The 144179-nt window shown below is 42.0% G+C and overlaps 5 protein-coding genes across 6 annotated transcripts in view; 1 reads left to right on the top strand and 4 right to left on the bottom strand.

Moving 5' to 3' along the window:
- Positions 1 to 88391: 88391 nt before the first annotated feature.
- LOC307085523 (potassium-transporting ATPase alpha chain 1) lies at positions 88392 to 96810 on the top strand (the record flags this gene model as incomplete). The annotated part of the gene is made up of 23 exons (XM_079750342.1): positions 88392 to 88514; positions 88665 to 88724; positions 88859 to 89062; positions 89152 to 89265; positions 89579 to 89713; positions 89806 to 89923; positions 90047 to 90315; positions 90636 to 90714; positions 90894 to 91013; positions 91258 to 91367; positions 91529 to 91663; positions 91866 to 92058; positions 92173 to 92348; positions 92854 to 92990; positions 93281 to 93431; positions 94050 to 94218; positions 94509 to 94663; positions 95078 to 95201; positions 95468 to 95613; positions 95823 to 95956; positions 96289 to 96390; positions 96586 to 96677; positions 96782 to 96810. 23 exons carry the CDS (start codon positions 88392 to 88394, stop codon positions 96808 to 96810), a joined length of 3075 nt encoding a protein of 1024 aa, XP_079606468.1.
- A 707-nt stretch (positions 96811 to 97517) lies between these two features.
- LOC307071381 (DENN domain-containing protein 3-like) lies at positions 97518 to 118380 on the bottom strand (the record flags this gene model as incomplete). Its single annotated transcript, XM_079730363.1, has 27 exons — positions 97518 to 97736; positions 97994 to 98131; positions 98290 to 98408; positions 98632 to 98768; positions 101020 to 101162; positions 101622 to 101761; positions 101916 to 102023; positions 102867 to 102996; positions 103312 to 103482; positions 103629 to 103882; positions 107334 to 107505; positions 107878 to 108073; positions 108207 to 108366; positions 108777 to 108964; positions 109436 to 109539; positions 110014 to 110110; positions 113099 to 113254; positions 113367 to 113482; positions 114138 to 114257; positions 114713 to 114811; positions 115089 to 115208; positions 116648 to 116759; positions 116986 to 117110; positions 117203 to 117318; positions 117434 to 117532; positions 117855 to 118065; positions 118282 to 118380. The coding sequence occupies 27 exons, from the start codon at positions 118378 to 118380 to the stop codon at positions 97518 to 97520; spliced, it is 3849 nt and encodes a 1282-aa protein (XP_079586489.1).
- Positions 118381 to 120423: 2043 nt separating this feature from the next.
- LOC307076757 (solute carrier family 45 member 4-like) lies at positions 120424 to 131150 on the bottom strand. Of its 2 annotated transcripts, XM_079737863.1 has the most exons (14): positions 131025 to 131150; positions 129586 to 130033; positions 129091 to 129351; positions 125751 to 125939; positions 125466 to 125645; positions 124625 to 125262; positions 124220 to 124372; positions 123853 to 124101; positions 123356 to 123475; positions 123163 to 123262; positions 122968 to 123048; positions 122736 to 122866; positions 122562 to 122630; positions 120424 to 122282 (listed from the first exon to the last, which is right to left on the bottom strand). In XM_079737863.1, exons 3-14 carry the CDS (start codon positions 129344 to 129346, stop codon positions 121986 to 121988), a joined length of 2463 nt encoding a protein of 820 aa, XP_079593989.1. In that variant the 5' UTR covers positions 129347 to 129351; positions 129586 to 130033; positions 131025 to 131150; the 3' UTR covers positions 120424 to 121985. The 2 variants fall into 2 exon arrangements, with proteins under 2 accessions (XP_079593989.1, XP_079593988.1); XM_079737862.1 differs by having other exon boundaries at positions 129091 to 130033.
- A 2089-nt stretch (positions 131151 to 133239) lies between these two features.
- Positions 133240 to 136287, bottom strand: LOC307086885 (G-protein coupled receptor 20-like; the record flags this gene model as incomplete). The annotated part of the gene is made up of 6 exons (XM_079752233.1): positions 133240 to 133425; positions 133894 to 134019; positions 134397 to 134481; positions 134703 to 134947; positions 135148 to 135414; positions 136102 to 136287. The coding sequence occupies 6 exons, from the start codon at positions 136285 to 136287 to the stop codon at positions 133240 to 133242; spliced, it is 1095 nt and encodes a 364-aa protein (XP_079608359.1).
- A 6469-nt stretch (positions 136288 to 142756) lies between these two features.
- Positions 142757 to 144179, bottom strand: part of LOC307087405 (diacylglycerol O-acyltransferase 1-like) — a 16307-nt gene continuing 14884 nt past the window's right edge. The window contains exon 17 of the mRNA XM_079752978.1: positions 142757 to 143206. Within this exon, the coding sequence (XP_079609104.1) occupies positions 143057 to 143206 (150 nt within the window). The 3' untranslated portion in view covers positions 142757 to 143056. The remainder of the gene's footprint in view (positions 143207 to 144179) is intronic.

Here is a 144179-nt window from a genome sequence, read left to right as displayed (position 1 = left end):
GATACAGTTTTGACTTCTTGTGGCGAGTAGCAATAAGTGTACTGTGAAAAGTGCACATTGACGAGCATATGTTGGATAGAAAAGATAAAAGTATTTTATCTCATTTCATTGCTTTCAGGGAATTGGTTCATTCAGGCCACAAGTGTTGGGCGGACTTTTTCCGACGTAAAATAGCCTTCAGTGTGCAGTCAAAAAACCCGGCGGACCCCTTCTGAGCCAGACATTTTCTTTACTTAAACATGGAAAGAAAGCCCCACCTTGCGGCAGAGCATCAAAAAATTGGTTGAAACTCATATTGCTCCTCTCCACGGAAATCTTTAGTAAAAGGCGAAAGATTTATACGATCTGAAGAGAAACCTGAGTGTTACTGTTCACATGCTTTTGAATGTCGGCCCATTTTCACGTCTAACACCTTAAGTGATGTTTTTTAAACAAACAGTAGCCTATAGTTGGACTTTTGCAGTAACAATCAGAGGCACTAGTGTTAAGACTACAGATTGCCGCAAAGGATTCTGTATAACACGTTCCAATTGAAATGTAACCTAGAGAGTACATTTAGCATTTTGCAAAGCACTGTGGGTAGTTTCCTGTTTCGTGCACAGGTTTTATTAGAGCAAATGTTAGCCGTATTACCTAAATATGTATTTTGACATCAATTGGGCCTTCATACCGAGTTGTAACACACGTAATTGAACATACAGACAAATTACTAAACCGCGTTGTACGGATAGGCCTAGGATACAGTTTTGACTTCTTGTGGCGAGTAGCAATAAGTGTACTGTGAAAAGTGCACATTGACGAGCATATGTTGGATAAAAAAGGTAAAAGTATTTCATCTCATTTCATTGCTTTCAGGGAATTGGTTCATTCAGGCCACAAGTGTTGGGCGGACTTTTTCCGACGTAAAATAGCCTTCAGTGTGCAGTCAAAAAACCCGGCTGACCAGTTCGGAGCCAGACATTTTCTTTACTTAAACATGGAAAGACAGCCCCACCTTGCGGCAGAGCATCAAAAAATTGGTTGAAACTCATATTGCTCCTCTCCACGGAAATCTTTAGTAAAAGGCGAAAGATTTATACGATCTGAAGAGAAACCTGAGTGTTACTGTTCACATGCTTTTGAATGTCGGCCCATTTTCACGTCTAACACCTTAAGTGATGTTTTTTAAACAAACAGTAGCCTATAGTTGGACTTTTGCAGTAACAATCAGAGGCACTAGTGTTAAGACTACAGATTGCCGCAAAGGATTCTGTATAACACGTTCCAATTGAAATGTAACCTAGAGAGTACATTTAGCATTTTGCAAAGCACTGTGGGTAGTTTCCTGTTTCGTGCACAGGTTTTATTAGAGCAAATGTTAGCCGTATTACCTAAATATGTATTTTGACATCAATTGGGCCTTCATACCGAGTTGTAACACACGTAATTGAACATACAGACAAATTACTAAACCGCGTTGTACGGATAGGCCTAGGATACAGTTTTGACTTCTTGTGGCGAGTAGCAATAAGTGTACTGTGAAAAGTGCACATTGACGAGCATATGTTGGATAAAAAAGGTAAAAGTATTTCATCTCATTTCATTGCTTTCAGGGAATTGGTTCATTCAGGCCACAAGTGTTGGGCGGACTTTTTCCGACGTAAAATAGCCTTCAGTGTGCAGTCAAAAAACCCGGCTGACCAGTTCGGAGCCAGACATTTTCTTTACTTAAACATGGAAAGAAAGCCCCACCTTGCGGCAGAGCATCAAAAAATTGGTTGAAACTCATATTGCTCCTCTCCACGGAAATCTTTAGTAAAAGGCGAAAGATTTATACGATCTGAAGAGAAACCTGAGTGTTACTGTTCACATGCTTTTGAATGTCCGCCCATTTTCACGTCTAACACCTTAAGTGATGTTTTTTAAACAAACAGTAGCCTATAGTTGGACTTTTGCAGTAACAATCAGAGGCACTAGTGTTAAGACTACAGATTGCCGCAAAGGATTCTGTATAACACGTTCCAATTGAAATGTAACCTAGAGAGTACATTTAGCATTTTGCAAAGCACTGTGGGTAGTTTCCTGTTTCGTGCACAGGTTTTATTAGAGCAAATGTTAGCCGTATTACCTAAATATGTATTTTGACATCAATTGGGCCTTCATACCGAGTTGTAACACACGTAATTGAACATACAGACAAATTACTAAACCGCGTTGTACGGATAGGCCTAGGATACAGTTTTGACTTCTTGTGGCGAGTAGCAATAAGTGTACTGTGAAAAGTGCACATTGACGAGCATATGTTGGATAAAAAAGGTAAAAGTATTTCATCTCATTTCATTGCTTTCAGGGAATTGGTTCATTCAGGCCACAAGTGTTGGGCGGACTTTTTCCGACGTAAAATAGCCTTCAGTGTGCAGTCAAAAAACCCGGCTGACCAGTTCGGAGCCAGACATTTTCTTTACTTAAACATGGAAAGAAAGCCCCACCTTGCGGCAGAGCATCAAAAAATTGGTTGAAACTCATATTGCTCCTCTCCACGGAAATCTTTAGTAAAAGGCGAAAGATTTATACGATCTGAAGAGAAACCTGAGTGTTACTGTTCACATGCTTTTGAATGTCGGCCCATTTTCACGTCTAACACCTTAAGTGATGTTTTTTAAACAAACAGTAGCCTATAGTTGGACTTTTGCAGTAACAATCAGAGGCACTAGTGTTAAGACTACAGATTGCCGCAAAGGATTCTGTATAACACGTTCCAATTGAAATGTAACCTAGAGAGTACATTTAGCATTTTGCAAAGCACTGTGGGTAGTTTCCTGTTTCGTGCACAGGTTTTATTAGAGCAAATGTTAGCCGTATTACCTAAATATGTATTTTGACATCAATTGGGCCTTCATACCGAGTTGTAACACACGTAATTGAACATACAGACAAATTACTAAACCGCGTTGTACGGATAGGCCTAGGATACAGTTTTGACTTCTTGTGGCGAGTAGCAATAAGTGTACTGTGAAAAGTGCACATTGACGAGCATATGTTGGATAAAAAAGGTAAAAGTATTTCATCTCATTTCATTGCTTTCAGGGAATTGGTTCATTCAGGCCACAAGTGTTGGGCGGACTTTTTCCGACGTAAAATAGCCTTCAGTGTGCAGTCAAAAAATCCGGCTGACCAGTTCGGAGCCAGACATTTTCTTTACTTAAACATGGAAAGACAGCCCCACCTTGCGGCAGAGCATCAAAAAATTGGTTGAAACTCATATTGCTCCTCTCCACGGAAATCTTTAGTAAAAGGCGAAAGATTTATACGATCTGAAGAGAAACCTGAGTGTTACTGTTCACATGCTTTTGAATGTCGGCCCATTTTCACGTCTAACACCTTAAGTGATGTTTTTTAAACAAACAGTAGCCTATAGTTGGACTTTTGCAGTAACAATCAGAGGCACTAGTGTTAAGACTACAGATTGCCGCAAAGGATTCTGTATAACACGTTCCAATTGAAATGTAACCTAGAGAGTACATTTACCATTTTGCAAAGCACTGTGGGTAGTTTCCTGTTTCGTGCACAGGTTTTATTAGAGCAAATGTTAGCCGTATTACCTAAATATGTATTTTGACATCAATTGGGCCTTCATACCGAGTTGTAACACACGTAATTGAACATACAGACAAATTACTAAACCGCGTTGTACGGATAGGCCTAGGATACAGTTTTGACTTCTTGTGGCGAGTAGCAATAAGTGTACTGTGAAAAGTGCACATTGACGAGCATATGTTGGATAAAAAAGGTAAAAGTATTTCATCTCATTTCATTGCTTTCAGGGAATTGGTTCATTCAGGCCACAAGTGTTGAGCGGACTTTTTCCGACGTAAAATAGCCTTCAGTGTGCAGTCAAAAAACCCGGCTGACCAGTTCGGAGCCAGACATTTTCTTTACTTAAACATGGAAAGAAAGCCCCACCTTGCGGCAGAGCATCAAAAAATTGGTTGAAACTCATATTGCTCCTCTCCACGGAAATCTTTAGTAAAAGGCGAAAGATTTATACGATCTGAAGAGAAACCTGAGTGTTACTGTTCACATGCTTTTGAATGTCGGCCCATTTTCACGTCTAACACCTTAAGTGATGTTTTTTAAACAAACAGTAGCCTATAGTTGGACTTTTGCAGTAACAATCAGAGGCACTAGTGTTAAGACTACAGATTGCCGCAAAGGATTCTGTATAACACGTTCCAATTGAAATGTAACCTAGAGAGTACATTTACCATTTTGCAAAGCACTGTGGGTAGTTTCCTGTTTCGTGCACAGGTTTTATTAGAGCAAATGTTAGCCGTATTACCTAAATATGTATTTTGACATCAATTGGGCCTTCATACCGAGTTGTAACACACGTAATTGAACATACAGACAAATTACTAAACCGCGTTGTACGGATAGGCCTAGGATACAGTTTTGACTTCTTGTGGCGAGTAGCAATAAGTGTACTGTGAAAAGTGCACATTGACGAGCATATGTTGGATCAAAAAGGTAAAAGTATTTCATCTCATTTCATTGCTTTCAGGGAATTGGTTCATTCAGGCCACAAGTGTTGGGCGGACTTTTTCCGACGGAAAAAAGCCTTCAGTGTGCAGTCAAAAAACACGGCTGACACCTTCGGAGGCAGATATTTTCTTTACTTAAACATGGAAAGAAAGCCCCACCTTGCGGCAGAGCATCAAAACATTGGTTGAAACTCATAATGCTCCTCTCCACGGAAATCTTTAGTAAAAGGCGAAAGATTTATACGATCTGAAGAGAAACCTGAGTGTTACTGTTCACATGCTTTTGAATGTCGGCCCATTTTCACGTCTAACACCTTAAGTGATGTTTTTTAAACAAACAGTAGCCTATAGTTGGACTTTTGCAGTAACAATCAGAGGCACTAGTGTTAAGACTACAGATTGCCGCAAAGGATTCTGTATAACACGTTCCAATTGAAATGTAACCTAGAGAGTACATTTAGCATTTTGCAAAGCACTGTGGGTAGTTTCCTGTTTCGTGCACAGGTTTTATTAGAGCAAATGTTAGCCGTATTACCTAAATATGTATTTTGACATCAATTGGGCCTTCATACCGAGTTGTAACACACGTAATTGAACATACAGACAAATTACTAAACCGCGTTGTACGGATAGGCCTAGGATACAGTTTTGACTTCTTGTGGCGAGTAGCAATAAGTGTACTGTGAAAAGTGCACATTGACGAGCATATGTTGGATAAAAAAGGTAAAAGTATTTCATCTCATTTCATTGCTTTCAGGGAATTGGTTCATTCAGGCCACAAGTGTTGGGCGGACTTTTTCCGACGTAAAATAGCCTTCAGTGTGCAGTCAAAAAATCCGGCTGACCAGTTCGGAGCCAGACATTTTCTTTACTTAAACATGGAAAGACAGCCCCACCTTGCGGCAGAGCATCAAAAAATTGGTTGAAACTCATATTGCTCCTCTCCACGGAAATCTTTAGTAAAAGGCGAAAGATTTATACGATCTGAAGAGAAACCTGAGTGTTACTGTTCACATGCTTTTGAATGTCGGCCCATTTTCACGTCTAACACCTTAAGTGATGTTTTTTAAACAAACAGTAGCCTATAGTTGGACTTTTGCAGTAACAATCAGAGGCACTAGTGTTAAGACTACAGATTGCCGCAAAGGATTCTGTATAACACGTTCCAATTGAAATGTAACCTAGAGAGTACATTTACCATTTTGCAAAGCACTGTGGGTAGTTTCCTGTTTCGTGCACAGGTTTTATTAGAGCAAATGTTAGCCGTATTACCTAAATATGTATTTTGACATCAATTGGGCCTTCATACCGAGTTGTAACACACGTAATTGAACATACAGACAAATTACTAAACCGCGTTGTACGGATAGGCCTAGGATACAGTTTTGACTTCTTGTGGCGAGTAGCAATAAGTGTACTGTGAAAAGTGCACATTGACGAGCATATGTTGGATAAAAAAGGTAAAAGTATTTCATCTCATTTCATTGCTTTCAGGGAATTGGTTCATTCAGGCCACAAGTGTTGGGCGGACTTTTTCCGACGTAAAATAGCCTTCAGTGTGCAGTCAAAAAACCCGGCTGACCAGTTCGGAGCCAGACATTTTCTTTACTTAAACATGGAAAGAAAGCCCCACCTTGCGGCAGAGCATCAAAAAATTGGTTGAAACTCATATTGCTCCTCTCCACGGAAATCTTTAGTAAAAGGCGAAAGATTTATACGATCTGAAGAGAAACCTGAGTGTTACTGTTCACATGCTTTTGAATGTCGGCCCATTTTCACGTCTAACACCTTAAGTGATGTTTTTTAAACAAACAGTAGCCTATAGTTGGACTTTTGCAGTAACAATCAGAGGCACTAGTGTTAAGACTACAGATTGCCGCAAAGGATTCTGTATAACACGTTCCAATTGAAATGTAACCTAGAGAGTACATTTACCATTTTGCAAAGCACTGTGGGTAGTTTCCTGTTTCGTGCACAGGTTTTATTAGAGCAAATGTTAGCCGTATTACCTAAATATGTATTTTGACATCAATTGGGCCTTCATACCGAGTTGTAACACACGTAATTGAACATACAGACAAATTACTAAACCGCGTTGTACGGATAGGCCTAGGATACAGTTTTGACTTCTTGTGGCGAGTAGCAATAAGTGTACTGTGAAAAGTGCACATTGACGAGCATATGTTGGATCAAAAAGGTAAAAGTATTTCATCTCATTTCATTGCTTTCAGGGAATTGGTTCATTCAGGCCACAAGTGTTGGGCGGACTTTTTCCGACGGAAAAAAGCCTTCAGTGTGCAGTCAAAAAACACGGCTGACACCTTCGGAGCCAGATATTTTCTTTACTTAAACATGGAAAGAAAGCCCCACCTTGCGGCAGAGCATCAAAACATTGGTTGAAACTCATAATGCTCCTCTCCACGGAAATCTTTAGTAAAAGGCGAAAGATTTATACGCTCTGAAGAGAAACCTGAGTGTTACTGTTCACATGCTTTCGAATGTCGCCCCATTGTCACGTCTAACACCTTAAGTGATGTTTTTTAAACAAACAGTAGCCTATAGTTGGACTTTTGCAGTAACAATCAGAGGCACTAGTGTTAAGACTACAGATTGCCGCAAAGGATTCTGTATAACACGTTCCAATTGAAATGTAACCTAGAGAGTACATTTAGCATTTTGCAAAGCACTGTGGGTAGTTTCCTGTTTCGTGCACAGGTTTTATTAGAGCAAATGTTAGCCGTATTACCTAAATATGTATTTTGACATCAATTGGGCCTTCATACCGAGTTGTAACACACGTAATGGAACATACAGACAAATTACTAAACCGCGTTGTACGGATAGGCCTAGGATACAGTTTTGACTTCTTGTGGCGAGTAGCAATAAGTGTACTGTGAAAAGTGCACATTGACGAGCATATGTTGGATAGAAAAGATAAAAGTATTTTATCTCATTTCATTGCTTTCAGGGAATTGGTTCATTCAGGCCACAAGTGTTGGGCAGACTTTTTCCGACGTAAAATAGCCTTCAGTGTGCAGTCAAAAAACCCGGCGGACCCCTTCCGAGCCAGACATTTTCTTTACTTAAACATGGAAAGAAAGCCCCACCTTGCGGCAGAGCATCAAAAAATTGGTTGAAACTCATATTGCTCCTCTCCACGGAAATCTTTAGTAAAAGGCGAAAGATTTATACGATCTGAAGAGAAACCTGAGTGTTACTGTTCACATGCTTTCGAATGTCGGCCCATTGTCACGTCTAACACCTTAAGTGATGTTTTTTAAACAAACAGTAGCCTATAGTTGGACTTTTGCAGTAACAATCAGAGGCACTAGTGTTAAGACTACAGATTGCCGCAAAGGATTCCGTATAACACGTTCCAATTGAAATGTAACCTAGAGAGTACATTTACCATTTTGCAAAGCACTGTGGGTAGTTTCCTGTTTCGTGCACAGGTTTTATTAGAGCAAATGTTAGCCGTATTACCAAAATATGTATTTTGACATCAATTGGGCCGTCATACCGAGTTGTAACACACGTAATGGAACATACAGACAAATTACTAAACCGCGTTGTACGGATAGGTCTAGGATACAGTTTTGACTTCTTGTGGCGAGTAGCAATAAGTGTACTGTGAAAAGTGCACATTGACGAGCATCTGGTGGATAGAAAAGATAAAAGTATTTCATCTCATTTCATTGCTTTCAGGGAATTGATTCATTCAGGCCACAAGTCTTGGGCGGACTTTTTCCGACGTAAAATAGCCTTCAGTGTGCAGTCAAGAAACCCGGCTGACCCCTTCCGAGCAAGACATTTTCTTTACTTAAACATGGAAAGAAAGCCCCACCTTGGGGCAGAGCATCAAAAAATTGGTTGAAACTCATATTGCTCCTCTCCACGGAAATCTTTAGTAAAAGGCGAAAGATTTATACGATCTGAAGAGAAACCTGAGTGTTACTGTTCACATGCTTTCGAATGTCGGCCCATTGTCACGTCTAACACCTTAAGTGATGTTTTTTAAACAAACAGTAGCCTATAGTTGGACTTTTGCAGTAACAATCAGAGGCACTAGTGTTAAGACTACAGATTGCCGCAAAGGATTCTGTATAACACGTTCCAATTGAAATGTAACCTAGAGAGTACATTTACCATTTTGCAAAGCACTGTGGGTAGTTTCCTGTTTCGTGCACAGGTTTTATTAGAGCAAATGTTAGCCGTATTACCTAAATATGTATTTTGACATCAATTGGGCCTTCATACCGAGTTGTAACACACGTAATTGAACATACAGACAAATTACTAAACCGCGTTGTACGGATAGGCCTAGGATACAGTTTTGACTTCTTGTGGCGAGTAGCAATAAGTGTACTGTGAAAAGTGCACATTGACGAGCATATGTTGGATAGAAAAGATAAAAGTATTTCATCTCATTTCATTGCTTTCAGGGAATTGGTTCATTCAGGCCACAAGTGTTGGGCGGACTTTTTCCGACGGAAAATAAACTTCAGTGTGCAATCAAAAAACCCGGCTGACCCATTCGGAGCCAGACATTTTCTTAAACATGGAAAGAAAGCCCCACCTTGCGGCAGAGCATCAAAAAATTGGTTGAAACTCATATTGCTCCTCTCCACGGAAATCTTTAGTAAAAGGCGAAAGATTTATACGATCTGAAGAGAAACCTGAGTGTTACTGTTCACATGCTTTCGAATGTCGGCCCATTGTCACGTCTAACACCTTAAGTGATGTTTTTTAAACAAACAGTAGCCTATAGTTGGACTTTTGCAGTAACAATCAGAGGCACTAGTGTTAAGACTACAGATTGCCGCAAAGGATTCTGTATAACACGTTCCAATTGAAATGTAACCTAGAGAGTACATTTACCATTTTGCAAAGCACTGTGGGTAGTTTCCTGTTTCGTGCACAGGTTTTATTAGAGCAAATGTTAGCCGTATTACCTAAATATGTATTTTGACATCAATTGGGCCTTCATACCGAGTTGTAACACACGTAATTGAACATACAGACAAATTACTAAACCGCGTTGTACGGATAGGCCTAGGATACAGTTTTGACTTCTTGTGGCGAGTAGCAATAAGTGTACTGTGAAAAGTGCACATTGACGAGCATATGTTGGATCAAAAAGGTAAAAGTATTTCATCTCATTTCATTGCTTTCAGGGAATTGGTTCATTCAGGCCACAAGTGTTGGGCGGACTTTTTCCGGCGGAAAAAAGCCTTCAGTGTGCAGTCCAAAAACACGGCTGACACCTTCGGAGCCAGATATTTTCTTTACTTAAACATGGAAAGAAAGCCCCACCTTGCGGCAGAGCATCAAAACATTGGTTGAAACTCATAATGCTCCTCTCCACGGAAATCTTTAGTAAAAGGCGAAAGATTTATACGCTCTGAAGAGAAACCTGAGTGTTACTGTTCACATGCTTTCGAATGTCGGCCCATTGTCACGTCTAACACCTTAAGTGATGTTTTTTAAACAAACAGTAGCCTATAGTTGGACTTTTGCAGTAACAATCAGAGGCACTAGTGTTAAGACTACAGATTGCCGCAAAGGATTCTGTATAACACGTTCCAATTGAAATGTAACCTAGAGAGTACATTTACCATTTTGCAAAGCACTGTGGGTAGTTTCCTGTTTCGTGCACAGGTTTTATTAGAGCAAATGTTAGCCGTATTACCTACATATGTATTTTGACATCAATTGGGCCTTCATACCGAGTTGTAACACACGTAATGGTACATACAGACAAATTACTAAACCGCGTTGTACGGATAGGCCTAGGATACAGTTTTGACTTCTTGTGGCGAGTAGCAATAAGTGTACTGTAAAAAGTGCACATTGACGAGCATATGTTGGATAGAAAAGATAAAAGTATTTCATCTCATTTCATTGCTTTCAGGGAATTGGTTCATTCAGGCCACAAGTTTTGGGCGGACTTTTTCCAACGTAAAATAAACTTCAGTGTGCAATCTAAAAACCCGGCTGACGCCTTCGGAGCCAGACATTTTCTTTACTTAAACATGGAAAGAAAGCCCCACCTTGCAGCAGAGCATCAAAAAATTGGTTGAAACTCATATTGCTCCTCTCCACGGAAATCTTTAGTAAAAGGCGAAAGATTTATACGATCTGAAGAGAAACCTGAGTGTTACTGTTCACATGCTTTCGAATGTCGCCCCATTGTCACGTCTAACACCTTAAGTGATGTTTTTTAAACAAACAGTAGCCTATAGTTGGACTTTTGCAGTAACAATCAGAGGCACTAGTGTTAAGACTACAGATTGCCGCAAAGGATTCTGTATAACACGTTCCAATTGAAATGTAACCTAGAGAGTACATTTACCATTTTGCAAAGCACTGTGGGTAGTTTCCTGTTTCGTGCACAGGTTTTATTAGAGCAAATGTTAGCCGTATTACCTAAATATGTATTTTGACATCAATTGGGCCTTCATACCGAGTTGTAACACACGTAATTGAACATACAGACAAATTACTAAACCGCGTTGTACGGATAGGCCTAGGATACAGTTTTGACTTCTTGTGGCGAGTAGCAATAAGTGTACTGTGAAAAGTGCACATTGACGAGCATATGTTGGATAGAAAAGATAAAAGTATTTCATCTCATTTCATTGCTTTCAGGGAATTGGTTCATTCAGGCCACAAGTGTTGGGCGGACTTTTTCCGACGGAAAATAAACTTCAGTGTGCAATCAAAAAACCCGGCTGACCCATTCGGAGCCAGACATTTTCTTTACTTAAACATGGAAAGAAAGCCCCACCTTGCGGCAGAGCATCAAAAAATTGGTTGAAACTCATATTGCTCCTCTCCACGGAAATCTTTAGTAAAAGGCGAAAGATTTATACGATCTGAAGAGAAACCTGAGTGTTACTGTTCACATGCTTTCGAATGTCGGCCCATTGTCACGTCTAACACCTTAAGTGATGTTTTTTAAACAAACAGTAGCCTATAGTTGGACTTTTGCAGTAACAATCAGAGGCACTAGTGTTAAGACTACAGATTGCCGCAAAGGATTCTGTATAACACGTTCCAATTGAAATGTAACCTAGAGAGTACATTTACCATTTTGCAAAGCACTGTGGGTAGTTTCCTGTTTCGTGCACAGGTTTTATTAGAGCAAATGTTAGCCGTATTACCTAAATATGTATTTTGACATCAATTGGGCCTTCATACCGAGTTGTAACACACGTAATGGAACATACAGACAAATTACTAAACCGCGTTGTACGGATAGGCCTAGGATACAGTTTTGACTTCTTGTGGCGAGTAGCAATAAGTGTACTGTGAAAAGTGCACATTGACGAGCATATGTTGGATAGAAAAGATAAAAGTATTTTATCTCATTTCATTGCTTTCAGGGAATTGGTTCATTCAGGCCACAAGTGTTGGGCAGACTTTTTCCGACGTAAAATAGCCTTCAGTGTGCAGTCAAAAAACCCGGCGGACCCCTTCCGAGCCAGACATTTTCTTTACTTAAACATGGAAAGAAAGCCCCACCTTGCGGCAGAGCATCAAAAAATTGGTTGAAACTCATATTGCTCCTCTCCACGGAAATCTTTAGTAAAAGGCGAAAGATTTATACGATCTGAAGAGAAACCTGAGTGTTACTGTTCACATGCTTTCGAATGTCGGCCCATTGTCACGTCTAACACCTTAAGTGATGTTTTTTAAACAAACAGTAGCCTATAGTTGGACTTTTACAGTAACAATCAGAGGCACTAGTGTTAAGACTACAGATTGCCGCAAAGGATTCTGTATAACACGTTCCAATTGAAATGTAACCTAGAGAGTACATTTACCATTTTGCAAAGCACTGTGGGTAGTTTCCTGTTTCGTGCACAGGTTTTATTAGAGCAAATGTTAGCCGTATTACCTAAATATGTATTTTGACATCAATTGGGCCTTCATACCGAGTTGTAACACACGTAATTGAACATACAGACAAATTACTAAACCGCGTTGTACGGATAGGCCTAGGATACAGTTTTGACTTCTTGTGGCGAGTAGCAATAAGTGTACTGTGAAAAGTGCACATTGACGAGCATATGTTGGATAAAAAAGGTAAAAGTATTTCATCTCATTTCATTGCTTTCAGGGAATTGGTTCATTCAGGCCACAAGTTTTGGGCGGACTATTTCCGACATTAAATAGCATTCAGTGTGCAGTCAAAAACCCGGCTGACCATTTCGGAGCCAGACATTTTCTTTACTTAAACATGGAAAGAAAGCCCCACCTTGCGGCAGAGCATCAAAAAATCGGTTGAAACTCATATTGCTCCTCTCCACGGAAATCTTTAGTAAAATGCGAAAGATTTATACGATCTGAAGAGAAACCTGAGTGTTACTGTTCACATGCTTTCGAATGTCCTCCCATTGTCACGTCTAACACCTTAAGTGATGTTTTTTAAACAAACAGTAGCCTATAGTTGGACTTTTGCAGTAACAATCAGAGGCACTAGTGTTAAGACTACAGATTGCCGCAAAGGATTCCGTATAACACGTTCCAATTGAAATGTAACCTAGAGAGTACATTTACCATTTTGCAAAGCACTGTGGGTAGTTTCCTGTTTCGTGCACAGGTTTTATTAGAGCAAATGTTAGCCGTATTACCAAAATATGTATTTTGACATCAATTGGGCCGTCATACCGAGTTGTAACACACGTAATGGAACATACAGACAAATTACTAAACCGCGTTGTACGGATAGGTCTAGGATACAGTTTTGACTTCTTGTGGCGAGTAGCAATAAGTGTACTGTGAAAAGTGCACATTGACGAGCATGTGGTGGATAGAAAAGATAAAAGTATTTCATCTCATTTCATTGCTTTCAGGGAATTGATTCATTCAGGCCACAAGTCTTGGGCGGACTTTTTCCGACGTAAAATAGCCTTCAGTGTGCAGTCAAGAAACCCGGCTGACCCCTTCCGAGCCAGACATTTTCTTTACTTAAACATGGAAAGAAAGCCCCACCTTGCGGCAGAGCATCAAAAAATTGGTTGAAACTCATATTGCTCCTCTCCACGGAAATCTTTAGTAAAAGGCGAAAGATTTATACGATCTGATGAGAAACCTGAGTGTTACTGTTCACATGCTTTCGAATGTCGCACCATTGTCACGTCTAACACCTTAAGTGATGTTTTTTAAACAAACAGTAGCCTATAGTTGGACTTTTGCAGTAACAATCAGAGGCACTAGTGTTAAGACTACAGATTGCCGCAAAGGATTCTGTATAACACGTTCCAATTGAAATGTAACCTAGAGAGTACATTTACCATTTTGCAAAGCACTGTGGGTAGTTTCCTGTTTCGTGCACAGGTTTTATTAGAGCAAATGTTAGCCGTATTACCTAAATATGTATTTTGACATCAATTGGGCCTTCATACCGAGTTGTAACACACGTAATGGAACATACAGACAAATTACTAAACCGCGTTGTACGGATAGGCCTAGGATACAGTTTTGACTTCTTGTGGCGAGTAGCAATAAGTGTACTGTGAAAAGTGCACATTGACGAGCATATGTTGGATAGAAAAGATAAAAGTATTTTATCTCATTTCATTGCTTTCAGGGAATTGGTTCATTCAGGCCACAAGTGTTGGGCAGACTTTTTCCGACGTAAAATAGCCTTCAGTGTGCAGTCAAAAAACCCGGCGGACCCCTTCCGAGCCAGACATTTTCTTTACTTAAACATGGAAAGAAAGCCCCACCTTGCGGCAGAGCATCAAAAAATTGGTTGAAACTCATATTGCTCCTCTCCACGGAAATCTTTAGTAAAAGGCGAAAGATTTATACGATCTGAAGAGAAACCTGAGTGTTACTGTTCACATGCTTTCGAATGTCGCCCCATTGTCACGTCTAACACCTTAAGTGATGTTTTTTAAACAAACAGTAGCCTATAGTTGGACTTTTGCAGTAACAATCAGAGGCACTAGTGTTAAGACTACAGATTGCCGCAAAGGATTCTGTATAACACGTTCCAATTGAAATGTAACCTAGAGAGTACATTTACCATTTTGCAAAGCACTGTGGGTAGTTTCCTGTTTCGTGCACAGGTTTTATTAGAGCAAATGTTAGCCGTATTACCTAAATATGTATTTTGACATCAATTGGGCCTTCATACCGAGTTGTAACACACGTAATTGAACATACAGACAAATTACTAAACCGCGTTGTACGGATAGGCCTAGGATACAGTTTTGACTTCTTGTGGCGAGTAGCAATAAGTGTACTGTGAAAAGTGCACATTGACGAGCATATGTTGGATAGAAAAGATAAAAGTATTTCATCTCATTTCATTGCTTTCAGGGAATTGGTTCATTCAGGCCACAAGTGTTGGGCGGACTTTTTCCGACGGAAAATAAACTTCAGTGTGCAATCAAAAAACCCGGCTGACCCATTCGGAGCCAGACATTTTCTTTACTTAAACATGGAAAGAAAGCCCCACCTTGCGGCAGAGCATCAAAAAATTGGTTGAAACTCATATTGCTCCTCTCCACGGAAATCTTTAGTAAAAGGCGAAAGATTTATACGATCTGAAGAGAAACCTGAGTGTTACTGTTCACATGCTTTCGAATGTCGGCCCATTGTCACGTCTAACACCTTAAGTGATGTTTTTTAAACAAACAGTAGCCTATAGTTGGACTTTTGCAGTAACAATCAGAGGCACTAGTGTTAAGACTACAGATTGCCGCAAAGGATTCTGTATAACACGTTCCAATTGAAATGTAACCTAGAGAGTACATTTACCATTTTGCAAAGCACTGTGGGTAGTTTCCTGTTTCGTGCACAGGTTTTATTAGAGCAAATGTTAGCCGTATTACCTAAATATGTATTTTGACATCAATTGGGCCTTCATACCGAGTTGTAACACACGTAATTGAACATACAGACAAATTACTAAACCGCGTTGTACGGATAGGCCTAGGATACAGTTTTGACTTCTTGTGGCGAGTAGCAATAAGTGTACTGTGAAAAGTGCACATTGACGAGCATATGTTGGATCAAAAAGGTAAAAGTATTTCATCTCATTTCATTGCTTTCAGGGAATTGGTTCATTCAGGCCACAAGTGTTGGGCAGACTTTTTCCGACGGAAAAAAGCCTTCAGTGTGCAGTCAAAAAACACGGCTGACACCTTCGGAGCCAGATATTTTCTTTACTTAAACATGGAAAGAAAGCCCCACCTTGCGGCAGAGCATCAAAACATTGGTTGAAACTCATAATGCTCCTCTCCACGGAAATCTTTAGTAAAAGGCGAAAGATTTATACGCTCTGAAGAGAAACCTGAGTGTTACTGTTCACATGCTTTCGAATGTCGGCCCATTGTCACGTCTAACACCTTAAGTGATGTTTTTTAAACAAACAGTAGCCTATAGTTGGACTTTTGCAGTAACAATCAGAGGCACTAGTGTTAAGACTACAGATTGCCGCAAAGGATTCTGTATAACACGTTCCAATTGAAATGTAACCTAGAGAGTACATTTAGCATTTTGCAAAGCACTGTGGGTAGTTTCCTGTTTCGTGCACAGGTTTTATTAGAGCAAATGTTAGCCGTATTACCTAAATATGTATTTTGACATCAATTGGGCCTTCATACCGAGTTGTAACACACGTAATGGAACATACAGACAAATTACTAAACCGCGTTGTACGGATAGGCCTAGGATACAGTTTTGACTTCTTGTGGCGAGTAGCAATAAGTGTACTGTGAAAAGTGCACATTGACGAGCATATGTTGGATAGAAAAGATAAAAGTATTTTATCTCATTTCATTGCTTTCAGGGAATTGGTTCATTCAGGCCACAAGTGTTGGGCAGACTTTTTCCGACGTAAAATAGCCTTTAGTGTGCAGTCAAAAAACCCGGCGGACCCCTTCCGAGCCAGACATTTTCTTTACTTAAACATGGAAAGAAAGCCCCACCTTGCGGCAGAGCATCAAAAAATTGGTTGAAACTCATATTGCTCCTCTCCACGGAAATCTTTAGTAAAAGGCGAAAGATTTATACGATCTGAAGAGAAACCTGAGTGTTACTGTTCACATGCTTTCGAATGTCGCCCCATTGTCACGTCTAACACCTTAAGTGATGTTTTTTAAACAAACAGTAGCCTATAGTTGGACTTTTGCAGTAACAATCAGAGGCACTAGTGTTAAGACTACAGATTGCCGCAAAGGATTCTGTATAACACGTTCCAATTGAAATGTAACCTAGAGAGTACATTTACCATTTTGCAAAGCACTGTGGGTAGTTTCCTGTTTCGTGCACAGGTTTTATTAGAGCAAATGTTAGCCGTATTACCTAAATATGTATTTTGACATCAATTGGGCCTTCATACCGAGTTGTAACACACGTAATTGAACATACAGACAAATTACTAAACCGCGTTGTACGGATAGGCCTAGGATACAGTTTTGACTTCTTGTGGCGAGTAGCAATAAGTGTACTGTGAAAAGTGCACATTGACGAGCATATGTTGGATAGAAAAGATAAAAGTATTTCATCTCATTTCATTGCTTTCAGGGAATTGGTTCATTCAGGCCACAAGTGTTGGGCGGACTTTTTCCGACGGAAAATAAACTTCAGTGTGCAATCAAAAAACCCGGCTGACCCATTCGGAGCCAGACATTTTCTTTACTTAAACATGGAAAGAAAGCCCCACCTTGCGGCAGAGCATCAAAAAATTGGTTGAAACTCATATTGCTCCTCTCCACGGAAATCTTTAGTAAAAGGCGAAAGATTTATACGATCTGAAGAGAAACCTGAGTGTTACTGTTCACATGCTTTCGAATGTCGGCCCATTGTCACGTCTAACACCTTAAGTGATGTTTTTTAAACAAACAGTAGCCTATAGTTGGACTTTTGCAGTAACAATCAGAGGCACTAGTGTTAAGACTACAGATTGCCGCAAAGGATTCTGTATAACACGTTCCAATTGAAATGTAACCTAGAGAGTACATTTAGCATTTTGCAAAGCACTGTGGGTAGTTTCCTGTTTCGTGCACAGGTTTTATTAGAGCAAATGTTAGCCGTATTACCTAAATATGTATTTTGACATCAATTGGGCCTTCATACCGAGTTGTAACACACGTAATGGAACATACAGACAAATTACTAAACCGCGTTGTACGGATAGGCCTAGGATACAGTTTTGACTTCTTGTGGCGAGTAGCAATAAGTGTACTGTGAAAAGTGCACATTGACGAGCATATGTTGGATAGAAAAGATAAAAGTATTTCATCTCATTTCATTGCTTTCAGGGAATTGGTTCATTCAGGCCACAAGTGTTGGGCGGACTTTTTCCGACGGAAAATAAACTTCAGTGTGCAATCAAAAAACCCGGCTGACCCATTCGGAGCCAGACATTTTCTTTACTTAAACATGGAAAGAAAGCCCCACCTTGCGGCAGAGCATCAAAAAATTGGTTGAAACTCATATTGCTCCTCTCCACGGAAATCTTTAGTAAAAGGCGAAAGATTTATACGATCTGAAGAGAAACCTGAGTGTTAGTGTTCACATGCTTTCGAATGTCGGCCCATTGTCACGTCTAACACCTTAAGTGATGTTTTTTAAACAAACAGTAGCCTATAGTTGGACTTTTGCAGTAACAATCAGAGGCACTAGTGTTAAGACTACAGATTGCCGCAAAGGATTCTGTATAACACGTTCCAATTGAAATGTAACCTAGAGAGTACATTTACCATTTTGCAAAGCACTGTGGGTAGTTTCCTGTTTCGTGCACAGGTTTTATTAGAGCAAATGTTAGCCGTATTACCTAAATATGTATTTTGACATCAATTGGGCCTTCATACCGAGTTGTAACACACGTAATTGAACATACAGACAAATTACTAAACCGCGTTGTACGGATAGGCCTAGGATACAGTTTTGACTTCTTGTGGCGAGTAGCAATAAGTGTACTGTGAAAAGTGCACATTGACGAGCATATGTTGGATCAAAAACGTAAAAGTATTTCATCTCATTTCATTGCTTTCAGGGAATTGGTTCATTCAGGCCACAAGTGTTGGGCGGACTTTTTCCGACGGAAAAAAGCCTTCAGTGTGCAGTCAAAAAACACGGCTGACACCTTCGGAGCCAGATATTTTCTTTACTTAAACATGGAAAGAAAGCCCCACCTTGCGGCAGAGCATCAAAACATTGGTTGAAACTCATAATGCTCCTCTCCACGGAAATCTTTAGTAAAAGGCGAAAGATTTATACGCTCTGAAGAGAAACCTGAGTGTTACTGTTCACATGCTTTCGAATGTCGGCCCATTGTCACGTCTAACACCTTAAGTGATGTTTTTTAAACAAACAGTAGCCTATAGTTGGACTTTTGCAGTAACAATCAGAGGCACTAGTGTTAAGACTACAGATTGCCGCAAAGGATTCTGTATAACACGTTCCAATTGAAATGTAACCTAGAGAGTACATTTAGCATTTTGCAAAGCACTGTGGGTAGTTTCCTGTTTCGTGCACAGGTTTTATTAGAGCAAATGTTAGCCGTATTACCTAAATATGTATTTTGACATCAATTGGGCCTTCATACCGAGTTGTAACACACGTAATGGAACATACAGACAAATTACTAAACCGCGTTGTACGGATAGGCCTAGGATACAGTTTTGACTTCTTGTGGCGAGTAGCAATAAGTGTACTGTGAAAAGTGCACATTGACGAGCATATGTTGGATAGAAAAGATAAAAGTATTTTATCTCATTTCATTGCTTTCAGGGAATTGGTTCATTCAGGCCACAAGTGTTGGGCAGACTTTTTCCGACGTAAAATAGCCTTCAGTGTGCAGTCAAAAAACCCGGCGGACCCCTTCCGAGCCAGACATTTTCTTTACTTAAACATGGAAAGAAAGCCCCACCTTGCGGCAGAGCATCTAAAAATTGGTTGAAACTCATATTGCTCCTCTCCACGGAAATCTTTAGTAAAAGGCGAAAGATTTATACGATCTGAAGAGAAACCTGAGTGTTACTGTTCACATGCTTTCGAATGTCGGCCCATTGTCACGTCTAACACCTTAAGTGATGTTTTTTAAACAAACAGTAGCCTATAGTTGGACTTTTGCAGTAACAATTAGAGGCACTAGTGTTAAGACTACAGATTGCCGCAAAGGATTCTGTATAACACGTTCCAATTGAAATGTAACCTAGAGAGTACAATTTACCATTTTGCAAAGCACTGTGGGTAGTTTCCTGTTTCGTGCACAGGTTTTATTAGAGCAAATGTTAGCCGTATTACCTAAATATGTATTTTGACATCAATTGGGCCTTCATACCGAGTTGTAACACACGTAATTGAACATACAGACAAATTACTAAACCGCGTTGTACGGATAGGCCTAGGATACAGTTTTGACTTCTTGTGGCGAGTAGCAATAAGTGTACTGTGAAAAGTGCACATTGACGAGCATATGTTGGATAAAAAAGGTAAAAGTATTTCATCTCATTTCATTGCTTTCAGGGAATTGGTTCATTCAGGCCACAAGTTTTGGGCGGACTATTTCCGACATTAAATAGCATTCAGTGTGCAGTCAAAAACCCGGCTGACCAGTTCGGAGCCAGACATTTTCTTTACTTAAACATGGAAAGAAAGCCCCACCTTGCGGCAGAGCATCAAAAAATCGGTTGAAACTCATATTGCTCCTCTCCACGGAAATCTTTAGTAAAAGGCGAAAGATTTATACGATCTGAAGAGAAACCTGAGTGTTACTGTTCACATGCTTTCGAATGTCCTCCCATTGTCACGTCTAACACCTTAAGTGATGTTTTTTAAACAAACAGTAGCCTATAGTTGGACTTTTGCAGTAACAATCAGAGGCACTAGTGTTAAGACTACAGATTGCCGCAAAGGATTCCGTATAACACGTTCCAATTGAAATGTAACCTAGAGAGTACATTTACCATTTTGCAAAGCACTGTGGGTAGTTTCCTGTTTCGTGCACAGGTTTTATTAGAGCAAATGTTAGCCGTATTACCAAAATATGTATTTTGACATCAATTGGGCCGTCATACCGAGTTGTAACACACGTAATGGAACATACAGACAAATTACTAAACCGCGTTGTACGGATAGGTCTAGGATACAGTTTTGACTTCTTGTGGCGAGTAGCAATAAGTGTACTGTGAAAAGTGCACATTGACGAGCATCTGGTGGATAGAAAAGATAAAAGTATTTCATCTCATTTCATTGCTTTCAGGGAATTGATTCATTCAGGCCACAAGTCTTGGGCGGACTTTTTCCGACGTAAAATAGCCTTCAGTGTGCAGTCAAGAAACCCGGCTGACCCCTTCCGAGCCAGACATTTTCTTTACTTAAACATGGAAAGAAAGCCCCACCTTGCGGCAGAGCATCAAAAAATTGGTTGAAACTCATATTGCTCCTCTCCACGGAATTCTTTAGTAAAAGGCGAAAGATTTATACGATCTGAAGAGAAACCTGAGTGTTACTGTTCACATGCTTTCGAATGTCGGCCCATTGTCACGTCTAACACCTTAAGTGATGTTTTTTAAACAAACAGTAGCCTATAGTTGGACTTTTGCAGTAACAATCAGAGGCACTAGTGTTAAGACTACAGATTGCCGCAAAGGATTCTGTATAACACGTTCCAATTGAAATGTAACCTAGAGAGTACATTTACCATTTTGCAAAGCACTGTGGGTAGTTTCCTGTTTCGTGCACAGGTTTTATTAGAGCAAATGTTAGCCGTATTACCTAAATATGTATTTTGACATCAATTGGGCCTTCATACCGAGTTGTAACACACGTAATTGAACATACAGACAAATTACTAAACCGCGTTGTACGGATAGGCCTAGGATACAGTTTTGACTTCTTGTGGCGAGTAGCAATAAGTGTACTGTGAAAAGTGCACATTGACGAGCATATGTTGGATAAAAAAGGTAAAAGTATTTCATCTCATTTCATTGCTTTCAGGGAATTGGTTCATTCAGGCCACAAGTTTTGGGCGGACTATTTCCGACGTTAAATAGCATTCAGTGTGCAGTCAAAAACCCGGCTGACCCCTTCGGAGCCAGACATTTTCTTTACTTAAACATGGAAAGAAAGCCCCACCTTGCGGCAGAGCATCAAAAAATTGGTTGAAACTCATATTGCTCCTCTCCACGGAAATCTTTAGTAAAAGGCGAAAGATTTATACGATCTGAAGAGAAACCTGAGTGTTACTGTTCACATGCTTTCGAATGTCGGCACATTGTCACGTCCAACACCTTAAGTGATGTTTTTTAAACAAACAGTAGCCTATAGTTGGACTTTTGCAGTAACAATCAGAGGCACTAGTGTTAAGACTACAGATTGCCGCAAAGGATTCTGTATAACACGTTCCAATTGAAATGTAACCTAGAGAGTACATTTACCATTTTGCAAAGCACTGTGGGTAGTTTCCTGTTTCGTGCACAGGTTTTATTAGAGCAAATGTTAGCCGTATTACCTAAATATGTATTTTGACATCAATTGGGCCTTCATACCGAGTTGTAACACACGTAATGGAACATACAGACAAATTACTAAACCGCGTTGTACGGATAGGCCTAGGATACAGTTTTGACTTCTTGTGGCGAGTAGCAATAAGTGTACTGTGAAAAGTGCACATTGACGAGCATATGTTGGATAGAAAAGATAAAAGTATTTCATCTCATTTCATTGCTTTCAGGGAATTGGTTCATTCAGGCCACAAGTGTTGGGCAGACTTTTTCCGACGTAAAATAAACTTCAGTGTGCAGTCAAAATACCCGGCTGACCCCTTCCGAGCCAGACATTTTCTTTACTTAAACATGGAAAGAAAGCCCCACCTTGCGGCAGAGCATCAACAAATTGGTTGAAACTCATATTGCTCCTCTCCACGGAAATCTTTAGTAAAAGGCGAAAGATTTATACGATCTGAAGAGAAACCTGAGTGTTACTGCTCACATGCTTTCGAATGTCGCCACATTGTCACGTCCAACACCTTAAGTGATGTTTTTTAAACAAACAGTAGCCTATAGTTGGACTTTTGCAGTAACAATCAGAGGCACTAGTGTTAAGACTACAGATTGCCGCAAAGGATTCCGTATAACACGTTCCAATTGAAATGTAACCTAGAGAGTACATTTACCATTTTGCAAAGCACTGTGGGTAGTTTCCTGTTTCGTGCACAGGTTTTATTAGAGCAAATGTTAGCCGTATTACCAAAATATGTATTTTGACATCAATTGGGCCGTCATACCGAGTTGTAACACACGTAATGGAACATACAGACAAATTACTAAACCGCGTTGTACGGATAGGTCTAGGATACAGTTTTGACTTCTTGTGGCGAGTAGCAATAAGTGTACTGTGAAAAGTGCACATTGACGAGCATCTGGTGGATAGAAAAGATAAAAGTATTTCATCTCATTTCATTGCTTTCAGGGAATTGATTCATTCAGGCCACAAGTCTTGGGCGGACTTTTTCCGACGTAAAATAGCCTTCAGTGTGCAGTCAAGAAACCCGGCTGACCCCTTCCGAGCCAGACATTTTCTTTACTTAAACATGGAAAGAAAGCCCCACCTTGCGGCAGAGCATCAAAAAATTGGTTGAAACTCATATTGCTCCTCTCCACGGAAATCTTTAGTAAAAGGCGAAAGATTTATACGATCTGAAGAGAAACCTGAGTGTTAGTGTTCACATGCTTTCGAATGTCGGCCCATTGTCACGTCTAACACCTTAAGTGATGTTTTTTAAACAAACAGTAGCCTATAGTTGGACTTTTGCAGTAACAATCAGAGGCACTAGTGTTAAGACTACAGATTGCCGCAAAGGATTCTGTATAACACGTTCCAATTGAAATGTAACCTAGAGAGTACATTTACCATTTTGCAAAGCACTGTGGGTAGTTTCCTGTTTCGTGCACAGGTTTTATTAGAGCAAATGTTAGCCGTATTACCTAAATATGTATTTTGACATCAATTGGGCCTTCATACCGAGTTGTAACACACGTAATTGAACATACAGACAAATTACTAAACCGCGTTGTACGGATAGGCCTAGGATACAGTTTTGACTTCTTGTGGCGAGTAGCAATAAGTGTACTGTGAAAAGTGCACATTGACGAGCATATGTTGGATCAAAAAGGTAAAAGTATTTCATCTCATTTCATTGCTTTCAGGGAATTGGTTCATTCAGGCCACAAGTGTTGGGCGGACTTTTTCCGACGGAAAAAAGCCTTCAGTGTGCAGTCAAAAAACACGGCTGACACCTTCGGAGCCAGATATTTTCTTTACTTAAACATGGAAAGAAAGCCCCACCTTGCGGCAGAGCATCAAAACATTGGTTGAAACTCATAATGCTCCTCTCCACGGAAATCTTTAGTAAAAGGCGAAAGATTTATACGCTCTGAAGAGAAACCTGAGTGTTACTGTTCACATGCTTTCGAATGTCGGCCCATTGTCACGTCTAACACCTTAAGTGATGTTTTTTAAACAAACAGTAGCCTATAGTTGGACTTTTGCAGTAACAATCAGAGGCACTAGTGTTAAGACTACAGATTGCCGCAAAGGATTCTGTATAACACGTTCCAATTGAAATGTAACCTAGAGAGTACATTTAGCATTTTGCAAAGCACTGTGGGTAGTTTCCTGTTTCGTGCACAGGTTTTATTAGAGCAAATGTTAGCCGTATTACCTAAATATGTATTTTGACATCAATTGGGCCTTCATACCGAGTTGTAACACACGTAATGGAACATACAGACAAATTACTAAACCGCGTTGTACGGATAGGCCTAGGATACAGTTTTGACTTCTTGTGGCGAGTAGCAATAAGTGTACTGTGAAAAGTGCACATTGACGAGCATATGTTGGATAGAAAAGATAAAAGTATTTTATCTCATTTCATTGCTTTCAGGGAATTGGTTCATTCAGGCCACAAGTGTTGGGCGGACTTTTTCCGACGGAAAAAAGCCTTCAGTGTGCAGTCAAAAAACCCGGCTGACCCCTTCCGAGCCAGACATTTTCTTTACTTAAACATGGAAAGAAAGCCCCACCTTGCGGCAGAGCATCTAAAAATTGGTTGAAACTCATATTGCTCCTCTCCACGGAAATCTTTAGTAAAAGGCGAAAGATTTATACGATCTGAAGAGAAACCTGAGTGTTACTGTTCACATGCTTTCGAATGTCGGCCCATTGTCACGTCTAACACCTTAAGTGATGTTTTTTAAACAAACAGTAGCCTATAGTTGGACTTTTGCAGTAACAATTAGAGGCACTAGTGTTAAGACTACAGATTGCCGCAAAGGATTCTGTATAACACGTTCCAATTGAAATGTAACCTAGAGAGTACAATTTACCATTTTGCAAAGCACTGTGGGTAGTTTCCTGTTTCGTGCACAGGTTTTATTAGAGCAAATGTTAGCCGTATTACCTAAATATGTATTTTGACATCAATTGGGCCTTCATACCGAGTTGTAACACACGTAATTGAACATACAGACAAATTACTAAACCGCGTTGTACGGATAGGCCTAGGATACAGTTTTGACTTCTTGTGGCGAGTAGCAATAAGTGTACTGTGAAAAGTGCACATTGACGAGCATATGTTGGATAAAAAAGGTAAAAGTATTTCATCTCATTTCATTGCTTTCAGGGAATTGGTTCATTCAGGCCACAAGTTTTGGGCGGACTATTTCCGACATTAAATAGCATTCAGTGTGCAGTCAAAAACCCGGCTGACCCCTTCGGAGCCAGACATTTTCTTTACTTAAACATGGAAAGAAAGCCCCACCTTGCGGCAGAGCATCAAAAAATTGGTTGAAACTCATATTGCTCCTCTCCACGGAAATCTTTAGTAAAAGTCGAAAGATTTATACGATCTGAAGAGAAACCTGAGTGTTACTGTTCACATGCTTTCGAATGTCGGCACATTGTCACGTCCAACACCTTAAGTGATGTTTTTTAAACAAACAGTAGCCTATAGTTGGACTTTTGCAGTAACAATCAGAGGCACTAGTGTTAAGACTACAGATTGCCGCAAAGGATTCTGTATAACACGTTCCAATTGAAATGTAACCTAGAGAGTACATTTACCATTTTGCAAAGCACTGTGGGTAGTTTCCTGTTTCGTGCACAGGTTTTATTAGAGCAAATGTTAGCCGTATTACCTAAATATGTATTTTGACATCAATTGGGCCTTCATACCGAGTTGTAACACACGTAATGGAACATACAGACAAATTACTAAACCGCGTTGTACGGATAGGCCTAGGATACAGTTTTGACTTCTTGTGGCGAGTAGCAATAAGTGTACTGTGAAAAGTGCACATTGACGAGCATATGTTGGATAGAAAAGATAAAAGTATTTCATCTCATTTCATTGCTTTCAGGGAATTGGTTCATTCAGGCCACAAGTGTTGGGCAGACTTTTTCCGACGTAAAATAAACTTCAGTGTGCAGTCAAAATACCCGGCTGACCCCTTCCGAGCCAGACATTTTCTTTACTTAAACATGGAAAGAAAGCCCCACCTTGCGGCAGAGCATCAACAAATTGGTTGAAACTCATATTGCTCCTCTCCACGGAAATCTTTAGTAAAAGGCGAAAGATTTATACGATCTGAAGAGAAACCTGAGTGTTACTGCTCACATGCTTTCGAATGTCGCCACATTGTCACGTCCAACACCTTAAGTGATGTTTTTTAAACAAACAGTAGCCTATAGTTGGACTTTTGCAGTAACAATCAGAGGCACTAGTGTTAAGACTACAGATTGCCGCAAAGGATTCCGTATAACACGTTCCAATTGAAATGTAACCTAGAGAGTACATTTACCATTTTGCAAAGCACTGTGGGTAGTTTCCTGTTTCGTGCACAGGTTTTATTAGAGCAAATGTTAGCCGTATTACCAAAATATGTATTTTGACATCAATTGGGCCGTCATACCGAGTTGTAACACACGTAATGGAACATACAGACAAATTACTAAACCGCGTTGTACGGATAGGTCTAGGATACAGTTTTGACTTCTTGTGGCGAGTAGCAATAAGTGTACTGTGAAAAGTGCACATTGACGAGCATCTGGTGGATAGAAAAGATAAAAGTATTTCATCTCATTTCATTGCTTTCAGGGAATTGATTCATTCAGGCCACAAGTCTTGGGCGGACTTTTTCCGACGTAAAATAGCCTTCAGTGTGCAGTCAAGAAACCCGGCTGACCCCTTCCGAGCCAGACATTTTCTTTACTTAAACATGGAAAGAAAGCCCCACCTTGCGGCAGAGCATCAAAAAATTGGTTGAAACTCATATTGCTCCTCTCCACGGAAATCTTTAGTAAAAGGCGAAAGATTTATACGATCTGAAGAGAAACCTGAGTGTTACTGTTCACATGCTTTCGAATGTCGGCCCATTGTCACGTCTAACACCTTAAGTGATGTTTTTTAAACAAACAGTAGCCTATAGTTGGACTTTTGCAGTAACAATCAGAGGCACTAGTGTTAAGACTACAGATTGCCGCAAAGGATTCTGTATAACACGTTCCAATTGAAATGTAACCTAGAGAGTACATTTACCATTTTGCAAAGCACTGTGGGTAGTTTCCTGTTTCGTGCACAGGTTTTATTAGAGCAAATGTTAGCCGTATTACCTACATATGTATTTTGACATCAATTGGGCCTTCATACCGAGTTGTAACACACGTAATGGTACATACAGACAAATTACTAAACCGCGTTGTACGGATAGGCCTAGGATACAGTTTTGACTTCTTGTGGCGAGTAGCAATAAGTGTACTGTAAAAAGTGCACATTGACGAGCATATGTTGGATAGAAAAGATAAAAGTATTTCATCTCATTTCATTGCTTTCAGGGAATTGGTTCATTCAGGCCACAAGTTTTGGGCGGACTTTTTCCAACGTAAAATAAACTTCAGTGTGCAATCTAAAAACCCGGCTGACGCCTTCGGAGCCAGACATTTTCTTTACTTAAACATGGAAAGAAAGCCCCACCTTGCGGCAGAGCATCAAAAAATTGGTTGAAACTCATATTGCTCCTCTCCACGGAAATCTTTAGTAAAAGGCGAAAGATTTATACGATCTGAAGAGAAACCTGAGTGTTACTGTTCACATGCTTTCGAATGTCGCCCCATTGTCACGTCTAACACCTTAAGTGATGTTTTTTAAACAAACAGTAGCCTATAGTTGGACTTTTGCAGTAACAATCAGAGGCACTAGTGTTAAGACTACAGATTGCCGCAAAGGATTCTGTATAACACGTTCCAATTGAAATGTAACCTAGAGAGTACATTTACCATTTTGCAAAGCACTGTGGGTAGTTTCCTGTTTCGTGCACAGGTTTTATTAGAGCAAATGTTAGCCGTATTACCTAAATATGTATTTTGACATCAATTGGGCCTTCATACCGAGTTGTAACACACGTAATTGAACATACAGACAAATTACTAAACCGCGTTGTACGGATAGGCCTAGGATACAGTTTTGACTTCTTGTGGCGAGTAGCAATAAGTGTACTGTGAAAAGTGCACATTGACGAGCATATGTTGGATAGAAAAGATAAAAGTATTTCATCTCATTTCATTGCTTTCAGGGAATTGGTTCATTCAGGCCACAAGTGTTGGGCGGACTTTTTCCGACGGATAATAAACTTCAGTGTGCAATCAAAAAACCCGGCTGACCCATTCGGAGCCAGACATTTTCTTTACTTAAACATGGAAAGAAAGCCCCACCTTGCGGCAGAGCATCAAAAAATTGGTTGAAACTCATATTGCTCCTCTCCACGGAAATCTTTAGTAAAAGGCGAAAGATTTATACGATCTGAAGAGAACCCTGAGTGTTACTGTTCACATGCTTTCGAATGTCGGCCGATTGTCACGTCTAACACCTTAAGTGATGTTTTTTAAACAAACAGTAGCCTATAGTTGGACTTTTGCAGTAACAATCAGAGGCACTAGTGTTAAGACTACAGATTGCCGCAAAGGATTCTGTATAACACGTTCCAATTGAAATGTAACCTAGAGAGTACATTTACCATTTTGCAAAGCACTGTGGGTAGTTTCCTGTTTCGTGCACAGGTTTTATTAGAGCAAATGTTAGCCGTATTACCTAAATATGTATTTTGACATCAATTGGGCCTTCATACCGAGTTGTAACACACGTAATTGAACATACAGACAAATTACTAAACCGCGTTGTACGGATAGGCCTAGGATACAGTTTTGACTTCTTGTGGCGAGTAGCAATAAGTGTACTGTGAAAAGTGCACATTGACGAGCATATGTTGGATAGAAAAGATAAAAGTATTTCATCTCATTTCATTGCTTTCAGGGAATTGGTTCATTCAGGCCACAAGTGTTGGGCGGACTTTTTCCGACGGAAAATAAACTTCAGTGTGCAATCAAAAAACCCGGCTGACCCATTCGGAGCCAGACATTTTCTTTACTTAAACATGGAAAGAAAGCCCCACCTTGCGGCAGAGCATCAAAAAATTGGTTGAAACTCATATTGCTCCTCTCCACGGAAATCTTTAGTAAAAGGCGAAAGATTTATACGATCTGAAGAGAAACCTGAGTGTTACTGTTCACATGCTTTCGAATGTCGGCCCATTGTCACGTCTAACACCTTAAGTGATGTTTTTTAAACAAACAGTAGCCTATAGTTGGACTTTTGCAGTAACAATCAGAGGCACTAGTGTTAAGACTACAGATTGCCGCAAAGGATTCTGTATAACACGTTCCAATTGAAATGTAACCTAGAGAGTACATTTACCATTTTGCAAAGCACTGTGGGTAGTTTCCTGTTTCGTGCACAGGTTTTATTAGAGCAAATGTTAGCCGTATTACCTAAATATGTATTTTGACATCAATTGGGCCTTCATACCGAGTTGTAACACACGTAATGGAACATACAGACAAATTACTAAACCGCGTTGTACGGATAGGCCTAGGATACAGTTTTGACTTCTTGTGGCGAGTAGCAATAAGTGTACTGTGAAAAGTGCACATTGACGAGCATATATTGGATAGAAAAGATAAAAGTATTTCATCTCATTTCATTGCTTTCAGGGAATTGGTTCATTCAGGCCACAAGTGTTGGGCAGACTTTTTCCGACGTAAAATAAACTTCAGTGTGCAGTCAAAATACCCGGCTGACCCCTTCCAAGCCAGACATTTTCTTTACTTAAACATGGAAAGAAAGCCCCACCTTGCGGCAGAGCATCAACAAATTGGTTGAAACTCATATTGCTCCTCTCCACGGAAATCTTTAGTAAAAGGCGAAAGATTTATACGATCTGAAGAGAAACCTGAGTGTTACTGTTCACATGCTTTCGAATGTCGCCACATTGTCACGTCCAACACCTTAAGTGATGTTTTTTAAACAAACAGTAGCCTATAGTTGGACTTTTGCAGTAACAATCAGAGGCACTAGTGTTAAGACTACAGATTGCCGCAAAGGATTCCGTATAACACGTTCCAATTGAAATGTAACCTAGAGAGTACATTTACCATTTTGCAAAGCACTGTGGGTAGTTTCCTGTTTCGTGCACAGGTTTTATTAGAGCAAATGTTAGCCGTATTACCAAAATATGTATTTTGACATCAATTGGGCCGTCATACCGAGTTGTAACACACGTAATGGAACATACAGACAAATTACTAAACCGCGTTGTACGGATAGGTCTAGGATACAGTTTTGACTTCTTGTGGCGAGTAGCAATAAGTGTACTGTGAAAAGTGCACATTGACGAGCATCTGGTGGATAGAAAAGATAAAAGTATTTCATCTCATTTCATTGCTTTCAGGGAATTGATTCATTCAGGCCACAAGTCTTGGGCGGACTTTTTCCGACGTAAAATAGCCTTCAGTGTGCAGTCAAGAAACCCGGCTGACCCCTTCCGAGCCAGACATTTTCTTTACTTAAACATGGAAAGAAAGCCCCACCTTGCGGCAGAGCATCAAAAAATTGGTTGAAACTCATATTGCTCCTCTCCACGGAAATCTTTAGTAAAAGGCGAAAGATTTATACGATCTGAAGAGAAACCTGAGTGTTACTGTTCACATGCTTTCGAATGTCGGCCCATTGTCACGTCTAACACCTTAAGTGATGTTTTTTAAACAAACAGTAGCCTATAGTTGGACTTTTGCAGTAACAATCAGAGGCACTAGTGTTAAGACTACAGATTGCCGCAAAGGATTCTGTATAACACGTTCCAATTGAAATGTAACCTAGAGAGTACATTTACCATTTTGCAAAGCACTGTGGGTAGTTTCCTGTTTCGTGCACAGGTTTTATTAGAGCAAATGTTAGCCGTATTACCTAAATATGTATTTTGACATCAATTGGGCCTTCATACCGAGTTGTAACACACGTAATTGAACATACAGACAAATTACTAAACCGCGTTGTACGGATAGGCCTAGGATACAGTTTTGACTTCTTGTGGCGAGTAGCAATAAGTGTACTGTGAAAAGTGCACATTGACGAGCATATGTTGGATAAAAAAGGTAAAAGTATTTCATCTCATTTCATTGCTTTCAGGGAATTGGTTCATTCAGGCCACAAGTTTTGGGCGGACTATTTCCGACATTAAATAGCATTCAGTGTGCAGTCAAAAACCCGGCTGACCAGTTCGGAGCCAGACATTTACTTTACTTAAACATGGAAAGAAAGCCCCACCTTGCGGCAGCGCATCAAAAAATCGGTTGAAACTCATATTGCTCCTCTCCACGGAAATCTTTAGTAAAAGGCGAAAGATTTATACGATCTGAAGAGAAACCTGAGTGTTACTGTTCACATGCTTTCGAATGTCCTCCCATTGTCACGTCTAACACCTTAAGTGATGTTTTTTAAACAAACAGTAGCCTATAGTTGGACTTTTGCAGTAACAATCAGAGGCACTAGTGTTAAGACTACAGATTGCCGCAAAGGATTCCGTATAACACGTTCCAATTGAAATGTAACCTAGAGAGTACATTTACCATTTTGCAAAGCACTGTGGGTAGTTTCCTGTTTCGTGCACAGGTTTTATTAGAGCAAATGTTAGCCGTATTACCAAAATATGTATTTTGACATCAATTGGGCCGTCATACCGAGTTGTAACACACGTAATGGAACATACAGACAAATTACTAAACCGCGTTGTACGGATAGGTCTAGGATACAGTTTTGACTTCTTGTGGCGAGTAGCAATAAGTGTACTGTGAAAAGTGCACATTGACGAGCATCTGGTGGATAGAAAAGATAAAAGTATTTCATCTCATTTCATTGCTTTCAGGGAATTGATTCATTCAGGCCACAAGTCTTGGGCGGACTTTTTCCGACGTAAAATAGCCTTCAGTGTGCAGTCAAGAAACCCGGCTGACCCCTTCCGAGCCAGACATTTTCTTTACTTAAACATGGAAAGAAAGCCCCACCTTGCGGCAGAGCATCAAAAAATTGGTTGAAACTCATATTGCTCCTCTCCACGGAAATCTTTAGTAAAAGGCGAAAGATTTATACGATCTGAAGAGAAACCTGAGTGTTACTGTTCACATGCTTTCGAATGTCGGCCCATTGTCACGTCTAACACCTTAAGTGATGTTTTTTAAACAAACAGTAGCCTATAGTTGGACTTTTGCAGTAACAATCAGAGGCACTAGTGTTAAGACTACAGATTGCCGCAAAGGATTCTGTATAACACGTTCCAATTGAAATGTAACCTAGAGAGTACATTTACCATTTTGCAAAGCACTGTGGGTAGTTTCCTGTTTCGTGCACAGGTTTTATTAGAGCAAATGTTAGCCGTATTACCTAAATATGTATTTTGACATCAATTGGGCCTTCATACCGAGTTGTAACACACGTAATTGAACATACAGACAAATTACTAAACCGCGTTGTACGGATAGGCCTAGGATACAGTTTTGACTTCTTGTGGCGAGTAGCAATAAGTGTACTGTGAAAAGTGCACATTGACGAGCATATGTTGGATAAAAAAGGTAAAAGTATTTCATCTCATTTCATTGCTTTCAGGGAATTGGTTCATTCAGGCCACAAGTTTTGGGCGGACTATTTCCGACATTAAATAGCATTCAGTGTGCAGTCAAAAACCCGGCTGACCAGTTCGGAGCCAGACATTTTCTTTCCTTAAACATGGAAAGAAAGCCCCACCTTGCGGCAGAGCATCAAAAAATCGGTTGAAACTTATATTGCTCCTCTCCACGGAAATCTTTAGTAAAAGGCGAAAGATTTATACGATCTGAAGAGAAACCTGAGTGTTACTGTTCACATGCTTTCGAATGTCCTCCCATTGTCAAGTCTAACACCTTAAGTGATGTTTTTTAAACAAACAGTAGCCTATAGTTGGACTTTTGCAGTAACAATCAGAGGCACTAGTGTTAAGAATACAGATTGCCGCAAAGGATTCCGTATAACACGTTCCAATTGAAATGTAACCTAGAGAGTACATTTACCATTTTGCAAAGCACTGTGGGTAGTTTCCTGTTTCGTGCACAGGTTTTATTAGAGCAAATGTTAGCCGTATTACCAAAATATGTATTTTGACATCAATTGGGCCGTCATACCGAGTTGTAACACACGTAATGGAACATACAGACAAATTACTAAACCGCGTTGTACGGATAGGTCTAGGATACAGTTTTGACTTCTTGTGGCGAGTAGCAATAAGTGTACTGTGAAAAGTGCACATTGACGAGCATCTGGTGGATAGAAAAGATAAAAGTATTTCATCTCATTTCATTGCTTTCAGGGAATTGGTTCATTCAGGCCACAAGTTTTGGGCGGACTATTTCCGACATTAAATAGCATTCAGTGTGCAGTCAAAAACCCGGCTGACCCCTTCCGAGCCAGACATTTTATTTACTTAAACATGGAAAGAAAGCCCCACCTTGCGGCAGGGCATCAAAAAATTGGTTGAAACTCATATTGCTCCTCTCCACGGAAATCTTTAGTAAAAGGCGAAAGATTTATACGATCTGAAGAGAAACCTGAGTGTTACTGTTCACATGCTTTTGAATGTCGGCCAATTTTCACGTCTAACACCTTAAGTGATGTTTTTTAAACAAACAGTAGCCTATAGTTGGACTTTTGCAGTAACAATCAGAGGCACTAGTGTTAAGACTACAGATTGCCGCAAAGGATTCTGTATAACACGTTCCAATTGAAATGTAACCTAGAGAGTACATTTACCATTTTGCAAAGCACTGTGGGTAGTTTCCTGTTTCGTGCACAGGTTTTATTAGAGCAAATGTTAGCCGTATTACCTAAATATGTATTTTGACATCAATTGGGTCTTCATACCGAGTTGTAACACACGTAATGGAACATACAGACAAATTACTAAACCGCGTTGTACGGATAGGCCTAGGATGCAGTTTTGACTTCTTGTGGCGAGTAGCAATAAGTGTACTGTGAAAAGTGCACATTGACGAGCATATGTTGGATAGAAAAGATAAAAGTATTTCATCTCATTTCATTGCTTTCAGGGAATTGGTTCATTCAGGCCACAAGTGTTGGGCGGACTTTTTCCGACGTAAAATAAACTTCAGTGTGCAGTCAAAAAACCCGGCTGACCCCTTCGGAGCCAGACATTTTCTTTACTTAAACATGGAAAGAAAGCCCCACCTTGCGGCAGAGCATCAAAAAAATTGGTTGAAACTCATATTGCTCCTCTCCACGGAAATCTTTAGTAAAAGGCGAAAGATTTTTACGATCTGAAGAGAAACCTGAGTGTTACTGTTCACATGCTTTCGAATGTCGGCCCATTGTCACGTCTAACACCTTAAGTGATGTTTTTTAAACAAACAGTAGCCTATAGTTGGACTTTTGCAGTAACAATCAGAGGCACTAGTGTTAAGACTACAGATTGCCGCAAAGGATTCCGTATAACACGTTCCAATTGAAATGTAACCTAGAGAGTACATTTACCATTTTGCAAAGCACTGTGGGTAGTTTCCTGTTTCGTGCACAGGTTTTATTAGAGCAAATGTTAGCCGTATTACCTAAATATGTATTTTGACATCAATTGGGCCGTCATACCGAGTTGTAACACACGTAATGGAACATACAGACAAATTACTAAACCGCGTTGTACGGATAGGCCTAGGATACAGTTTTGACTTCTTGTGGCGAGTAGCAATAAGTGTACTGTGAAAAGTGCACATTGACGAGCATATGTTGGATAGAAAAGATAAAAGTATTTTATCTCATTTCATTGCTTTCAGGGAATTGGTTCATTCAGGCCACAAGTGTTGGGCGGACTTTTTCCGACGTAAAATAGCCTTCAGTGTGCAGTCAAAAAACCCGGCGGACCCCTTCTGAGCCAGACATTTTCTTTACTTAAACATGGAAAGAAAGCCCCACCTTGCGGCAGAGCATCAAAAAATTGGTTGAAACTCATATTGCTCCTCTCCACGGAAATCTTTAGTAAAAGGCGAAAGATTTATACGATCTGAAGAGAAACCTGAGTGTTACTGTTCAAATGCTTTCGAATGTCGGCCCATTGTCACGTCTAACACCTTAAGTGATGTTTTTTAAACAAACAGTAGCCTATAGTTGGACTTTTGCAGTAACAATCAGAGGCACTAGTGTTAAGACTACAGATTGCCGCAAAGGATTCTGTATAACACGTTCCAATTGAAATGTAACCTAGAGAGTACATTTACCATTTTGCAAAGCACTGTGGGTAGTTTCCTGTTTCGTGCACAGGTTTTATTAGAGCAAATGTTAGCCGTATTACCTAAATATGTATTTTGACATCAATTGGGCCTTCATACCGAGTTGTAACACACGTAATTGAACATACAGACAAATTACTAAACCGCGTTGTACGGATAGGCCTAGGATACAGTTTTGACTTCTTGTGGCGAGTAGCAATAAGTGTACTGTGAAAAGTGCACATTGACGAGCATATGTTGGATAGAAAAGATAAAAGTATTTCATCTCATTTCATTGCTTTCAGGGAATTGGTTCATTCAGGCCACAAGTGTTGGGCGGACTTTTTCCGACGGATAATAAACTTCAGTGTGCAATCAAAAAACCCGGCTGACCCATTCGGAGCCAGACATTTTCTTTACTTAAACATGGAAAGAAAGCCCCACCTTGCGGCAGAGCATCAAAAAATTGGTTGAAACTCATATTGCTCCTCTCCACGGAAATCTTTAGTAAAAGGCGAAAGATTTATACGATCTGAAGAGAACCCTGAGTGTTACTGTTCACATGCTTTCGAATGTCGGCCGATTGTCACGTCTAACACCTTAAGTGATGTTTTTTAAACAAACAGTAGCCTATAGTTGGACTTTTGCAGTAACAATCAGAGGCACTAGTGTTAAGACTACAGATTGCCGCAAAGGATTCTGTATAACACGTTCCAATTGAAATGTAACCTAGAGAGTACATTTAGCATTTTGCAAAGCACTGTGGGTAGTTTCCTGTTTCGTGCACAGGTTTTATTAGAGCAAATGTTAGCCGTATTACCTAAATATGTATTTTGACATCAATTGGGCCTTCATACCGAGTTGTAACACACGTAATTGAACATACAGACAAATTACTAAACCGCGTTGTACGGATAGGCCTAGGATACAGTTTTGACTTCTTGTGGCGAGTAGCAATAAGTGTACTGTGAAAAGTGCACATTGACGAGCATATGTTGGATAGAAAAGATAAAAGTATTTCATCTCATTTCATTGCTTTCAGGGAATTGGTTCATTCAGGCCACAAGTGTTGGGCGGACTTTTTCCGACGGAAAATAAACTTCAGTGTGCAATCAAAAAACCCGGCTGACCCATTCGGAGCCAGACATTTTCTTTACTTAAACATGGAAAGAAAGCCCCACCTTGCGGCAGAGCATCAAAAAATTGGTTGAAACTCATATTGCTCCTCTCCACGGAAATCTTTAGTAAAAGGCGAAAGATTTATACGATCTGAAGAGAAACCTGAGTGTTACTGTTCACATGCTTTCGAATGTCGGCCCATTGTCACGTCTAACACCTTAAGTGATGTTTTTTAAACAAACAGTAGCCTATAGTTGGACTTTTGCAGTAACAATCAGAGGCACTAGTGTTAAGACTACAGATTGCCGCAAAGGATTCTGTATAACACGTTCCAATTGAAATGTAACCTAGAGAGTACATTTACCATTTTGCAAAGCACTGTGGGTAGTTTCCTGTTTCGTGCACAGGTTTTATTAGAGCAAATGTTAGCCGTATTACCTAAATATGTATTTTGACATCAATTGGGCCTTCATACCGAGTTGTAACACACGTAATGGAACATACAGACAAATTACTAAACCGCGTTGTACGGATAGGCCTAGGATACAGTTTTGACTTCTTGTGGCGAGTAGCAATAAGTGTACTGTGAAAAGTGCACATTGACGAGCATATATTGGATAGAAAAGATAAAAGTATTTCATCTCATTTCATTGCTTTCAGGGAATTGGTTCATTCAGGCCACAAGTGTTGGGCAGACTTTTTCCGACGTAAAATAAACTTCAGTGTGCAGTCAAAATACCCGGCTGACCCCTTCCAAGCCAGACATTTTCTTTACTTAAACATGGAAAGAAAGCCCCACCTTGCGGCAGAGCATCAACAAATTGGTTGAAACTCATATTGCTCCTCTCCACGGAAATCTTTAGTAAAAGGCGAAAGATTTATACGATCTGAAGAGAAACCTGAGTGTTACTGTTCACATGCTTTCGAATGTCGCCACATTGTCACGTCCAACACCTTAAGTGATGTTTTTTAAACAAACAGTAGCCTATAGTTGGACTTTTGCAGTAACAATCAGAGGCACTAGTGTTAAGACTACAGATTGCCGCAAAGGATTCCGTATAACACGTTCCAATTGAAATGTAACCTAGAGAGTACATTTACCATTTTGCAAAGCACTGTGGGTAGTTTCCTGTTTCGTGCACAGGTTTTATTAGAGCAAATGTTAGCCGTATTACCAAAATATGTATTTTGACATCAATTGGGCCGTCATACCGAGTTGTAACACACGTAATGGAACATACAGACAAATTACTAAACCGCGTTGTACGGATAGGTCTAGGATACAGTTTTGACTTCTTGTGGCGAGTAGCAATAAGTGTACTGTGAAAAGTGCACATTGACGAGCATCTGGTGGATAGAAAAGATAAAAGTATTTCATCTCATTTCATTGCTTTCAGGGAATTGATTCATTCAGGCCACAAGTCTTGGGCGGACTTTTTCCGACGTAAAATAGCCTTCAGTGTGCAGTCAAGAAACCCGGCTGACCCCTTCCGAGCCAGACATTTTCTTTACTTAAACATGGAAAGAAAGCCCCACCTTGCGGCAGAGCATCAAAAAATTGGTTGAAACTCATATTGCTCCTCTCCACGGAAATCTTTAGTAAAAGGCGAAAGATTTATACGATCTGAAGAGAAACCTGAGTGTTACTGTTCACATGCTTTCGAATGTCGGCCCATTGTCACGTCTAACACCTTAAGTGATGTTTTTTAAACAAACAGTAGCCTATAGTTGGACTTTTGCAGTAACAATCAGAGGCACTAGTGTTAAGACTACAGATTGCCGCAAAGGATTCTGTATAACACGTTCCAATTGAAATGTAACCTAGAGAGTACATTTACCATTTTGCAAAGCACTGTGGGTAGTTTCCTGTTTCGTGCACAGGTTTTATTAGAGCAAATGTTAGCCGTATTACCTAAATATGTATTTTGACATCAATTGGGCCTTCATACCGAGTTGTAACACACGTAATTGAACATACAGACAAATTACTAAACCGCGTTGTACGGATAGGCCTAGGATACAGTTTTGACTTCTTGTGGCGAGTAGCAATAAGTGTACTGTGAAAAGTGCACATTGACGAGCATATGTTGGATAAAAAAGGTAAAAGTATTTCATCTCATTTCATTGCTTTCAGGGAATTGGTTCATTCAGGCCACAAGTTTTGGGCGGACTATTTCCGACATTAAATAGCATTCAGTGTGCAGTCAAAAACCCGGCTGACCAGTTCGGAGCCAGACATTTACTTTACTTAAACATGGAAAGAAAGCCCCACCTTGCGGCAGCGCATCAAAAAATCGGTTGAAACTCATATTGCTCCTCTCCACGGAAATCTTTAGTAAAAGGCGAAAGATTTATACGATCTGAAGAGAAACCTGAGTGTTACTGTTCACATGCTTTCGAATGTCCTCCCATTGTCACGTCTAACACCTTAAGTGATGTTTTTTAAACAAACAGTAGCCTATAGTTGGACTTTTGCAGTAACAATCAGAGGCACTAGTGTTAAGACTACAGATTGCCGCAAAGGATTCCGTATAACACGTTCCAATTGAAATGTAACCTAGAGAGTACATTTACCATTTTGCAAAGCACTGTGGGTAGTTTCCTGTTTCGTGCACAGGTTTTATTAGAGCAAATGTTAGCCGTATTACCAAAATATGTATTTTGACATCAATTGGGCCGTCATACCGAGTTGTAACACACGTAATGGAACATACAGACAAATTACTAAACCGCGTTGTACGGATAGGTCTAGGATACAGTTTTGACTTCTTGTGGCGAGTAGCAATAAGTGTACTGTGAAAAGTGCACATTGACGAGCATCTGGTGGATAGAAAAGATAAAAGTATTTCATCTCATTTCATTGCTTTCAGGGAATTGATTCATTCAGGCCACAAGTCTTGGGCGGACTTTTTCCGACGTAAAATAGCCTTCAGTGTGCAGTCAAGAAACCCGGCTGACCCCTTCCGAGCCAGACATTTTCTTTACTTAAACATGGAAAGAAAGCCCCACCTTGCGGCAGAGCATCAAAAAATTGGTTGAAACTCATATTGCTCCTCTCCACGGAAATCTTTAGTAAAAGGCGAAAGATTTATACGATCTGAAGAGAAACCTGAGTGTTACTGTTCACATGCTTTCGAATGTCGGCCCATTGTCACGTCTAACACCTTAAGTGATGTTTTTTAAACAAACAGTAGCCTATAGTTGGACTTTTGCAGTAACAATCAGAGGCACTAGTGTTAAGACTACAGATTGCCGCAAAGGATTCTGTATAACACGTTCCAATTGAAATGTAACCTAGAGAGTACATTTACCATTTTGCAAAGCACTGTGGGTAGTTTCCTGTTTCGTGCACAGGTTTTATTAGAGCAAATGTTAGCCGTATTACCTAAATATGTATTTTGACATCAATTGGGCCTTCATACCGAGTTGTAACACACGTAATTGAACATACAGACAAATTACTAAACCGCGTTGTACGGATAGGCCTAGGATACAGTTTTGACTTCTTGTGGCGAGTAGCAATAAGTGTACTGTGAAAAGTGCACATTGACGAGCATATGTTGGATAAAAAAGGTAAAAGTATTTCATCTCATTTCATTGCTTTCAGGGAATTGGTTCATTCAGGCCACAAGTTTTGGGCGGACTATTTCCGACATTAAATAGCATTCAGTGTGCAGTCAAAAACCCGGCTGACCAGTTCGGAGCCAGACATTTTCTTTCCTTAAACATGGAAAGAAAGCCCCACCTTGCGGCAGAGCATCAAAAAATCGGTTGAAACTTATATTGCTCCTCTCCACGGAAATCTTTAGTAAAAGGCGAAAGATTTATACGATCTGAAGAGAAACCTGAGTGTTACTGTTCACATGCTTTCGAATGTCCTCCCATTGTCAAGTCTAACACCTTAAGTGATGTTTTTTAAACAAACAGTAGCCTATAGTTGGACTTTTGCAGTAACAATCAGAGGCACTAGTGTTAAGAATACAGATTGCCGCAAAGGATTCCGTATAACACGTTCCAATTGAAATGTAACCTAGAGAGTACATTTACCATTTTGCAAAGCACTGTGGGTAGTTTCCTGTTTCGTGCGCAGGTTTTATTAGAGCAAATGTTAGCCGTATTACCAAAATATGTATTTTGACATCAATTGGGCCGTCATACCGAGTTGTAACACACGTAATGGAACATACAGACAAATTACTAAACCGCGTTGTACGGATAGGTCTAGGATACAGTTTTGACTTCTTGTGGCGAGTAGCAATAAGTGTACTGTGAAAAGTGCACATTGACGAGCATCTGGTGGATAGAAAAGATAAAAGTATTTCATCTCATTTCATTGCTTTCAGGGAATTGGTTCATTCAGGCCACAAGTTTTGGGCGGACTATTTCCGACATTAAATAGCATTCAGTGTGCAGTCAAAAACCCGGCTGACCCCTTCCGAGCCAGACATTTTATTTACTTAAACATGGAAAGAAAGCCCCACCTTGCGGCAGGGCATCAAAAAATTGGTTGAAACTCATATTGCTCCTCTCCACGGAAATCTTTAGTAAAAGGCGAAAGATTTATACGATCTGAAGAGAAACCTGAGTGTTACTGTTCACATGCTTTTGAATGTCGGCCAATTTTCACGTCTAACACCTTAAGTGATGTTTTTTAAACAAACAGTAGCCTATAGTTGGACTTTTGCAGTAACAATCAGAGGCACTAGTGTTAAGACTACAGATTGCCGCAAAGGATTCTGTATAACACGTTCCAATTGAAATGTAACCTAGAGAGTACATTTACCATTTTGCAAAGCACTGTGGGTAGTTTCCTGTTTCGTGCACAGGTTTTATTAGAGCAAATGTTAGCCGTATTACCTAAATATGTATTTTGACATCAATTGGGTCTTCATACCGAGTTGTAACACACGTAATGGAACATACAGACAAATTACTAAACCGCGTTGTACGGATAGGCCTAGGATGCAGTTTTGACTTCTTGTGGCGAGTAGCAATAAGTGTACTGTGAAAAGTGCACATTGACGAGCATATGTTGGATAGAAAAGATAAAAGTATTTCATCTCATTTCATTGCTTTCAGGGAATTGGTTCATTCAGGCCACAAGTGTTGGGCGGACTTTTTCCGACGTAAAATAAACTTCAGTGTGCAGTCAAAAAACCCGGCTGACCCCTTCGGAGCCAGACATTTTCTTTACTTAAACATGGAAAGAAAGCCCCACCTTGCGGCAGAGCATCAAAAAAATTGGTTGAAACTCATATTGCTCCTCTCCACGGAAATCTTTAGTAAAAGGCGAAAGATTTTTACGATCTGAAGAGAAACCTGAGTGTTACTGTTCACATGCTTTCGAATGTCGGCCCATTGTCACGTCTAACACCTTAAGTGATGTTTTTTAAACAAACAGTAGCCTATAGTTGGACTTTTGCAGTAACAATCAGAGGCACTAGTGTTAAGACTACAGATTGCCGCAAAGGATTCCGTATAACACGTTCCAATTGAAATGTAACCTAGAGAGTACATTTACCATTTTGCAAAGCACTGTGGGTAGTTTCCTGTTTCGTGCACAGGTTTTATTAGAGCAAATGTTAGCCGTATTACCTAAATATGTATTTTGACATCAATTGGGCCGTCATACCGAGTTGTAACACACGTAATGGAACATACAGACAAATTACTAAACCGCGTTGTACGGATAGGCCTAGGATACAGTTTTGACTTCTTGTGGCGAGTAGCAATAAGTGTACTGTGAAAAGTGCACATTGACGAGCATATGTTGGATAGAAAAGATAAAAGTATTTTATCTCATTTCATTGCTTTCAGGGAATTGGTTCATTCAGGCCACAAGTGTTGGGCGGACTTTTTCCGACGTAAAATAGCCTTCAGTGTGCAGTCAAAAAACCCGGCGGACCCCTTCTGAGCCAGACATTTTCTTTACTTAAACATGGAAAGAAAGCCCCACCTTGCGGCAGAGCATCAAAAAATTGGTTGAAACTCATATTGCTCCTCTCCACGGAAATCTTTAGTAAAAGGCGAAAGATTTATACGATCTGAAGAGAAACCTGAGTGTTACTGTTCACATGCTTTCGAATGTCGGCCCATTGTCACGTCTAACACCTTAAGTGATGTTTTTTAAACAAACAGTAGCCTATAGTTGGACTTTTGCAGTAACAATCAGAGGCACTAGTGTTAAGACTACAGATTGCCGCAAAGGATTCTGTATAACACGTTCCAATTGAAATGTAACCTAGAGAGTACATTTAGCATTTTGCAAAGCACTGTGGGTAGTTTCCTGTTTCGTGCACAGGTTTTATTAGAGCAAATGTTAGCCGTATTACCTAAATATGTATTTTGACATCAATTGGGCCTTCATACCGAGTTGTAACACACGTAATTGAACATACAGACAAATTACTAAACCGCGTTTTACGGATAGGCCTAGGATACAGTTTTGACTTCTTGTGGCGAGTAGCAATAAGTGTACTGTGAAAAGTGCACATTGACGAGCATATGTTGGATAAAAAAGGTAAAAGTATTTCATCTCATTTCATTGCTTTCAGGGAATTGGTTCATTCAGGCCACAAGTGTTGGGCGGACTTTTTCCGACGTAAAATAGCCTTCAGTGTGCAGTCAAAAAACCCGGCTGACCAGTTCGGAGCCAGACATTTTCTTTACTTAAACATGGAAAGAAAGCCCCACCTTGCGGCAGAGCATCAAAAAATTGGTTGAAACTCATATTGCTCCTCTCCACGGAAATCTTTAGTAAAAGGCGAAAGATTTATACGATCTGAAGAGAAACCTGAGTGTTACTGTTCACATGCTTTCGAATGTCGGCCCATTGTCACGTCTAACACCTTAAGTGATGTTTTTTAAACAAACAGTAGCCTATAGTTGGACTTTTGCAGTAACAATCAGAGGCACTAGTGTTAAGACTACAGATTGCCGCAAAGGATTCTGTATAACACGTTCCAATTGAAATGTAACCTAGAGAGTACATTTACCATTTTGCAAAGCACTGTGGGTAGTTTCCTGTTTCGTGCACAGGTTTTTTTAGAGCAAATGTTAGCCGTATTACCTAAATATGTATTTTGACATCAATTGGGCCTTCATACCGAGTTGTAACACACGTAATTGAACATACAGACAAATTACTAAACCGCGTTGTACGGATAGGCCTAGGATACCGTTTTGACTTCTTGTGGCGAGTACCAATAAGTGTACTGTGAAAAGTGCACATTGACGAGCATATGTTGGATAGAAAAGATAAAAGTATTTCACCTCATTTCATTGCTTTCAGGGAATTGGTTCATTCAGGCCACAAGTGTTGGGCGGACTTTTTCCGACGTAAAATAAACTTCAGTGTGCAATCAAAAAACCCGGCTGACGCCTTCGGAGCCAGACATTTTCTTTACTTAACCATGGAAAGAAAGCCCCACCTTGCGGCAGAGCATCAAAAAATTGGTTGAAACTCATATTGCTCCTCTCCACGGAAATCTTTAGTAAAAGGCGAAAGATTTATACGATCTGAAGAGAAACCTGAGTGTTACTGTTCACATGCTTTCGAATGTCGCCACATTGTCACGTCCAACACCTTAAGTGATGTTTTTTAAACAAACAGTAGCCTATAGTTGGACTTTTGCAGTAACAATCAGAGGCACTAGTGTTAAGACTACAGATTGCCGCAAAGGATTCTGTATAACACGTTCCAATTGAAATGTAACCTAGAGAGTACATTTACCATTTTGCAAAGCACTGTAGGTAGTTTCCTGTTTCGTGCACAGGTTTTATTAGAGCAAATGTTAGCCGTATTACCTAAATATGTATTTTGACATCAATTGGGCCTTCATACCGAGTTGTAACACACGTAATGGAACATACAGACAAATTACTAAACCGCGTTGTACGGATAGGCCTAGGATACAGTTTTGACTTCTTGTGGCGAGTAGCAATAAGTGTACTGTGAAAAGTGCACATTGACGAGCATATGTTGGATAGAAAAGACAAAAGTATTTCATCTCATTTCATTGCTTTCAGGGAATTGGTTCATTCAGGCCACAAGTGTTGGGCGGACTTTTTCCGACGTAAAATAAACTTCAGTGTGCAATCAAAAAACCCGGCTGACCCATTCGGAGCCAGACATTTTCTTTACTTAAACATGGAAAGAAAGCCCCACCTTGCGGCAGAGCATCAAAAAATTGGTTGAAACTCATATTGCTCCTCTCCATGGAAATCTTTAGTAAAAGGCAAAAGATTTATACGATCTGAAGAGAAACCTGAGTGTTACTATTCACATGCTTTCGAATGTCGGCCCATTGTCACGTCTAACACCTTAAGTGATGTTTTTTAAACAAACAGTAGCCTATAGTTGGACTTTTGCAGTAACAATCAGAGGCACTAGTGTTAAGACTACAGATTGCCGCAAAGGATTCTGTATAACACGTTCCAATTGAAATGTAACCTAGAGAGTACATTTACCATTTTGCAAAGCACTGTGGGTAGTTTCCTGTTTCGTGCACAGGTTTTATTAGAGCAAATGTTAGCCGTATTACCTACATATGTATTTTGACATCAATTGGGCCTTCATACCGAGTTGTAACACACGTAGTGGTACATACAGACAAATTACTAAACCGCGTTGTACGGATAGGCCTAGGATACAGTTTTGACTTCTTGTGGCGAGTAGCAATAAGTGTACTGTGAAAAGTGCACATTGACGAGCATATGTTGGATAAAAAAGGTAAAAGTATTTCATCTCATTTCATTGCTTTCAGGGAATTGGTTCATTCAGGCCACAAGTGTTGGGCGGACATTTTCCGACGTAAAATAGCCATTAGTGTGCAGTCAATAAACCCAGCTGACCCCTTCCGAGCAAGACATTTTCTTTATTTAAACATGGAAAGAAAGCCCCACCTTGCGGCAGAGCATCAAAATATTGGTTGAAACTCATATTGCTCTTCTCCACGGAAATCTTTAGTAAAAGGCGAAAGATTTATACGATCTGAAGAGAAACCTGAGTGTTACTGTTCACATGCTTTCGAATGTCGGCCCATTGTCACGTCTAACACCTTAAGTGATGTTTTTTAAACAAACAGTAGCCTATAGTTGGACTTTTGCAGTAACAATCAGAGGCACTAGTGTTAAGACTACAGATTGCCGCAAAGGATTCTGTATAACACGTTCCAATTGAAATGTAACCTAGAGAGTACATTTACCATTTTGCAAAGCACTGTGGGTAGTTTCCTGTTTCGTGCACAGGTTTTATTAGAGCAAATGTTAGCCGTATTACCTAAATATGTATTTTGACATCAATTGGGCCTTCATACCGAGTTGTAACACACGTAATGGAACATACAGACAAATTACTAAACCGCGTTGTACGGATAGGCCTAGGATACAGTTTTGACTTCTTGTGGCGAGTAGCAATAAGTGTACTGTGAAAAGTGCACATTGACGAGCATATGTTGGATAGAAAAGATAAAAGTATTTCATCTCATTTCATTGCTTTCAGGGAATTGGTTCATTCAGGCCACAAGTGTTGGGCGGACTTTTTCCGACGTAAAATAAACTTCAGTGTGCAGTCAAAAAACCCGGCTGACCCCTTCGGAGCCAGACATTTTCTTTACTTAAACATGGAAAGAAAGCCCCACCTTGCGGCAGAGCATCAAAAAATTGGTTGAAACTCATATTGCTCCTCTCCACGGAAATCTTTAGTAAAAGGCGAAAGATTTATACGATCTGAAGAGAAACCTGAGTGTTACTGTTCACATGCTTTCGAATGTCCGCCCATTGTCACGTCTAACACCTTAAGTGATGTTTTTTAAACAAACAGTAGCCTATAGTTGGACTTTTGCAGTAACAATCAGAGGCACTAGTGTTAAGACTACAGATTGCCGCAAAGGATTCTGTATAACACGTTCCAATTGAAATGTAACCTAGAGAGTACATTTACCATTTTGCAAAGCACTGTGGGTAGTTTCCTGTTTCGTGCACAGGTTTTATTAGAGCAAATGTTAGCCGTATTACCTAAATATGTATTTTGACATCAATTGGGCCTTCATACCGAGTTGTAACACACGTAATTGAACATACAGACAAATTACTAAACCGCGTTGTACGGATAGGCCTAGGATACAGTTATGACTTCTTGTGGCGAGTAGCAATAAGTGTACTGTGAAAAGTGCACATTGACGAGCATATGTTGGATCAAAAAGGTAAAAGTATTTCATCTCATTTCATTGCTTTCAGGGAATTGGTTCATTCAGGCCACAAGTGTTGGGCGGACTTTTTCCGACGTAAAATAAACTTCAGTGTGCAGTCAAAAAACCCGGCTGACCCCTTCGGAGCCAGACATTTTCTTTACTTAAACATGGAAAGAAAGCCCCACCTTGCGGCAGAGCATCAAAAAAATTGGTTGAAACTCATATTGCTCCTCTCCACGTAAATCTTTAGTAAAAGGCGAAAGATTTTTACGATCTGAAGAGAACCCTGAGTGTTACTGTTCACATGCTTTCGAATGTCGGCCCATTGTCACGTCTAACACCTTAAGTGATGTTTTTTAAACAAACAGTAGCCTATAGTTGGACTTTTGCAGTAACAATCAGAGGCACTAGTGTTAAGACTACAGATTGCCGCAAAGGATTCTGTATAACACGTTCCAATTGAAATGTAACCTAGAGAGTACATTTACCATTTTGCAAAGCACTGTGGGTAGTTTCCTGTTTCGTGCACAGGTTTTATTAGAGCAAATGTTAGCCGTATTACCTAAATATGTATTTTGACATCAATTGGGCCTTCATACCGAGTTGTAACACACGTAATGGAACATACAGACAAATTACTAAACCGCGTTGTACGGATAGGTCTAGGATACAGTTTTGACTTCTTGTGGCGAGTAGCAATAAGTGTACTGTGAAAAGTGCACATTGACGAGCATATGTTGGATAGAAAAGGTAAAAGTATTTCATCTCATTTCATTGCTTTCAGGGAATTGGTTCATTCAGGCCACAAATGTTGGGCGGACTTTTTCCGACGTAAAAAAGCCTTCAGTGTGCAGTCAAAAACCCGGCTGACCAGTTCAGAGATATTTTCTTTACTTAAACATGGAAAGAAATCCCCACCTTGCGACAGAGCATCAAAAAATTGGTTGAAACTCATATTGCTCCTCTCCACGGAAATCTTTAGTAAAAGGCGAAAGATTTATACGATCTGAAGAGAAACCTGAGTGTTACTGTTCACATGCTTTCGAATGTCGGCCCATTGTCACGTCTAACACCTTAAGTGATGTTTTTTAAACAAACAGTAGCCTATAGTTGGACTTTTGCAGTAACAATCAGAGGCACTAGTGTTAAGACTACAGATTGCCGCAAAGGATTCTGTATAACACGTTCCAATTGAAATGTAACCTAGAGAGTACATTTACCATTTTGCAAAGCACTGTGGGTAGTTTCCTGTTTCGTGCACAGGTTTTATTAGAGCAAATGTTAGCCGTATTACCTAAATATGTATTTTGACATCAATTGGGCCTTCATACCAAGTTGTAACACACGTAATGGTACATACAGACAAATTACTAAACCGCGTTGTACGGATAGGCCTAGGATACAGTTTTGACTTCTTGTGGCGAGTAGCAATAAGTGTACTGTGAAAAGTGCACATTGACGAGCATATGTTGGATAAAAAAGGTAAAAGTATTTCATCTCATTTCATTGCTTTCAGGGAATTGGTTCATTCAGGCCACAAGTGTTGGGCGGACATTTTCCGACGTAAAATAGCCATTAGTGTGCAGTCAATAAACCCAGCTGACCCCTTCCGAGCAAGACATTTTCTTTATTTAAACATGGAAAGAAAGCCCCACCTTGCGGCAGAGCATCAAAATATTGGTTGAAACTCATATTGCTCTTCTCCACGGAAATCTTTAGTAAAAGGCGAAAGATTTATACGATCTGAAGAGAAACCTGAGTGTTACTGTTCACATGCTTTCGAATGTCGGCCCATTGTCACGTCTAACACCTTAAGTGATGTTTTTTAAACAAACAGTAGCCTATAGTTGGACTTTTGCAGTAACAATCAGAGGCACTAGTGTTAAGACTACAGATTGCCGCAAAGGATTCTGTATAACACGTTCCAATTGAAATGTAACCTAGAGAGTACATTTACCATTTTGCAAAGCACTGTGGGTAGTTTCCTGTTTCGTGCACAGGTTTTATTAGAGCAAATGTTAGCCGTATTACCTAAATATGTATTTTGACATCAATTGGGCCTTCATACCGAGTTGTAACACACGTAATGGAACATACAGACAAATTACTAAACCGCGTTGTACGGATAGGCCTAGGATACAGTTTTGACTTCTTGTGGCGAGTAGCAATAAGTGTACTGTGAAAAGTGCACATTGACGAGCATATGTTGGATAGAAAAGATAAAAGTATTTCATCTCATTTCATTGCTTTCAGGGAATTGGTTCATTCAGGCCACAAGTGTTGGGCGGACTTTTTCCGACGTAAAATAAACTTCAGTGTGCAGTCAAAAAACCCGGCTGACCCCTTCGGAGCCAGACATTTTCTTTACTTAAACATGGAAAGAAAGCCCCACCTTGCGGCAGAGCATCAAAAAATTGGTTGAAACTCATATTGCTCCTCTCCACGGAAATCTTTAGTAAAAGGCGAAAGATTTATACGATCTGAAGAGAAACCTGAGTGTTACTGTTCACATGCTTTCGAATGTCCGCCCATTGTCACGTCTAACACCTTAAGTGATGTTTTTTAAACAAACAGTAGCCTATAGTTGGACTTTTGCAGTAACAATCAGAGGCACTAGTGTTAAGACTACAGATTGCCGCAAAGGATTCTGTATAACACGTTCCAATTGAAATGTAACCTAGAGAGTACATTTACCATTTTGCAAAGCACTGTGGGTAGTTTCCTGTTTCGTGCACAGGTTTTATTAGAGCAAATGTTAGCCGTATTACCTAAATATGTATTTTGACATCAATTGGGCCTTCATACCGAGTTGTAACACACGTAATTGAACATACAGACAAATTACTAAACCGCGTTGTACGGATAGGCCTAGGATACAGTTATGACTTCTTGTGGCGAGTAGCAATAAGTGTACTGTGAAAAGTGCACATTGACGAGCATATGTTGGATCAAAAAGGTAAAAGTATTTCATCTCATTTCATTGCTTTCAGGGAATTGGTTCATTCAGGCCACAAGTGTTGGGCGGACTTTTTCCGACGTAAAATAAACTTCAGTGTGCAGTCAAAAAACCCGGCTGACCCCTTCGGAGCCAGACAATTTCTTTACTTAAACATGGAAAGAAAGCCCCACCTTGCGGCAGAGCATCAAAAAAATTGGTTGAAACTCATATTGCTCCTCTCCACGGAAATCTTTAGTAAAAGGCGAAAGATTTTTACGATCTGAAGAGAAACCTGAGTGTTACTGTTCACATGCTTTCGAATGTCGGCCCATTGTCACGTCTAACACCTTAAGTGATGTTTTTTAAACAAACAGTAGCCTATAGTTGGACTTTTGCAGTAACAATCAGAGGCACTAGTGTTAAGACTACAGATTGCCGCAAAGGATTCTGTATAACACGTTCCAATTGAAATGTAACCTAGAGAGTACATTTACCATTTTGCAAAGCACTGTGGGTAGTTTCCTGTTTCGTGCACAGGTTTTATTAGAGCAAATGTTAGCCGTATTACCTAAATATGTATTTTGACATCAATTGGGCCTTCATACCGAGTTGTAACACACGTAATGGAACATACAGACAAATTACTAAACCGCGTTGTACGGATAGGTCTAGGATACAGTTTTGACTTCTTGTGGCGAGTAGCAATAAGTGTACTGTGAAAAGTGCACATTGACGAGCATATGTTGGATAGAAAAGGTAAAAGTATTTCATCTCATTTCATTGCTTTCAGGGAATTGGTTCATTCAGGCCACAAATGTTGGGCGGACTTTTTCCGACGTAAAAAAGCCTTCAGTGTGCAGTCAAAAACCCGGCTGACCAGTTCAGAGATATTTTCTTTACTTAAACATGGAAAGAAATCCCCACCTTGCGACAGAGCATCAAAAAATTGGTTGAAACTCATATTGCTCCTCTCCACGGAAATCTTTAGTAAAAGGCGAAAGATTTATACGATCTGAAGAGAAACCTGAGTGTTACTGTTCACATGCTTTCGAATGTCGGCCCATTGTCACGTCTAACACCTTAAGTGATGTTTTTTAAACAAACAGTAGCCTATAGTTGGACTTTTGCAGTAACAATCAGAGGCACTAGTGTTAAGACTACAGATTGCCGCAAAGGATTCTGTATAACACGTTCCAATTGAAATGTAACCTAGAGAGTACATTTACCATTTTGCAAAGCACTGTGGGTAGTTTCCTGTTTCGTGCACAGGTTTTATTAGAGCAAATGTTAGCCGTATTACCTAAATATGTATTTTGACATCAATTGGGCCTTCATACCGAGTTGTAACACACGTAATTGAACATACAGACAAATTACTAAACCGCGTTGTACGGATAGGCCTAGGATACAGTTTTGACTTCTTGTGGCGAGTAGCAATAAGTGTACTGTGAAAAGTGCACATTGACGAGCATATGTTGGATAAAAAAGGTAAAAGTATTTCATCTCATTTCATTGCTTTCAGGGAATTGGTTCATTCAGGCCACAAGTGTTGGGCGGACATTTTCCGACGTAAAATAGCCATTAGTGTGCAGTCAATAAACCCAGCTGACCCCTTCCGAGCAAGACATTTTCTTTATTTAAACATGGAAAGAAAGCCCCACCTTGCGGCAGAGCATCAAAATATTGGTTGAAAGTCATATTGCTCCTCTCCACGGAAATCTTTAGTAAAAGGCGAAAGATTTATACGATCTGAAGAGAAACCTGAGTGTTACTGTTCACATGCTTTCGAATGTCGGCCCATTGTCACGTCTAACACCTTAAGTGATGTTTTTTAAACAAACAGTAGCCTATAGTTGGACTTTTGCAGTAACAATCAGAGGCACTAGTGTTAAGACTACAGATTGCCGCAAAGGATTCTGTATAACACGTTCCAATTGAAATGTAACCTAGAGAGTACATTTACCATTTTGCAAAGCACTGTGGGTAGTTTCCTGTTTCGTGCACAGGTTTTATTAGAGCAAATGTTAGCCGTATTACCTAAATATGTATTTTGACATCAATTGGGCCTTCATACCGAGTTGTAACACACGTAATGGAACATACAGACAAATTACTAAACCGCGTTGTACGGATAGGCCTAGGATACAGTTTTGACTTCTTGTGGCGAGTAGCAATAAGTGTACTGTGAAAAGTGCACATTGACGAGCATATGTTGGATAGAAAAGATAAAAGTATTTCATCTCATTTCATTGCTTTCAGGGAATTGGTTCATTCAGGCCACAAGTGTTGGGCGGACTTTTTCCGACTAAAATAAACTTCAATGTGCAGTCAAAAAACCCGGCTGACCCCTTCGGAGCCAGACATTTTCTTTACTTAAACATGGAAAGAAAGCCCCAGCTTGCGGCAGAGCATCAAAAAATTGGTTGAAACTCATATTGCTCCTCTCCACGGAAATCTTTAGTAAAAGGCGAAAGATTTATACGATCTGAAGAGAAACCTGAGTGTTACTGTTCACATGCTTTCGAATGTCGGCTCATTGTCACGTCTAACACCTTAAGTGATGTTTTTTAAACAAACAGTAGCCTATAGTTGGACTTTTGCAGTAACAATCAGAGGCACTAGTGTTAAGACTACAGATTGCCGCAAAGGATTCTGTATAACACGTTCCAATTGAAATGTAACCTAGAGAGTACATTTACCATTTTGCAAAGCACTGTGGGTAGTTTCCTGTTTCGTGCACAGATTTTATTAGAGCAAATGTTAGCCGTATTACCTAAATATGTATTTTGACATCAATTGGGCCTTCATACCGAGTTGTAACACACGTAATGGAACATACAGACAAATTACTAAACCGCGTTGTACGGATAGGTCTAGGATACAGTTTTGACTTCTTGTGGCGAGTAGCAATAAGTGTACTGTGAAAAGTGCACATTGACGAGCATATGTTGGATAGAAAAGGTAAAAGTATTTCATCTCATTTCATTGCTTTCAGGGAATTGGTTCATTCAGGCCACAAATGTTGGGCGGACTTTTTCCGACGTAAAAAAGCCTTCAGTGTGCAGTCAAAAACCCGGCTGACCAGTTCAGAGATATTTTCTTTACTTAAACATGGAAAGAAATCCCCACCTTGCGACAGAGCATCAAAAAATTGGTTGAAACTCATATTGCTCCTCTCCACGGAAATCTTTAGTAAAAGGCGAAAGATTTATACGATCTGAAGAGAAACCTGAGTGTTACTGTTCACATGCTTTCGAATGTCGGCCCATTGTCACGTCTAACACCTTAAGTGATGTTTTTTAAACAAACAGTAGCCTATAGTTGGACTTTTGCAGTAACAATCAGAGGCACTAGTGTTAAGACTACAGATTGCCGCAAAGGATTCTGTATAACACGTTCCAATTGAAATGTAACCTAGAGAGTACATTTAGCATTTTGCAAAGCACTGTGGGTAGTTTCCTGTTTCGTGCACAGGTTTTATTAGAGCAAATGTTAGCCGTATTACCTAAATATGTATTTTGACATCAATTGGGCCTTCATACCGAGTTGTAACACACGTAATTGAACATACAGACAAATTACTAAACCGCGTTGTACGGATAGGCCTAGGATACAGTTTTGACTTCTTGTGGCGAGTAGCAATAAGTGTACTGTGAAAAGTGCACATTGACGAGCATATGTTGGATAAAAAAGGTAAAAGTATTTCATCTCATTTCATTGCTTTCAGGGAATTGGTTCATTCAGGCCACAAGTGTTGGGCGGACATTTTCCGACGTAAAATAGCCATTAGTGTGCAGTCAATAAACCCAGCTGACCCCTTCCGAGCAAGACATTTTCTTTATTTAAACATGGAAAGAAAGCCCCACCTTGCGGCAGAGCATCAAAATATTGGTTGAAAGTCATATTGCTCCTCTCCACGGAAATCTTTAGTAAAAGGCGAAAGATTTATACGATCTGAAGAGAAACCTGAGTGTTACTGTTCACATGCTTTCGAATGTCGGCCCATTGTCACGTCTAACACCTTAAGTGATGTTTTTTAAACAAACAGTAGCCTATAGTTGGACTTTTGCAGTAACAATCAGAGGCACTAGTGTTAAGACTACAGATTGCCGCAAAGGATTCTGTATAACACGTTCCAATTGAAATGTAACCTAGAGAGTACATTTACCATTTTGCAAAGCACTGTGGGTAGTTTCCTGTTTCGTGCACAGGTTTTATTAGAGCAAATGTTAGCCGTATTACCTAAATATGTATTTTGACATCAATTGGGCCTTCATACCGAGTTGTAACACACGTAATGGAACATACAGACAAATTACTAAACCGCGTTGTACGGATAGGCCTAGGATACAGTTTTGACTTCTTGTGGCGAGTAGCAATAAGTGTACTGTGAAAAGTGCACATTGACGAGCATATGTTGGATAGAAAAGATAAAAGTATTTCATCTCATTTCATTGCTTTCAGGGAATTGGTTCATTCAGGCCACAAGTGTTGGGCGGACTTTTTCCGACGTAAAATAAACTTCAATGTGCAGTCAAAAAACCCGGCAGACCCCTTTCGAGCCAGACATTTTCTTTACTTAAACATGGAAAGAAAGCCCCACCTTGCGGCAGAGCATCAAAAAATCGGTTGAAACTCATATTGCTCCTCTCCACGGAAATCTTTAGTAAAAGGCGAAAGATTTATACGATCTGAAGAGAAACCTGAGTTTTACTGTTCACATGCTTTCGAATGTCCTCCCATTGTCACGTCTAACACCTTAAGTGATGTTTTTTAAACAAACAGTAGCCTATAGTTGGACTTTTGCAGTAACAATCAGAGGCACTAGTGTTAAGACTACAGATTGCCGCAAAGGATTCCGTATAACACGTTCCAATTGAAATGTAACCTAGAGAGTACATTTACCATTTTGCAAAGCACTGTGGGTAGTTTCCTGTTTCGTGCACAGGTTTTATTAGAGCAAATGTTAGCCGTATTACCAAAATATGTATTTTGACATCAATTGGGCCGTCATACCGAGTTGTAACACACGTAATGGAACATACAGACAAATTACTAAACCGCGTTGTACGGATAGGTCTAGGATACAGTTTTGACTTCTTGTGGCGAGTAGCAATAAGTGTCCTGTGAAAAGTGCACATTGACGAGCATCTGGTGGATAGAAAAGATAAAAGCATTACATCTCATTTCATTGCTTTCAGGGAATTGATTCATTCAGGCCACAAGTCTTGGGCGGACTTTTTCCGACGTAAAATAGCCTTCAGTGTGCAGTCAAGAAACCCGGCTGACCCCTTCCGAGCCAGACATTTTCTTTACTTAAACATGGAAAGAAAGCCCCACCTTGCGGCAGAGCATCAAAAAATTGGTTGAAACTCATATTGCTCCTCTCCACGTAAATCTTTAGTAAAAGGCGAAAGATTTATACTATCTGAAGAGAAACCTGAGGGTTACTGTTCACATGCTTTTGAATGTCGGCCCATTTTCACGTCTAACACCTTAAGTGATGTTTTTTAAACAAACAGTAGCCTATAGTTGGACTTTTGCAGTAACAATCAGAGGCACTAGTGTTAAGACTACAGATTGCCGCAAAGGATTCTGTATAACACGTTCCAATTGAAATGTAACCTAGAGAGTACATTTACCATTTTGCAAAGCACTGTGGGTAGTTTCCTGTTTCGTGCACAGGTTTTATTAGAGCAAATGTTAGCCGTATTACCTAAATATGTATTTTGACATCAATTGGGTCTTCATACCGAGTTGTAACACACGTAATGGAACATACAGACAAATTACTAAACCGCGTTGTACGGATAGGCCTAGGATGCAGTTTTGACTTCTTGTGGCGAGTAGCAATAAGTGTACTGTGAAAAGTGCACATTGACGAGCATATGTTGGATAAAAAAGGTAAAAGTATTTCATCTCATTTCATTGCTTTCAGGGAATTGGTTCATTCAGGCCACAAGTGTTGGGCGGACATTTTCCGACGTAAAATAGCCATTAGTGTGCAGTCAATAAACCCAGCTGACCCCTTCCGAGCAAGACATTTTCTTTATTTAAACATGGAAAGAAAGCCCCACCTTGCGGCAGAGCATCAAAATATTGGTTGAAACTCATATTGCTCCTCTCCACGGAAATCTTTAGTAAAAGGCGAAAGATTTATACGATCTGAAGAGAAACCTGAGTGTTACTGTTCACATGCTTTCGAATGTCGGCCCATTGTCACGTCTAACACCTTAAGTGATGTTTTTTAAACAAACAGTAGCCTATAGTTGGACTTTTGCAGTAACAATCAGAGGCACTAGTGTTAAGACTACAGATTGCCGCAAAGGATTCTGTATAACACGTTCCAATTGAAATGTAACCTAGAGAGTACATTTACCATTTTGCAAAGCACTGTGGGTAGTTTCCTGTTTCGTGCACAGGTTTTATTAGAGCAAATGTTAGCCGTATTACCTAAATATGTATTTTGACATCAATTGGGCCTTCATACCGAGTTGTAACACACGTAATGGAACATACAGACAAATTACTAAACCGCGTTGTACGGATAGGCCTAGGATACAGTTTTGACTTCTTGTGGCGAGTAGCAATAAGTGTACTGTGAAAAGTGCACATTGACGAGCATATGTTGGATAGAAAAGATAAAAGTATTTCATCTCATTTCATTGCTTTCAGGGAATTGGTTCATTCAGGCCACAAGTGTTGGGCGGACTTTTTCCGACGTAAAATAAACTTCAGTGTGCAGTCAAACAACCCGGCTGACCCCTTCGGAGCCAGACATTTTCTTTACTTAAACATGGAAAGAAAGCCCCACCTTGCGGCAGAGCATCAAAAAATTGGTTGAAACTCATATTGCTCCTCTCCACGGAAATCTTTAGTAAAAGGCGAAAGATTTATACGATCTGAAGAGAAACCTGAGTGTTACTGTTCACATGCTTTCGAATGTCGGCCCATTGTCACGTCTAACACCTTAAGTGATGTTTTTTAAACAAACAGTAGCCTATAGTTGGACTTTTGCAGTAACAATCAGAGGCACTAGTGTTAAGACTACAGATTGCCGCAAAGGATTCTGTATAACACGTTCCAATTGAAATGTAACCTAGAGAGTACATTTACCATTTTGCAAAGCACTGTGGGTAGTTTCCTGTTTCGTGCACAGGTTTTATTAGAGCAAATGTTAGCCGTATTACCTAAATATGTATTTTGACATCAATTGGGCCTTCATACCGAGTTGTAACACACGTAATTGAACATACAGACAAATTACTAAACCGCGTTGTACGGATAGGCCTAGGATACAGTTTTGACTTCTTGTGGCGAGTAGCAATAAGTGTACTGTGAAAAGTGCACATTGACGAGCATATGTTGGATAGAAAAGATAAAAGTATTTCATCTCATTTCATTGCTTTCAGGGAATTGGTTCATTCAGGCCACAAGTGTTGGGCGGACTTTTTCCGACGTAAAATAGCCTTCAGTGTGCAGTCAAAAAACCCGGCTGACCCCTTTCGAGCCAGACATTTTCTTTACTTAAACATGGAAAGAAAGCCCCACCTTGCGGCAGAGCATCAAAAAATTGGTTGAAACTCATATTGCTCCACTCCACGGAAATCTTTAGTAAAAGGCGAAAGATTTATACGATCTGAAGAGAAACCTGAGTGTTACTGTTCACATGCTTTCGAATGTCGCCCCATTGTCACGTCTAACACCTTAAGTGATGTTTTTTAAACAAACAGTAGCCTATAGTTGGACTTTTGCAGTAACAATCAGAGGCACTAGTGTTAAGACTACAGATTGCCGCAAAGGATTCTGTATAACACGTTCCAATTGAAATATAACCTAGAGAGTACATTTACCATTTTGCAAAGCACTGTGGGTAGTTTCCTGTTTCGTGCACAGGTTTTATTAGAGCAAATGTTAGCCGTATTACCTAAATATGTATTTTGACATCAATTGGGCCTTCATACCGAGTTGTAACACACGTAATTGAACATACAGACAAATTACTAAACCGCGTTGTACGGATAGGCCTAGGATACAGTTTTGACTTCTTGTGGCGAGTAGCAATAAGTGTACTGTGAAAAGTGCACATTGACGAGCATATGTTGGATAAAAAAGGTAAAAGTATTTCATCTCATTTCATTGCTTTCAGGGAATTGGTTCATTCAGGCCACAAGTTTTGGGCGGACTATTTCCGACGTTAAATAGCATTTAGTGTGCAGTCAAAAAACCCGGCTGACCCCTTCGGAGCCAGACATTTTCTTTACTTAAACATGGAAAGAAAGCCCCACCTTGCGGCAGAGCATCAAAAAATTGGTTGAAACTCATATTGCTCCTCTCCACGGAAATCTTTAGTAAAAGGCGAAAGATTTATACGATCTGAAGAGAAACCTGAGTGTTACTGTTCACATGCTTTCGAATGTCGGCACATTGTCACGTCCAACACCTTAAGTGATGTTTTTTAAACAAACAGTAGCCTATAGTTGGACTTTTGCAGTAACAATCAGAGGCACTAGTGTTAAGACTACAGATTGCCGCAAAGGATTCTGTATAACACGTTCCAATTGAAATCTAACCTAGAGAGTACATTTACCATTTTGCAAAGCACTGTGGGTAGTTTCCTGTTTCGTGCAAAGGTTTTATTAGAGCAAATGTTAGCCGTATTACCAAAATATGTATTTTGACATCAATTGGGCCTTCATACCGAGTTGTAACACACGTAATGGAACATACAGACAAATTACTAAACCGCGTTGTACGGATAGGTCTAGGATACAGTTTTGACTTCTTGTGGCGAGTAGCAATAAGTGTACTGTGAAAAGTGCACATTGACGAGCATATGTTGGATAGAAAAGGTAAAAGTATTTCATCTCATTTCATTACTTTCAGGGAATTGGTTCATTCAGGCCACAAGTGTTGGGCGGACTTTTTCCGACGTAAAAAAGCCTTCAGTGTGCAGTCAAAAAACACGGCTGACACCTTCGGAGCCAGATATTTTCTTTACTTGAACATGGAAAGAAAGCCCCACGTTGCGGCAGACCATCAAAAAATTGGTTGAAACTCAGAATGCTCCTCTCCACGGAAATGTTTAGTAAAAGGCGAAAGATTTATACGATCTGAAGAGAAACCTGAGTGTTACTGTTCACATGCTTTCGAATGTCGCCCCATTGTCACGTCTAACACCTTAAGTGATGTTTTTTAAACAAACAGTAGCCTATAGTTGGACTTTTGCAGTAACAATCAGAGGCACTAGTGTTAAGACTACAGATTGCCGCAAAGGATTCTGTATAACACGTTCCAATTGAAATGTAACCTAGAGAGTACATTTACCATTTTGCAAAGCACTGTGGGTAGTTTCCTGTTTCGTGCACAGGTTTTATTAGAGCAAATGTTAGCCGTATTACCTAAATATGTATTTTGACATCAATTGGGCCTTCATACCGAGTTGTAACACACGTAATGGAACATACAGACAAATTACTAAACCGCGTTGTACGGATAGGCCTAGGATACAGTTTTGACTTCTTGTGGCGAGTAGCAATAAGTGTACTGTGAAAGTGCACATTGACGAGCATATGTTGGATAGAAAAGATAAAAGTATTTCATCTCATTTCATTGCTTTCAGGGAATTGGTTCATTCAGGCCACAAGTGTTGGGCAGACTTTTTCCGACGTAAAATAAACTTCAGTGTGCAGTCAAAATACCCGGCTGACCCCTTTCGAGCCAGACATTTTCTTTACTTAAACATGGAAAGAAAGCCCCACCTTGCGGCAGAGCATCAACAAATTGGTTGAAACTCATTTTGCTCCTCTCCACGGAAATCTTTAGTAAAAGGCGAAAGATTTATACGATCTGAAGAGAAACCTGAGTGTTACTGTTCACATGCTTTCGAATGTCGCCACATTGTCACGTCCAACACCTTAAGTGATGTTTTTTAAACAAACAGTAGCCTATAGTTGGACTTTTGCAGTAACAATCAGAGGCACTAGTGTTAAGACTACAGATTGCCGCAAAGGATTCTGTATAACACGTTCCAATTGAAATGTAACCTAGAGAGTACATTTACCATTTTGCAAAGCACTGTGGGTAGTTTCCTGTTTCGTGCACAGGTTTTATTAGAGCAAATGTTAGCCGTATTACCTAAATATGTATTTTGACATCAATTGGGCCTTCATACCGAGTTGTAACACACGTAATGGTACATACAGACAAATTACTAAACCGCGTTGTACGGATAGGCCTAGGATACAGTTTTGACTTCTTGTGGCGAGTAGCAATAAGTGTACTGTGAAAAGTGCACATTGACGAGCATATGTTGGATAAAAAAGGTAAAAGTATTTCATCTCATTTCATTGCTTTCAGGGAATTGGTTCATTTAGGCCACAAGTTTTGGGCGGACTATTTCCGACATTAAATAGCATTCAGTGTGCAGTGAAAAACCCGGCTGACCAGTTCGGAGCCAGACATTTTCTTTACTTAAACATGGAAAGAAAGCCCCACCTTGCGGCAGAGCATCAAAAAATCGGTTGAAACTCATATTGCTCCTCTCCACGGAAATCTTTAGTAAAAGGCGAAAGATTTATACGATCTGAAGAGAAACCTGAGTGTTACTGTTCACATGCTTTCGAATGTCCTCCCATTGTCACGTCTAACACCTTAAGTGATGTTTTTTAAACAAACAGTAGCCTATAGTTGGACTTTTGCAGTAACAATCAGAGGCACTAGTGTAAAGACTACAGATTGCCGCAAAGGATTCCGTATAACACGTTCCAATTGAAATGTAACCTAGAGAGTAAATTTACCATTTTGCAAAGCACTGTGGGTAGTTTCCTGTTTCGTGCACAGGTTTTATTAGAGCAAATGTTAGCCGTATTACCAAAATATGTATTTTGACATCAATTGGGCCGTCATACCGAGTTGTAACACACGTAATGGAACATACAGACAAATTACTAAACCGCGTTGTACGGATAGGTCTAGGATACAGTTTTGACTTCTTGTGGCGAGTAGCAATAAGTGTACTGTGAAAAGTGCACATTGACGAGCATCTGGTGGATAGAAAAGATAAAAGTATTTCATCTCATTTCATTGCTTTCAGGGAATTGATTCATTCAGGCCACAAGTCTTGGGCGGACTTTTTCCGACGTAAAATAGCCTTCAGTGTGCAGTCAAGAAACCCGGCTGACCCATTCCGAGCCAGACATTTTCTTTACTTAAACATGGAAAGAAAGCCCCACCTTGCGGCAGAGCATCAAAAAATTGGTTGAAACTCATATTGCTCCTCTCCACGGAAATCTTTAGTAAAAGGCGAAAGATTTATACGATCTGAAGAGAAACCTGAGTGTTACTGTTCACATGCTTTTGAATGTCGGCCCATTTTCACGTCTAACACCTTAAGTGATGTTTTTTAAACAAACAGTAGCCTATAGTTGGACTTTTGCAGTAACAAACAGAGGCACTAGTGTTAAGACTACAGATTGCCGCAAAGGATTCTGTATAACACGTTCCAATTGAAATGTAACCTAGAGAGTACATTTACCATTTTGCAAAGCACTGTAGGTAGTTTCCTGTTTCGTGCACAGGTTTTATTAGAGCAAATGTTAGCCGTATTACCTAAATATGTATTTTGACATCAATTGGGCCTTCATACCGAGTTGTAACACACGTAATGGAACATACAGACAAATTACTAAACCGCGTTGTACGGATAGGCCTAGGATACAGTTTTGACTTCTTGTGGCGAGTAGCAATAAGTGTACTGTGAAAAGTGCACATTGACGAGCATATGTTGGATAGAAAAGATAAAAGTATTTCATCTCATTTCATTGCTTTCAGGGAATTGGTTCATTCAGGCCACAAGTGTTGGGCGGACTTTTTCCGACGTAAAATAAACTTCAGTGTGCAATCAAAAAACCCGGCTGACCCATTCGGAGCCAGACATTTTCTTTACTTAAACATGGAAAGAAAGCCCCACCTTGCGGCAGAGCATCAAAAAATTGGTTGAAACTCATATTGCTCCTCTCCACGGAAATCTTTAGTAAAAGGCGAAAGATTTATACGATCTGAAGAGAAACCTGAGTGTTACTGTTCACATGCTTTCGAATGTCGGCCCATTGTCACGTCTAACACCTTAAGTGATGTTTTTTAAACAAACAGTAGCCTATAGTTGGACTTTTGCAGTAACAATCAGAGGCACTAGTGTTAAGACTACAGATTGCCGCAAAGGATTCTGTATAACACGTTCCAATTGAAATGTAACCTAGAGAGTACATTTACCATTTTGCAAAGCACTGTGGGTAGTTTCCTGTTTCGTGCACAGGTTTTATTAGAGCAAATGTTAGCCGTATTACCTACATATGTATTTTGACATCAATTGGGCCTTCATACCGAGTTGTAACACACGTAATTGAACATACAGACAAATTACTAAACCGCGTTGTACGGATAGGCCTAGGATACAGTTTTGACTTCTTGTGGCGAGTAGCAATAAGTGTACTGTAAAAAGTGCACATTGACGAGCATATGTTGGATAGAAAAGATAAAAGTATTTCATCTCATTTCATTGCTTTCAGGGAATTGGTTCATTCAGGCCACAAGTGTTGGGCGGACTTTTTCCGACGTAAAATAGCCTTCAGTGTGCAGTCAAAAAACCCGGCTGACCCCTTTCGAGCCAGACATTTTCTTTACTTAAACATGGAAAGAAAGCCCCACCTTGCGGCAGAGCATCAAAAAATTGGTTGAAACTCATATTGCTCCTCTCCACGGAAATCTTTAGTAAAAGGCGAAAGATTTATACGATCTGAAGAGAAACCTGAGTGTTACTGTTCACATGCTTTCGAATGTCGGCCCATTGTCACGTCTAACACCTTAAGTGATGTTTTTTAAACAAACAGTAGCCTATAGTTGGACTTTTGCAGTAACAATCAGAGGCACTAGTGTTAAGACTACAGATTGCCGCAAAGGATTCTGTATAACACGTTCCAATTGAAATGTAACCTAGAGAGTACATTTAGCATTTTGCAAAGCACTGTGGGTAGTTTCCTGTTTCGTGCACAGGTTTTATTAGAGCAAATGTTAGCCGTATTACCTAAATATGTATTTTGACATCAATTGGGCCTTCATACCGAGTTGTAACACACGTAATTGAACATACAGACAAATTACTAAACCGCGTTGTACGGATAGGCCTAGGATACAGTTTTGACTTCTTGTGGCGAGTAGCAATAAGTGTACTGTGAAAAGTGCACATTGACGAGCATATGTTGGATAAAAAAGGTAAAAGTATTTCATCTCATTTCATTGCTTTCAGGGAATTGGTTCATTCAGGCCACAAGTGTTGGGCGGACTTTTTCCGACGTAAAAAAGCCTTCAGTGTGCAGTCAAAAAACACGGCTGACCCCTTCCGACCCAGACATTTTCTTTACTTAAACATGGAAAGAAAGCCCCACCTTGCGGCAGAGCATCAAAATATCGGTTGAAACTCATATTGCTCCTCTCCACGGAAATCTTTAGTAAAAGGCGAAAGATTTATACGATCTGAAGAGAAACCTGAGTGTTACTGTTCACATGCTTTCGAATGTCGGCCCATTGTCACGTCTAACACCTTAAGTGATGTTTTTTAAACAAACAGTAGCCTATAGTTGGACTTTTGCAGTAACAATCAGAGGCACTAGTGTTAAGACTACAGATTGCCGCAAAGGATTCTGTATAACACGTTCCAATTGAAATGTAACCTAGAGAGTACATTTACCATTTTGCAAAGCACTGTGGGTAGTTTCCTGTTTCGTGCACAGGTTTTATTAGAGCAAATGTTAGCCGTATTACCTAAATATGTATTTTGACATCAATTGGGCCTTCATACCGAGTTGTAACACACGTAATGGAACATACAGACAAATTACTAAACCGCGTTGTACGGATAGGCCTAGGATACAGTTTTGACTTCTTGTGGCGAGTAGCAATAAGTGTACTGTGAAAAGTGCACATTGACGAGCATATGTTGGATAGAAAAGATAAAAGTATTTCATCTCATTTCATTGCTTTCAGGGAATTGGTTCATTCAGGCCACAAGTGTTGGGCAGACTTTTTCCGACGTAAAATAAACTTCAGTGTGCAGTCAAAAAACCCAGCTGACCCCTTCTGAGCCAGACATTTTCTTTACTTAAACATGGAAAGAAAGCCCCACCTTGCGGCAGAGCATCAAAAAAACGGTTGAAACTCATATTGCTCCTCTCCACGGATATCTTTAGTAAAAGGCGAAAGATTTATACGATCTGAAGAGAACCCTGAGTGTTACTGTTCACATGCTTTCGAATGTCGGCCCATTGTCACGTCTAACACCTTAAGTGATGTTTTTTAAACAAACAGTAGCCTATAGTTGGACTTTTGCAGTAACAATCAGAGGCACTAGTGTTAAGACTACAGATTGCCGCAAAGGATTCTGTATAACACGTTCCAATTGAAATGTAACCTAGAGAGTACATTTACCATTTTGCAAAGCACTGTGGGTAGTTTCCTGTTTCGTGCACAGGTTTTATTAGAGCAAATGTTAGCCGTATTACCTAAATATGTATTTTGACATCAATTGGGCCTTCATACCGAGTTGTAACACACGTAATGGAACATACAGACAAATTACTAAACCGCGTTGTACGGATAGGCCTAGGATACAGTTTTGACTTCTTGTGGCGAGTAGCAATAAGTGTACTGTGAAAAGTGCACATTGACGAGCATATGTTGGATAGAAAAGATAAAAGTATTTCATCTCATTTCATTGCTTTCAGGGAATTGGTTCATTCAGGCCACAAGTGTTGGGCAGACTTTTTCCGACGTAAAATAAACTTCAGTGTGCAGTCAAAAAACCCGGCTAACCCCTTCCGAGCCAGACATTTTCTTTACTTAAACATGGAAAGAAAGCCCCACCTTGCGGCAGAGCATCAAAAAATTGGTTGAAACTCATATTGCTCCTCTCCACGGAAAGCTTTAGTAAAAGGCGAAAGATTTATACGATCTGAAGAGAACCCTGAGTGTTACTGTTCACATGCTTTCGAATGTCGTCCCATTGTCACGTCTAACACCTTAAGTGATGTTTTTTAAACAAACAGTAGCCTATAGTTGGACTTTTGCAGTAACAATCAGAGGCACTAGTGTTAAGACTACAGATTGCCGCAAAGGATTCTGTATAACACGTTCCAATTGAAATGTAACCTAGAGAGTACATTTACCATTTTGCAAAGCACTGTGGGTAGTTTCCTGTTTCGTGCACAGGTTTTATTAGAGCAAATGTTAGCCGTATTACCTAAATATGTATTTTGACATCAAATGGGCCTTCATACCGAGTTGTAACACACGTAATGGAACATACAGACAACTTACTAAACAGCGTTGTACGGATAGGCCTAGGATACAGTTTTGACTTCTTGTGGCGAGTAGCAATAAGTGTACTGTGAAAAGTGCACATTGACGAGCATATGTTGGATAGAAAAGGTAAAAGTATTTCATCTCATTTCATTGCTTTCAGGGAATTGGTTCATTCAGGCCACAAGTGTTGGGCAGACTTTTTCCGACGTAAAATAAACTTCAGTGTGCAGTCAAAAAACCCGGCTGACCCCTTCTGAGCCAGACATTTTCTTTACTTAAACATGGAAAGAAAGCCCCACCTTGCGGCAGAGCATCAAAAAATAGGTTGAAACTCATATTGCTCCTCTCCACGGACATCTTTAGTAAAAGGCGAAAGATTTATACGATCTGAAGAAAAACCTGAGTGTTAATGTTCACATGCTTTCGAATGTCGGCCCATTGTCACGTCTAACACCTTAAGTGATGTTTTTTAAACAAACAGTAGCCTATAGTTGGACTTTTGCAGTAACAATCAGAGGCACTAGTGTTAAGACTACAGATTGCCGCAAAGGATTCTGTATAACACGTTCCAATTGAAATGTAACCTAGAGAGTACATTTACCATTTTGCAAAGCACTGTGGGTAGTTTCCTGTTTCGTGCACAGGTTTTATTAGAGCAAATGTTAGCCGTATTACCTAAATATGTATTTTGACATCAATTGGGCCTTCATACCGAGTTGTAACACACGTAATGGAACATACAGACAAATTACTAAACCGCGTTGTACGGATAGGCCTAGGATACAGTTTTGACTTCTTGTGGCGAGTATTAATAAGTGTACTGTGAAAAGTGCACATTGACGAGCATATGTTGGATAGAAAAGGTAAAAGTATTTCATCTCATTTCATTGCTTTCAGGGAATTGGTTCATTCAGTTCACAAGTGTTGGGCAGACTTTTTCCGACGTAAAATAAACTTCAGTGTTCAGTCAAAAAACCCGGCTGACCCCTTCCGAGCCAGACATTTTCTTTACTTAAACATGGAAAGAAAGCCCCACCTTGCGGCAGAGCATCAAAAAATAGGTTGAAACTCATATTGCTCCTCTCCACGGAAATCTTTAGTAAAAGGCGAAAGATTTATACGATCTGGAGAGAAACCTGAGTGTTACTGTTCACATGCTTTCGAATGTCGGCCCATTGTCACGTCTAACACCTTAAGTGATGTTTTTTAAACAAACAGTAGCCTATAGTTGGACTTTTGCAGTAACAATCAGAGGCACTAGTGTTAAGACTACAGATTGCCGCAAAGGATTCTGTATAACACGTTCCAATTGAAATGTAACCTAGAGAGTACATTTACCATTTTGCAAAGCACTGTGGGTAGTTTCCTGTTTCGTGCACAGGTTTTATTAGAGCAAATGTTAGCCGTATTACCTAAATATGTATTTTGACATCAATTGGGCCTTCATACCGAGTTGTAACACACGTAATGGAACATACAGACAAATTACTAAACCGCGTTGTACGGATAGGCCTAGGATACAGTTTTGACTTCTTGTGGCGAGTAGCAATAAGTGTACTGTGAAAAGTGCACATTGACGAGCATATGTTGGATAGAAAAGGTAAAAGTATTTCATCTCATTTCATTGCTTTCAGGGAATTGGTTCATTCAGGCCACAAGTGTTGGGCAGACTTTTTCCGACGTAAAATAAACTTCAGTGTGCAGTCAAAAAACCCAGCTGACCCCTTCTGAGCCAGACATTTTCTTTACTTAAACATGGAAAGAAAGCCCCACCTTGCGGCAGAGCATCAAAAAATAGGTTGAAACTCATATTGCTCCTCTCCACGGACATCTTTAGTAAAAGGCGAAAGATTTATACGATCTGAAGAAAGACCTGAGTGTTAATGTTCACCTGCTTTCGAATGTCGGCCCATTGTCACGTCTAACACCTTAAGTGATGTTTTTTAAACAAACAGTAGCCTATAGTTGGACTTTTGCAGTAACAATCAGAGGCACTAGTGTTAAGACTACAGATTGCCGCAAAGGATTCTGTATAACACGTTCCAATTGAAATGTAACCTAGAGAGTACATTTACCATTTTGCAAAGCACTGTGGGTAGTTTCCTGTTTCGTGCACAGGTTTTATTAGAGCAAATGTTAGCCGTATTACCTAAATATGTATTTTGACATCAATTGGGCCTTCATACCGAGTTGTAACACACGTAATGGAACATACAGACAAATTACTAAACCGCGTTGTACGGATAGGCCTAGGATACAGTTTTGACTTCTTGTGGCGAGTATTAATAAGTGTACTGTGAAAAGTGCACATTGACGAGCATATGTTGGATAGAAAAGGTAAAAGTATTTCATCTCATTTCATTGCTTTCAGGTAATTGGTTCATTCAGGCCACAAGTGTTGGGCGGACTTTTTCGACGTAAAAAAGCCTTCAGTGTGCAGTCAAAAAACACGGCTGACACCTTCGGAGCCAGATATTTTCTTTACTTAAACATGGAAAGAAAGCCCCACCTTGCGGCAGAGCATCAAAAAATCGGTTGAAACTCATATTGCTCCTCTCCACGGAAATCTTTAGTAAAAGGCGAAAGATTTATACGATCTGAAGAGAAACCTGAGTGTTACTGTTCACATGCTTTCGAATGTCCCCCCATTGTCACGTCTAACACCTTAAGTGATGTTTTTTAAACAAACAGTAGCCTATAGTTGGACTTTTGCAGTAACAATCAGAGGCACTAGTGTTAAGACTACAGATTGCCGCAAAGGATTCTGTATAACACGTTCCAATTGAAATGTAACCTAGAGAGTACATTTACCATTTTGCAAAGCACTGTGGGTAGTTTCCTGTTTCGTGCACAGGTTTTATTAGAGCAAATGTTAGCCGTATTACCTAAATATGTATTTTGACATCAATTGGGCCTTCATACCGAGTTGTAACACACGTAATGGAACATACAGACAAATTACTAAACCGCGTTGTACGGATAGGCCTAGGATACAGTTTTGACTTCTTGTGGCGAGTAGCAATAAGTGTACTGTGAAAAGTGCACATTGACGAGCATATGTTGGATAGAAAAGGTAAAAGTATTTCATCTCATTTCATTGCTTTCAGGGAATTGGTTCATTCAGGCCACAAGTGTTGGGCAGACTTTTTCCGACGTAAAATAAACTTCAGTGTGCAGTCAAAAAACCCGGCTGACCCCTTCTGAGCCAGACATTTTCTTTACTTAAACATGGAAAGAAAGCCCCACCTTGCGGCAGAGCATCAAAAAATAGGTTGAAACTCATATTGCTCCTCTCCACGGACATCTTTAGTAAAAGGCGAAAGATTTATACGATCTGAAGAAAAACCTGAGTGTTAATGTTCACATGCTTTCGAATGTCGGCCCATTGTCACGTCTAACACCTTAAGTGATGTTTTTTAAACAAACAGTAGCCTATAGTTGGACTTTTGCAGTAACAATCAGAGGCACTAGTGTTAAGACTACAGATTGCCGCAAAGGATTCTGTATAACACGTTCCAATTGAAATGTAACCTAGAGAGTACATTTACCATTTTGCAAAGCACTGTGGGTAGTTTCCTGTTTCGTGCACAGGTTTTATTAGAGCAAATGTTAGCCGTATTACCTAAATATGTATTTTGACATCAATTGGGCCTTCATACCGAGTTGTAACACACGTAATGGAACATACAGACAAATTACTAAACCGCGTTGTACGGATAGGCCTAGGATACAGTTTTGACTTCTTGTGGCGAGTATTAATAAGTGTACTGTGAAAAGTGCACATTGACGAGCATATGTTGGATAGAAAAGGTAAAAGTATTTCATCTCATTTCATTGCTTTCAGGGAATTGGTTCATTCAGTTCACAAGTGTTGGGCAGACTTTTTCCGACGTAAAATAAACTTCAGTGTTCAGTCAAAAAACCCGGCTGACCCCTTCCGAGCCAGACATTTTCTTTACTTAAACATGGAAAGAAAGCCCCACCTTGCGGCAGAGCATCAAAAAATAGGTTGAAACTCATATTGCTCCTCTCCACGGAAATCTTTAGTAAAAGGCGAAAGATTTATACGATCTGGAGAGAAACCTGAGTGTTACTGTTCACATGCTTTCGAATGTCGGCCCATTGTCACGTCTAACACCTTAAGTGATGTTTTTTAAACAAACAGTAGCCTATAGTTGGACTTTTGCAGTAACAATCAGAGGCACTAGTGTTAAGACTACAGATTGCCGCAAAGGATTCTGTATAACACGTTCCAATTGAAATTTAACCTAGAGAGTACATTTACCATTTTGCAAAGCACTGTGGGTAGTTTCCTGTTTCGTGCACAGGTTTTATTAGAGCAAATGTTAGCCGTATTACCTAAATATGTATTTAGACATCAATTGGGCCTTCATACCGAGTTGTAACACACGTAATGGAACATACAGACAACTTACTAAACAGCGTTGTACGGATAGGCCTAGGATACAGTTTTGACTTCTTGTGGCGAGTAGCAATAAGTGTACTGTGAAAAGTGCACATTGACGAGCATCTTGTGGATAGAAAAGATAAAAGTATTTCATCTCATTTCATTGCATTCAGGGAATTGGTTCATTCAGGCCACAAGTGTTGGGCGGACATTTTCCGACGTATAATAGCCATCAGTGTGCAGTCAAGAAACCCGGCTGACCCCTTCCGAGCCAGACATTTTCTTTACTTAAACATGGAAAGAAAGCCCCACCTTGCGGCAGAGCATCAAAAAATTGGTTGAAACTCATATTGCTCCTCTCCACGGAAATCTTTAGTAAAAGGCGAAAGATTTATACGATCTGAAGAGAACCCTGAGTGTTACTGTTCACATGCTTTCGAATGTCGGCCGATTGTCACGTCTAACACCTTAAGTGATGTTTTTTAAACAAACAGTAGCCTATAGTTGGACTTTTGCAGTAACAATCAGAGGCACTAGTGTTAAGACTACAGATTGCCGCAAAGGATTCTGTATAACACGTTCCAATTGAAATGTAACCTAGAGAGTACATTTACCATTTTGCAAAGCACTGTGGGTAGTTTCCTGTTTCGTGCACAGGTTTTATTAGAGCAAATGTTAGCCGTATTACCTAAATATGTATTTTGACATCAAATGGGCCTTCATACCGAGTTGTAACACACGTAATGGAACATACAGACAACTTACTAAACAGCGTTGTACGGATAGGCCTAGGATACAGTTTTGACTTCTCGTGGCGAGTAGCAATAAGTGTACTGTGAAAAGTGCACATTGACGAGCATCTTGTGGATAGAAAAGATAAAAGTATTTCATCTCATTTCATTGCATTCAGGGAATTGGTTCATTCAGGCCACAAGTGTTGGGCGGACATATTCCGACGTAAAATAGCCATCAGTGTGCAGTCAATAAACCCGGCTGACCCCTTCCGAACCAGACATTTTCTTTACTTAAACATGGAAAGAAAGCCCCACCTTGCGGCAGAGCATCATAAAATTGGTTGAAACTCATATTGCTCCTCTCCACGGAAATCTTTAGTAAAAGGCGAAAGTTTTATACGATCTGAAGAGAAACCTGAGTGTTACTGTTCACATGCTTTCGAATGTCGGCCCATTGTCACGTCCAACACCTTAAGTGATGTTTTTTAAACAAACAGTAGCCTATAGTTGGACTTTTGCAGTAACAATCAGAGGCACTAGTGTTAAGACTACAGATTGCCGCAAAGGATTCTGTATAACACGTTCCAATTGAAATGTAACCTAGAGAGTACATTTACCATTTTGCAAAGCACTGTGGGTAGTTTCCTGTTTCGTGCACAGGTTTTATTAGAGCAAATGTTAGCCGTATTACCTAAATATGTATTTTGACATCAATTGGGCCTTCATACCGAGTTGTAACACACGTAATGGAACATACAGACAACTTACTAAACAGCGTTGTACGGATAGGCCTAGGATACAGTTTTGACTTCTTGTGGCGAGTAGCAATAAGTGTACTGTGAAAAGTGCACATTGACGAGCATCTTGTGGATAGAAAAGATAAAAGTATTTCATCTCATTTCATTGCTTTCAGGGAATTGGTTCATTCAGGCCACAAGTGTTGGGCAGACTATTTCCGACGTAAAATAAACTTCAGTGTGCATTCAAAATCCCGGCTGACCAGTTCGGAGCCAGACATTTTCTTTACTTAAACATGGAAAGAAAGCCCCACCTTGCGGCAGAGCATCAAAAAATCGGTTGAAACTCATATTGCTCCTCTCTACGGAAATCTTTAGTAAAAGGCGAAAGATTTATACGATCTGAAGAGAAACCTGAGTGTTACTGTTCACATGCTTTCGAATGTCGCCCCATTGTCACGTCTAACACCTTAAGTGATGTTTTTTAAACAAACAGTAGCCTATAGTTGGACTTTTGCAGTAACAATCAGAGGCACTAGTGTTAAGACTACAGATTGCCGCAAAGGATTCTGTATAACACGTTCCAATTGAAATGTAACCTAGAGAGTACATTTACCATTTTGCAAAGCACTGTGGGTAGTTTCCTGTTTCGTGCACAGGTTTTATTAGAGCAAATGTTAGCCGTATTACCTAAATATGTATTTTGACATCAATTGGGCCTTCATACCGAGTTGTAACACACGTAATGGAACATACAGACAAATTACTAAACCGCGTTGTACGGATAGGCCTAGGATACAGTTTTGACTTCTTGTGGCGAGTAGCAATAAGTGTACTGTGAAAAGTGCACATTGACGAGCATATGTTGGATAGAAAAGATAAAAGTATTTCATCTCATTTCATCGCATTCAGGGAATTGGTTCATTCATGCCACAAGTGTTGGGCGGATTTTTTCCGACGTAGAATAGTCTTCAGTGTGCAGTCAAAAAACCCGGCTGACCCCTTCCGACCCAGACATTTTCTTTACTTAAACATGGAAAGAAAGCCCCACCTTTCGGCAGAGCATCAAAAAATTGGTTGAAACTCATATTGCTCCTCTCCACGGAAATCTTTAGTAAAAGGCGAAAGATTTATACGATCTGAAGAGAAACCTGAGTGTTACTGTTCACATGCTTTCGAATGTCCGCCCATTGTCACGTCTAACACCTTAAGTGATGTTTTTTAAACAAACAGTAGCCTATAGTTGGACTTTCGCAGTAACAATCCGAGGCACTAGTGTTAAGACTACAGATTGCCGCAAAGGATTCTGTATAACACGTTCCAATTGAAATGTAACCTAGAGAGTACATTTACCATTTTGCAAAGCACTGTGGGTACTTTCCTGTTTCGTGCACAGGTTTTATTAGAGCAAATGTTAGCCGTATTACCTAAATATGTATTTTGACATCAATTGGGCCTTCATACCGAGTTGTAACACACGTAATGGAACATACAGACAAATTACTAAACCGCGTTGTACGGATAGGCCTAGGATACAGTTTTGACTTCTTGTGGCGAGTAGCAATAAGTGTACTGTGAAAAGTGCACATTGACGAGCATATGTTGGATAGAAAAGATAAAAGTATTTCATCTCATTTCATTGCTTTCAGGGAATTGGTTCATTCAGGCCACAAGTGTTGGGCGGACTTTTTCCGACGTGAAATAGCCTTCAGTGTGCAGTCAAAAAACCCGGCTGACCCCTTCCGAGCCAGACATATTCTTTACTTAAACATGGAAAGAAAGCCCCACCTTCCGGCAGGGCATCAATAAATTGGTTGAAACTCATATTGCTCCTCTCCACGGAAATCTTTAGTAAATGGCGAAAGATTTATAAGATTTGAATAGAAACCTGAGTGTTACTATTCTATGCGTTCAAATGTCGGCCCATTGTCACGTCTAATACCTTCAGTGACGTTTTTTAAACAAACAGTAGCCTATTGTTGGACTTTTGCAGTAACAATCAGAGGCACTAGTTATTGTGTTTGTGTAGGAGTCAATGACCACAACGTGTTGCTTCATTCGTTGCGTTTACTGAACTGACGCACAACTCACATTTTACGACCTTGCTGTATAACACTGCTGACAACCTTAAAGACACAGTAACCTGTCAATAGCAGTGCATAACCTACAGAGTCCAACAGGACACATTATGAAAACAAACTGCATGTTTTCAGACATAACATTTTCCCCCCACCCCCCAGGGAACAGAAACATAACATTCACCTCGCACCCCCCCCCCCAATGTCAATGTCACCCTGTCACATAGTCCCCATGCCAGACAGGCGGGGCCCTCATTCTCTGAGGGCGTGCTGGCCCTGAAGCTGCGTCGTGTGACGCTGGTGTGTCCCCTGCCACCCGATTAGGTCCTGGCAGGGGCTGCCAACCTAGAGCTGCCGGCGACAGATGTGAGGCCGGTACAGTGGGACTTGCAACTCTGTGCAGGCGGTTTGAGTGCCAACGAGTCCCGTTCTCCAGTCTGTAAGTGGCCGGCCCCAGCTGCTTAGTCACCCGCAGAGGCTCTGACCAGTATGACTGCAGCTTATTTTGGCGGTGGAGGCGTTTGATCCTGACCCAATCCCCTGCTGAAAGTAAGGGGTCTGCACCCTATGTGTGGCATCGTACTTCTCTTTCATCCGAGCCTGCGAATGTTTCACCTGAGCTCTTGCTTTCTGGAGCCCTGGGCTCCCACGTGCAGGAGGTGGCTCAGCTCTCAAGCAGTCCAGTGGTTGCTTTAGTTCACGTCCATCATTAGCAATGCAGGTGACACTCCAGGGGTGGAATGTTTGGATGCCCGGATGGTCAGGAGAGTTTGGTTGAGAGCGTCGCTGAAGGTCTTCCCTTCCTCCAGACAGGCTCGGATACCATTTTTGAGAGTCCTATTCAGTCTTTCCACCCCTCCATTACTCTCTGGGTGATACACTGCCGTCCTGATGTGCTTGATGGACCGCAGCGTGAGAAACTCTGCGAACTCTGCTGATGTGAATTGGGGCCCGTTATCTGTTGTGACCACACCCGGGAGGCCCCAGCGCCCAAACAGGTTGTCCAGGCAGTCGACGATGGAGTGCACGGTGATGGAGCTCAACTGGAAAACCTCTGGCCATTTCGAATGAAGATTGTGCACCACCAGCAGGTAACGGGCATGAGCAGGTGCCCCGTGAAGTTCACCGCAGATGTCGACCTGGATATGTTCCCAGGGTGAAGACGGCCAAGGGGTTGGGGTGAGAGGGGCTGTGGCGGGCTGGCCTGTTTTCCCACTCAGAAGGCAGCAGGCGCAGTTACGCACCAGCTCCTCAACGTCAGAGTCTATGTGGGGCCACCAAACTGTATCCCGGCAGCGCTGCTTTACCTTGACCACCCCAAGGTGCCCCTCATGCGCCATGTGTAGTACTCCGGACCTGAGAGTCTCTGGAATGACCGCACGGTGACCGCGAGCTAGGCACACAGCCCCCCAGCAGGAGAGCTCGTTGCGGAAGCGGTAGTAGGGAAGCAGCCTATCATCCACTTTGGCAGGCCAGCCGTCCCGGACGTAGGTGCGGAGAATCGTGAGGGCCTCATCAGCAGCTGAGGCCTGCTGCAGCTCCGCCAGGGTGACTGCTGAGCTGAGGGGCCCGTGCAGGATGTGGACCCAGTCTTCATCGCTCTCTGGGTCTGATGACACCCCACCCATCTCCTTCGTCACCGACACAGCCCTGGACAGGAGGTCGGCCACCGTGTTGGCCCGCCCAGGCACAAACTCCAGGCTGAAGTTGTACTGGTTCAGCCTGTCAGCCCACCTTAGCAGTCTCATAGGCCTGTGCCCCGAGCCTTGGGTCGCCAGCAGTGCCGTCAGCGCTTGGTGGTCTGTGCGAATGGTGAAAGCCCTCCCGTATAAATAAACATGCCAGCGTTCGCAAGCCCACAGGCAGGCCAGAGCCTCCCTCTCCCCCACCGAATACTTCTGCTCCGCTGGAGTAAGTGCTCGTGAGGCGAAAGCTACCGGGCGTTCCACCCCGTCTTGAGTCTGGGAGAGGACAGCGCCAAGCGCCACCCCGGATGCGTCACAGGTGACCAAGGTGGGCGCAGTCAGGCTGAAATGGGTCAGTGTGGGTGGGGACGTGAGCCGCTGTTTCATGACGCGCACGGCTTCATGGCAGGCCGGGGTCCAGTCCCACGCAGCCTCCTTCCTGAGCAGCCGGCGCAAGGGAGCTGTTGAATCAGAGAAGTGTGGCATGAACCTGAGATAGTAGGCGGCCATCCCCAGGAAGGAAGACAGCTGGGATGGTGACTGCGGATCTGGGAGGGACAGAATGGCTTCAGTGTGGGACTTAATCGGGGTGATGCCCTCCTTCGAGAGCCTGAAGCCCAGGAACTCAACTTCCTCAACCCCGAACATGCACTTTTCAGCGTTCAGTGTGACCCCATGCTGTTCGAAACGCTGAAAGACTTGCACCAGGCGAGCATCATGCAGTGTGGTGGAGGGTGCATGCACGACCACGTCATCCAGGTAGAAGGAGACACCCTGGATACCAGCCAGTATGAGTGACATTATCTTCTGAAAGCAGCTCGGGGCTGATGAGAGTCCAAATGCCATGCGTTTGAATCTGAAGACCCCCATGTGCGTGACAAACGCTGTAAGGTCCATGCTGGGTCGTACCAGAGGAACCTGCAGGTAGCCATTTCGTAGGTCCATCTTACTGAAGACAGTGGAGCCGTAGAAATGGCTAGTGAGTTCCTCAGCCGTAGGCAGGGGGTACTTGTCGGGGATGATGGCTTTGTTCACGTCTGTGAGGTCCACACAGAGTCGCAGTCCGCCCCCCTTTTTCTTAGCTATCACCAGGTTTGACACCCATGGCGAGGCGTCGACAGGCTCGACGACGTCTGCCCCCACCAGGCGCTGCAGCTCGGCCTCCACTGCGTCACGGAGAGCCAGAGGAATGCGCCGTAGAGGCTGGATGACAGGGCGGACTGACTGGTCAACCGTAGGCTGGTGTACAAATCCTGTCATGCGCCCCAGCCCGTTGAACAGTTGTGGGTAGCGGTCAGGCCAGGAGGTGGCGACCTGCAGGACATGCTGGCCTCTAGCATCACGCACAGCAAAACCCAGGGCAAGGAACAAGTCTAGGCCCATAATGTTGGCTCCCCTCCGGGTGATGCAGAACTTGGCGTTCGGCGCACATTGTCGCCCATATCTGACGGGAAGGCAACCCACGCCCAGAGTGGAGATGGGAGAATGGCCGTAGCCCAACAGGGGTTTAACTGCTGCTTCCAGAGGCACCTGACTGAAGAAGCGGTCATATGTGCATTCGTTCAGGATTGACACTTTGGCTCCTGTGTCCACGAGGAGCGGGATTAGAGCTGTGCCCACACGGCATGTGCAATGTTTGAAGGCAGGCTGTGAGGTCTGAACAGTGTTTATGGGGACAGCAGCAGTATCATGGGAAGCAGGGGAAGAGCGACAGCAGCGTGCAAAATGGTTCAATCTGCTGCAGTTGCGGCAACGTTTTCCCCGAGCAGGGCATGATTGATTTCTGGCAGCATGTTGAGAAGAGCCACAGTTGCTACAGCTCTTGGCCCCACTCTCCCTGGGCCCCCTGTCCACTCTCTGTATATCCAAACTGTCACTCACCCCGTCGTTTGGCCCTGCAGTCTCTGTATGATGAACTGACGGCGGTGATGACGTCATCGGGCTCCTCAACGTCAGAGTCTATGTGGGGCCATCAAACTGTATCCCGGCAGCGCTGCTTTACCTTGACCACCCCAAGGTGCCCCTCATGCGCCATGTGTAGTACTCCGGACCTGAGAGTCTCTGGAATGACCGCACGGTGACCGCGAGCTAGGCACACAGCCCCCCAGCAGGAGAGCTCGTTGCGGAAGCGGTAGTAGGGAAGCAGCCTATCATCCACTTTGGCAGGCCAGCCGTCCCGGACGTAGGTGCGGAGAATCGTGAGGGCCTCATCAGCAGCTGAGGCCTGCTGCAGCTCCGCCAGGGTGACTGCTGAGCTGAGGGGCCCGTGCAGGATGTGGACCCAGTCTTTATCGCTCTCTGGGTCTGATGACACCCCACCCATCTCCTTCGTCACCGACACAGCCCTGGACAGGAGGTCGGCCACCGTGTTGGCCCGCCCAGGCACAAACTCCAGGCTGAAGTTGTACTGGTTCAGCCTGTCAGCCCACCTTAGCAGTCTCATAGGCCTGTGCCCCGAGCCTTGGGTCGCCAGCAGTGCCGTCAGCGCTTGGTGGTCTGTGCGAATGGTGAAAGCCCTCCCGTATAAATAAACATGCCAGCGTTCGCAAGCCCACAGGCAGGCCAGAGCCTCCCTCTCCCCCACCGAATACTTCTGCTCCGCTGGAGTAAGTGCTCGTGAGGCGAAAGCTACCGGGCGTTCCACCCCGTCTTGAGTCTGGGAGAGGACAGCGCCCAGCGCCACCCCGGATGCGTCACAGGTGACCAAGGTGGGCGCAGTCAGGCTGAAATGGGTCAGTGTGGGCGGGGACGTGAGCCGCTGTTTCATGACGCGCACGGCTTCATGGCAGGCCGGGGTCCAGTCCCACGCAGCCTCCTTCCTGAGCAGCCGGCGCAAGGGAGCTGTTGAATCAGAGAAGTGTGGCATGAACCTGAGATAGCAGGCGGCCATCCCCAGGAAGGAAGACAGCTGGGATGGTGACTGTGGGTCTGGGAGGGACAGAATGGCTTCAGTGTGGGACTTAATCGGGGTGATGCCCTCCTTCGAGAGCCTGAAGCCCAGGAACTCAACTTCCTCAACCCCGAACATGCACTTTTCAGCGTTCAGTGTGACCCCATGCTGTTCGAAACGCTGAAAGACTTGCACCAGGCGAGCATCATGCAGTGTGGTGGAGGGTGCATGCACGACCACGTCATCCAGGTAGAAGGAGACACCCTGGATACCAGCCAGTATGAGTGACATTATCTTCTGAAAGCAGCTCGGGGCTGATGAGAGTCCAAATGCCATGCGTTTGAATCTGAAGACCCCCATGTGCGTGACAAACGCTGTAAGGTCCATGCTGGGTCGTACCAGAGGAACCTGCAGGTAGCCATTTCGTAGGTCCATCTTACTGAAGACAGTGGAGCCGTAGAAATGGCTAGTGAGTTCCTCAGCCGTAGGCAGGGGGTACTTGTCGGGGATGATGGCTTTGTTCACGTCTGTGAGGTCCACACAGAGTCGCAGTCCGCCCCCCTTTTTCTTAGCTATCACCAGGTTTGACACCCATGGCGAGGCGTCGACAGGCTCGACGACGTCTGCCCCCACCAGGCGCTGCAGCTCGGCCTCCACTGCGTCACGGAGAGCCAGAGGAATGCGCCGTAGAGGCTGGATGACAGGGCGGACTGACTGGTCAACCGTAGGCTGGTGTACAAATCCTGTCATGCGCCCCAGCCCGTTGAACAGTTGTGGGTAGCGGTCAGGCCAGGAGGTGGCGACCTGCAGGACATGCTGGCCTCTAGCATCACGCACAGCAAAACCCAGGGCAAGGAACAAGTCTAGGCCCATAATGTTGGCTCCCCTCCGGGTGATGCAGAACTTGGCGTTCGGCGCACATTGTCGCCCATATCTGACGGGAAGGCAACCCACGCCCAGAGTGGAGATGGGAGAATGGCCGTAGCCCAACAGGGGTTTAACTGCTGCTTCCAGAGGCACCTGACTGAAGAAGCGGTCATATGTGCATTCGTTCAGGATTGACACTTTGGCTCCTGTGTCCACGAGGAGTGGGATTAGAGCTGTGCCCACACGGCATGTGCAATGTTTGAAGGCAGGCTGTGAGGTCTGAACAGTGTTTATGGGGACAGCAGCAGTATCATGGGAAGCAGGGGAAGAGCGACAGCAGCGTGCAAAATGGTTCAATCTGCTGCAGCTGCGGCAACGTTTTCCCTGAGCAGGGCATGATTGATTTCTGGCAGCATGTTGAGAAGAGCCACAGTTGCTACAGCTCTTGGCCCCACTCTCCCTGGGCCCCCTGTCCACTCTCTGTATATCCAAACTGTCACTCACCCCGTCGTTTGGCCCTGCAGTCTCTGTATGATGAACTGACGGCGGTGATGACGTCATCGGGTCGTGCACTGCGCGGCCGAACTTGCGCGCCTCCGCTAGGGCCGTTTCCAACTGTTTTCCAATCACTACAGCATCTGCTAGTGTCATGGAGTCTGGCTCTAATAAAAGTCTCTCCCTCAGTTGGTTGCATGACGTTTTCTCTATTAACTGGTCAACTACAAGTCCATCCTCCAAAGCCCCAAAGTCACAAAGCCTAGCCAGCTCACGCAAAGCTGACACGAAGTGGGCAACGGTCTCACCCGGCTTTTGGGTCATCTGACGAAACTCGAAACGGTACATCCGCCGGCTTCTCCCAGAGCTGAAGTGCGCCTTCAAAGCGGCCGTAGCTGTGGCGTACTTATCGTCCAATAAGGTGAGCGTGGCGAGAACTCGCTGTCCCTCCTGCCCGAGACAATGGCGTAGGAGTGCACACCTCCTGGGCCTGCGCTAGGTCCGTGTGTCCCAACGCCAGCAGATAATCCTCAAATGACCGCAGCCACCGATCCCAGGGAACAGCTGGGTCGCCGGGAACCGGTAGGAAAGGTGGAGGAGGCGGCAAGGCGAGTTCAGCCAGCCTCGTTCGCCAAATATTGTGTTCGTGTAGGAGTCAATGACCACAACGTGTTGCTTCGTTCGTTGCGTTTATGGAACTGACGCACAACTTACATTTTACGACCTTGCCGTATAACACTGCTGAAAACCTTAAAGACACAGTAACCTGTCAATAGCAGTGCATAACCTACAGAGTCCAACAGGACACATTATGAAAACAAACTGCATGTTTTCAGACATAACACTAGTGTTAAGACTACAGATTGCCGCAAAGGATTCTGTATAACACGTTCCAATTGAAATGTAACCTAGAGAGTACGTTTACCATTTTGCAAAGCACTGCGGGTAGTTTCCTGTTTCGGGCACAGGTTTTATTAGCCCAAATGTTAGCCGTATTACCTAAATATGTATTTTGACATCAATTGGGCCTTCATACCGAGTTGTAACACACGTAATGGAACATACAGACAAATTACTAAACAGCGTTGTACGGATAGGCCTAGGATACAGTTTTGACTTCTTGTGGCGAGTAGCAATAAGTGTACTGTGAAAAGTGCACATTGACTAGCATCTGGTGGATAGAAAAGATAAAAGTATTTCATCTCATTTCATTGCTTTCAGGGAATTGGTTCATTCAGGTCACAAGTGTTGGGCAGACTTTTTCTGACGTAAAATAGACTTTAGTGTGCAGTCAAACAACACAACTGACCCCTTCTGATCTAGACATTTTCTTTACTTAAACATGGAAAGAAAGCCCCATCTTGCGGCAGGGCATCAAAAAATTGGTTGAACCTCATATCGCTCCTCTCCATGGAAATCTTTAGAAAAAGGCGAAAGATTTATACGATTTGATGAGAAACCTCAGTGTTACTGTTCTATGTGTTCAAATGTCGGCCCATTGTCACGTCTAATACCTTCAGTGACGTTTTTTAAACAAACAGTAGCCTATTGTTGGACTTTTGCAGTAACAATCAGAGGCACTAGTGTTAAGACTACAGATTGCCGCAAAGGATTCTGTATAACACGTTCCAATTGAAATGCAACCTAGAGAGTACATTTACCATTTTGCAAAGCACTGCGGGTAGTTTCCTGTTTCGGGCACAGGTTTAATTAGCGCAAATGTTAGCCGTATTACCTAAATATGTATTTTGACATCAATTGGGCCTTCATACCGAGTTGTAACACACGTAATGGAACATACAGACAAATTACTAAACAGCGTTGTACGGATAGGCCTACGTGTTACTGTTCTCAAGTGTAAACCCATTTTCCCGGTTAATTCCGTAAATCATGTGTTTTAAACAAACAGTAGCCTATTGTTGGACTTTAGCAGTAATAATCAGAAGCACTAGTGTTAAGACTACAGATTGCCACGAAGGATCCTTTATAATACGTTACAATTGACATTTTATTTAAAGAGTTAATTTACATTTTCGCAAAGCAATGTGGGTACTGTGCAAAGTTCTTCCTCTGCAGTTACAGGTATGTCATGGATATGTGACTTATTGATATTTCACTAAACAAATAGTGAAATAACAATGGCACATGTTATTGGACTGTACGTCAGCAGAGAGCAACCAATTGGTTTAGAGAAAAATGGTCCCGCCTCCAGGAACAAGGTGTTAGATCAACGTTTTCAGCCCTTTTTTTGTGTCAGTTTCAGAGTTTCAAAATTAATCATCGCCAGAACACTGTCACTTGACTCTAAATAAATATTCACCCTTTCAAAAGTTTTTTCTCAATGTATGAACACTGTTTGCTGAACCTTATTTACAAGGTTTCAATACCGGGAAACTAAATAATATACTGCCAAAACAGTGTAAGATTTGAAACTGCAAATGTCCTGGGTAAAATTTGTAATCTTTGAAAATCTGTTGGTAAAAATTATGAAGAAGGAAAAATAGAACAGAAAATCATGTTTTCAGATGTTTGAAACTGTTTTTCAGGCTATAATCTCTGTTTTCAATTTTGCAAAACCTTTTTTACAAGGTGTCGAGTTTTCAAACACAGACTTACAGGCCTTTGAAACTATGTTTTTCAGGTTTGAATTATGACAGGATTCTAATCCAACAACCTACATCAAGGAGGCTGAATTGTGGTAAAGGATCATCGGAGACTTGACTAGAACTCACTTAGGTGGTTGGGACCATTCCAGGTCATGCTGATCATCTGCTTTCAAGGTATTTGATTCTGTCTGTTTCTTTATTCACCCACCCAACCAAAGAAATGGAGGAGGAGGAAAATATGATTAAATTGTTTCCATTCATAATGCCTATGGGCACGTACATATGACATATTCCCCTTCCATTTATGGGTGTGCTCTTGCGCAGCATGCGTTATAACGTATTATATTGGAGCCTGTAACGACAACCCTTCATGGAAATTGAAACCAAGAATCAGTACTGCGTTATTGATGCCTCCCCAATATTTTTAAAAACAAAACTAAGATGTGAGAATGGGAAGTGGCTCACTTATCCCGATCACAAAGGATCTGTAGATTATGCTTGCCCTGCCAAAATGGCAGCTTCAGCTTCTTCTTAACAGTTCCCAACAAAATGTCCACACTCCTTATGATGACTGTTCATTCAGGAAAGCTTTCAGGAACCCTTTGTGTGGTAGTACAACACATTAGGCTGGCTCACAACCTAAATTAGACAATATGCTCCATGTGAATGCATGTCCCTAACAGTTCTAACTGTTATCAAAAAGTGTATTTTGCCAGTTGAATCTGCCATTTGCCCAGCTAGAGCGAATCAACCGGCAAAACATAATCTGTAATAACATGACTCACGTACGAGACAATATCTGTGTTGCAGGTTCACTTACAGGCCACCTTGGGGAAATGTTGGCCATTATAAACATGGTCTAGGCCACAGAAACTGCTGTACTTTTTCTCTGGAAGGGTCGAAGGTGGTTCTTCGCCGCAACCCAGCCTTCTTGCCCAAGGTCCTGTCTGACTTCCATCAGTCCCAGGTCGTAGAGCTGCAGTCCCTACCTGTCTCAGCAGTGGACCAGCTAGCACTCTGCCCGGTAAGGGCCCTGACTGAGTATATACGGCGCACTAAGCCGCTAAGAAAGTCAGACCAGCTCTTTGGGTGTTTTCACACTAGTTGCTTGGGTAGACCACTGTCGAAGTGTCGACTTTCTCACTGGGTTGTGGACACCATCCAGCAAGGTGATACCCTTTAGGGCACATCTTGCGAACAACTTGTCTCGGAGACAAGTTACGATCAACCCATCACTGATTGCACGTCTACACAGGTGTTTTATAAGTTTGGGTGTAGGCCTGGGCGTGCCGGTGTGTCTTAAAGCCTATCCACTGTCCTAAGCAGACATGATACCCCCCTACATATGGAATATGTAACAGAGTGGAGAGATGGTCTCTTCACTCAGAGAACCAGGGTTACCATGGGTAACCACACGAGGAACGTTAACCCCAACGTTCCTTGTTTGTTCCCTGAAATCTTTTGAGGATTTCCATAAACAGAACAAAAAGGCCACAGATGAAGCCATTGATGAAATCACCAGCTGGGACATACAGACTGTGATAGAAAGTTGGTTCTCCGGAGGAGAAACTCCCTTTTTAAGGAAAGTGATATTTTTTTTGTGGCCTTGTTGATAAAGGGATGGTGTTCAATGTCATAACATCTCACTAACCGGCACATCTGCTGTCACAAGCACAATATAGTTACGTTTGTGCAAGGGCATGACACTATGATCAGTGCTGACTCTGCTAGAGAGGAGACTCTTGTTTGCATACGTTAAATACTCTTATGTTCCTATTGTGTTCTAGTTTGCATTTAGAATTCTCCTGGGTCCTAGACATAATATCTCACAAAGAAATTCCACAACATTCCCATTTCCTCCTCAGTCTCTCCACCTCCCCACATTTCACATTACTAGCTAATAATCACTGCGCTGGGAATGGAGCAGATTAGATTGAATTGGTAATTTGATTACGGAGGAACTGTCATTCAGGTGTCATTCAGTCTATTAAACACAGCTTATCTCCACAGGCTTTTTACCCAGCATGCAAACCTGGTGAAGGTACAGAATGACCTTTAGTTTATAATTTGGTATTATATATTTTCTATTGATGGCTGTGAGCAGCTTATGATCTTTAAAAAAAAATGGGTTGAATCTGTATAACCATTACTCGTACATCTTAGTAGCAGCCAATGGACATAGTCCATAAAAAAAAATCACATAATTGTATGTGATTTATTTGAAGTTTACTACCATTTATCAATTAATGTCAAACCAGAATGAACCAGAATGTCATTGGTTTGAGAAACTATTGTCACTTCCTCAGTCCTTGGTCATCACTTACTCTTGGTTCCTAACCAGGGGCGTCACTAGGTTTTAAGGACAGGGGGGGCTTAGCCCCCAGGAGATGCACAAAATGTGAGCAAACGTTTAATTTCACAAACAGCTAACAAAAACTGAGAAATTGCACGTTTTGGACAGATTTAACAGAGATACTTTACTGTGCAAATGTTTTAGGCCACCATTACATTTTTAACACAGTGCAACAACAAACACAGGATGTACTGTATGTTTACAGCATTAACATCAACAAAAAGAAAAAAATCCACATAGTTACAGTGCCGTATTTAACCAATGCTTCTTATTCATTAAGAGCCCACATGTATCAGCCAAAACTGTATGCAAAAAAAAGAGCACTGTGTTCTCAGAAAGTACATCATTTTAAAATAACATGGCTACAATTGGCAGTTACTTGGTGGGTGGAAGCATCAAAGAATGTCGTCTGTTTTTAAGGGTGGCAGGGAGGCGTCTATCACTCTATTGTGATTTAGGTGCTGAAGCTCCTCTTTTTCAAATGACATGACTGCAAGACTGTGAAGTCTTTTCTGACCCATTGTTTGACGTAGCCAGGAGTGCAGCCGACTAAAGCACTAAAGGACCTTTCACACGAGCAGCTGCTTACAGGCACTGTTAGGGCAACCTGGATGGTTGACTTCAGAGAGGGAAACATGTCTGAATCAAGGAGGTTGTGCACAGTCAACATATCTTTGGGTGAACATCCAGCCTCTGTTTTCCGGGCAAGAAAGTTTCTGGCCACCAGAACCTCCTCTGTTTTCAGGTCAATGCTGTAGTGTTTTGCAAGTTCATTCAAGTGTGATTCACTCAAGAAGTTCTCAGACTTAGGACTGCATGCCTGTATGCCTCTTAGTAGCCCTGCATCTACACTGCAAAATCTTTGCTCAAGCTCACCAACCATCCTATCCACACAAGGGAAAAGTAACTCTCTTTTCAATGTGTCTGAGTTGTTCAATTCAGTGGGTGCACCTGCAGTTGTCTCCAGCACAAAATCATCCATTTTCCTCTGTTTATGCCTTGTCCTGGCACCATGTTCAGGGATACTGTGGGTGTGGCACAGGGCTTTGGTTCTCTCATAACGCTCTGTGGCAAATGCATCTGTGCGTTTGCCCTTTAGTGTGTCACACACTGCTTGTTTGCAGATGAAAGCTTCTGCCAGGTCTAAAGTCTCTTTCTGAAGGAGCTTGTGGAGTCCTTTGGTTACAGACAGAAGTGACTGAAACATCAGTAGTGCATAAACTGCTGAGAACTTATAGAGCTTTGCTCTGAGACCAACAGCTTTAGGGGATCTAATAGCAGAAAGGCACTCCAAAATGGCAGACAATGTGTCAAGAACTGCACTGATTGACCGCAGCTGACATGCCCAGCGAGTGTTTGAAAGTTGCACAAGTTCAACTGTTGTCAATCCAAGCCTTGTCTGAGCCTCCATGAACTTGTGATGATTCACTAGGGAGGTGCTGAAGAAAGAGTTAACACACTCCAACAAGCTGAAAAGCTCCACAGCCTCTGGGATGGCCTTGCAAGTATGGCATAACACCAGGTTGAGTTCATGAGCATAACAATGCACATAGATACTTTCAGGATGGAGCCTTCTAAAGTGTGCTTGTACACCTCCAGTGGTCCCACTCATGACAGCTGCACCATCATATGTTTGTGCTACACACTTAAGATCTGCAAGACCGTTGTTTTGAATCTGCTGCTGCAGCTCATTTGCCATGGACTGGGCATCAAATGATCTCATCTCTGCAAGTGCTAGGAAACGTTCCTTCACTGCCCCATCTGACACATACCTGACAAACAGCTAACTGCTCTGATTTGACATCTCTTGCCTCATCTGCCATTATGGCATAGAGTTTGGACTTTGTCATTTCAGTTACAATGACACTTGTCACTTCCTGGGCACAACAGTCAATCATCTCATTCTGGGAGGTTGCTGAGGTATAATGAGCATTTGATGGGGGTTATGTTTTTGAAGAAAAGGATCAAATTCCTTCAAAAGCTCCATGCACGCAAGAAAATTCCCTGTTTGTGCTGTCTTTTCCTTCATCATGGCCACGAAAAGGGAGTCCCTGCCTCCCTAACATAGAAGTGACTGCAACAATTTGCCTGAGATATTCCTCTTCTCTCTACTATCTCACTCACATTTGCAGAAGCTATCATCTGTGCAACGTCTCCCTGTTTTCTAGTTGCCTGGTAGCTTTTCCATGCAACAACACTGTCCTTATGTATTTGTGCAATCTCATGTTTGCCAAAGATGACTAAAGCTTTCTTCCAGTTCTTGCAACCACTACTGACCAAACTATCATGTTTGATGCTTTTGCCGAACACTCTACATGGGAAGCAGAAAGCTGTATTCTGATTGACTGAATATTCTAACCAGTTGTGCTTTTCAAACCAGCTGTGGTGAAATGCTCGCTTCTGCGTACCAAAGCTATCTTGTGGGTAGCTCTTCAGCTTTACCTGTTTGGGCCCTGTGTCTTTGTCACCTAAATCAAACCCTGTAGTGGAGTGAGATGCTGCAGCTGCTTCATCAATTTCCCTCTCTTGGTCTGTTTGCTCTCCTTCTCTCTCTGTAATATCTTGATCTTCCTCTGCCTCTTGATCCATGTCTGGATCCCCTTGCTCTCTCTGCCTTGACCTTGCCTGTTGATCTTTTTCTCCCTCCGCATCTCCTTACCCTTCAAGATACATTTAACACAATGACTTGAATTAATAACTGATCAACAAAGAGGGTAATGCCATGACTTTCATTCACAACACAATAATTGTTTACTCCCAAATATTTTGAAGTCACACAGAATATATTTTGGGCACAAATGTGACTAAAATGGTTCTAATTTTAAGCCCTGAAACCTGAAAGCCAGGTTTTTATTTGTCAAACAGGGAGCATTTGGCAATTACGTGGGACTTTCTGCTGTTAGCTGGGGGGCTGCAGCTAACTTATTGTTACTATCAGCAGTGATACTTACTCCTAATGCTGCTCTAGTCGGTTCTGTGTGCTCCGTTCCCGGTACACACACTGCAGGTACCCAGGTACCGAGTGCAACCTAGGTTGCAGGGAAAACGTGGACTGGATTTCAGTGATGTGGGCGTGCTCTATATGAACAAGTGGAATGGACTCGATAACGACTCACTGACTCTGACTCTCTACCGCTTCCATAAGGGAAACTAAGATTTATGATCACATTTAAGTTAATAATAACTGGTTATATGATTATTTATCTAAACTCAAATTCTCGCCACATTATATTGAATTTGTCGGCACTTTTTTGTAAAAAAAAATAAAAGAATAAAACATTTATTTATAAATGAACATAAAATTATTTAGGGGGGCTTAAGAATATTTTAGGGGGGCTGAAGCCCCCCTAAAATAGGCCTAATGACGCCACTGTTTCTAACACTAATGTAATGAACACAAAGTGAGTAGCAAATGAACCACCAGCTTCTGGGGAGCTTTGTTGGGGAGATCTGTAATATGAAGTTATATTATTCAATACAAAGTCATGAGTGACATTGGTCCTCCTTAACCTTCATGGTTACAGGGCTGTTTGCTTCCCTCAGTATATCAGTAGGAGAAACGTGCAACAGAAGATAAGAGATACCAAAAGACCACAGCCTACGCACTGACTCTGGTTTTACGTGTGTGTGTGTGTGTGTGTGTGTGTGTGTGTGTGTGTGTGTGTGTGTGTGTGTGTGTGTGTGTGTGTGTGTGTGTGCGAGAGAGAAGGTGTGTGTAGTCAGTTTGTGTGCTTGCTTGTGTGTGTGTGTGTGTGTGTGTGTGTGTGTGTGTGCTTACGTTTGTGTGTGTATGTAGACAGAGTGGTGAACATACTCCTGTGATTGGTACAGGTGACCTGCAGGGGTGACATTGTCACAAGCTAAAGGTACCATTTTACATAAGTATGTATGTGCGCATGTTCGCTCAAATAGGGGCGGTTCGGGATATATAAGCATTAAACTCCTAAAATATCTTGTTTCTGTCCTTTGTATGTGGGAGTGAAAGACAGGTGCCTGTGTGTGCATGTTTGTGTGAGTGTGGCAAGGAGTGGACCAAAGAGATTGCCAACATTCCGGGGAAGAACGAGGATCGCGTGCTCTGGACCTCCATCGACTTGGGAGCAGAGCGCCCCGTTGTGACCGCAACCATGACTCAAAAGGTACAAGGAGTGACATTCAGCTGTATTCTCAGAACAAGACTTTGTGTTATTCATAGAGTATGGCATTCAGGCTCGCCGCTCCCTATACGCAAGTACCTGGGGGGGCACCAAAGATTATGGTTTCTAAAAAAAAAAAAAAAAAAAAATTATTATGTTATTGAACTACAGAAAATATATAAAATAGTTATGATGAGGCCCACCGTTGTTTTCTGTTAATTGTATAACCTATCACTCAGGGCCGGCGCCCCCCCCCCCCCCCCCCTGCTCGGAAGTCCTGTCCAGGGCACAGTTTAATGTCGAGTCGCCTAGGGCACCGAAACGGTGCCCTTTCCAAGGTCAAATAATATCTGACAATTTGGCAACAGTTTTTCAGGCAGTCTAGCATTTTCTCATAAAGAGTAGCAACTTAAATAAAATCAAACTTTGCATTGTTCCATAAGTATTTGCCTCGTGATGTTTACCAGATAACTAGAAAAATTAAAAGGTCAAGATGCTTGAATGTTAAATACAAATCAGATTTTTCTGACATAATCACTCACATTTATTGTCCTAACACAGTCCTAATATTTTGTCATTTCTTGAATGGGTCTGACTGAGTGCCCTTCTCCCAATATGCCTGATATCCATCAGGACAACTATGACATGTTCGAGATGGACGGAGATGGAAAGGGTAAGAAGAGTAAGAAAGCGAAGAAGAAGGAGCGGTTAGAGGGCATGAAGAAAGAGATGGACATTGTAAGTAGAGGACGAAAAAACTGAGACTGACCCACTGACCTTCGAGCCATAAATATAATGGTGGAGGGAGAGGAAACTCCCCTCAATGCACGTGACTGCCTATACTTCGATTGGAGTCATAACAATGGACATTTATGTCGCCCCCTTCAGGATGACCATGAGATTACCATCGAAGAACTGGAGATGCGATACGATACCAGTATTAAAAAGGTAACGTTAATATGGTATTGACTTGTATTATTTACCTCCTATATATTAGATTTGTATAATTTCAATTATTTATGTTGCAATAATAAGTTTGATTCAAGTTTAATTAGTTCCGTCTTTTCTCTGTACATCCACAGGGATTAACCTCCAGTTTTGCGAGTCAGGTGTTGGAAAGAGATGGACCAAATGCACTCAGGCCCCCGAAAGGTACTCCGGAATACGTCAAGTTTGCCAGGCAGTTGGCTGGGGGACTGCAGTGTCTAATGTGGGTCGCTGCATGCATCTGCTTCATTGCTTTTGGAATTGAACTAGCGAGAGGAAACCTCGCCAGCTTTGACAATGTAAGTAAGCTGCCAGGGCTTTGGCTCAGTTTGGTTATGATTGGAGAAATGGAGCAACTGTCTTGATAATATATTTTGTGTCTCATCAGCTGTACCTGGCTATCACCCTGATATCTGTCGTGGTGGTTACTGGTTGCTTTGGTTACTACCAAGAGTTTAAGAGCACCAACATAATTGCCAGCTTCAAGAACTTGGTACCACAGGTGAGACATTTAGAGATTGAAATGACAAGAAGCAAACTCAAACTACAAAGCACTGGGTCAATCTGTGAGTGTGACAATCTCTGCCGCAAAAATACACATATTACGAAATTAATGATTAATGTATTACCAATTCATATTGGTAATTCTCCTTATAATGCCTTAATATTTCCATATTATAGGAAGTCGTTTCTGGTACACACACACACACACACACACACACACACACACACACACACACACACACTTACTTTTCTCACACTTCTGCGGCTGTCTCTCTCTCCTCTCTCCTCTCTCTTCCATGTCTCTCACCCAGCAAGCCCTGGTGATCCGCGATGGGCAGAAGAACCAGATCAATGCCATTGACCTGGTGGTCGGGGACCTGGTGGAGATCAAAGGAGGAGACAGAGTCCCTGCTGACATACGTGTCATTTTTGCCCAGGGCTGTAAGGTAAAATACATCATGATATTGAACAACATATACATAGACTTGCACGGAAGTGCTTATTCCAGTCTCTGTCTTGAATTGTGTGTGTGTTTCAGGTGGATAACTCGTCACTCACAGGGGAGTCCGAACCACAGAGCAAGACTCCTGAGTGCACTCATGAGAACCCCCTGGAGACCAGGAACATCGCTTTCTTCTCCACCACCTGTTTGGAGGGTACAGCCTTTTCTGAAACAATCCAATATATTTGAACACGCAACAGCAAAAGAGACACACTTAATCCACCCCTGTACCTCCTTAGTATTCTGTGAGTTCATCTCCCTCTGCTCCTCTCTCCAGGCGTGGCCAACGGCATCGTCATCAACACAGGGGACCGCACCATCATCGGGCGCATTGCCAGTCTGGCCAGCGGGGTGGGCAACGAGAAGACCCCCATCGCCATCGAGATTGAACATTTCGTGGACATCATCGCCAGCCTGGCCATCGCCTTCGGCTTCACCTTTTTCGTAGTGGCCATGTTCATCGGCTATGAGTTCCTGGAGGCCATGATCTTCTTCATGGCTATCGTGGTGGCATACGTGCCGGAGGGGTTGCTGGCCACCGTGACCGTGAGTGCAGGACATATGCTCTGCTCAAGATGATATCATATTATCAATGGAAGTAAAACAATCTAAAACACCAAAGTATGATGAGGCAATAACTGTAGAAAAAGATTGCATGTATACATAAAAGTATGTATATAGTATGTGCATATATGTGCATGTATAAAAATAAATAAATGTATATATATATTATCCTCTATTCAACATTCATAAAAATGTATATTGTTAATGTGCTCTAGTTCCCAGCCCAATCTAAAACTTAATCACCAAACTTCATGGCTCTCTCTCTTCCTCTCTCCCTCTCCGAATGGGCGGCCAACTTGAAGGTGTGTCTCTCTTTGACTGCCAAACGACTAGCCAGGAAGAACTGTGTGGTGAAGAACTTGGAAGCTGTAGAGACTTTAGGTATTGTATATCCAGTAGTCAGTCCCAGAGAGGACTTCTGGTTTGCCTCATATCTGCCCTTGGCTGATAACCTCCTTGTTTCTAATAAAGAGGGGCCTTTAACTCACACTTACTTTTGTGTGATGTACGTTGAATGTTTCCGATGTTTCGGGGTCTAACCTTACACGTTGTGTGTTAAGGTTCCACCTCAGTCATCTGCTCCGATAAGACGGGCACCCTGACCCAGAACAGAATGACCGTAGCTCACCTCTGGTTTGACAACCATGTCCATGCTGCAGACACCACTGAAGACCAGTCAGGTGACCAAACCCCCACCGCACAAACAAACAAACAAACAAACAAACAAACTAACTAACTAACTAACTAACTAACTAACTAACTAACTAACTAACTAACTAACTAACTAACTAACTAACTAACTAACTAACTAACACAAACATGCTGGGCTGGGAAATTAGGTATTCAGATGACAAAGTATGTATGACAACTATGATTTTGAAATCTTTTCATGTTTTATGATCGCTAATTCTCATCGGACCACAGGGCAGAGTTTTGACCAATCCTCTGAGACCTGGCGCGCTCTAGCTAGAATCGCTGGTCTGTGTAACAGAGCTGTCTTCAGACCTGATCAGGAGGGACTTCCCGTACCAAGGGTAGGAAGTAACTTTTACTGAATCACATATGTTTGCATTTTATGTTTTTATTCAATTATGTTTGCATTCAGATGTTTTTGTACAAATGCCTACACACAACACCTTGTATCTATGTACCATAGATACAAGGGTTTTACATGTGTATACCTGCATGTTCACAGAGGTTGGTGGTAGGAGACGCGTCAGAGACCGCTTTGCTGAAGTTCACGGAGCTCACCATTGGCAACATCATGGTCTACCGGGATCGCTTCAATAAAGTAGTGGAAGTGCCCTTCAACTCCACAAACAAGTTCCAGGTCAGCAACATGTTTATGACAATGGCCTTGTTAATGATTGAGAAAAATACCTCTGAACCAAACCTACATGTTTTAAACGTATAGAATCTCTGTTATCTTCTCCACTGCCATTTTTACTCTTTCCCTTCTTCCAATCATCCCTTTGTTACATACATTGCTATGATGTGTCCAATTCACTGTCTCTATAATCTCTTCGCCATAGTTGTCTGTGCATGAGCTGGAGGATCCCATGGACCTGCGCTACCTCCTGGTGATGAAGGGGGCGCCAGAGCGCATCCTAGAGCGCTGCTCCACCATTCTGATCAAGGGCCAGGAGCTGCCCATGGACGAGCATTGGAAGGATTCCTTCCAAACAGCCTACATGGACCTGGGTGGACTAGGGGAGAGAGTGCTGGGTAAGAGGGAGCCAGCGAGAGAGCGAGAGAGAGCGAGAGAGAGCGAGGGAGATGCATCTATGCAACACAAGAAAAATACAAGATGATCCCTTCCGTTCTATTTGCTGTGCATAGGTTTCTGCTACGTGTATCTCAATGAGAAAGAGTTTCCTCGCGGATTCAACTTTGACTCGGACGAGATGAATTTCACCACATCGGACCTGTGCTTTGCCGGTCTAATCTCCATGATCGACCCGCCTAGAGCCACCGTGCCTGATGCAGTGATGAAATGTCGGACAGCAGGAATCAGGGTGATTATACAGTTATATGACAAAGAAGCTAAAGTTCCTGTATGCAGGATTCAAGAGTTGTAAAGAGAGAGAGCAGAAAAAAGGGAAAGATTTGGAAACCAAACAACCCCTTAAAGTCCCCTCCTTCTCTGCTCCCTCCCTCCCTCCCAACATTTCTCCCCCATTGAGAAGTCTTACATCACATGCACTTGTGACTGATAGGCAAGATGGATTCTCCAGATCAGTCAAGGAAGGATGCTCTGATTGGTCAGAAATTATCAAGGAGCAGTCTGAAAAGGACACTCAATTAATGGCCCTTAAATCTTAACTAAAGCATCTTTAACTTTATGAGATATATCATTATATGTATCATTGAGCATTTGGGATTAAGTGGGTAACTTTACAATAAGGGCACATTAATTAACCAACCGCTTACTGGTGGCCAATAAAAAATGATTTTGATTGCATTTTACATGAATGAATTGAAAAGTTGTAAGTCTACTGGGGTTGATCTTTTGATCCTTAGGTTGTCATGGTGACAGGGGATCATCCAATCACAGCGAGGGCCATAGCAGCCAATGTTGGCATAATTTCAGAAGGCAGTGAGACCGTGGAGGACATCGCCATCCGGAAACGCATCCCTGTGGAACAAGTGAACAGGAGGTACTATTATTGATCAGAATCCCTCAAACCAAACACTAAAACTTACAGCCATGTACCCAAACATTCATCTTTAATGCTGACTATAGATAGAAAGATACCTTTTGCGAATCAAAATCCACAGTTACCACAATATATCCACACTAAAACAAATCAATACTATAATATACATGGATTATTCATGGTTATGCTATGTTGTGCTACAGCAATGATCCCACTATGGGGTTTGTAGTCCCGCTTGGGGGTCCCTCTTAAATGTGTGTGTCATTAAATGTGTGTGTGTGTGTGTGTAGTGATGCCCGTGCGTGTGTGATCAACGGAGGCCAACTGAAGGACATGAGCAGCGAGGACCTGGACGAGGCGCTGCGTAACCACCCTGAGATGGTATTCGCCAGGACCTCCCCGCAGCAGAAACTCATCATCGTGGAGAGCTGTCAACGACTGGTAGTCACACACACACACACACACACACACACACACACTCACACAGGCACACCTGACCTACACACACACATGCACACCCTCACGCACGCACACCTGCACCCACACACATGCACATGAATGCAAACACACTCAGGCACTCACAGGCACACACAAGCAAACGCACAGGCACAAGCACACAGACACACACACACACACAAAAACACACACACACACACAAACACACACAGCCACACCCTCACAGCCACACAAAGTGAGTTTTACTTTTTACTTTTCATCTCAAATTCCCAACAATTGTCATGAACTCCTTTATCCCTTTATTCTGGCTAAGTGAACCTTTTATGATTATAAAAAGATCATGTCATTTCAGAAGCAGAGTGATTGATATAACATACATTCAGAATGTAATTTATGATATAATATAGGAATATAAGCATTCATCAGGAGCTTTACCAAGGGGGTAACCCTTGTCAATTTGTGTTTTGTGCATTGCAATATATATGTATATATGTATACATATATCATATATATGTCATATATGTCATCATATATGAAACCGCCCAGGAGCAGAATGAACATCCACGTCTCTACTCCAACATGGCTGACTGAGTCTTCCCTCAGGGCTCCATCGTCGCGGTGACGGGGGACGGAGTGAACGATTCCCCCGCCCTGAAGAAGGCCGACATCGGCATTGCCATGGGGATTGCTGGGTCGGACGCCGCCAAGAATGCTGCCGACATGATCCTGTTGGACGACAACTTTGCATCCATCGTCACCGGAGTGGAGCAGGGTGAGAGAGAGAGAGAGAGAGAGAGAGAGAGAGAGAATATTAGGGGTTAATATTGTTCTTTTGAAAGTTCAAAGAAAAACGATTTTGACTTATTGACCAAACAAGAAGTGCCAGTATTTTGTAACTGGGGGAGGAAGGGGGAGAGCATAAAAGAGTGCAAGAGGGTTTCAGTTGGAAACCAGACAACCCCAAAAAGATGTTGTTCAGCCCTTACAGAGACAGGCACTGTAATAGCTGACAGATAGCTATGTAACTTCTAACCAATCACACTTCTTTGTGACTGCCTGCAGGCCGCCTCATTTTTGACAACCTGAAGAAGTCCATCGCCTACACACTGACCAAGAACATCCCAGAGCTCACGCCCTATCTGATCTACATCACCGTCAGCGTGCCACTTCCTCTGGGCTGCATCACCATCCTGTTCATCGAGCTGGCCACCGACATCGTGAGTCAAAATGTCATCACTAGGGTCATGATAGCCTCTTCACACAGGTGTCGCTAATAGGACTAGTTATGGGCCTGCTATGTACCAGGACCTATCTAAACTGGCTAAATCTACCAAATCTGCCCTGATACATTAAAGGAGCAGACCCAGAATTACATTTGGGGTGGTGAGATCTGTGTTTGTCCAATGATGAGGCATCTGTTAAGTGCTCTGTTACCCTCATTCTGAATCAAGGGAATCACCTTGTGAAAGCAAGCATATTTCATACTTTTCATTGCCGTATTATCATTTATCTTCCCACTTGTTTTTCTAGGCTCTTCTCACTTGCCATTTGAGAATATCTGCTTCCTCACGCTGGGCAAACAATCGTCCTGCTTCTTCATTCTGTTTTAAAAACGTTTTTTTTCTCGCCAGTACCCTTCAGTCTCGCTGGCCTATGAGAAGGCAGAGAGTGACATCATGAACCTGAAGCCCAGGAACCCTCGGCGAGACAGGCTGGTGAACGAGGCTTTGGCCGCCTACTCCTATTTTCAGATCGGTGAGTCCAGCTCCGGCACCGGCCCCACTGTGGGCCGGTGGTTGTGTCTGCATCACTTCACTAAATGTTTTTAGTTCGAAAATATTTCATAAGGATTGCTGTATGTCTCACTATACCAGGATAGATCATGTTTTCAACATTATATCAACTATGTAAGCTCTGTGTGCTTTTTTCCTGTGTCTTCACAGGAACAAACTGAATGGCTTAAGGTTGCACATATGATTAAGGATCTGTATATCTGTACTTTCTGTGTACTCTGTGTTCAGGTGCTATTCAGTCCTTTGCAGGCTTCACAGACTACTTTTCCGCCATGGCCCAGGAGGGCTGGTACCCACTGATGTGTGTGGGCCTCCGTGCTCATTGGGAGAATGTCCACCTGCAAGACATGCAGGACAGCTATGGACAGGAATGGGTTAGTGGGTGCACGCACATACACACACACACACACACACACACACACACACACACACACACACACACACACAAACACACACTCACACACACACATACATACACACATTTAAGATTCTGTGGAATAAATTATTGTTATTGCACACACACAGACATCCATAATTTATATTTTATATCATTATACCAATTTAAATGGTCTCTTGGGTTCAGACGTTTGGTCAGAGGCTGTACCAGCAGTACACGTGCTACACCGTGTTCTTCGTCAGCATAGAAATCTGCCAGATCTCCGACGTGCTCATCAGGAAGACCCGCCGTCTCTCCGTCTTCCAGCAGGGGTTCTTCAGGTCAGTAGCAGCATCCCCCCACCATGGGGAGATGGGGGGTGGACTATATTGGGAGGGCTGGACGGAGGGTTATGGGTGCTCTGTAGAGCAGCTGATTCTGCATCACCCTTCAATTGATGTTCTCTTCTTGTTCAGTTTTTATGATGTATATATTTATATTTTTTATATTTTGCCAGCTTTCATTCATATATTTAAATATGTTTTGCACCTGGTCAAATACTGTTAAACTATAAGCCATTAAAATTTCATTACTTCCCCTTTCGGGAATAATCAACATTATAAAATACAGACAGAAATAATCTGATTGGAGGTAATCTAATGTGTGTGTGTAGGAACAAAGTCCTGGTCTCTGCCATCGTCTTCCAGCTGTTATTGGGTAACCTTCTATGTTACTGTCCAGGAATGCCCAACATCTTCAACTTCATGCCCATCAGGTAACGTTCCACAATGGGGATTCAGTACAGAGAACTGAACTGTGGTGTGAAGAGAATACAGTAGATCTTATCAAAGAGCTGCATCACATTTGTATACACCTCCTGCGGTTCTCCATAGTAAAATGTACCATATTGTTTAGAGTCGGTAAGGACTCTACAATGGACTTGGTCATATTCATATGCATCTCATTCCAGGGTCCAATGGTGGTTCGTCCCAGTTCCCTATGGAATACTCATCTTTGTGTATGACGAGATCAGAAAGTTAGGTGTCCGGAGAAATCCAGGAAGTAAGCGAAGTGTACTGATCCATATGCATGAATTTTACAACGTAAGCCTCTATCTTTCACCATATGGACTCCCTACATCCATGATTGTGTTTGATGTCTTTCAGGTTGGTGGGATAAAGAGTTATACTACTGAGATGGAAGCTGTTCAACTCATTCCTCTAAACCAAATATATCTTCCCAAACATCCAATAATGTTTTGCCTCTTATCCAAACCCTTCTCTAAAATGTTTCTGTAGTGTGATAACGACAAACTATATAAACTTGCATACATTCCAAAGTCTCTTAGAATGGTACTTGGAATGAGAACTAAAATCCCTGGAATTCATCCTCAATGTGTTCCATGAGTGCTAATAAATCAATGTTTTTAACAACTTTTTCTCGTCATTTATTGAACTCATATCATGAAATACCTTTGTTTAACTTTCAATACACATACATTTATTATGATGATAAATACTGCTTACAAAAGACTGAGGCACTATGACTTCATACTAACTATTTAAGGAGCAGATGAATGAATTACTTAATTTTCATTTTAAAAAGTAGATTTGTAATAGTTGACAATCATCCTCCTCCGTTGCCTTTGGACTTTCTCGTTGCTGGATGTGATTTAGAGCACAAAGAAAAGGTCTCTGCTTTTTTTCATGAATCCCTTTTCTGTTTTTCAAGGTATTTTACTTCAACGCCTCACTGAAGTAAATGATCAGCCAAAGATCATCAAGTATCCAATCCTAAAAATAAATCAAGCTGCTCTCAGAAAACACCATCATCTCCTGCCTCAAGGTCCATTATTTTGTTCAAAACTATGCATGTCACTTCATCTCTCATCACCACCCCACTCTAGTCAACCTTCCAGATGGCGATCTTGCCGTCGCGGCACCCGGAGCCGCTGAGGACATAGCGGTGCTCCGCAGAGCACAGGGTGTGGATGGTGTCCGAGTGGGCCTGCAGCTCCTTCTGCACCGCGTGGCTGCCGGGGTCCACCACCAGCACCTGGCTCCTCAGCTGGCCGCCGCACAGTCCTCCGAGGACCCCGTCGCCCTGGCAACCAACCCAGATCTACGGGGGGAGAGGCACAGAGAATATTGAGGATGGATGAAAAGGGACAGGGTCACCAGAATAGTGGAGGGAGGAGAGAAGTGATGGAGGAAGTGGGCAAGCTCGCGAAAAATCTGGGTTGTGATTAAATTGACATTCGTGCTACAGGGAGACACACACATACTCTCAGATCAAAATCATTAGTGATGGCTCAGAAAGATATCAGAATGTTCCCTGACAGAACATTTATCGAATACATCTTGATCACATCCCCCTACCTGGTCTTTGACCCTAATCATACAACTGACTCCAGAGATGCCCGGTAATGGGATTATTTTAACGGGCCTCTTGGCGTCCGACGTGTGCCACACACACAGCTCTCCAGAGTCTGGGCAGCTTGTCCACAACTGTCCTAGCTGAGAATGCACGCGCACACACACACACACACACACACACACACACACACACACACACACACACACACACACACACACACACACACACACACAATGTGTTAATGACATAGCAACCGGCTCACGTTTGCATAATTCTCCAACAGAGGCAGACCATTCACCTCCATGATAAGGACAAAGCTTTTGAAGCAACTGGGCATGGCCAGTAGATCATCAGGCATTGAAACCCTCCTCTGAAGTGCACCATTCCGTCTGACCTCCACAATGCTGTCACCACAACCTGCAACAACAACATCCTTTTTGTGTTCATTCCGCGTGAATGAAGAAGTCATACACTCCGGAAGATCCGACAAATGAGACTGCTCTAGTGGGACAATTATCACAGTTGAGTACAAAACAAGGGAGGGCATTTAGTCATACACGAGATGTGAAGCACTATATAGCTCACACACACACACACACACACACACACACACACACACAAAAATGGCTTCTGTACGTACAACACCACAGCATGCCGTTGTGGATCTGTATGGAGGAGAGCCGGTCACATGTGAGCAGCAGCTGCCGGTTGACTGTGAGGCTGGAGGCGTCCCACAGCAGGATGGTGCCTTCAGCGCTGCAGGAGTACGGCTGCTCGCTGAACACAGCGGGACGAGGGAGGAGGGCTTTAGGAGGCTTTAAAGATCCCATTTGCGGGTGTGACTGCAAATTCACACCCCAGAGAAGTTGTAAACATTGTTACGGAAGCTTGAGCGTAAATGAGCCGTTTCACACACTTATTGAGGGGTGTTCTCGGTGTGAGCGAATACTCCCCCTGGCTCAGATTTAGAATTTTCTAGCATAACAGACGTAAAACATGAACACATACATCGCTTAACAGTCTGAAGCAAAGGGAAAAAGCATGATATCACCCCTTTAAAAAGTATTCATACTGTATTTTTAGCCGGGCGATACCACCCGGGTAATCAAGTTGCGTTATCCAATGGATATCAGCCTGGCCTTGGTTGGGCAGCAATTGATCTCCAGATATGGGTGAGGCCTTACAGTGTTCAAAGTACTAAGGGGCGATTTCGCTCTCTTCGCTCTTGCCAAATCCGGTTGGAAGTAAAGCAAAAACAAATGATCCTCTGAGAAAACCCTTCCATGCAAATATTGGTTCAAACATCTCCTTCGGAGGAAACTCTTTCATTGCCCTGTAGATTGCTACAGCTCACCATTGTTATTCCTTCGTTGGTGTTCCTTGTTCTTTATGGACTGAGACTCCCTCAACCCAGCCCCGATTGGGCCTATAATTTCTACATTGTTGGACCAGGTTCTCGACAGGCTCAAGGCTAGACCAATCTGTACAGAGACACAATGTGAACTTGGGAGATCAAGATTTTCTCACGAGGGGGCAGTTTTTGATGAACCGGTGTGATGTTGATTATTTTTGCAATCCTAATACATCCTCTAGTGACTCAGACTAGGGATGTGGTCCACCAAGATGTATGAGCTGGGATACTGGGATAACCATCAATTGCATTGTAACAAAAGGCAGAGTTATGAATGGCCCATAAGGTCTATGTCAATTATTCTGATAAATTTGGTTTTGAGAGCACGTAAAGAGAAGGTCAAGCGAGGGCAGGAAGGTTTTGACGGAGCACTGTGGGCAATGAGGCATCCCCAGAGCGTCATTTATTTGGCTCAAATCCACCTTCAAGACCTACAATAATTTTCACTGACTTCCCAACGCTCTGCGGGTTTGATAGAATCTTCTGCACCCTCAACATTATTCTGCCTGCTCAGGACACTTTTGACCTGTGCTCAATGTGCTCCCAGCGTGCTTGACTTTCCCATCTGCATGCTTGATATATTTGACAGTAAAACTTGCCATAGTGAGTCGTGTGGGAAAGAGAGGGTGTCGTGTAGTGAAGGGTGTGTGTCGTGTAGAGAAGGGGAAGTGTCATGTAGTAAAGTGGGTGTGTCATGGAGTAAAGGGTGTGTGTCGTGTGGTGAAGGGGTGTGTCGTGTAGTGAAGGGGTGTGTCATGTAGAAAAGGGGGGGGTGTCATGGAGTAAAGGGGGCGTGTAATGTAGTGAAGCAGTGTGTCATGCAGTGAAGCAGTGTGTCATGTAGTGAAGGGGTGTGTCATGTAGTGAAGCAGTGTGTCATGTAGTGAAGGGGTGTGTCATGTAGTGAAGGGGTGTGTCATGTAGTGAAGCAGTGTGTCATGTAGTGAAGGGGTGTGTCATGTAGTGAAGGGGTGTGTCATGTAGTGAAGGGGTGTGTCATGCAGTGAAGGGGTGTGTCATGCAGTGAAGGGGTGTGTCATGTATTGAAGGGGTGTGTCATGTAGTGAAGGGGTGTGTCATGCAGTGAAGGGGTGTGTCATGCAGTGAAGGGGTGTGTCATGCAGTGAAGGGGTGTGTCATGTAGTGAAGGGGTGTGTCATGTAGTGAAGTGGGTGTGTCATATAGTAAAGTAGGTGTGTCATGGAGCCAAGGGGTGTGTCATGGAGTGAAGGGGTGTGTCATGGAGTGAAGGGGTGTGTCATGTAGTAAAGTGGGTGTGACGTGTAGTAAAGTGGGCTTGTTGTGTAGTAAAGTGGGTGTGTCATGTAGTGAGGGAGTGTGTGTCATAAAGGGATGGATGTGTTTCCTGTATTAAAGTAAGTGTGTCCTGTAGTGGGCAAATAGACCCTTCTCCAGCCACAGAGTCCAATTTGCCTGGCTCAGCCATCATCCACACACAGCGTAACTGAACTGCTTGTTATAGCTAATCAACATCATCTAGTGGTTACTAGGGCCCATTTTAACATTTAATCTTATAAATGTATGATTTTGTTCTATATCTTAATCGTCATTTGAATTAATACATGCATGTCTGAATTAATACATGCGTGTGTTTACTTGTAGACAGCGAAGCCGGTTACTTCGTGCCTGTGCTCTGTGAGCTGCTTGTTACAAGACATGCTGCGTGGGTCGATGATGTAGATCACAGAGTCCTGAGAGCCAATCCACACCTGGTCCTGTCCAACTCCCAGCATGCAGTTCTACACACAGCACGGTAAACAGAAAGTAAAGACAGGGTGGAATACGCTTCAAGGCAATTCAAATTAAAATAAAAGTCGTTGTGCCTTTTGTTAAAAATACTATTCCTAGATGGAACATCTACTCTAACTCATGCTCGTATCGACCTGATTCGTATGGAGAATTTGATGAGCAAAAGGTCAATGTACAAGGGGTCATGTATGGTTGGCCATGTAAGGTAATGCTATTTAATATAATATTATGTCATGCAAGTGGTTATTAACATATACATATATACTCTGTGAAACTACAAAACTTCTTTACCATCTTTCATAGAACCTTGCCAAGAAACAAAACCAGAGTCAGCATGTGCATGTTTGCAACACAAGATGCCACCATCTTGTGCTTTTGAACGATTCAGCAGCAGTTATTCTCGTTAAACAAGCAGCCTCAGCATTACATCAGCCCAAAGGGGTTCTTACCAGCTGAGCGTTCCCGACCTGGATGCAGTCCTGCAGCATGGACCAGCTGGCTGCGTCGAACACCACCACGCGGCCCCCGCTCAGAGCCACCCACAGCTTGGGGTTCCCGCCTTCCTCTGTGTCGCTGCAGCTCAGCTGGCCTGCACAGAGACAGAGACAGAGACAGAGACAGAGACAGAGACAGAGACAGAGAGAGAGAGAGAGAGAGAGAGAGAACATCCTTGTTTAAAAAAGCCTTGTGGAAAAGTCCATGTGAAATTGGTGTCTATTTTTTTCCGGAGAGTGGAGCCTGACCCGGTGTGTACAGCAGAACATGCACAGTGTGGGGTTCAGACAGGTCCTGTGAAGGGTTGATCTTGTGTTTCAGAGTCTGAGACGTGGCCTCAGGCACCATCATGGGCACTGGTACATGAATGAACACAACAAATACAAACAAACATATGAAAGCTATAATTTAGAAACAATTCCAAAAGAGAGGAGACATTTTCATTCAGAAAAAGTAGCATCTGTGGACCCAAACACAGCCACTGTAATAACACTAAAACACAATGTAACCTTACAGTATTCTTCTATACTGTACTTTCAAGATTCAAGATTCAAGATGGTTTTATTGTCATATGCACAATAATTACAACAATCGCTGACAATAAAATTCTTAAGTCTTGGGCTCCTCCAACAGTGCAATATAAGATAAAGTAAAAGTGTAAGAGAAACACAAGTAGGAAAGCCGAGACTAAAATAATAAAAAAGAAATATAAAAATAATAAAAAGTAAGTGTATAAGAGGAACACAAGTAGGAGAGCAGAGACCTAAATGCAAAACTAAATAAATGTAAACGGACGTGTTTATCCAGATTGATTGTGTTTATCGACTGGTGTTTATCGACTGGTATAAAGTGGCAAGCTATAAAGTGGCAAGTTATAAAGTGTTATAGTGGTGAGCTAAGTAGCTCAGGAGTTCAGTAGTCTTATGGCCCATGGGATGAAACTGTCCCTGACTCTGGTGGTGCGAGACCGGATTCTGGCGGTAGCGTCTACCAGACGGGAGCAGCTGAAACTGTTAATTACTGGGGTGATGAGGGTTTTTAATGCTCCTCTTGTTTCTGAGTTTCGGAGACAGTTTGATTTCAGTTTGTGTCATTAAATCACACATGACATAGTAAACAACAAGGTAAAACAGTGCATGTCTACACTGCCCCCTCGCCTACATCCCCCCAGGACCCTTCAGGTGAAACGGAAGTCACACCTTCATACTTGATCCTGTCGAAGTAGGCCAGTTTGGAGGCAGAGTCGATGGACCTCTGGCTGTGCAGACAACCCGCCACAGCATCCATTAGGAGCATGTTGGTCAGGGCCTGGGCCATGTACTGGGGGTCCTACACACAGGTGGGTGTGTATGCAGTAAGTGGTTGGAATAGTGGCCAACCAGCAAAATTAATTATTTTATTCTTCTTCCATAATACAAAAAGGAAAATACATTTAAACGAATAATGTTAAACAATTCAGATAATGAGTGTAATCCAGTGTAATCCATTTTGTTCACACATATACTCCTTTTGGATAAGCCCATGCAGGCTTATCTAGTAAACCTAGTAGTACTAGGTATCTAGTAATCTGAGATGAGGTCAGCGGTCCAATAGAGTGACTAGCTTGGGTGATGGGCATGACATAGTGTGACAGTGGAGGAGCACCTTATGCTGATCGGCCATCCTGCGGCCCGCCCACATCTCTCTGACCACCAGGTCCCAGAGGCCCGTCTCCGTCTTCAGGTTGGCCTCAAAGCCCTCGGCCCTGCACGATGTCCTGATGCACAGGGAGGGGACGCGCTGCAGGAGGAAGGGTGATGACGAGATCTTCACCTCCTGCCATGGGAGGGACAAGTCAGGAGGGACTCAGCGTCACGCAACACAACGCATCATCAAAGAGAGTGAAGTCAATGCCAGATGACAAACAACGACAACAGCAACCACACCAAGACAAAGACATGAACATGTGTGGTTTCTGTCACCGTTATGTCTCTGAACCTGGTAATTTCCCAGAGCCCCGGTCGTCCTTCCTGGAGCAAGAAGAGGCGTTTCTGGGTCATGGCGATCTTCCCAACCCCATGGGAGGTCTTGACGCAGGAAGACAACTTGTAGACACACTCGTTATTGTCCAGGCGATCCACGACCTCGGAGGGCAGGTCCACGTCCTGCGCCTCAGCCTCCTTCCAGAAGGTGTAGACATCCTTGAAGAGGGTGGGGTCCACCTGCTTCTCATCGACTAGAAAGCACGCACACACACACACACACACACACACACACACACACACACACACACACACACACACACACACACACACACACACACACACACACACACACACACACACACACACACACACACTTTGGAAAACAGGAGTAAAATCCATTTTTTGTGAACATTCCACTCGGCTCCAAACGCAGGTAACGTTATTTTTTAAAGGTAAAGTGAAGTGCCTTTCAGTCTGCTCTTCGAAGTCACGTCATATATTCTGACATTATGGAAAATATCTCTACAGAAAAGGTAACTTTTTTATCTTCATTTTGCTTGTACCTAGTTTTTGCTATGGTGTCTTTCACCCAATCACCCAATCATTCCTTAAGATAACACACTTTCTGAAGTCCATCACTACAAACTCTCCCCGCCCCAGCTCCCACCCACATTTCCAACACTCTCTTCCTGCCACAGTTTCACTCCTGCAAGACTTCTCCTTGGGCGAGTCTTGGTTGGAAACAAGAACAAATAGATTGAATCAAGTAAAAGTTAGTATTTCTCCCCAAAGTATGGTACGCCCCGAAGGATTTCATTGCAGCTTGTTTCACAGATTATGGCTGCAGCATTCCTCGCTCAATGATGGAACAATTTAAACTTCAGTTTATTCAATCATTGATTAGTCATCAATGATTTGATGGCTACTTCTGTGTGGGTGCCTTTTTTTATAGGTGTGTGTGTGTGTGTGTGTGTGTGTGTGTGTGTGTGTGTGTGTGTGTGTGTGTGTGTGTGTGTGTGTGTGTGTGTGTGTGTGTGCCTGTTAATTTTGATGTCTATGTGCATGAGAGGGTTCAGCTTCTTGGTAGATTATAGTACAACACCACAGTGCGTGCGTGCATGGCGCGTGCGAAAGTTGGCATTGGTCGTATTCATGGGAATAACACAGCCCCGTCCTTCAAAGTGTTTGAATTCGAGCTGAAACAGGTGTTCAATTGCACTTTAAAGACATCGGCATCCACTTAAATCCATTTGGATAAAAGCATCTGCTAACTGAGTCATCCATGTAAACTGTTAACAATCGTCCATGTAAACCCAGTAAAGCCATTCACCACCAGAGACCTTTATTGGGAAAACAGCATCGGCAGTCCCAACCCAGCCGTCCCTAACATATTAACATGCTTTCAGTTTAGGCAAGCATGGAAATGCTTGCCTAAAATGTGCCAATCTGTGCCATTATCACTTCCATGTATGATTTAATTTCCAACCATGACGTTAAACCTACATTCAGGGGTTTAAAAAAAAAAAATCAATGTGAACACACACTTCTTAACACCATGAGCTTGTCTGCATGAGCCTCTATGTTGTTCTCACTTGTGGAATTCCTAGGATAACTTGGTTGTGCACTGATTCTAATCATGGTATTTATTATCTAAATCCCAAATATATATTTGGGATGATACCACCCCAAAAATCTGAGATATTTAAATGTTATGTTCAAATCACTTTGTTCAGCTTTGTTGTTTACACAGAGGGGACTTTGAAGGAAATACTCCCTGACAGAAGGAATATCTCTGGCAGACAGACAAAGAATTATAAGATCGCAGCATTCCTGACTGCTGAAATCTCTGCAGGAAAAACCCAAATGTACAATAATTAAAGAAATCCACCAACTTTGAACTACTGTCTTTTGGTCTACTACGAAAGACAGACACTCCAGAAAGTATAGAGAAGACACCCACAAGGCGGGCTTGCAGAATTAGCACTAGCATAAGCAATAGCTCAGTCTAGCGAACCCTGTCGATAGTGCAACTTAAGACGGAAGGCAGCCCTACTCGCAAGTCTATCATCTTGGGGTTGAAAATGCTTGGCATAGGAGACTAGCTGGCATACACACCAGCTAACTTTAGTTGCTTACTTGGTTTGGGTCTCGCCACATCAAAGCTGATGTTAGGGAGTTGGCATGCGACCAGACCATACAAAGTTAGATGAGCCGAATCAACACAGAAACTAGTTCAGATGACAACATTGTAATTCATGTTGGCACCAACCTGCTAGCAACATACTAACCAATGTTGCAGATTCTAGAATACTGGATAGGTTAATTAAGCTAGTTAGCCAGGGGAATGTAGCACATAATGCTAGCACTTAGGAACCTCCATGATTTAACACGGCAGCAACGTGGCAGGGCACAGAGCATTCTCTGCAGAAATCTCAGTTTCTTTGAATTCCCCGTCCTCAGAGCTGTGTGATAACCGGACTGCATTTGTAAATCGGAATAGCTCAAAATAGGATTCATGACATCAGATCTCTTTCATCTAAAGTGCTCCTGGTCCAGGATATGATTGTTGAAAATAAGATAGATATCCTGTGCCGATGTGAAACCTTGTTAAAACCAGACCTACACCTACCATTAAACCAACATCTGAAACAAAAAATTGCAGGGGCTTTCGTACTGATTTCTGATTCCTTATTTTCAGCTATTGTTTACCGCCAACCGGGCCAGTACTCAGAATATGTTAAAAGACAAAAAGAGGCCCTTTCGTGCTTGGGGAGGGTGGCCTTACCAAAAGCTGTTCTGGGCTCTCTGTGAAGCCTCAGCCACCAACAATTTGATGTTGGGAGTAAGTGGGAGTGAGTGTGGATAGTGGCTGATTTAAGCAGCTTCACCTGGCAGTCTGATTGGACTCTTTGGTCTGGACACCTGTTCCACATCTCAAACACTGTGGCATAAAAGATTCAGCTCTTCCCTGGTTTAGATCTAATCTCAAAAATAGACCAGCACAGTGAAAAATAATCCTTGGTCGACTTGTTCACGCATTTACCATCCTACCTGGAGGACCTTAGTGTTCCTTATTGTCCTTCTTAGCCCCTCCGGTCTTTGGGAGCTGGCTTCTTTGATGCCAAACATGAAAATTAAATCAGCATGAAAGAGTTTTCTCCTATTGAAAGCCTTAACTATGGAATAGTCTGCCACCTGTATTCAGAGAAGCTGTCCCTGCTGAGAAATGCGAATCCAATCTGAAGACCTATCTCTTTACTATTTGGTTGGTTGCAGCTTGGTTGGCCGGCCCTGGCCTACCCCTGCTGCTGATGATAGGTACTAGATTGGCACCGTCCACCCTGCCCTATCTAACCATCATGTGTTGCGGTGACTGCGACTAGATGCCTGTCTGTCTCTGAACCTCTAACCAGGTTCAGAGACATAACGGTGACAGAAACCACAACTATGGCACCCATTGCACTCTTAATCATCCCTGGAAGGATGGATCCACCACTCTACGTTCCTTCTCAACATTTCTTCCTTGCTAATTAAGAGCTTGTTCTTGCCATGTGGGGGGCTAGGGTTAGAGGGTTTCATACATTCCTTTCATTTACATGTGAACCACACCACCTTCATCTCTCTACACACACACACATACAGGCTTTGCCCCAAACACACCCACCACCCAGACCCATGCACGCCATCACATCTGCTGGTTACCGTGGTCAGTGAGAGCGTCAAACAGACGTTGGATGGTGGGCCCGTCCTTCACTATTCCAGACTCCTGGACGCAGCGCACAAAGGCCTCCCGCGCCAGGCGGCTCCTGGGGAGCTCAAACTTCTTGACGTGGTCGTCAGGCTGGATGGAGACTCGCTCGCTGTCGGCCTTAACCTGACGAGGACACAGAGAACTCATCACATAAGATGCCATCATAACAGCCATTACAGCCAAGTTTTGCAAGTTTTTCGCTATAAATGAGTGGCAGATTACAATAGCAATATATTACGTGCATTAGGAAGAAGTACAGCAAAAATGTAACCCAAAATAATTACTGAAGAACTGATTTCACAATTCACTGAATAATGGGAAAAAATATTATTTTATGATCATCAATAAACAAAAGCTTTCAAAATACAGTATAACAGAACCAGGACAAAGTCAAATACAGTTTAAGAAGTGAATGTAATGTAACTCAACCATATTATTATCATGATGATGATTAATATGAAGTCTAAACAGTGAGGGTAGGTGTTTCCGTAAGACCTTGAGGAAAAGTCTCTTGAGCTCAGGCCGGCGCTCGGCCAGCTGCCTCTCCTCCAGGAGCAGCGAGTCCACCAGCCGGGCCACCAGCTGGGTGGGGAAGAGGGCCATGTCCGTCTTATACAGGTTTTGGAAGTCCCTCAGAGCCTCCAGGCGGCGGGAACACAAGGTGTTGATGAGACCACGCAGGTAACAGAACCTGCACACAAGTACTGTTGGTTTGAGTTCACCATTTATTTTAACTGGTATAACATGGGAACAAATACAGAGACACAAATAGATACACAAGATACACAAATACTAAGACCCACTGCAGGTAGAGTGGCGTGTACCTGGCCAGCAGTGCAGAGTTCTCGGGCGGGACACAGAAGATGGCCTTGCCAAGCTGCAGGATCAACTCATTGTAGAACCTCTGGATGGAGAGGAGTGACAGGGAGGCAGGGAGCTCTGGCAGCTTAAAGACCCTCATGTATTTCGGAGTACTCCGCAAAACTAGGGGGAGAGAGAGTCGGGGAGAGGAAGGCAATGAGATGGGGCAATGAGTTGAAAGGGGTGAAGAGAGCAGGGGAAGACAATGAAATGTTCAAAGAGCCGAAAGGATGGGGAAATAGGGAAGGGAAGGCAAGAGAACATGTCTTGATAATGTTTTTTCCATACACCATTTAAACAGGCAGATTATAAAATAAGACGGTCACACTTGACAAAAAAAATGCATCTTTCCTCAGCTGCAGCATTTTGAAACCAACTGGGGCACTGACTAGCCTGACAGGCTAGGAAAACAACGTTATTGTTGTAGAAAAAGCTCATTTCGAATTATTACAGAAAGCACCAACCAAACATGATGTTTGAGTGAGTGAGTGAGTGAGTGAGTGAGTGAGTGAGTGAGTGAGTGAGTGTCTTACTGGGGTCATATATAAGGATCTTAGTGAGGGAGGTCTGTGTCTGGAGAGAGACCTGTGGGTGGTCCCCCAGGTTGGGAAGGCTCATGCCGAGCCTCTTGTTAAGCATGGCTTCAGGGTGGCAGCCGGTCCTGCGGGCCTGGATCTCCTGCATGGTGGGCCTGCGAGGGGTCACCACCATGCACTTCAACCTACACAGCAATACAGTATGTGTTGAAGAAGCTATATTCCACAGTATACATTAAATACCATTATACTGAATGTGTGAGGTACTTAACAAAAAATAGAAGAAAAACTCTCCGGGAATGAGAATTTGACTTAATATTTATTTAGAGTTTGTAAATACATCAGAAAGGTAATTAGCATTCTTTATTCAATTCATTACATTTCCGTGCTAGCTAAAGATATGCAAAGAGTCTAGTGTTTCTGCCTCAACACACCAGAGCGCGTTGCGTAGCGCAGCACGTAGTATTGGGGTGGAACGTATTTATTCAATCTTGCTTGCCGCTTTTGATGCTGATCAAAAAAAATGGACATGGTAAGTGAGTTGTCTGGGGTTTATTACCCCTCTGGTGTGAAGACAATAAGCATTCGTTTGTGCTGTACACTTCAGCTTTGGTGGGTGGAGAGCTTATGAGGAGAAAGGTGAGTGTATTACTGACTTCTGCATCTCTGAGCGTGTGTGGAGCTCCATGCGAGCAAAAGAGTCCATCTTTCTGTTTAGGCGATCTTTCAGAAAAAAATGAAATACGTGGGTCTCCAAAACCTATGGCACAGAACAACAAGTGGTCAATGAAGTGGTTAGGAGCATGGAGGTCTCTACATGGAGTTTTCCACATGAGGTTTGGCTCTGACTAAATGCATGATACTTCTTGCCCTGTTAACATTTAGATTTGAAAGCAGTCAGTCAACAGTTTCAGTTACACTTACCCTCGCAAGAACGCATCCATACAATGCAACCCCCAATATAACTGCTTGCGTGGACGCCGATTTTTTGGCATGATATAATTGAAATGATTCCCTCGAGCAAATACAAAAAGAAATAAGTAAACCACATTCATGGGAAACACCTGAGCAGCAGCAGGAGAAAAGCACCCGGGTCAGGCAGGTTAAAATGCATTTTGCTAACTTGTGTTAATTGGGGGGAAGGCAGGACACTCACGGAGCCGGGTTACCACAAATAATATACATAAACGAGAGCAAGTGAGAGAGCGAGCGCGAAAGAGAACTAATAGTTCACCATTTTGTAGAAAAGCATTTCAGTTGGCTCTCGGGTCTTGAGGAACTCTTCACTGTTAAACACTCTGTGTTCAAAGTTCAGATGGCTGCTCACGTCCCTGGAGGTAACACATAACATTGAAACAGTTGTGAATGTTGTTTAATAGACTTACACACATGAAAGACTTAGCTTTGATAAGGAATGAGGAACATCTCTTAAATAAATAAGACATAAAATTAAATAAAACATTCATACAACCAGGCTTTTATTCAAGAAATTTCAAAATACCGCTTGATCATGTCTGGCCCTCTACCTGTCAGGGGTAAGGATGAGCATTATAGTAGATTAATATCCCTAAACCGTTGGCTGGCATTATATAGTTTAGACCAGGGCCTGGGTGAGGCGCCTACATGTTATAATACCGGTCAAAGCGCCAATTTGCTAAAGTCTCATTGCTACTCCTCCAATTCCTCGTCCTCAGAGCCGGGTGGTATCCCAAAACCCTCTGACATAAATAAATCTGAAGATCTCAAAACTGTGTTCATGAATATCTGATCACCCTTCTATTTTGACGTACCATGGCAGGTCGGAACTGCAACATAAGCTTACACACCACTAGGCTATGCACAGCACAAACATGCAAACGATTTGCCTAATTGAAATATTATGATGATGATGATGTGGAAACATTTTTTTTCCATAGGGGCTGCACGAATGAACACTGAAGTAGGCTATGCCATGCGTTAAAATAATAATAATAATAACAATAATAAACTCAAGCAAAGTAGGCTATATCCCTATTTCCCTTTTAGGGTAAATGATAAAGTTGGTTAAATCATTTGTGAAAGAACAGCGTTAATAAGTTGCATTTAAATCAATGCATCTGCAAACATCGTACAGCAAGCACATATTTTCTTGACACCGACATTGTGTACAAGCCCATAACTTTTAGGATTGATGAGAATTTGATCTTGAGGATTTGATCTTGATCGAAACAGGACCGCATATCATATGTGTGTTGAGTTTTCTTTGCCGAAATTTACATGACGACTCAGTATATCATTGTTGTAGAAGAAAACGCTAATCCATGTGTGAATCAGGCCATATTATTTGGCCATAAACTGAGCCATTTGAAGTTTGAAATTCATGTGGTCATGCATCTGTCTCATCGGAGAGTGCAAATGCGCTGTCAAAATATCAACTCGTCAGGTTCAAATGCGCTCATGGCTCTTAAAAGGTGATGGGAGATGGCACTCTCATTGGTTTATTGCACGTTACGCCCAAACCACACCTACGGGTAGTAAGGCTACTTCAGGGCAACACTTTTTAGATTTGCGTTGTGCGCAAGAGTCATTTATCCGCCGGTATAATAGCAACAGCGGCAGAGACCCGCCCACAAAGCTACTTCTGATTCGCGTTTCTCACTTGCGTTTTAGACCGTTAAAATATGGCCCTGGATCTGTTCATGACCCCTAGGGTTGAAATTTCCGACTTGGTCTGATCTAACGCAGCTCATCGGACCACTTCGTTCTCTCTTTCCAGGCGGTGGTATCTTCCCCCCGGGACGCCTGCAGGGCTACTTTTAGCTTCCGGGGTATCCCACCTTTAACTTCTGCAGCCATGGCAGATAAGTAACCCCTGTCCCCTGCTCTGCTCTCTGCCTGTAGGGGCTCCGTGGATAGTCTCAACGATGAATTCATCACTTATCTGAAGCCAGACTAGCGCCATGGTTCAATGAAGACAATCGCACAAGGACAACCTCCGAAAGAGGGATCTTTCCTTTCTGCAAGCAACTTCTTAGAATTTTCTAGAATACACCAAATCAAATAAATTTGAAAGGAATTGATGCTTCCACCATCTCTTCAGCTTGGACCTCCTAAAAGCAAGGAGCCCAGCACTTTCTGCAGCCCAGAACAATCTCCCTAAATGAAACAGTTGGTCCTGCTATGCCCATTATCCTGAACTTGTCACAGTCTACTTTCCATTCCACTGAAATTACTGTGACTAGAGAGGTAAAAAATCTATCCTTACCATGGGAAGCAATGCAAGCTCCCGGGTGCTGCTTGACCCCAAAGGCACATTTGACACAATTGACCAAATAATTATTCTTGATCGTCTTGAACACTATGTTGGCATCAAATCCTCGGCTCTTCTCTTGTTTAGATCTTCTCTCACCAATAGAATGCATTTTTTTCTCTGTGAAGACTCTTTTAGAAAAATGCAACCTAAGCTTTGGTCTAACCCAAGGGTCGGACCTTGGTCGACTGCTCCTTGAAATCTATGACAGCTACAAAATGATTACTCGAAATCGACATTCCAATTTGCTCAATCCACTCCTCCCAGATCCAGAAGGTTGATTATTGCCTGACTGCAATTAATTAACAAACAATATTTGGAGAGGTCACAGTGTTTTTGAAGGCTATGCCATCTCCCAAAATTCCTGTATCAAAATTATTGGTTTCTTTTACAACCCTATGCTTTCTTTTGATCAACATGCAAAAAGTATAACAAGAACTGCATTCATTCATCTTCTTAACATTGCTTGAATCAGACCACTATTATCCGCAGCGGATACAGAGACACTCTTCTACGCAATAATAAAACTACACAATACTCATTTTCTCTCCTACCTCTACTGGATTCCAATTAATGCCAGGTCAGATTTTAACATGTCCACTTCCTATCTGTGGAACAGTCTGCCACCTGTATCAGGGAATCTAAAATCTAAAATTAAAACCTACCTCTCTCGTCTCTCCTACCAGCTTGCTCACCAGCCATCAGCATTGACAATACTAATTTACTGTTACTAATAACAATTATTTTTAATGTTTGCTTGTAATCCTACAATGTATGTCAATGATGGCAGCCACTGCACTCCAATCCATCACTGGAAGGAGGGATCTCTCCCGCTGCGTTCCCTCAAAATGGGCGGGGGGGGGGGGCATGATTATATGGCCTGTAAATTGAGACTGCAACTGTGAACAAGGGCTATACATATAAAATGGGCTTGACTTGTCTTTTTCCACAGTATAAGAACCACCACAACCTATTCTCATGGCTGACACTAGGTCACTGACTGAAATTATTTCCCCAGATACCACCAGACCTGAAAATGTTGACCATGAGTTCCAGCATGATCTTTTGGATGTCCATGTTGAGGCTTCTCTGCCACGCCCTCTTCTGTGCCCTCTGCTCATTGATGTCTGAGCAGCTGGATCGCTGGCACTGAAACAGCTGGAAGTGCAGCTGCAGGGACATAAACCTGTAGAAACACAAAGACGCACTGATCTGCCTTTCGTAATGGCAGCAGTCGGACCAGCAAACCATGGTCCACACAATTGGCCTGTTATAATCGATTACAAACAAATCCGAACCTTTGCGTGAAGCAGTCTGCCGCAGCAATGGGGATCTCTGGCAGATCAACGGTGTCACATTGAGACCTGGATACAGTACCTGCATCGATGTGGATGAGGATCAAGTCATCCGTTTCCTGCACCACATGAAGTAGGGAAGGCCACGACCACAATTCTCCATTGTAATCATTTAATGTTTTTTTAATCGTTGAAAGTACAGTGAGAAAATGTTTCAGGATTATTAATCAATTTGAGATAAATCAATAGATTTCAAGCAAAACCAAACTTTTCATCCTGCAAGTTCATAAAAGGTTATAGCTAGACACACATTGGTTAGGATTCTTAGTCATTACAAATTAAAAAAACCTCCTAGTTTCAAATGGTAGCCTTCTATAAAGACATAGTAAATGGAAAGGCCACAAATGGCCTTTCCATTTACTGAGTGCAATAGAAAGAATGTCATGATTTTTTCCTATGCAACAACTATTTGTGCATTTGTGATACCAATATGTTGTGCTGCTATTTTGAGTGTGCATTTTAAATACCTTATTTTTCAATAAAATGTAGCAGTTAATAACATGTATTTCCGATATGCAATATCACACCAAGGTTGATTTTTGACGGCTCTAGGCTGCGAATCAACCAATCAGAATTAAGCATCTTTGTCATAGCCACTGTGCAGGTTGTAGAACATGGCGGTCGATATCTGAGAGTTAAGCTCTCCAAGTGGATAAAAGGCCCTGCTCCTTTCTACATTAAATTCACCCCAGTAGCTATATAGTATGTACTCACAGCAGCAACGTCTTTATAATGGCTGCTGTGACAGCCCATGAGGAAGGCAGTAGGAGCCATGAGGAAGTCCAGCATCCCACTGGCCAGGACAGGAACATAGGGATGCTGCCATGACATGGGCTGCAAGACAGGCAAACACATGGCCGGAAGGTAGAGACTCATTGATCCATCCAAACATCCATAAAAAAATCCATAAATAAATCATTCCAGGCTTTTCAATGTCGTTACTTTTGCTCATAACATGGATCTGAGAACAAAGATGTGAATGTCAAATGGCAGCTGTTAAGTACAGCTCATTAGCTAATAATGAAGCTGTACAAAAAACACACAAAACTGGAAGTGACATTGCACACAGGAGTCATTGAAAACAGATCACTATACCAATCCAATCACTTACAGAAATCAACACTTCCAAAAATACAAAAGGCTCATAAGGCTTCCATCAGCCTTATGAGAAAAGGGAAGCAGACAAGCATGTAAAAAGCTGAGTAAACTGTCCCGTTCATGAAGACAAGTGCACAGCTATTTTTAGTGCGTGACTTTACAAGGGGACTATAATTGGAACATCGGCAGACCTTTAGAAACAGCAGTAGACTCTCAGCCACCAGAGTGAGTTGTGCCCAATCAGCAGAAAACAACACAACCCTCTGTTCCTGAAGGAGAGAGGACAGCACCTAGACGGAGGCAAGGAGGTCCGCTTCAGTATCGTGCTGTAAATAGACTCAGTTTGAGGTGTGTGTGAGTGTATGTAGGGGTGCAAACTGGTGATAGCCCAAAAAGGTCACAATATTTCTTTGCCAGAAAAGAAAATAAGCAGTGCACGGTGCCAGAGAGAACAACCCCCCCCTCCCCCACCATATAATTTTTGCAGATTTAAACAAATCATTGCCCTCTTTGACTTAAAAACGGTGAATGTAGCCATTAAGTTTGTGTGTGTGTGTGTGTGTGCACCTGAAGGAGCTGCTGGGGTCTGAAGCAGAGCAGTGATATCTGGAGGTCTAGGTCTACGGGGGGGCAGTCCTTATCTTCTCTGGCCGGTAGAACTATGTTGAGAGGAGGCAGGGAGAACATCTGGAGAACACACAGCTGGTGGTTATTGTTAAAGAATGCAGCCTGTAAACATAACAGACAGGCTTAAAATTAAACAAAAGACATGTGTGTGAGTTTCCCTTTTTGAAAGGCACCTTACATTACGTTTATAGTAGGGCTTTGCGATAAACTCCATAATAACGGTGTTAACGCAAATTTATTTTTGACGCATTAACACATATACTGGTACTGGACATTCATGGATTGAGAGACGGGCAGCGCGGCGGAGCAATGCCTTGTTGTGGGACGGCAACCAGCAGGAACAGGAGCCAATCACATGACTCAAACTACTGCGGACTAGACAAATTGGAAAAGACACGCCTTCATTATGTTCAGTCTCTGAGACAATAAATGCTTGCCCTGCATTTAACGTAATTCCTCTTTAAATTGCCCTGACTCTCAATAAAGGGAAGCTCCACTTAACCATTAACATAGAGCCCGCTTCATTGATCAGGGTTAAAGGAATAACCAGCCTGCATCCCACTAGAGAGAGTCTCCCTGTCCCTCCCACTCCCTAACCGATTATTCAGACATCCCATGTTAGTTGAAACTAAAGTATCTATAACCTCATAGGACATGGCTGCTCCCCGCTAATTCCCTCAGCTTTATGCAAAACTAACCCCCGGCTACGCCGCTTAAATGGAAGATGAGCGAGTGATTTCAAAATAAGAGTGTCTCTAAACGGCATAACCCAAGAGTTACGTAGCCAAACGACTGTAGGGCCATGACAAAATAGTTAAATGTGAGGCCAAACAAGGCTTTCTTGAACGTAGACTTTATAACAGCACTGTCAGCTGGTAGCTGGTCCTCCGGGCTGAGCTCGTGAGGGAAGACTGTTTTGGCACGGCGATGGTGGAACGACCTGCCTAAATCAAGCATACTTTGCACACTACCAAGTTGATAAAATTATTAAAAAAGGCCTTTCATGGTGCATTGAACAGATCGCAATTAACTATTGACATTAATGTGATTAAATATTTTAATCGCTTGGCAGCCCTAATTTATAGTTATATGATATCCAAAGAAATGTTCAGTAATTGTTCTTTTGGCGCTACTCAACAATTGACTGTTACAAACAATCACTTGATTGTTACAAACGTACAACTTAAGTTTGTAACAATCAATCAGTACGAACTTAACAACGTACACTGCACTCAAACTGCTTTGCAACTAAATCATCTCTTGATGTTGTTTCGAGCCACAACACGGCAGTCTGGGCTCAAGGCGTCTTGAGCTCAGACTGCCATGCAGACCACAGCCTGGGTTCTGTGATGGAATGAACAGCCTGAGGTGGGCTGGACTCCACTCAGTCAAACAGAGACGTGACATCAAACAACACATCCAATTAAAAACCAGGGAACACATTCACATCCGATGCATCTCATTGCGTGGTACAGACATGCACCCACCCAAAGCCTCACCACATGTAGCGGGCCGGGCGGTGGGACGGGAACCAGAGCCAGCCTGGCAGTGAACTCCTTCACCCTCTCCTCCATATCGGACAAACGACAGGTCCTCAGCTGGACTAGGAGACTGGAGAAACACACACACACAATTAAGCAATGTTTTTTTTAATGGCCTTTTTTTCCTCTTTGCTCGTTTGCTGTTACTCAGTATATTAATCACAGCCCTGAAAATCTCGACAAGGCTTTGGTAGCCCTCCGTTTTGTGTAATGTTGGGAAGACTCTCGCCACCATGTCAGGGTCTTGTCCACTTCTCTGGACTAGTATTGATGTGGTGGTAGATGTGGTGCCCTACCACGACATACAGTCCTTCAGTGCAGAGTAGTAAGGGTACTTGGATATCACACAGAAACCATAGGCAGAGTAAAGTCTGGTGGAGTGAAAGGAGCCATGACCGTTCTGGTAGATAGGAGTCCCTTCCTGTTCAAACAGAAGCACACAACACAATATAGGATATTGTGATACTTTATTTATTACCAAGGGTTTTGTGAAAGGGGAGTGTTCTTAGGTACCATTATGAGTCTGTAATACTGCATCACCACTCCATGGGTCCGGTTGCCAAACACATCAGTGAACACCAGGAAGTGGAATCGCTCTTCTTTCAGCTCATTGGTTACTTGAAGCCCGTCTAAATCAATGAATAGACAATAAGCACATTAAAATGAGTTTGGTATATCAATGCATATACCAGTGTGTCAAGACTGTGCGTGTGTGTATGTGTATTTGTGTGTATGTGTAAACACCAGGAAAACAGAGCTGAGGCAGAGCCTTCAGGTCAATATCTTTAGGAACGCTGATGTCTCCACTTGTGTTGTTCCTTCTCTCCCCAGGAATACCCTGGACTAAAACACAGATACAAAGAAAGCAACACCAGTCATTAATGACATAGAAGGAGGATTAAGGTCCAACAAGCATCCTCAGCTAGGATTAGGAAAAAGCCAGTTGGAGAAGTGCAATTAAACATGAGTTTAACTATTCGCTCTAAGATCATTAGAGTATAAAACACATTGCTGAGCATAACACACCAATCACTACAGTAAACATTACCATGAAAAGAGCAATCACAGCAATCAGCAACAGGAGCAAAGCAAAAATAAACTAGTTCTGGTAACAGCAATCAGACAAGATCTAACAGTGATAGAAAGATCATGCATGAAGCCAGACCTGAGCAAGAGGACGCTGCTGCTGCTGCTGCTGATGGTGGACGTTCTTTCTTCTTCATGTTGAATGGGCGTCTGCGTCGCCCTTGTGAACTCACCGCCTCACACTGAGCAGGGCTGCTGCTTAAGAGCAGAGGCGCCACAATGTGCAGTACCTCCGGCTCCAGCAGGGAGGGCTCTGGAGTCCCATTACAATCCTTGCCCAGTGGTCTTGACTAAAGAGTGGATACAAATGGAAATGAATTAAATGGAAATCCTCTCATTATAATTTAATTTGTAACATCATATTGTACTTACAATTTCTTAAATTTGTTTTCTCTATAAGTTGGGACCCATGATGTCATGTATGCCACACAAACACGGAATAAAGAGTCTGCCTGACTGAATGACTGATTAGGTCAGAGGACGGAGTGTGTCTCCTGCATGGCTACCTGGTAGAGCTCCTTCAGCCTGTCGCGTGAGGCTCCTAGGACCACACAGGCTTCCAACAGAGCTGGGGGCAAATGGTCCGAAATTGGTGTCAACGCCATGGTATCCTGCAGGGCCAGAGAATCCTCTCCAAGCCGCCCGACCAGGAGTACTGAGAATGAGTGATATGTCAAGAAGACCCGTCTTCCAACCCCAGACCTGGAATGAGAGGTGAGGAGGACACTGTGTGCCAACAAGGTGAAGGGTGTTAAACAGCTAATGGCCAAAATGGAGATGAAACAAGAAGTAATAGTTTATTCTTCCCCAATTAATTTCCTTGTGCTTCACAAGCACATACGCGAGGCTGGGGAAAATGATCAGGTGATGGTGCTTCCACAGCTAGGACACTCTTCTACTACTGCTCCTTCAAAGTCTTATTCTTCATTAGGACGTCATCTGATAAGCAGCCCAGAGAGTCCAGCTCCATGAGCGGCCCAGTGTTCCAGATCATTAGTGCCCCACTGCTGTCTATTAAATAACACTTTTTTTTTTAACTGGGCTTGGAATAGAATTTGTCATTGGCAGATGTCGGAATGAAAGAACAATAACACACATTATTTAACTATATTTTCCTTACTGCTAAATCTGGTGATGTTATAACTAAATTAACTGAGGCTATTTAACGACTGAGTCCACAGACAGCACATGCTGCCACTGAGAAAAGGGAAAGTGGATGAAAACCAGACTAAAAGGACATGGGTGGGCCCACCGTTATTCCTCCATGAGACTACCGCCAAGTTCAGCTCCTTTTGTTAAATTAGTTTGCATATGGGCTGGTAATATCAATGCTCTCAGCACCAAGACACAAAGACTTAAGTAACTAATCTCATTGCCCTCAAGATCAAATTTTCCTTTCAAAGTAAATTCACCTCATGTGTGCATACTGCAGTGGAAATCGTCCAATTGTTCTCATTTATTCTTAATAAAACATAGTATACCCTAAACACACTGCATGTCAAATAACAAACCATGGAATAGCGGTTTACAAGCAAAGGCACATTGTCATCTGTTCATTTTTCTGCATGCTATGTGAAAGTGAAAACAAATGAACCCTTTTACGTTTACTTTCAACATTACTTTAGAACGTTGCTTCAAAAGGAACGCAAAAGGTTTGCTGAATAATATGAAATATCATCATCACCACAGTAAAAGCTGCCCTGTACAATTCACCAGTGGAATAAAACTAGTAACCAAGAGACATACACAATAGACACGACAGAGACATAGAGATATACAGGTGGACAGGCACATAGATACATACACAGGTACATAGATATGCAGATATATATATATATACACACACACACACACACACACACACACACACACACACACACACACACACACACACACACACACACACACACATATATATATATATATATATATATATATATATATATATATATATATATATATATATATATATATAGGAGGGGTATATATATATACATACATACATACATACATACATACATACATACATACATACATACATACATACATATATATATATAGACAGACAGATACACCCACAGATATACAGATACATAGATACAAAGACACACAAATACACGGATATACAGATGCACAGACACAGATACACAGATGTACATAGACAGATGCAGATACATAGGTTGACTTTTATCTACTGACCTTGCCTGATTGATAGTTCATCCGCTCAGGTTCTTGTTAATGCCATATGCAGCACGCAGCTTTGAACTAAACGGCAACAAGGGAAGTACGGCTTGAAGTTCATCTGAGTAGCAGTATGCGGTTATTTCCATCTTCCTTATTATAAATCGAAGTGGTAATCCCATGGACCTATTAAAGAAAAATAATTCAAACGTGTAACAAACATACGCCCTGATTGGTCAGGCGGAGACTGGTAAATTAGTTCTGCACACGTGAACGACGACGGCACCCCGCTCCGTCACGCCCTCTGGTCACACCCACGTGGGCACTCCTCTTCATTCATTCTCAATGAACTACATGTTTTATGGTGGAGATGGCTATACAACATCACCATTTCAAATTGGTGTTATTATGAATACTGATTGATGAAATAATTTAATTGATTTAAACTTCGACATGTTGGGGTTGATTCGTTTTTTATTAAAAGCAAGTTGGCATTCAAGTGTGAATAATATGATTGTACAAAATGACCTGCATCAACAGTTTGCATTTGAGGATATTGGTTAAAGGTAATACTTCTAATAGTACAAAAGACTCAGTAAGTGGTAAGGCAATTGCCAAATCTGCAAAAGGCACAATACACTATTGACTAAATAGAAAAATATAAAACTGGGATAAAGACACAAAACAATTTCTAATAGCAAACACTTTCATCTTATAAAAAATATATATATAAAAATATACATATATATGTATGTTTTATACATATAAACATGCATGTTTCAACCGTCACAGGTACAAGGATTATATCCTTATGATTCAGGCACAAAGGGATGGATCAAGCAAGGATCAAACGATTCTCCCCTTCCATGCATTTCTTGATTAATAAGAAATACCTCTCAAATTACACCTTTCAGTCAAATATATGATCAAACATATTTATTAGTTATTTTGAGACTAAAAAAAACACTAAATTGCCAAAGGCATTTATCAAAGACCTTATTTCTACAGTGTCCTATTTCCATGCTGTCCTCTGCTCACGACATGAACACCATTTTCTTTAGAATTTACCTTCCTTTATGCTCCATCATTTCAATAGCCAATGGAAATATAGTTGTCAAAAGGCTGTATCAACTTGACTTTCATTAGAGTTCAAAGGAACCACAATTCATTATTGAAACACTTTGAAACCCCTAAATTAATTACGTGTTGAAAAGCTACATTACGGATAAACCAACATACATGTGCTTAATTCAACTAAAAAAGTATAGAGGCCATAAAACAAGGTTCAACTTAGTAACTCATGACAACCAGAGTAATTCTTGATCATGTGGCTTCCTAAACGGTATGTTACTGTATGAAAGCAATGGTGACATCTTTCAGAAAAATACATTAAAAAATGTTTGCTTTCCGATTTCAGAGAAAACGCTGTCTGTTGACAGCAACCTTAAAGTCCCTTTCCTCAAATAGACAAAAGAGTTATGCGTCCAGCACCAAGGTTTGAATTTAAAAAAAGAGTGCAATACAACATTTTGTAAAACCCAGGTCATTAAGTCATCATCACAAATACATTCACATGTCTTTTCAACACAGTTGCTGGTTTAGCAGTTTAGCAATGCTATTTGAAACTTGTCAAGGACATTTCTTTCAAAAGTCATACTAAACTATTGTTTCATACTCTAGCGGTGCTGTACTTGCTTGCCATCCAAATATACTTAGCATCGATAGGTAAAATAATAAATATTTAATTTGAACAAATATTTCATGACTAGTGCACCTGTGTGCTTTAACTGACTATAGTAAACTAGCACAAAAACATTCATTCATAATACAAAACACATCCAAACACTAACACCATCCCTGAGGTTGCCATGGTTTCCACTTTCTCAAAACTCCAAAATCAACTCAAGCATGTCAAAGTCACATCATGGAACCTACTTCTTCTGAATACGGTGTGTTAAGACAGAGTCCAATAGTTATGAACACTTTATTCAAGTGATCTGGGGACAGATTCAATGAACCTGAACCCCACTCACACAGTAGGCTTGTACTCCGCACCAACAACACTTGGTTCTGCAGAATCAATCGATTTCAGCTTAGCTGTCCCCTGATTGTTCCTTTCTGCACCGTCGTCAGTTTCCTTTTGCAGAGCTACCATGCTCTGCTCCAAGCTGCTAGCCACCGCCTCAGGGTATATGACCAGGAAACAGGCAGCGAGGAACCCTAGAAATGCACCCCCGGAGGCCACCATGGGAATGACACGAACACTGCCCACTGCCTCCACCACCGCTCCAAGAGCCGAGGCGGCCAGGATCTGACTGACGTACACCTGGGAATAAAACACAGAAGACCACCTACCATTTACACAGAACAGCGCAATATAATAGCAGCCAAGCTTCCACAACATTCTACCACTCAACCTTAAAGGCTCTTCAATACAGACCTGAAGTACATACTAATAAATTATGAAACAATGCAACAAAAATAACAACATGTCTATGCATTGAATTGTGTGCATCCAGCTGGATTACTTCAATTATATAACTGATATGGTAGTTTATATGATTACATCATAATAAATACATGTACAATTAAAATAAACACTCACCTGGCAAGATAAGATTGCACAATCAATACCAAAACCTCGTCGAGATTTTTCAGGGCTGTGATTAATATACTGTTTAACAGCAAATAAAAGCAAACAAATGCAATCAGTAAATGAGCAAAACAAAGGTCTTTAAAATAACAAATCATTGCTTCATCGAGTATGCGTGCGTGTTACCTCTTTGATTTCATGATACTGTCCTAGTAAGGCATATGGACAGTAGGAGATACTCATGGAGATGACACCCATGGTACTGATCATCACCATGGAAACATACACATTAGGGAAGATTGCCATGACAGCAGTTCCTAAATTGAGGGGGGAAAGCGTTTTATAACATATCTTAATGAAAAGAAATGAATACACAAAAACTTAAATGCTGTATATTCTACGCTGGTAAGAGACTCACCAACTGAAAATGCTAAAGTTCCAACCACATAGATGATCTTGATGCTGAGATCAAACCTATCAAGATACTTCTGAAGGATGGCTGGAGAGAGAAGAGTGAGAAAGAGAGATTCAATGAGGGCTCTCTATAATGTGTTGATTTTGTGAGGAGATCAGAACAGACCTAGAGTGTGTTTTTACATAAAGTGAAGCTCACCAGAGCAGAGCGCAGCTGTAGCAGCGTAGACCACCAGTCCCCAGCAGCCCATCTGCACTCCTCTGTTATAGTTTTGCAGCTCTGTAGAATTAGATGGAGCCTGCACACAAACAAACACGATATCTTCTACCCCAGAGAGGCCGCCTATTCCACTGATTATCATCCATGTGTCTGTTTGTCACACATGTCTTACCGTGGGGTCACCCTGGAAGATGACTTGTCCCATGAAGTCTGTGTAAAACACAACCATGGCCAAATAGGAGAACCATGCGAGGAGGTGGCAGACACACAGCCGCCACAGCTCCCTCGGCATCTGTCCAGGACACACAGACACATGCCGTCATACTCGTGGTCGTTGCCAACACTTTGGGTCAATGCTAATGGTAGATCATGGGGAACGGAGGAATTGGGTTGGACTTTAGGACACTTGTGTTTCACTGGAGTACAAAAAAGGACGTGTTTGTACTCCAAGGCCAAACAGACACCACTCTAAATGGAGGCCATTTCACCACTACATAGAAGAGTGATTTTACAGACAAACCCTGGAGCAGATCAGCCTCCTGACCCCTCCTGCTTCCCCTGGAGCAGATCAGCCTCCTGACCCCTCCTGCTTCCCCTGGAGCAGATCAGCCTCCTGACCCCTCCTGCTTCCCCTGGAGCAGATCAGCCTCCTGACCCCTCCTGCTTCACCTTGAGCATGGACAGCCACAGGAGTCGGACGGTGGTGCCGCCCTCGCCCTCCCCCTCGCTGGCCAGAGTTTCGGAGGAGAGGCTGCTGGCCGAGTGCTGCAGCTCGGGCCTCTGGGCATGCGGGCGGAGCGTGGAGAGGTCGTTCAGACTGCGGGACAGCGTGACGGGCCGGTGGAGCCCCGGGTTGAGCCGGCGGTTGCGGAGGGGCTGCGTTCCCACCCGTCCGTAATACGAGAAGGTGAAGGAGGGCTGCAGGGGGGAGGTGAATAACAAGGGCTTCTCATTCATATGGAACTAAAGGCTAAAGAGGAATATAAAAATGCATTCATTTATCTTCGAATTCAAACTTCAAATGATGAAACCATACTTGTCTGTAGAAGGTGGGAGGGTGGGGTCGAGGTGGGTTTGACGTATTTAAAAGTCGAGTCCCCAACTTTGTAGGGGCCGAGCGATTGGCTAGGGGAGAGTAAGCAGTAGGAGACGCACCCTGTTTGACTCCATTTACCGTCTTGGGCTGGCACTGAAATAAACGAGAAGAAATTATTGGCTGAGAAGAGTGAGATACCCATTTCTGTAAAAGGAGGATCAGAGAACAAAGGTTTTATGGCTGTATTGAGTACTGAGTTGTTATTTATAGTATTATAAGTATAGAATATACTGTAATCCTATCTACGAGACCACTCTAAAGACAGGATTCAGGATCATAGTTGTGAATTAATGCCCGACCAAAAGTGGGAAATGCCTCAATGATAATAATAAAAGTGTATTGCACCTTTTTGTTCAGGCTGTCCGGATGATTATCTGATGGTCGGGTCAGAGAATGGATTACTGGCTGTAATTCCACTATCACGCCAGTAGGGGGCACAGTACTACAAGGCAGAAGAGTTGAACAGACAGAACGACCACCATCATCAGATGGTGCGAAGGCTCCATCCAACTCTCCCAGTGTCTCTGACAGGAAGGGATTCGCCTCAGGCAGGAAATTATGTGAGTCCGGGTGAAGGTCAGCATCCAATTTGATGGTGGCCTCCGGCATTGCCAGGACTGAATCACTTTTACTCCGCTCGCGCTCCACGCTGAAGAAGTCCATGTCATTGTCCTGCTCGGCACCAGCTCTGTCTTGGTCATGCGGGGTGTCCTCCTCCTCAACAATTTTGTCGATGTAAGGAAGAGCGTTGCCATTGGGCCTGAGAGACAGCTGGCTGGCCGAGTCCTCGTCCCCCGCGGTGGTGGCCTCTGCGGGGTCCTGTGGCTGCTCAGGGATGCTGAACAGGTGAAGCACCACCGAGACGCTGAATATCAACGCTGCGAAGATGAAGAGGACCTGTTCCTGGGACTTGAACACGCTCCCCAAGAGCGTTCCGGTCCAGTCGAGACCACCCAGCATGTAGCCCACCGCTCCCCCGAGGCCTGAGAGGAAGAAATAAGAGGGAGACATACACATCATGCAGCAGAACTCGCAAAGTTTCCAAAGTGTGCAAAATATGCAAAGTATTCAAGTTTGTTCCATGAGCAACAAAAAGGTGGAGGTAGGGCGCTGTACCACTGCGGCATATTTTTTAATGAGATGTTAGTGTTTATTCAAGTCTAATGGGACACGTCGTGATCGTTACCAGCAGAGAATGCGTGGATGGTCAGGGCCAAGTCCTGCTCCTCTGTGTCAGCAACATCTAAAAGATACGCTCTGATTGGTCCCTCGGATGCGTCAGCACAAAAGTCCAGCACCACGACACCCACCACCGTAAACACGATGCCTATTGGCTGGCTACCTGGAGTGTCGCCTATGGCGAGGCCTGGGAACGCAGTGCAACAGTTAAACACACACACACACTCATGTACACAGAGAACATGTCCACGTGCCAGGCGTGAACAATGTCATCAGACCACGAGGTCCTCACCTATTAAAGAGCCATTTAAAAACATGGCCACGCCCAGCAGAGTGCCCACACAGAGGGCCAGGACGAAGGGTCTTCTCCGGCCCCACCGGAGGGTGCAGCGGTCGCTGGCCGAGCCAATCACAGGAGTGAAGATCAGACCCAGGACGGGACTGAGGAACCAGGTTAGACTGTAGTACTGCTCTGGAAGGCCTGGAAACACCGAGAAAACATGGAAGGAATCAGAGAAACCTTGGGAATCCAGATTCTTGGGAAATATCCAGGTGTTGGTTTTTTTCTTGCCGTTGTTGCACAAAGAGGAATGAAGAATATCGAGGAAACTAGACATGTTGCCGCATGTGCATTTTCTGAAGGAATGCATGCGGTTGTGCCAACTTGTCGTGTGCGCAATATTCCACGAGCATGCTGTCATGCTAATGCTAGGGAGTCTAACGTGCGAGCATGGCAAGTTTCAAGTCCCTGGGCCACTTTGAAGTGGACTTGTTATTGAGTTTTAGTTTGATTACGAGTTATGCCATCCCTCGTCACTGAAGAGGTACTTTAGTTTTTGGAGGCCTGATTACATGCAGTTTCTATACGTGTACCAACTTTGACCACCCTGAGTTGTTTGCCTTTGGAATGGTTGAAGTCAGCGTTTTTTTTCAACATTGACTTCCTTTATAAAGAAATAGCTTGGAGAGCACCTGCGACATGAAAATGACCTTGTGACATCAGTTTGTTAGCTATCAAAACAAAACTGTCCTCATTACTTAAGGAATAGCGGCCCTTGAATTTTAGGCCTCTGTGGTTCTCTGAGCACTAAGTTTGGTTGAATAATGGTGGCTCATATGCATATTCGTATTTTCGCAAAAATTAGCTCTTACATTTTTTATATAGTCAAAATAAAAAAAAATAAAACATGGTCGGGTAGTATTGAGAAGTATTTGGCAATTGGGCTTACGGGGCGGATTTTGCGATATTTTCAAGTTTTCCAAAACTTTCAAGGTATATAATAATCTACCCCGATGGACCTTATTGGTCCTTGAGGAAAAAAGATTCATCATGTCAGATAAGGCCCAGGTTCAAAGGAATGGGAAATATAGTCTTATTTTTTGGCTCTTCAAGCCAAATCTTGCTTGCTGGGTCAGGATTGTGAGGTTTTAAATGAGTCTAGGACAGAAGACTGTTTTAATTGAACTGTTTGCGTTTCAACCACAGTTATGGAAGAGCTTTCTAGCAGACAAGCATGTCCTTAACTACACCTCAAAATAAACTCAATACTAAGTATTGAATAAAAAACATCTTGGACAGCACTATGTTGGCACACAGTGACGCATAACTCAATAATATTATTTGCCATGAAAGGCACAGTACTGAAAAATTGCGGCAGTTCATTGTAAAGTCAGGACTTTTAAAGATAAGACACTTCTGTGGGGAACTGGTTAGTGTTACACTTTACATGGCATGAATCTCAGGGCCTGTTCAAACCTGACATAGAACATTTGTACTCTTTGTTCAATAATTTGTGCAATGATTAACAAACAATGTTACACTATCAGCATGTCAAGATGATCTTGTAAACAAGATAATAAAAATGTAAAAATACTAAACAGCTTTATGGCACTATATTTCTCCAGAGATTTTCCATATAAATCCAGAAGTAGTAACGTGAAGTAGTAACTTGGAGACCTCAAGATAACACACTGCTATCATTGTCATGTGGGAACTAAGTTTGAATCAACTGGGAAAACGTTGTTGTCCTCTTTACCCACACATAATGGATGGGAGGGTAGCTACGCTGAGCATACCCCCCCCCCCCCCCCTCTGCATAGTGCATACCAGCTCTTGACTGTTTGTATAACATATAACATTACAGTACAAGGCTCAGTCCCATAGGAGTACTTTCTTTGTTGACTGGAGTTAGAGCACCCAGGATATAATACAGGATATGATAATGAAATGGAGCAAATTAAATCGGTAGTATAGAAGGCCCATTCGATCCTCTAAAATGTGGTTGGACGAAGTGGCCTGCAGGTTCCCATGCGAATGTGTACCCGTTTGGGCTTGTTCTGCTCCAGCATTTCCTCACACATAAATAATAAAAGACACACAGAGAAGTCTGTGGCATAAATATCACTGTCAGCCTCCCTGTCTCTATCCACCATTCTCAACATTTCTCTCGTCATTAGGCATTCTAGCATGTGACGTGTTAACTGTCATAAGAAGACACTTTGATGCAATTTATGTTGAATTTGTTCACACTATAATAGGAATTTGATGAAAAATCTTTTCTTTATAGGTAGATAAATCAATAAGGTCGAACAGACCTCTAATTTCTAAGCATGTGGGAGATGCTTGACTAAAGAAAACTATAAAGGAGAAAGAGGTGCAATTAAAACCTAGCAATAAAGTCTTCACTGTTATAGTGTCCACCCACTGTAATCTGGTCAGAACTCCAGAGACTCCTTAGTCAAACAGGGCTAATCAAAAAAAGAGCTCTACTCAGCAATAATGGTTGAAAGGCATGGTATTGATTTACCTGTGCTGCTTGAATGTATTACAATCTGAAAGAACGATTCATTTTTTGCTGGTAATTATCATCATCATCATGCTATGCCACAATCTATGTTATTTGGATTTTAGGAGAAGGATCAAAGACATCAACAAACTTCCTCTGGAAGAATGATCCATTATTAGAACAATTGTTAATGATCAACACAGGCAGTATTCCAGTTTTAGGGGATTGAACCCAGCAGTGTAAGAAACAAATACAATTCACAGTATAGGAATTGTGTTTCTAAAGCGCTTTTGTTAAGGGCAAGCTAACATTTCTATGAAATTCTGAGCACTGTAAAAATATGCTTTGTTGGACATTCCTGTCGTACCATTACCTATCCAGGGGTAGAGGCCTTTGTCCTGCTATGCTATTGTGGCAAACCAGGCAACAAGCAACATAGCCACTGGCTGGCTACTGTTGGGAAACCTGGGTAGGCCATCTCTGGATGGAAGAAGATTTGAAAGCTATATCGTTTTTCCTGACAGCATTCTTAGCCGCACTGTGCTTTTGTTGCGCAAGGTCAGAGAATATATTATTTCTATTTATTTTTTATTCTGAATCATTGTGATAAAAGCTTTGGGTAGCACTTGTTAAATCATTGAAACTTTGTTCATGCGTCACTTCATTGAATGTCAGCATCACCTTCAACTATGAGAACTTTTTGTTTCCATTAGAATAGGAGTGCCATAGTGTCATTGTTTATTCATGCTAATATTTCAATAGCATCACTGGTTCTAGTGCTTCATTTTAACGTATCGATACAATCAACTCCATTCTTATCGGCACACAAGCGTCAGGGGGTCCTACCTATTTGCAGAAGCACGGGCGTCACCAGGGCGGTCTCCATGGCATAGCAGAACTCCCGTCCAAACATCACCGCTCCATGCATCAGCCAGCGTCGCACGGAGATCCTCCCTGGTCTGGCTTCACCCTCGTCTTCGTCCTGTCTCTCCTGAACAACCATCAGCTTGTCTGTCTCAGGTAACCTCCTGACCTCCTGGTCCCCAGTCACCTCCTCTTCTTCCTCTTCTATCAGAGGAGGTATGCTCCTCTGACGAACCATTTTTGCTAAAGGGGTATTTATCTTTGATATGTAACTCACTATGTGAACATGTGACTTCACTTCAATTAATATAATAACTTATATTATTACTTGTATTATATATTCAATTTCTTAATCTTGAATCTTTATTGTTGCACTGCACAAAGGGGCTGGATTCAGTTTAACTTATGCCCGTTATGTAGCATCCATGTTCATCCTTAAATTACAACTCCATATAAATAAATACAATTATGTCTTACTGCTTATGAATGCCAGTCCGGTTCCTCCTTCTCCAATTATGGGGATTTACATGTAAAGCAAACTGGCTGATACTCCCATGACGACCATGAGACCCTCACTTGAGCTGCAGTATAATCTGCTGTTGAAGACTTTACCACACATGAGGTTCAAAATAAATCAAACAAATAGCTCAATTGATTTCACAGTTATGTAGTCTAATCCTACAGTATTATTGTGTACACTTTGTACCGATACCAAGATCAACGCTCTGATTCATAGTAGCTCAGTGGAAGTCAGTGCAGTTTCTGTTAGAATTTGGAAAAACCAAAGACGCTGTGCAGACTGTGGTGTGTTGGCTGTGTTTCGGGGGAATGCTGTCCTTTTTGGTATATTGGGTGAAGGACTCTATCAGCGGAGCAGGTGAATTGGTGGTCAGCTCCTTAGCATAGCCCTAAATCCCTTAGTCATCTAAAGAAAAAGAAAAAGTGCCAGTTAAAAAAATGTATCAGACAGAAAATATGTGTTTCAGTAATCAAGCAATGATTGATTCTGTCCTGGGGAATGCTTGTCGCTACAGTTATTGTGAAAGAGAAAAAGGATAGAACAGGGAAGTCAAACTGTTTTAGTCAGGCGGTTTACAACATACAGATTCTGAGATTATACATACATTCAATACTTAATACAGACACAAAGTTGTATAAAATTCATGTAAATTAACTTTTTCTTTTAGTTACATCATTAAACAGGTAATAAGCAAAAACAATCGGACAATCTGCAGAAAAACAATACTAAGGAATATCTTTATACATTTCTCTAACTCCTACTGGAAATCGGAATGGCTGAACAATATCTTCATCAAATGTTTTGCAGACACACACAACTTTAGAGTCCAAACACTGCGTCTGGAGGACCCGTGAGTGTACAGAGGTAAACACCAGTATCTACTGGTCTGTATACAACTATGAGAATAACTTTCTCCATCTAAATGTTGGAACTTACTCTCGAAGGAAAAGTATGCAAACATGAGGAAATGTGCTAACGTCTTGAACGCATTATTTGGCTCATCTTCATTTATGCCAGTCAGCCTTTTCCCTCATGAAGATTAGTGCAAGTGCAAATGCCATTCCACCATGACTGATGTCATTTTGAAGCCTGCTTGAGACCAGCTACCAGCAGCCTCTGTCCGGACTATGCAACGCTGGCTTACTCCATTCAGTGCAAGTCATCCGAGTATGTACTCGGTATATATGAATAAATGTATGTTTAGCATATTTTAATGTAGGAAGATCATTATGACCTGCTCATTTTGAAAGTAGCTCGCAAGCCGAAAAGACCTGGGCACCTCTGCGTTATATGATCCATCCACAGGTCAGCGAGCCGAGGCTAGCTACCAGCTGTAGCGCTGCTCCGTCACCACGTGAACCAACCACCTGTAAATAAAGTGACTCGTGCCACGTACCTGTCGCGTGGCTCGCGTTCGGAAGGTACTTCGTGAACGAAGGTGTTATAAGACTCGCGTTACTCCTCTGGAGGCACTAAGAGCAGCAGCGGGTGTCCTCCTGGTCACTTTGCCCATCAGTCTCACTGGTATATACTACGTAAGTGTAAACTGGGAGAGCGGAGAGGGTGACTGACGTCACCGGACCCAACTCACTACGCACCTCTTGGGGGAGGAGTCACGGCTCTCCGATGGTTCAAAGTTCGTAATGGTTTACGCCGTGATGGATTTAATTATTCTTTTCCTTGATTCAGTTCGCCAAGAAGCGTCGTTCGTTCGTCTAGTCGAGTTTCCGGTAGCGGTGAATCGAATCATGGAATGTACGGTTCTCAGCTGAGTCAGACTCAGCTCCTCCCTCGTTCTCATTCTTAAATGATCGTGGAAGTCGATCATCAATCAATATCACAACTTTAACCAAACGCAGCGGGATGGGGGGCGGGGGGCTGGGGGGGGGGGGGGTTAGGTGATTAATGGATGGTTAACATATCAGCAAGATAATATATTTGATTTAGCAATAATGGTGGGGGTCCTGGGTGGAGAACGAACCATGAAAGAATGAGACAAATTGACGGGACATTCAAATATTTGATTAATCTGGCATGACACAGAAAGTACAAAGACAGCATGCATTTATAATTTCACTGATATTGAATCGTATTATCGTACGCTCGCTCACTAAGCCTCTTCACCACTCACAGTCAGTGAACGAACAGCGACTCAGCGACTAGTGGGTCTGGGAGGAGTTGAGTCTGAGAACGAACGAGAGAGAATAATCTGTTCGGTTCGTTCGTGTTGAAAGATTCGTTCATTCGAACTGATTCGGGCGCGAACGAGTCGACCCATCACTATTACGGGATGGGTAGTTCCTAAAAAAGAAAATGGGTCGTTCAAAAAATTATGTACACAGTCTTATACCTTTGCTTTTTATTCCATGTTCCCATTTTTATTTTGCTCCGAAACAAACGTTTTATGGATACGACTACCTTGACGAATGAATGGCTTGTTTCCAGGCTTAAAACTCTTAATATAACGATTTTATGAAAAGCCAATGGAGAAAATGAATGGGAAATTTACTTGGCACAAAAAGTTCTTCATGGTCAACATTTAATTTTCAATGTTTTCAACTAGGCCAATAGATGGTTAGTCATCCTTCACTACATTAGGCTTACACTTCAGTAAAAAGTAGCAAGATGGCCTAGGTAACTTTATTCATGAAGGTTTACGTAACAGTTTAAATGTGAAGCGGAGGTACATTCATGGATGGCCAACTACATTTTCCCTTATACTTCTAAAATTAGGGGGCCAGGCTCGCCATGGGGCCATGTGAATTTGAAATGTGAGGGTTAAATAATGTCTCATCAAAGAAAAAGATTAGACAACACTGAAGTCAATGTTTGTTTTACAACTGTGCACATGAATGGATTTCTTTGCCTTGACAATCATTAAAGTGATTTTAATTCACAATGAGATTTTTTTTATACAGATGACATATTGACAAGCAGGATTTATATCTTGGTTCATAACTCCAGTTATGAACATTTGCATGATAAGTATCCCCGGATGAAAAAAAATTCTCCATAGACGGTTTGGGGAGACGGCCTAATTTCATATCCATGACATAATCAGACACAGTGCTTGTATTCAAAAAAAAAAAAAAAGTATCTTCTAGTACATTTATTGCCGTACGGAGATCCACATGGACATAGCTATACCTCTGCCTTCAAGGGCAGTCGCTAAGGTGAGTGAACGTCTCATTATCAAAGGTCATACGTCACACCGAAAAGTCACACATTCAAGGACAGAAAATCAGTTGTCTATTGACAATATTTTCTCCTCTTACATTGTCCGTGAGGAGGATGGTCCCTTTGCACTGGCACTTGCCAGATCATTGATCCTGATAAACACATCCCCTCATTGGATCACTTACAGTTCTACACAGGGCAGTTTCAAAGCTTCTTTGTGTAAATGTGTGCTGTTCTAGATGTGCTAGTCGTTGTAATATCATCAACTGTTTCTCATGATCCTGTGTTGAAGAAGCAAGCCTGGCGTCACCACGGTCAAACTTGTCTCTGCATTTCATTTCTGCAGAGAAACAAAACATAGTGATGCAATAAGTCCCACTTCTCCTCTCTCGGAGTCACATGACAGGGCTATCACACTGTGTTATGGCTGTTCCTCACGTTATAGATTCTCTGAGAGGAGTGGGGGCGGGGGTGGCAGTGATGATGGAGGTCATCATGATGGTGTTGTTAGTGGTGGCGTTGACCATAACTCCAGATACCTTGGAGCTGTGGTGCATGCTGATGATGTCATTGCTGCTCGGCTCCGCCTCCGCACGGCGACACAGACTCCTCATGGTGGACTGGGGAAACAATGAACATAAATAAATAAATGAGTCAGGATTTATTCATCTTAAACTCATTGCTAGGCAAATATTTTGTAAAAATACTCTCTGTATCTGCCTTGCACCTATTGCACTCCTAACCCTCTGCAGAAGCTGGGTCCATTCTCTGTGTTCCTTATCAAGGTTTTTCCTCTTGGGATTGGGCATTCCCTTGCCCTTTAGATGGCTGAGTGTTAGGGGGGCGTTGTATGTGGCCCTGTTAAGACCGTAAATGTGAACCAAGGGCCAATTCAAATTGATGCACCTTGATCAGTTAGGTGACTAAAGAATTTATGAATGAATTAATTGATAATTAGGCTTTAAATTGTTTAGTTATACACTGTTTAGTGTATAACTAAACAGATAACAACTATTATGACAAATCAGATGATGAAATAAAGGAAGAAAGGTGGATGAATGCGACAAAGATCACTTGTGTTGTGTTACCTGGAAATTGTTCGTGACAAAGCAGTAGACCACAGGATCCATACAGCTATTCAGACTGCTCAGAGTCACAGTCAGATGGTACACGATCACATGGTGGGGCATCTCTGGATAGAAGTACAGCAGCACCTGCAGCACAGAACCAAACACGGATTGTAAATATTATTCTTGATGATCTGATCAACACCATTCTGTATAGAGCGCATCTACAAATGCTCCAAAACTGGCTAGCACCTATAGTTACGAGTAATGTATCTCCTTGCACCCATCGGGTCTACTACTGTCGGTATTACAGTTTTAGATTAACCATTCCTACTTATACTTACAGTATAGGGGGAAACTTTTTATCCAAGGCATCTTAAAATTCTGTTAGTGCATACATTTCTCACGCCATTGTTATCACGCCATGCACCACAGATTGATCTACACAGTACCAAGGTGAGAACACCTGGGACGCTGTGACAGATATTCTTAAACACTATGTTTAGCACCTATTACTCTCTCACCTGCCGGATGTGGAAGGGCGTGAAACACACAGTGAAGATGATGAGCACTGTCGTCAGCAGCTGGACAGCTCGCCTTCTCCTCTCCCTGGGAAAAACAAGTTCAACGTTATATTTGAAAGGTCAACAAACACTGTGTATTTCTGCTAACCATATGATAGTAAACCATTTTGCACTGCTTACATAAAAACTGTTAAAGGAAATACATCCTTAAAGAAATTGAAATTATGCAAACATGAGTAATAAATGCTAACCACATTCAGAGTTTCACCCCATGTTGGTTCTATCACAAATAGCACTGAACCTCACCTGCTCTGCTGCATGAGTCGATGGTCCACCAAGGCCCACATGATGCGTAAGGTGAAGACCACAATGATGACGAGGGGCAGGAAGAACTCTGTGATGGTGAGGAAGAGAAGCTTGGAGACGCAGCAGCCCGTGTGCTGGAAGGCGGTGGAGAGGAAGGAGTAGGTGACCACGATGGCAAACAGCCACACGGAAACACACACACACTTGGCCACGTTAGCGTTACGCCACCGGCGGGACGCTTCGACCTACAGGATCAACCAAAAACAACCATCTTTTTTGTGTGTTTCGCAGAATGGACTGCTTTCAGAATCCTAAACCATTAGGTCACTTTTATACGTGTGAAGACAGCGGCATATTGCCTCCTGGATTCATAAGATCTTGGGATAATCGAGCAACTGTAACGAAGAAGAAGAAGTAGAACCCAGTAGTAGTTCTGATAACTGACCTGCACAATGGAGATATACCGGTCGACACATATGCAGGTCAAGAACAGGATGCTGCAGTACATGTTGACGAAGTAGGAGAAGATGTGCAGGTAGGAGCAGAGGAGGCAGGTCCCCCCGCTGTAGTACAGCAGGATGCGGGTGGGCAAGGAGAGGTTCACCAGCAGGTCCGTGACTGCCAGGTTGATGGTGTAGATCACAGAGGTGGTCTTGGGCTTTGTGCGCAAACAAAAGACGTAGAGCGCCATTGTGTTTAGCACCATGCCTACCTGCACACGCAAGAGACCAGGGAAAAACGTTAGAAAGAATAACAATGGGAATGACTTTAAAGCACTGTAGGTATTTGAGTGTACATTTTCAGAATAGGCCATAGCCATCCATGAATCATTGAATTGCTATATATTTTGTGTTGACGTGCCACAATATATATTTTGTGTTGACCTGCCACAAATTTAGATTACAGACTGTTCCCGACTCTGCCCAATCACGGCATCTCTTCGCTGGCCGGTTCAGGAAACAAATATTTTCTGTCAATCTCAGGTGCGTGAATGAAACACTTGTCAATGGCAGAGAAACATAGGGAAGGAGCAGGGCGGGAGGGGAGGTTTTCTGTGTTGATCAATTTCTAAATCCTTTCCACTTGCTCTCTTTAAGACTCTTACATCTTATCTACAAAAAAGAAGGATGGATCTTAGAGGGGAAGAAAAACGCATAATCTAAATAAATACATTTAGATGAATGGAGGATATTCTGCAAAGTAATAAAAAAAACATTTGACAGTGGGGATAGTTTAAACAAGATGCCAAGATGGCAGTTGTTAAATTGTGTTATTATCACTCGGGGGCTATAGATAGAGAAAATCTGCTTTTTACGACTCCAGGCACACCACAACACGTGTATGTGAGGGTAATGTTGGCAGTTCAATAGAAATACAGAAAGAAAAAGGATGTACCTACAAGGAATATGAGGGAGTTGATGACCATGAGAGTGATCCAGAGGCTGTAGAAGTCGTGGTAGAGCCCCTCGTCCAGGTGGGCCAGTCTCTGAAGATAGGGCTCCACCACGCTCCCATTGCCTGAACCGTTGATCACAGCCAACGTCTTATTGTTGAAAGTCCATCCATCGGAGGAGTTGGACTTCATGATGATGATGGATATTAAATATATATGTTTCTGCAAAACAAAATTCAAACATTAGTAACTTTAGAAAGGCCTCTTAAAACCACAATGAGCTTGTTTGTTTGAACGGAAGTAATATGTAATTATAATAAACATGATGTTTTACATTATAGTATTTTTAACTTTGTCCAAAGCATATCTGGCCGTTTAAAATGTGAGGGGTTCATTATCTACGCGTCGTTTAATCCAGTAAGCCCACTTAATTCGAAGCATTGACAGCAAATGCTAAAAATAATTTGAGGCAGAAATCTATGGGCTTACAAACTTTGTAATGCACTCACTTGGCATATGAAGACAATTCTGCATCTGCTTCTTAATTTATGTCTAATGATTCATAAATAAACTTAGAAATGCATTCTAAATATAAGCCACAGAATGACAGCAAAGTCTAAACTAAATAATGACTTCCAACATTTAGAAGTAATATTAAGGCATGGTTTTGGTTCATGAGAAAGGGCATATTCTCTGCTTAATACTAATGTCTATTTCTCTTTCACACACACACGCACGCACACGCACACGCACACACACACACACACACACACACACACACACACACACACACACACACACACACACACACACACACACACACAGCCATCTGCACTTCCTGAGTGCCGGTCCTCAGATTGTTTGTTGATCTTGGCAGGCTTCAGGTTGACAAAGCCAAGTGGTCAATCTTTCTCTTTATATATTTATCTATCTATCTTTATATATTTATATTTATCTCAAAGTGTAACTCAAATTAAATTCTTCCATAACTATTTCAGCATGGAAAGTAATCCAGGAATGTTCATGACTACAGAGCAAGTGCTTTGTATTTGTGAATATAGCTCTGTCTACATCGTGGTGCTATGCTGGCTGGCAAGCCCTTGCTTCTGTTCTTCAAACTTCATGTGTCTTCAGGTCGTGATTATCCTAGGGAAACATGTAAACATGTGAACTAGAGCCATCAATGCTCAACTTTGAGCCGACTGTATGAATGTTAGACAGCAGAGGGCATCAGTGACTGTAAATATATCAGTGGCGTGAATTAAGATGGACATAGAAGAAGAGGGAGATAGATTTAAGGGGGAGAGAGCAGTGGGAGAGAAGAGAGAGATAGAGAAGGGGAAGATAGTGAGAGGGAAGGGGGAGGGAAAAGGGGGATACAAATAGAGAGAAAGACAAAAATTGATTTAGATTCCAATGTTCCTTGCTATGTTTTTGGACCCTAGTGCGCTGAAAACAGTGAAAAAGATAAATTGATCAGCATAGTCCAACATGTACTCTATGATTACACATAGCAATCTGTGTATAGCATGATTTAAAAATCAACCTGAGAACTGCTGTCGAGGTGAACACTGACTGGAGTTCATTATCTATTGAACTCCTAATTGATGAATTCACCACCCTGTTATTCAGAATGAAGACAATCGTCTGCCCTAGGATTCCCTCATCTGGGTCCTAGCCTTAACGGAAAAAACAAACAACAACCATCACATAGAACCATCCTGCATGGTTCTATGTGTAGGAAATAATCTCTCAGAGCAAAATAGCATCCCAGCTGTTAGTACATAGTCTATTAAGACTAATGCGAATAACATGCTCAGTGGAGGATGGGACATAACTGATGTGATTCATCTACATTTAGTATTCTAGCCTCTGTCCACGCAGAGGGAAGGGCTGCAAACACACCTATTCAAGAAATGAAAGTATGGGTTTTGTCTATTAGTATCCCTTGTATTATCCCTTGTATAGTTCAGGGGTTGAGGGGCATATTTCAGTGCCTTTCTTAGAAACGGTTGACTGCAAGTCTCAGTCAGTGAGTTACAGACACTTTAGTGCCTTTAAATTAAAAGGGTTGATATGCTGATGTTGAGAGACACCACAAATAAGTGTATTCTGATACCAAGCAGTGACATCAGACATCAACACAATTCCTAAACTGTAAACAATCTGAATCAAAGCAAAAGTTTAGATCACTTAACCATGGTTATTTTAGCAAACTGCAACCTTAATATGCAACATGAATGCTTGACACAAAACAAACCTATGGATGTAAATGATTGTAGGAAATGAATTAAACAACTGTGGGGAGAATGGTTCCTTAAGCTCACACTACACATGATCAAGCCTGTCATGTTCTGGGGCATGGTGTGGAGAAGATCAAAGAAGTGACTCACTGTTTGTATTAAGTCTACATGGCTCAGAAACAGGCTGAGATAGGAAGTAGATTCTAGCTTTGGCTATAGAAACATTATGTTTAACAAAAATAACACAAACCACTTCACATTGCCATTACCCCCCACTAGACTGTATCTTTGATCTTCTTCCTTAACCATCAGACAGCAAAGACATACAGTGGCGCTGAAGCGATTCTGGAATGAAATTAGGATTTGAGGAAGAGCACAAATAACACTGTCCAAATAAACTGTTGCTGCGCCGTGCTACTCCCAAGGGCTCGGAGTCTGGGTAGGAACAGCAGAGAGGGGGGAAAATACCGCCCTTTGAAAGCAAGTATTTTAAAACCCTTTCCCTTCTCTCAAGTAATATTATGTATACAATTGGGAATATATATATATATATATATATATATATATATATATATATAAAACTAACAACTATATATATGTTATAACTTTATAGCAGGATATATATACATGTTCTATACATATATTACATTTGTCATACTTTCTACTAGTTTAGGCAGTGAAAATGAGTAAGTTGATATCCTACTTACTCAGAGAAAAGTCGGCCAATTAAACCAAAAGAATGGTGTCCACCTGGTCGTTATCATGAACCGCTATCTAACAGACTCAGCCGCAGCCATACTTTCTCCCTATGGCACGGACGGCCAATCCTATGTAGGCATGATCTATTATTCTTCAACCATTGCCATGACATTTAGGTTTAACTTTTGGAAGTCCAATCGGTCTCATTCCATTGAGGTTCTTCACAAAACTCTTGCTGGCTCTAAAAAAACTCCAGAATAAATTAGTTATGAGGTTTTCCTGTTGTCCCATCCGTCTCCGTCAGCCATATTGATGTCCATGCTACAGACTTGGTCATACTTCTCTTAGTGACTTATTGCGTTAAATCAGATTTTCCTCTGTGTAAACTTCTGTTAGCAGTCGTCTTTTGTCTTCTCTTTCTATTTCTATCTCTCTCTCTCTCTCTCTCAAATCTCCCCTCATCCCCCGCGGTCTCCTCTTCTGACAGGAAGTCTTACTGTCTGTTTATATTCTACTGCCATACACATATTCATGTACACGCACATGCATGTACTCTCTCTCAAACATACACACACACACACACACACACACACACACATACACACGTATTTGTTTGTTTAAGTCCATTTTTAAACAAACTAAATATTAACATTCTTAGAACAGATATATAGGAATACATAAAATGATAACAATTATGAATGTGATAAAACAATGGCTGTCTTTTTGTACGTCCATTTGGGGATCAGCCGGAGCCACTGCTGCCAAACTCAATTCATAAAGAGTTCATCAAATGACATTTATATTAATGATTGATTAGATTCATTTCTTGAAATCCAAAAGATAAAATTGATTGAGATAAGCAATGAGCCAAAACAAAACAAAACGAAGACAATTTGTTTTACTAATAGGCATGGGAGAGTACTAATGATCATAGAACAATACACATTTGGCTCATGAATCAGGGGAACCTCAGAATTACAGACTACATTTGTTGCTGAATAGCGTTAACAGTAGTGGCTTTACAAACTAATAACTAATAAATAGTTAATGGAATTTAGGTCTTTGTTTGTGAGCGTTCCCTCCATGCACACCTGTTTCCTCCTCCTGGCAAGGACACACAGACTAGCTCGAACACACACACATACACAAGCAGAGGCTTGCAGGGGATCCACATCTCATTTGGCAGGCATCCCTGCATCATGAACGGCTGTCCCCCCACGCCACTCTCTATGACCCTGACAAGGTGTTCCAGGATTAAGACGTGGGGGATACAACCACTACTACATATTCATTGGAAACTAACCCCAACCCTTACATTTGAGTAAAGATAGTGGTTTCCGTTATGTTTGAGTGTACCAAAATATGGATCTGTTTTCAAATCCCATATAATACATAGTTGTATATTCCAAATGGAATATGTTGAAAACCATCCTAGTAACTGTCAGACCTTAGAGTCAGAGCTCCCCTAGTACAGTGCTCCACGATACATGGCCAGTCTGTCTTTTTACTGCCTGTCCATTATAGGGCTAAAGTCCATCTATCTTATGCCATGGGACTGCTTCCGCTCATGGCCTCCTGTCTGGTGGACCACAATCACTCTCACAAACTGTCAACGTTCCTGTTGAAAAGATCCGGAATAACGGAACCATGGATCAGCATGTTAGTGAGAATGTGCAGAACGAGATGGATGGACGAGGAAGAAGAAGTACAATAAAGAGGGAGATACGTACGCAGGACATGGCAGGATGACAGATTCAGGGGGAGTATTTGTATGAGTAGAAAAGAAGCCCTGAGATTTGGCAGAGGATGACGTAAAGCTGCTGTAGAGTGTCTATGTGTGCGTGTGTTCAAACCAGACAAGCTGGGAAAAACTCCTCCCCGCCCCTGTTCAGAACCAGTTTCAACAGAAGTGACGGATGAGAGTTGACTGTTTATTGCACTTTAGTCCAGTCCTCCGGCCTTTGGGAAGATCACTTTGTCAGGAGCGACAGTGAAATGGGTCTTAAAGAGAGGATTACACTTTCTCTCTTTAGCAAACACCAATGATAGTGATCAGAGTGAAGGTAGTGAGTGGGTCTATCACGCTTCCAAAGTAATAAATGCGTCCCCCTGTTAGAAGATTGGAAATGGGAAAGGTAAAAACAACAATAACAGCAAGATATCTCTCGGGAGTACAAAGTGTTTCCAATTCTTGCTGTAATAGGATGCTTTTTTTTTTTATAATTACGGTTTTTAAATGATCAGCAAGTTTCCTAGTGATACTTCTTTCCATACACATGGATTTGTTCCCCTCAGCTCACCTAACCTATTTACTTTTATATCCAAGCAGCAGCCGCATCTTATTAAACACCTTCAGATTTAAGGAATGAGAATACATTGTGATTTTATTCATGTACATGAGGGACTTTTGGCTATAGTATCGTAAGCTAAAATAAATAACTGTTTAAATAACGCAAACACACTCTAAACTCTGTAATTTTGTCTCCAACTGTTTAATCCTGTGTGAACCTGACAAAACACAGAACAGGTCTTCATATCATCAATATGGAAGATCATTTATGCATAAACATGAATGTGGAAATCAACGATAACCACTGCGGTCTCAGACTCCCAGCTAGAATACAGTTTGACTAGGACTGTGTTTGAGGAACACACGACTGCGTAGCAGATGGTGCTTCAGCATGTAAAGTGGTGATTGGCTGTGTGACTGGAATGAGCTGCATCGCTCCGTGTCTCAAGAATTGGATTCTGTCTTGAAATCCTCAAAAAAAACGATCTCTTCTGGATTAGAAGATCAAACAAAATATGAAGACACTCTTAAAATAGGAATAAATGCCTGGGTCAGGGCACCACAGGCGGGCGCAAAACTGTCAGATGCTCAGAGTTGCATCTGATTTGCAGCTTTTTGCTTCTAGCATCCATAAGCAGCCGGCGAGGTGTGTGTGTGTGTGTCTGTGTGTGTGCAGGTGTGTGTGTGTGTAGGTGTGTGTGTGTGTTTGTGTTGAAATAGGATTAGTGTACGAAGGCAAGACAAGCACTGCTGAAGTGTTGTCAACTTACTTTACAGTAATTAAACATCTGGAGCAGGGAGTTTTCCCCCGTGTTTGTGTCTACCGTTGCCTCTGCTCCCTGCCAAGGAAGCCACATTAACAGCAAGTAGGAGGAAGCTCAACAGGATCAGTTAAAAAGTTGGCATTCGGATCATAAGGGGCACAGACTTTTTAAATGCATCTCATCTCCCTAAAAAAGTTCCTTTAATAATAAAGTGTTAATGTCGGGCAAGTTTGACGCGAGTATTACCATGCATTCTGTGCATCCAAAAATGCAAGATAATACAAATCTTTGATTGATTTGTCAATGTTTTTAATTGCCACATTTGTGACTGAAGTGATTTTTATGTTCCTCAAAATTCCAACCCAACATTCAGTAAAACTTTGTACCGAAGTGCTCCACAGCACCATAAAAACAGATACAGGCCTGGGTAGGTGAAGTTTACAATGATACACAATTCATATATATATAAACATACATTCTATATCCCCTCAAACAAAATATTACAAAAATAATTGAGTGAATCCTTTTTTTACCATCCCTTAGTAGGGATGGTAAAAATCTAGATATGTGATCAGAAGTAAAATAACATACAGAAACAGACAGATATTTGCAAGCAAACATATCTTTGTTTTCAATATCTAGAAATGTAAAAAAAATCCAATATGTTCAATAGGTTATTTATTTATTTTTTCAAAAATATCTGTTAACTGGCAGAGAACATATTTATTTATTGAAAAACTTCATCCAATCCCCTTCTAGTCAAACATTTTAAAACCTGAGTAAAGGAGTGAAGTAGGTCACCATCATAATGCTCTTTCATGATACATAGCATAGATTGTATTGCTTTGTCAAATATACATTCATGTGGCCTTAGGTTGTAGAAAATCATTAGTTATCAGCATTCCTATTCAGAGTCTTGTTAGCTGTATAAAGGACAGGAGTGTAAGTGTTGTGAGTGTGTGTGGTCAGTCAATCTCTTGTCCGTTGTGTAAGACATAGTAGTCATGGACGTACATCAGGACCGCGATGGGTTGACCAATGATGAGTGAGAGCCACACTGCCGCGTTTCCATAGTTACCACGCAGAAAGCGAGTGATGAGCCAAGCCAATGGGAGCTGTTTGGAAATGAAAACGATGAAAACTAAAAATAAGGAATTACTAGAATCAGACAGGTTGCTGTTCTATTATGATCCATCAGCGTTCATATATCTCACCAAGAAACATTGTCGTGATTGGCAAAAATAATCATTTTCATTTTGAAATAGGATCGTTTTTTAATTCTTTAACAAAACTTTGCTCAATTTCAAATACAACTAATGAAAAAGTGATTTATTGTAAAACAAAGCATTTGGTTTTCACAGCAGTGATGATTAGAATGAGCTACAAAATGGCCCAATGCTTTCATTCAAAATAATTTGAGAACAGCTATTAAGAAAACGAGAAAGAAATGTTAAGATGTTCACAAAGCATCATTATTATGAAAATACAAAATGGTACAAATCAAAAGAAGCAAAGCTATGTCATGCATGCTCATATCAATAATGAAGCATTAATAAAATCCTTTAATAAAAATTGAAAATCCTAAGCCATTATCATAGGCCTATGAAGGCAAAAATATGTGTAGCCTACTACTGTTGCTGAATGTGGGCTGGCTATTCCATATAGTCATAAATCCAAAAAAAAATTTGTGTGAGACAGAAAATGAGGCAGAGTGAATATTGGCAAACAGAGACAAATAGGTCCCTGCAGTTAGCCCAGCTGGTGCAGGGAACCTGAACATTGGACACTTTTCAGACTTGGGCTTTTACCTTTTTGAGCCATTTACTTTGATATACTAACTATAACTTCAATACAACTAGTCTATCATATATTATGCATTTTGCCTGCATTGACCAAAATGCACGCATGCATAGCTCTCATGTATGTGCACAGTTTATGCAAGTCAAATCTAGTAGGCCGTGTTAGTAACTAGCCTGGATCGGCTTTCACAAGTAAGAAGTGAAATACATTCACTTCCATTAAAGGCGTATTGAAAGCATAGGTAAAGGAAGAACAAATGTAGGCTACACACTGTATAAACATCGGATT

The sequence above is a fragment of the Pollachius pollachius genome (genome assembly GCF_949987615.1).
Source record: "Pollachius pollachius genome assembly, chromosome: 1".
NCBI lineage: Eukaryota > Metazoa > Chordata > Actinopteri > Gadiformes > Gadidae > Pollachius > Pollachius pollachius.
This window is presented reverse-complemented; position numbering and strand designations above follow the sequence as displayed.

Coding starts and splice junctions, on each gene's coding strand:
- LOC307076757 (XM_079737862.1), bottom strand. CDS start 129,346: ATGGTTCGTCAGAGGAGCATACCTCCTCTGATAGAAGAGGAAGAAGAG. Junction 124,373..124,624: donor CGGACAGCCTGAACAAAAAG/GTGCAATACACT, acceptor CGTTTATTTCAG/TGCCAGCCCAAGACGGTAAA. Junction 122,283..122,561: donor GTGCAATCTTATCTTGCCAG/GTGAGTGTTTAT, acceptor TTTTATTCCCAG/GTGTACGTCAGTCAGATCCT.